The 144,179-nt window shown below is 38.4% G+C and overlaps 2 protein-coding genes and 1 pseudogene across 2 annotated transcripts in view; all 3 read left to right on the top strand.

Annotated features, from left to right (window-relative positions):
• Positions 1-51,878, top strand: part of ASZ1 (ankyrin repeat, SAM and basic leucine zipper domain containing 1) — a 58,215-nt gene extending 6,337 nt beyond the window's left edge. The window contains exons 5-13 of the mRNA XM_046670753.1: positions 34,505-34,616; positions 35,155-35,289; positions 37,416-37,540; positions 38,562-38,637; positions 39,665-39,721; positions 40,608-40,717; positions 47,185-47,290; positions 48,324-48,437; positions 51,726-51,878. Coding sequence (XP_046526709.1) covers positions 34,505-34,616; positions 35,155-35,289; positions 37,416-37,540; positions 38,562-38,637; positions 39,665-39,721; positions 40,608-40,717; positions 47,185-47,290; positions 48,324-48,437; positions 51,726-51,878 — 988 coding nt within the window. The remainder of the gene's footprint in view (positions 1-34,504; positions 34,617-35,154; positions 35,290-37,415; positions 37,541-38,561; positions 38,638-39,664; positions 39,722-40,607; positions 40,718-47,184; positions 47,291-48,323; positions 48,438-51,725) is intronic.
• Positions 51,879-83,408: 31,530 nt separating this feature from the next.
• WNT2 (Wnt family member 2) lies at positions 83,409-129,095 on the top strand. The gene is made up of 5 exons (XM_046669093.1): positions 83,409-83,693; positions 85,798-86,024; positions 91,303-91,580; positions 108,944-109,208; positions 124,533-129,095. The coding sequence occupies exons 1-5, from the start codon at positions 83,611-83,613 to the stop codon at positions 124,760-124,762; spliced, it is 1,083 nt and encodes a 360-aa protein (XP_046525049.1). The 5' UTR covers positions 83,409-83,610; the 3' UTR covers positions 124,763-129,095.
• A 6,243-nt stretch (positions 129,096-135,338) lies between these two features.
• LOC124244240 (heterogeneous nuclear ribonucleoprotein A1-like) lies at positions 135,339-136,254 on the top strand (annotated as a pseudogene).
• Positions 136,255-144,179: the final 7,925 nt, after the last annotated feature.

Genomic DNA, 144,179 nt, shown 5'->3' with positions numbered 1-144,179 from the left:
TTTAAATGAATATTCTGTCAAGCTGTTGACCATAGCCTCTTTTGTTAACAGTTCTTTTGCTGAGAAAAATTACCTCTCAAGAGGAGCACGGGAGAAGAGTCAGCCATAAAACATAAATGGCTATGAAAGCTAGTCATGTACTTGCCAGTTGCAAGGGAAGTTGACCTGTAACTTTTAGGGTTTTTTTTTTAACTTAAACGGGATCAGTAGTCTTGTTTTGTGAAGTGAAAGTAACAGAAAAGTCTTAGAGATCAACCTCTAAGTTAGACTGAAGTCCCAGTTCAGATATATAAGGTAGCATGGAAGCTGTTCTGCATTCTATGGACGTAACTCAAAAGACAAGGTCTTAGTGAGTATATAAAAAGGTGAGAAAAGAAAATGAGGATTTTACCTGTATTGGAAGCAAGATGATGCTAGATCTTATAATAGAAGTGAATCACTTAAATCAAATGTACCACTTGGTTCTGTTTGCACTAAAAGTGAATAAAAGAATGAAAATTAAGAGGAAACTGTTGAATTCCCTATACTTAATTAATTAGAGGTCTTGCTGAATGGTACTAAGGAAATTCTATAATATTTGGAAAAACTTTTTCAGCGTATAATTTACATATAGTGAAATATTCATATTTTCAGTGTATAGTTGGATCAGTTTTGACAAATGCGTACATTCATGGAACTCATACCCCAAGACAGAACATTTCTGTCATCCCAGAAATTTCCCACATGCCCCTTCCCAGTGCACTGTATCTTATTTCTACCACTGTAAATTAGTTTTTGCTATTCTAAAGTGTTATGTAAATAGAATTATGCAGTATTTTTGTGTGTCTGATTTTTTTAACTCAGGATAATGTTTTTAAGATTCGTCAGTGTGTGTATCAATAGTTTGTTACTTTTTATTGCTGAGTAGCATTCCATTGTATGTATATTACTTTGTTGTTGTTGTTGTTGTTGGGAAAGATTAGCCCTGAGCAAACGTCTGTACCAGTCTTCCTCCACTTTATACATGGGTTGCCACCACAGCGCGGCTGACAAGTGGTTTAGGCCTGCACCCAGGGTCTGAACCCATGAACCCAGTCTGCCGAAGTGGAGCGTGCAGAACTTAATCACTACTCTGTGGGGCCAGCACCTATAATAATTTTTAAAAATGTAAGGAAGTCTTCATGGCCTGACAAAAATCGCTGACCAAATAAGGCAGAGAATTGATTGCCTTTGACATTGAAAGAAAAGACGGAATAGTATATAAAAAGGCTCTAAGATTGTTAGAATACTTCAGTAGGCACAACTGAAAGTGTGTTAATGCTCAGTGCTAAGGCAGCTTGAGAGCTGACCACATATAGCGGATGTTTCTCTGTCCGGAGCAGCTCCGAGTATCAGGTTCAAGCACCTGTTGTCAGTCCCTTGGCTTGTCTTCCCCAGTGGTTTTCATCTCACTCCTTTTTTGCACCCTCCCCAGGTTCCTTGTATCTTTTCCTCCAAAGTTTCCATAAAACTATTAAGTCCTACCTATCCCTCTCGCTCCCTCCCCTAACTCTCTTTTCTTTTCCTTTGAAATTTTTTTATTGTGGTAAAAAATATATAATCTAAAATTTGCCGTTTCAACCATAATTAAGTGTACAATTTACTGTATTTTTCAACTGTAAACTTTTGCCTAAGGCATCTGAGGCTTGCAGTCTTTTTGAGCAATACTTGCTTTTCTAGACTGAGTTCCTAGTTAACCTAAATAGAGGTGAGCACCTTGCATCAGTTCTTCAGAGAGCTGTGACTACCTGCTTCTCTATTTTACCTACTGAATCGCTGTTTGGGAAATCACGTTTAGTGTTTAGTGTTTGTTTTGCTTCAGCAAGCTGTTTGTGTATGTGTGCTGAACATCAGTATCACCATGTGCTCTCATATGATTTTCGGCTTTTCTTTTACTTCTTTATCCATTCTTGTTCATTGTTATGGTGAACATTTAACAAGACTCAAATTTATTATATAAAGATTATTTAAAAGGCAACTCTCATCTGCTTTGAAGTTTTATGTTGCTCCCAAATTTTATATGTAAGTAGACTTTCAAATCTGCTGATACCTTTTGATTCCTAGTTGTCAGTTTGCAAAATTTTCTTAGTTTCTTCCAACATTTCTTCTGTTTCATCTTGAAAATGGCTAATGAGAAAAACATCAATTTAATATGGTATCATTAAGGTATCTCCATCTGCTGTGTTAAGCATCATTATGCATCTTCTAAATTTTGGATTGATGCTTCAGTTCTGGAGAAGTCTCATTCATTATCTCTTCAAATATCACCTCTGCTCTTTCCTCTCTTTCTGGCTCTCTGATTGTATATCTGTTAGCCTTCTTACTGTATCATCAATTTCTTTCTTTATTTTCCGTCTCTTTGTTTCACTGCCACATTTTGGATAAAAGCTTCTAATCTGCCTTCTAGGTCATTGAATCTCACTTCATTTGCTTCTGATTTATTGTTAAACTTATCAATTGAGTTCATAATTTCAGTTACTTTTTTATTTCTAGAAATCCTGTTTGATTCTTTTTAAAATTTTGTGTCATTTTTTTATAGCTTATTCTTCCCTGGAAATATTTTCAAGCTATAAATTAAAACTTCTTTAATATGGTGAACTAGATATAACAGTCTAGATATAACAGTTACAATGTCTGAAATCTTTATGGGTTTCTTTCTGCTAGCAACAATTTCTCATGCTTCTTAGTCATGACTAGGTGCTCGTCATTAGATTTCAAAGCTTACTTGTGGGAGTAGTGTGAGGCCTAGGATGATCCATCAGAGAGGATTTTGTGTATTTCTGTAAGTCGCCTAGGGCACTATCAGTCTAGGACTTATGTAATCTAAGTTCAGGAGTTGAAGTTCCCTGGACCATTTTGGTGATGTATACCTAAAGAGCTGGTTTATTTCTGGTTTGTCCTTACCCTGAAGGTGTAGCCCTTAGAATCCCAGCTTACTGTGTCTTGAGTATGGTTTAGTAAACCCTCTACTTTGTACAGGCCCAAAGCTTCGAATTTTGTTCCTCTTGATGTTCAGTGCTACCAAAGCTACACCTCATTTTCCCCTGGGGTTCTTCTGGACTGGACAATGTCCTCAAGGCAAAAGCAACCACAAATGCTAAATTTATTTACCTCTTTGGATTTTGCCATCGGATTTTAGTTCAGTAGTTCTTTATATCCTATTATTAGTTCTTCAGTTTTTAAGAAATTTTTTAACAATTTAGCTGTTTCAGATGCCTTCACAATTTTGGTACAAATTATCTAGCTTGCCATTACTGGAAGTGGAAATCAGCATCTTCTAAATTTTTAAATTGTTTTTTACTTATATATCTTCTGTTAGCTCTTTAATACTTTGTATTCCATGCAGAGTTTTATTAATATTGTTGAAAGTACCATTGATTTAATATTTAATGATTAGCTTTCTATATTAGTACACATAGATCTACCTTGTTTTTTTATTATTTTTCCTTAACTTTTAAAATTCTTATTTTTCCTCCTGTAGGAGTAATGGTAAAACTTGACAACTTGAAAGCCATTTTTAAATTAACACAAATCACATCATATGTCTCTTGGATCTTGCTAATGGCAGTGCTTAGCACAGTGTACTATGTCTAGCAAATATGAGAGTTTAATACTGGTTTATTCATTTGGCTTTAGAATTTGTTTCTGGGGTTAGGTTTTTTATTTTGTTTTTAAATGAAACATTTATTGAATGTTTTCTGTGTACCAAGCACTGTGTTAATTGCTCTTAAATATGTTATCCAACATAATCCTCACAACTCAGTGATAGATGGTATGTTATTTTTGCAGAACACAAAATTAGTGCCCAAGTATTTTAAGCCTTTGAATGTAGCAGAGGTTCAATAAGGGAATTTATAACAGTTTCATCCAAACAGGGTCTGCCATTGGAATGTATTCTTCGTCTTGTCTATATTTGGGATTTTTCAACACAACCAGTTTAAACAGCATGTCTTTTCTAATTGTTGCAAATATTTGTGTTAAACTGTCTTATATCTTTGGATTTTTTTCCCCTCTTTCCCTAAATTATTGTAGGTAGTTGAATATTTTGACTTAAAAAGTCCACAGATTACAAAGGGAAGTATGTGAACAAAAAAATATTATCACTTTAATTCAGCTTGATCATATTTAACCCTGAAAACAAGGTGGCCTGCAATCAGATTAATTGGAACTTGGCAGTTCAGCCATAGTATGGACTTATCATTCCTTATTTTTCTTTTTATATTGATAATGCAGTCACAAATGATTATAAATTATTAAAATTTAAAAAGTCTGTGTTAGATTGTTGGATACCTGATAAAATTTGAAACCCTCTTCAATCTAGCCTTAAATTTGGAGTTGTCATTTTTATTGTTAGAGTAGTAATAAGCCTTTAAAAAGTGTATATAGGGCCAGCCCTGGTGGTCTACTGGTTAAGTTTGGCATCCTCCACTTCAGTAGCCCGGGTTCAATTCCCAGGCACACACCTACGCTTGTCTGTCACTGGCCATGCTGTGGCACCAACTCACAAAAACAGGAGGATTGGCAGTTGACATTAGCTCAGGGTGAATCTTCTTCAGAAGGAAAAGAAAAAGAAATGCTACTCGTTAAAAAAATAAAAGTATATATAATTAACATTCCTGTTTTTAGGAATTATGTGGTTTTTTTCCCAGTTTGCTTAAATCTTTTCTTATATTAAATAAATATATGTTTTTTCTTCACATTCAGAAGACAGTTCTTCTGGCAGAGAAGTCTGTTATATTCACATTGCTCAGTCATGAGATAAGGGTTTTGTAAAATGATGTGGCATTTTAAGTTTAATAGATATTTTATTACTGTTGATAAGACAGCACACATTAACTAATATCCAAGGTTTTGACGTAATCATTGTGTGATTGTTAACTTGTTGAATGTTATTGCCTGTTTTAATAAACAGAAAATGCTCTGGGAAAAATGTTGCTTTCTTTCTCAGAATATAAATTTAGTTGTAAATGTCACTGGAGCGGTTTAGTAGATTGAGGTGTATTGATTTGTTTTCTAGTTGTAAGTAAGTATGTGACATATCTTTGCTCTGAAAAATGTAGGCTGAAGTCACAAAAATATTTTCAGAAAATTTTTTTTAAATATCTTATTTAGAAAACATTACTTGAAATTATTATTTTGTGATTTTTTTTCTCCTATAATTTTTTATAAATTGCCTGTCTATATCCTATGCTGATCTTTTTATTTACCTGTCTTTTTGAAATCTACATATAGGAGTTGATCTTGTCTTTGTTAGAAGTTTTATGTGTATGCAAACAGTGACTATATCATAGCGTTACCTCTCATGTTTAGGGCATTAGCATTAATATTGCTATTCGTATACTTGGAGATCTACTTGGTCCTTTTGAAAGCACAGAATAGAGAGGATAGAGGTGAGAAAAGCTAGTCGATGAAAGCACTTGACACTAACTGATTTCTCAAAACACATGTGCAAAAATCAAGACTTTAAAAAAAAAACAGCATTCAAAATTCTGACTTGTCTTTGTCTTATTGGTGTCTAGCACCAGTGGTAAGTCATATGCTGGCTACTAAAGCTTCCACCTGGAAGAGGCCCATGCCATTTCTTCTGTTTAACTGCAGTCACATGCTCGTATCTAACTTCAAGGGAGTGAAGAAGTACAACCTTACTGTGTTCACAGAAAGAGAATCAGCAGCGTTGGGTAGATAGCCTTATGATTGACCATGTTACCCCAAATCTATTTTCTTTCTTTTTTTTTGTCGTCGTCTTCTCCCCAAGCCCCCAGTACATAGTTGTATATTCTAGGTATAGTTCCTTCTGGTTGTGCTGTATGGGACGCCGCCTCAGCATGGCTTGATGAGCGGTGCCATGTCCGACCCAGCAAAACCCTGGGCTGCTGAAGCAGAGTGTGTGAACTTAACTACTCTGCCCTGGGGCTGGCTCCCAAATCTGTTTTCTTCGTGGCCACAGTAACTATATTTCCTTTTTATTCTATGCTTAAAGCAATAAGTAATTTTGAACTTTAAACATAAATGTGTACCAAGAAAAATTTGTTTATCTCAAATTTTTTCATTCCCTTTCCTATATAATTTGTCCTTAATTTGTTTTAGTTTGTAATGTCTCTTAGAGTCACTGCACTTTTGATATTTATTATCCCACCTTAGGGGCTACTTTTTTTTTTTTTTTTTGAGTAAGATTAGCCCTGAGCTAACTGCTGCCAATCCTCCTCTTTTTGCTGAGGAAGCCTGGCCCTGAGCTAACATCCATGCCCATCTTCCTCTACGTTATATGTGGGACACCTACCACAACATGGCTTTCCAAGCCGTGCCGTGTCTGTACCCGGGATCTGAACCGGCGAACACCGGGCCGCTGAAGCGGAATGTGCGAACTTAACCACTGCGCCACCGGGCCGGCCCCCTTAGGGGCTACTTTGATGGTCTCCTAATTGGTATTTTTGACTGTACTATTTCTGTACTTTAGTCAGTCTTACATGCTGTTACCGGTACAACACGTTTCTTTTGTCTGTTAGGTAAAATCCAAAACTCTCCATACTTTGATCTCGCTTTATTTACTTCTCACTATTCCCTAATGTCTAACTTGTATTTCATTTATAGAATTTCAACACTATTCTTCAGATATATGGTCACTCCTGCCTCTCTGTTTTTCCTTTTGTTTTTCTTCAATTTGGAATCTCCTCACTGTGCAAATTATGCCTCAAGGGCCAGATTAATAGTCTATTAAGCTTTCCTGTTATTATAGCCTCAAGAGTGCTTTTTGTTCATAAGCTGTATTTTGGGTGGGTGACTACCTTGTTTAGCACATTTTTATACATCTCATCTGTTGTTCTCTCATTGTTTTCATGTATGAAAGTCTTGATTTCACTGTGAGACACTTGACTACCATGATACGATACATATTTTTTGATTCCTTCACAATTCTTTTGTGTGATATTTATCAAGTTCTTACTGAATTTAATAGATTTGAAATAGAATGATCATTTGTCTGTTTTATTTTCAAAACTTAACTGAATCATATAATTTGGAAAGTATTTAATATGTTAATCCATTTATACCAAAGAAAATATGAAGCATGACTTGGAGCTTGAAGATCTGCGTCCAAATATTATCTCAACAATTTGTCCAAGCTAGTATAACCGTTAAGTGTTTTTGAAATCTTTGAGGCTCAGTTTCTTCAGTGATTGACAGATGTGATACCTAGCTAGCTAGCAGGGCAGCTATGAAAATTAAAACAAGATAATGAATGTGAAAGTACTTAACATGCTGCCATTTCATAGTATGTGCTTACCAAATACTACATTTGCTTAAATTGATAATACGTCCTGTGCTGTGTTATGAGAGCCACAATTTCTAAAATGCACATTTCTGATCGATTTATAAAACTAAACTAATAAGTATATATACTATTTTTCTTTAAGCATTTATCATTTTAATAAAATGCACATAAATACATAAGTGTATTAATTCTCATCTGTTGTTTTGACTGAACATTAAAAATGATTATTTCAATATAAAAAAGTCTGTATTGTTGCAGTAGGTCAGGAGTAAATGAGAGTTGGGGATGTGGAAAGAATGGATATAAACTACCCTTTCTAGTAGCTTAGTAAGAAAGAGAGAAGAGCTATAGGACGTTGGCTAAATGGGAATGTCAAGTACATTATTGACTTCAAGAGTTAGTCTTTCTACTCTCTTGTAACTGCTGAAAGAATGATTTTTTTTTTTTTAAGTGAAACTGGAGTTTGCCTACCACTCCTCAAAAAGATTATCCAGGTAGCAAATATAATTGTTTCTAATGCTTTGTAATTAGAAATTATAATCCTTCCTCTTCAGAAGTCTCTTTTTGAACTTTGGTATTGATTAAGTTTAGGTCACCATGTATATTTTTATAAAAAAATAATTTGAAATAAAAACCAGCCATATTTCATGTATTGTGACACATTTTTTTCCATATATTAGCATCTCTGAAATTGGTATGCCTCCTAAAATTGATTGTGTCTTACATCCAATGAAATATAGATTTGTTACTTATCTATTTTAGTAGTTTCGTCTTAATTTATACATTTTGTATTCAGGGATGTCCACTGGTACTAGAAGTCTTGGAAGAAGTGAACAGTGTAAAAATAACATTTAAAACTTTCTCTCATGATTTCATAGCTTTCAAAAATTAAAATGTTTTTCTTACTTAAATATACTCTCTTTCAGCAGTTTCCCACCAGAATAGGTTACTTTCTTTATATTAACGGTCTGTGCTAAAGAATTTTAGAAGGATGGTCGCAGGTGCAAGTGAGGTATAAGATATAAAGAATTAATATGTTTCTCCATTATACTACCTTGTATACACATATAGATGATATTTTCATTAATAAACCTAATGCTTCAATTATATTTCCTTTTGAAAATTTTCCCACATTCCAGTGTTGTGGCAATGACCTCATGAATACCTATAGATAGAAGTGAATCCATTCTTGCTAGCATAGTATCTCATGTTAATATGTCTCTGTGGAACTGTGCAATAGTTAGGACCTTTATTTAGTCAAGAATTTACTGGATCCTAATCTTGTCAAGATATTAATTTTTAATATCCATTGGTACTTATTAAAGCCAATAAAAGACTTACTAAAAGTTAAGAAAAACCATACAAAACTTCTGCGTCTCAAAGCTATAATTCATATAGTCTTTGAAAAGCCGTTTTGCCTAATGATTCTAATTTTGCTTTAAATATGTTTAAATAAAATAATGCAGTGTGCTAAAAGGCCCCCTTGTATCCTCCCCAGTCATATTAGTTTCCCTTCTTTCTTTCTCAGAGACAACCAGTCTTGTAATTTTTGTATATTTTTCCTGCCCAAGTTGGATTATATATATGTATATATATACGTAGTCATCCGTTTGCATATATATACAGATATAATCATCCATCTGTCTGTAAACTTTATATAATATCATTTGGCATGTTTTTTATTCCACCTTTTTATTGAGATCTTATTTACAAAGTGAAATGCACAGATCTTAAGTGTACAGTTTGAAGTGTGACAAATAAATGCACCAATGTAGCTCACATCCTTTTCAAAATATATAACATTTTTCCATTACTTTATAAAGTTCCCTTAGTCCTTTCCAAAACAATCCTCTGAATCCTAAAGGTAACCGCTCTTATTTTTTTTCTACCCTGGAGTAGTGTTTTGTTTAATACATCACACATTGTATACTTTAGTGTCTGCATTCTTTCACTCAGCATAATATTTTTGAGATACATCCATGTTTTATGTATCAGTTCATTTCTTTTCATTGCTGAGAAATAATCCAAAGTTTGAATATATCACAGTTTTTAACGTTTTCCTAGTTTTCTTTTTGTTATTGATTTCTAGCTTAATTCCGCTGTGGTCAGGGAACATATTCTGTATAATTTAAGATCTTTGAAATTTGTTGAGACTTTCTTACTGGCCTAGCCGATGGTTAGTTTTGCAAATGTTTCATGTACACTAGAAAAGAATGTAAGTTGGCAATAGTTGAGTCTAATGTTTTATGAGTATTAATGAGGCCACATTTATTAGTTCTGTTGTTCAGATCTTTAAATGACTACTGATTTTTTTGCTTGCTTGTTCTATCAGTACTGTGATTTATATTTTGGTCAACGTTTACTTCTATGTTTTAAGGCCACCATATTCCCGATGCAGTGACCTTTTATTCTTAGGACGTTTGCTCATCTGTATATTTAGTAATGCTTCTTTATTATGATGTACTTTGTCTAATATTAGTATGGGTGTATCAGCTTTCTTTTAGTTAATGTTTGTATATCTTTTTCCATCCTTTTGCTTTCAACTTTTCTGTGTGCTTTTATTTAAAGTAAGCATCATATAGTTCTCTTTTTTAATCCAGATTGATTAGCAGTAGTTTCCTTATAATTGGCATATTTAGTCCATTTGCATTTAGGGTTCATACTGATATATCTGTTTAATTTAGTTAGTGCTCTTTTTTTCCCAAGATTGTTTCTGGATTAATCTTTTTATTATTCAGTTTCCTGTCTTGCTAGTTATTTGTTCTTCTATTATTCTTTGAGTGGCTACTCTAGAGATTAGAACACACATTCTTTACTTATTAGAGTCTATTATGAATTAGTACTTTTACCAATTCTTGGACAATGGCAGGAATCTTGGAATATTTTAACTCCTTTTGCCCATCCCACTCCCTGCCTTCGTGCTCTTGCTGTCATGTATTTTAAATCTATATGTATTTTAAACCTCACAATACATTATCATCATTTTATTATTGCTGTCAATTGTGTTGTTGTTATCAACTTTAATTTAGATTTACTCACATATTCATCCTTTCTGGTGCTCTTCGTTCCATTCTGTATTTTCATGTTTCAATCAGGGATCATTTTTCTTCTGAAAAATCTTTCTTTAATGTATTTGCTGGTGACAAGTCTGTTTTTGTTTGAAAACCTTTTTATTTCACTTTAATTTTAAAAATTATTTTCATTGAGTGTAGACCACTAGATTAGAAGTTACTTCCTTTTGGTTGTTTTTTTTTTTTTTTAAAGATTTTATTTTTTCCTTTTTCTCCCCAAAGACCCCCGGTGCATAGTTGTATATTCTTCGTTGTGGGTCCTTCTAGTTGTGGCATGTGGGACGCTGCCTTAGCGTGGTTTGATGAGCAGTGCCATGTCCGCACCCAGGATTCGAACCAACGAAACACTGGGCTGCCTGCTGCGGAGTGCACGAACTTAACCACTTGGCCACAGGGCCAGCCCCCCTTTTGGTATTTTAAAGCTGTCATTTTGTTGTCTCCCGCCCTCCATTGTTTCTGTTGAAAAGCCATTTGTTAGTCTTCTTGTTGATCCTTTGACAGTATTGTATTTATTCTCTGGTTGTTTTTAAGATTTTTTTATTGGTCTCTTGTTTTGGACAATTTTGCTCCATATCACTAGATATAGTTTTTTTTTTAATTTGTTAAACTTGGGGTTCATAGAATTTCTTGAATCTGTTGTTTGATATATTTCATGAGTCTGGGAAAATTTTCAGCCAGTATGTCTTCAGATATTGCTTTTGCCTCATTCTCCCCCTTCTCTCTAACTGGGATTTAGACCCATATCACATATGTCTCTTAACACTCTGTTCTTATTTTCCATCCTTTTGTCTCTCCATATTTCACCCTGGGTATTTTCTCCTGGCCTATCTTCCAGGTTACTAATCCTCTTCTGCTGTAGTTAATCTGCTATTAAACCCATCTATTAACTTGTTAATTTCACTAATCCTATTTTTCAGTCCTAGAATTTCTGCTTGCCTCTTTTTTTAAAATTCAGGTCTCTAAGTTTTTCCCTTGGCTTCTATTTTCTAGAGCATATTAATTACACTTATTTTAAAGTGTGTTTCTGATAACATCTGTAGATCTGTTTTTGTTGTCTCTCTTTTCTTTTGGTCACTTGGTTCTATCTCCTAGAATGCCTAGTAATTTTTTATTGAATGCTGGATTTTATGTATAAATATTTGCATAGGTCTATTTGCTTCCAGAAAATATTTAATTTTCTTCTGACTGGCAGTTAAAATTTTGATCTACTCAGGGTTTGGGATGGTTCAAGGCTGGGTTTCATGATTAGTCTATGTCCCCCATAGCCTTACAGTGGTCTCAACTCAAACTTGGCTCTTTACCTGAGCCACTCTACCTCTGAGGGTCTTGAATGCCAAATTTTGTTTCCCCAGCTTTATGGGAATGCTGCAAGCCCTTCTTAGCTTTGCAGCCTCTTAGTAGTCCGTTTGTAGTCTTCCTCCCTCCCTCCTTCCCTACACTTATTTTGTGTATTTTAGGAACCTGCAATTGCCTTAAAGGTAAAAGCCTAGCAGAAGATCACTTTTCCTCAGGGTCACTTTTCTGCTTTTCCCTTTTTTCCAGACTCTTAATTCTTGAAGTTCTTGGTTGATAACCCTGAACTCCAATTGTTGTCTCTCTAACCCCATGAGAAGGCCTAGAGGTATTGCTTTTTGCTTATGCTACCCAGGAATTGGCAAATATCTCCAGTGAAAAAGTGGCAGAGAACGTAGGACTCAATTCAACAAATGCTTCTTTTCTCCCCAAGATCTTGGCTTCTTATGTTCTGGTTTTTCTGCACTGCCTTCAGACATGTTTTGTATTTTATCAGCTTTTACAGCCTTTGTTAGAGGGAGGATTGGTCAAATAAAATTACTCTGATAGCTGGGAATGGATGTCCGATTCTTAGCATTTTATCATTGTCAAAACCTCTTTTATCATAGTTGTTCCATTAATCTCCCAGCTAAAAGCTGATTGTTTTAAGCAGACCAAAAACAATAGATAATACTGAACTGTATAGTAAAAATGTGATATGAAGACAAACCAATCATTTTACCCTTGGTACAGAGAAGTGACATAATATGTCATTATGAAGGTACATTTTTTCCCATCAGGTTGAGAGTTCTGTTTCTACTTTTCCTTGTATGCCCTCTAGTGGAGGTTTTATTGAAATAACCAGAAAGTAGGATGAATAAAAGGCTCTCTATCATCCAGGAAAAAACACTTGTAATTATGGTAACATAATATGTATAAATTTTATTCTTTTTAAACAACTCTTGACCATTTATTTTGAGGAAGTTCAGTAACTGAAGGAAAAAAATAAACAACTTAATATCACTAGTAAATTCAACTGGGTTTTGTTAGACAATATGTTATGCACAAGGAGATGTAAGATAAAAGACCTAGTCCCTGCCTCAAGAATTTAGCAGTATAGTAGATGAGATTACAAGGCTATAGGCATTTATGACATAGTAATATTAGAGGTAGTAGAGGGTATCTCTCTAGGAATAGAAATTAGGAGAATTTGAGGTGACGATGACAAGAGGAAGCTTCCTAGAGGTTTAGCTTTTGAACAGAGGTTTAAAGAATGAATAGGAGTTAGCCAACTGAAGATGGTAGAAAAGAATATTCAATGTAGAGGGGTGCGCATGTGCAGGCCGAGAAGAATGAGAGAGCACGTTTCATTCAGGCAATTCTAAGTTACGTAGCCAGATCATATGATGTTAGAATAAAAAATGCCTCAGAGGGGTCGGCCCGGTGGCACAGGGGTTAAGTTTGCACGTTCCGATTCTCCGCAGCCTGGTGCTCGCCAGTTTGGATCCCAGGTGCGGACATGGCACCGTTTGGAAAGCCATGCCGTGGTAGGCGTCCCACATATAAGGTAGAGGAAGATGGGCACGGATGTTAGCTCAGGGCCAGGCTTCCTCAGCAAAAAGAGGAGGATTGGCAGTAGTTAGCTCAGGACTAATCTTCCTCAAAAAAGAAGAAAGAAAGGAAGAAAATGCATCAGAATTTGGCAGTGGCTGGATAATAACCTGAGTAATCCATGCTAAAAAATATTAATTTCATCCTAAAAGCTATTGAACAATTTTAAGAAGAATGAGCATATTAGTATTTTATAAAGGGTTATTCTGACAGCAGGTTGAAGATGAATTGGGACCAAGAGGTCCAGTTAAGATTCTTTTGCTCTTGCCAAAGCCATGGATTATATATTCAGAATTGAAAATAGTAAGTAATTTTGCCTGAATTTGGAGAACATTAGTTCCACTCTACCTCAAGATAGTTTTCAAAATTTATTTTTATTTAAAATTCTTCTTATAAAAGGTTCCTTTTGAAATGTTTTAAAAATATGTAACTTAGAAAGTGAAAAGTCTTCTATTTTTCCTATTCTATAGCAGGTTGTTATATATTCTTGCAGCACTTCTTCCATGTGTTAGCATTTTTCTTTTGTTTTCTTTTGTTTTTAAATGGAATTATACATTGTATACTGTATTGCAGTTGGCTTTTTTTAACTGAACACTGTTTTATGGACACTATACCTGCCAGTATGTATAGATATAGTTGTCTCTTTGTAATGACTGCATAATATTCCATTGTATGGATGTGATATCATTACATAACCTAGTATTTTATTAAAGAACATTTGGATTGTTTTTAGTTTTTTAGTATTACAAAAAAATGCTATGGTGAACCTGTCTGGCAACTCGGGTAGGTTTTCTATAGAATACATTCCTAAAGTAGAGCTGCTGACTCAAGGATATATGTATATTTAGGATTGTGATAGCTGCTGCCACATTGTCTTCTGAAAAAGTTGAATCACTTTGTGCTACCTCCAGCAATATTTGAGAGGACCCACACAGTGATATCACTGGATTTTTTTTCATGTTCTAAATTTTCCAATCTGATTTGTAAATAATGATACTTTATTTTAGTTTGCATGCTTTTCAATAGTACTTAATTGATTAGTCTTCCATGTTCTTGTTAGTCGTTTATAATTCTTTGTCTATTAATTGCCTATGACCTTTGCTATTTTTCTATTTGGTCATCCAGATATTTCTTACTGATTTATAAGACCTTTTTGTATATTGGATCTTTTAGCTTTTTACTGTCACGTGTTGAAGATGCTATTTATAGCTTTTTATTTATGTATGCTGTTTTTTGTTGTTTTTTAATTTTTATGTTGTGATTTCTATCTTTGGAGAAAAATTATCAGAAAGCTAACTTCTCAAGAAGTTCAGAGCTCAGAGAGTGTAGCAGGTTACTTCTTTTAAACTTCGAAAGAATAGATTACATTAATAAAATTTAAATAGTTCCAGAGCATAAAAAAAGAGAAGCCTTTCAGTTCTTTTTTATAAAGCAACCATAACTCTGATTCTGAAATTCAGTAAAAAAAAGTTATCCGGAGGCCAGCCCCATACCCAAGTGGTTAAGTTCACATGCCGCACTTCAGTTCACCAGTTCGGATCCTGGGCACAGACCTATACGCCTCTCATCAAGCCATGCTGTGGTGGCAGCCCACATAGAAGAACTAGAATGACCTACAACTAGGATATTCAACTATGTCTTGGGGCTTTGCAGAGGGAAAAAAAAGAGGAAGATTGGCAACAGATGTTAGCTCAGGGCCAAACTTCCTCACCAAAAAGAAAAAGAAAAATTTATCCACTCCAACAAACTATAAGTCAATCTCAATTATGAATATCAATATAGAAATTCAAATCCTTAATGAAGTATCAGCAAAATGAATGTTATCAGCAAATTAAATAATATACAATGATCAAATGGAATTCAGGTCAACTGTGGAAAAATGGTTCAATATTAGGGAAATAAATTTTATAAATAGGTTGAGATTTTTTTTTTTTTAAAAGGGGGTATCATTATAATAGATGCCAGAAGGGCTTTTTTTTATAAAAGTTAAAATTGAATTTCAGTTTTCGTAACATTATTAAAATTCGATTAGATGAATAGTTCTTTAATTTCATAAACATATATCTGAAACCAAAACGAGTCATATGCTTAATGGAGAAACACTAGCAGCATCTGCATTAACATCATGAACAACTCAAGGATGCTTATTATAAGCTCTCTTTTTGTCTTAACATTATTTTGGGAACTGTAAGGCAATTCAGTTATGCAAGAGAAGAAAATAAGAGATACAAATAATAATAAAAATACCTAATAATGACAGAGCATTATTTCATGCCTAGTACTATTCTAATTATTGAACATTATCTCATTACCACAGATTATGATAATGTCACAAATAGGTGCCACAAATGTAAAACTATTACTATACCCATATAAAGTTGTAAAAACTGAGGTAATGAGAATTTAAGAAACTTGCCTAAGGTTACACAACCAATAAATGCTGAAGGCTAGATTTGAACTTAGGCAGATTGACTTTACTTATACTTACAAATATACTACCTATACTCTAAACAAGGAGTTTGAAAACCTCTAAGGTTTTATTGAAACAGAGCCATGCTTATTCATTTATGCATTGTCTATGACTACTTCTATGCTACCGTGGCAGAGTTGAGTGGTTATGACACAGCCCTATATGCCCCATAAAGCCTAAAATATTTGCCTTTTGCTCTTTACAGAAAAAAAATTGTTGACCCCTGTTCTAAACCATTGAACTGTGTTTCCTTTGATCAAGCTATTAGGCGTTTTTTATTATGAAAGGAGGGACAAAATTATAATATTTTAGATTATATGAATATATGCCTGGTAAACCAAGATAATCAACTCAGAAACTGTTAGTAATCTTATAAAGTGAGATAGGTTTTTTAATAATATAAAAAATTCAGTTGGTTTCCAGTTTACAGCTTGAGAATACAATGATATAAGAGATCCCCGTCTCAAGAGCAAAAAGCATAATTATCTAGAGGTAAGTGTACAAGAAATGTGAAGGACCCAAATGAAGAGAAGTTTGAAACTACACTGACTAAAATAAAAGGAGATTGAATAGATATGTCATGTTCTTGGCTGAGATGACTCAGCATTAAAAAAGACATTTGTTTTTTATCTAATTAGTTTGTAAAATTAAACATCTTATTCAGAGTGCCAAGGGGATTGTTTTAACTTGAAATAATTCTGAGAAGAAAACATGACCAAAAAAAGACCAGGAATTTTCTAAAGAATAGGTTTATGACTTCAAGATGTTAAACTGAACATATGCTAAAGTCTTGCCCTTTCACAGCAAATTTTAGATATCCATAAAATTCTATTTGAAAAAAGAAAGGGAATTATCTCTGGAATTGGAAAGGAGCAACTCTCTAAAGAAAGAAACAGATGGGAGCCCTCTCTGCAATCCCTAAGAACTGCGTTACTGATAGGCCAGGAGATGGCCGCACAACCACAAATCACCAAAATTAAAGAACGTAAGCAGCATAAACAGGGACAAGAAATTCAACAAAAGAGTAACTTAGACTAGAGAGAGTGGGAAAAACAGAAGACTCTAAAAGGTCTTTATTTCTCTGAGGCTTAAAAGAAGAGTTTGCCTCCACAAAATTACAGGTAGGAATTATGAAACAAGTACAGTGAATTATGAAAAAAGAAAGTATTGCTGAATATTAAAACTAAATATACATGAAGAATAGCAGATGGGACTCAGCTGAAGAGCTGATTAGTGGACTGGAAGATAGATGTGAAGAAATCTCCTGGAATACAACACAAAGTTCACAAAGGAAAAGGTAAGAGACACGGAGAACCCCACCAGAAGTTCTAATATCTGTCTTAGAAGAGTTCTAGAAGGAGAAAATGGAAGATGGACTATATTTGAAGCAGTACTGGCCAAGAATGCCTCCAAACTGAGCACACAAGGCCTTAGGATTGAAAGATCCACTAGACACAAAACAAGATTTGTATGCACACAGAGATATATAATGTATATTTTTTATTAAAAATTGTATAGACACATCAGAATGAACTTCAGAATATCTAGAATAAAGGCAAAAATCCTAAAAGTTACCTGTAAAAAAGACAGTTTATCAAACAACTCCTATCAAAAAATGACCATCTGGGGGCTGGCCCCGTGGCCGAGTGGTTAAGTTTGCGCGCTCCGCTGCAGGCGGCCCAGTGTTTCGTTGGTTCGAATCCTGGGCGCGGACATGGCACTGCTCATCAAACCACGCTGAGGCAGCGTCCCACATACCACAACTAGAAGAATCCACAACGAAGAATATACAACTATGTACCGGGGGTGTTGGGGAGAAAAAGGAAATAATAAAAATCTTTAAAAAAAAAAAATCTTTAAAAAAAAAAAAAATGACCATCTGATATTAGACTTCTTATAAGAACTATATGTGGAAGAAGACAAATGGTCTGAGGAATAAACTTTGAACCTGTAATTCTTTATTAAGCCATTTTGTCATTCAAGAATGAAGGCAAGGGCCAGCCCGGAGGCATAGCAGTTAGGTGCGCACATTCCACTTCAGTGGCCCAGGGTTCACTGGCCCAGGGTTCGCTGGTTCGGATCCCAGGTGGGACATGGCATCGCTTGGCAAGCCATGCTGTGGTAGGTGTCCCACATATAGAGTGGAGGAGGATGGGCACAGATGTTAGCTCAGGGCTAATCTTCCTCAAAAAAAAAAGGTGAAGGCAAAAATAAAGACATTTTCTTATATATGAGAACTTAAAGTTATCATCTTCAGCATGAGTATTACTGACATTTTAAGTGACACTGTATTGTATATTGCAGGATATTTAGCAACCGTGGGCCTCGTCCAACAAATGCCAGTAGCTCTCTGCAGTCATTTTGGTAAACCAGAATGTCCCCATGTATTTCATAGAAATGTGTTCCCGGTCAAGAACCACTGTTCTCCTAACTCTTAAAAGTAACATCTGAAAATTTTGCTGCAAAAAGAAAAATATGAGGCAAGCCTGGTGGCGTGGTGGTTAAGTTCACCTCCTCCACTTCAATGGCCTGGGTTTGCAGGTTTGGCTCCTAAGCACAGACCTCCACACTGCTCTTAAAGCCATGCTGTGGCAGTGCCCCACATATGAAGTAGAGGAAGATTGGCACAGATGTTAGCTCAGCAACAATCTCCCTCAAGCAAAAAGAGGAGGATTGGCAACAGATGTTAGCTCAGGGCCAATCTTCCTCACCAAAAAAAAAGAAAAAGAAACCCAGAAGAAGTAATAGGATGCAAGAAATAATGTCGAACAAAGAAATTAATAAAGATATTAGTAAATCTAAATAACTACCATCTGAAAAAAAACATATTTATGATAAGATGATAAGTTTTACTAAATTTCCATGATAACAGGTTTGGTAGTTACATGGCTGAGGACAGAATGAAGCAAAACAAAAGTAAACTTCTCTCTTCAAATGAGACCAAAGTTATTGATTAACTTTAGTGTTTGTTAAATGGTAAGGTTAAGGGTGTTTTGAAGAAGTTAAGAATGATTTAAAAGTAAGTACTAGAAGAAAGTAAGGAAGTTATAAGCTTTCAGATCAAGGGGCGAGGGCTGGGAGTAGGGAGTAGATAGAACAAATAGAACTTGATCAGTCTGACAAGGCTGAAAAGGAGACTTGGAAACATCTATTTACCATGAAATCATGGTAGATAAAAAGCACAAAAATATAGTGTCAGAAATAAGTTTAACCATGTCAAAAAAAAAGAAAGGTAAGGGGCTGGCCTGGTGGCACAGTGGTTAGGTTTGCACATTCCGCTTCAGTGGTCCAGGGGTTCGCCGGTTTGGATCCCAGGTGCAGACCTACACACCACTTGTCAAGCCGTGCTATGGCAGGCATCCCACATAGAAAGTAGAGGAAGATGGGCACAGATGTGAGCTCAGGGCCAGCCTTCCTCAGCAGAAAGAGGAGGATTGGCAGCAGATGTTAGCTCAAGGCTAATCTTCCTCAAAAAAAAAAAAGTCTTAAATTTGTTTATTGGCAAGTCAAAACTGCATGAACAGCATGATATCGTTTATATTTTAAATTGTCATTTTTTCCTGCATACATATGTTTATATATGTAAAATTCGTTCTTTTTGTTTGCTAAGATCTGGAAAGACACCCAGCTCATATCAGTGATTATCTGTAGTGTTCTAAGGAAGAAGTACATATGTATGAATTAAGTAATTTTTAAAAATCGCTGCATCTTGTTATAAAGAAGACTACAGATATAAAATTAGCCTTATATTAAAAATAAATCACAGTAATTAAAGTGTAGTATTAGTGGAATGCTGTCTATTGCTGATCACTAGAAGTAAAACAAAATAGAAGATCTAGAATGAAATTCAAGAATATATGAAATTATCATATATGATTAATATGGCATTTCAAACTAGCAGGGAGAAAATGGATCATCATTTTGGTGCTGGGGATTTGAATAGCTATTTGAAGAAATAAAAAGTGTGGGTTCCAACCTCACACCAAAATAATTTCATATGCCTCAAAATACTTAAATGTTAAAAAGTACAAAGCCACACCTGCTTAATAAACACCAGATGAAAATGTGGATGAATGTATGTTGGATTGGCAAAGGCCCTTATAAACATGATGCAAGGATATCTGGGAATGTGGCTACCAGTTTGTTCTCAACTCCAAGCTACTTGCCTTTTCTCTGCCTCAGGCTGAGAAGGCCTAAGGCAGATGGGTGCTGATGAGATATCAACCTCTTGTTCCTATCCTTGCAAAACAGACAAGCTCCTTTCCTAAAAGGTGGGATGCCATCAGCGGTAAGCCTAGATGGAGAGCAGCTCATCCTGTAAAAGCTTGACATGAGGAAATCTGTGGACCTGCATGAATGTGTTAGGTTTCCAGACTCCTAAAGACTTGGAGCTAAACAAATGGGCTGAGTAGTCTCTGTCCACAAGGTTGGGAGAGTTCAGGAAGATAGGAAAGCAGAGAGAATTCTCTAGGTACTTCTGGAGGAAGCTGATAGCCTGTGCTTAAACTATATTTCCACTGCACAAGGAACTTGTTAGATTTTCAAAATCTGTAAGGATTTCTGCCATTAAGAGTATTCCAACAACTGGACCTGAGCCCTAAAGAGCCAACAGAAAGTGAAAAACTTCCTAGCAGCTAAAGAAAGGATTGATAATTAAAATATTTGCCTAGTACAATAAAATTGCTGACACAGAAAGGTGAAAACTTGAATTAAAATTTAAGAGCACATAAGGAGATCTAAATGGAGCATGAAAAATGATCTCTTAAAAAAGTGATATTTGAATTCAAAATTCAGAGAAGAAAAAGGAACATATGGAATATTGATAATAATAAACACATTCTGGAAAAAAGAAGTGGTTCCTGAATTGAAAAACTGTGAAGACTGCTTATTGAAAAAAAAAAGACTGCATATTGGAAAAATGCCTGAGTTGTTGGTTTTTTGTTTGTTTGTTTGTTTTCCTGAGGAATATTTCCCGTGAGCTTACATCTGTTGCACATCTTCCTCTATTTTGTATATAAGCCACTGTCACAGCATGGCCACTGATGGACCAATGGTGTAGGTCCGCACCTGGGAACTGAACCCAGGCCACTGAAGCAGAGTGCACTGAACTTAACCACTAGGCCACCAGGGCTGGCCCAAAAAGTTCCTGAGTTGTAATTTGAACAGATGAGAGAAAAAAAGACATACCTAGGTGTATATTCTGGTTAAAATGTGTAAATTTCTCAAAGAGGAAATTTTTACAAGCTTCCAGGCAGAAAGAAAGAAATTTTTTTTGAGTTCATGATAGTTTATATCAATGTGAAATTCCAGTTGTAAATTATTTCTTGTCTGTCACCACATGGGTACTCCCCTTCACCCCTGTGCCCACCCCCCATGCCCCTTCACCTGGTAACCACTGAATTGTTTTCTTTGTCCATGTGCTTGTTCATATTCCACATATGAGTGAAATCATCTGATGTTTGTCTTTCTCAGTCTTGCTTATTTCACTAAGCATAATTCCCTCCAGGTCTTTCTGTGTTGTTGCAAATGGGATGAATTTGTCTTTTTTTCTGGCTGAGTAGTATTCTGTTGTATATATACCACATCTTCTTTATCCAACCATCAGTCAGTGGGCACTCGGATAGTCTCCATGTCTTGGCTATTGTGAATAGTGCTGCGATGAACATAGAGGTACATATGTTACTTTGGATTGTTGCTTTCAAGTTGTTTGGGTAGATACCCAGTGGTGGAATAGTTGGGTCATATGGTAGTTCTCTTCTTAGTTTTTTGAGGAATCTCCATACTGTTTCCCATAGTAGCTGCACCAGTTTGCATTCCCACCAGCAGTGTATGAGGGTTCCCTTTTCTCCGCACTCTCTCCAACGTTTGTTATTTTTAGTTATTATAGCCTTTTTAACAGGCGTAAGGTGATATCTTAGTGTAGTTTTGGTTTGCATTTCCCTGATGATTAGTGATGTTGAACATTTTTTCATCTGTTTATTGGCTATCTGTATGTCTTCTTTGGAAAAATGTCTGTTCATACCCACTGCCCATTTTTTGATCAGGCTGTTTGTTTTTTTGTTGTTCAGTTGTGTGAGTTCCTTATGTTATGGAGATTAACCTCTTATTGGATATATGATTTGCAAAAAATTTCTCCAAATTGGTGGGTTGTCTTTTGATTTTGATCCTACTTTCTTTTGCCTCGCAGAAGCTCTTTTGTCTAACGAAGTCCCACTTGTTTATTTTTTCTTTTGTTTCCCTTGTCTGAGAAACATGGTATTCGAAAAGATCCTTTTAAGTTCAATATCAAAGAGTGTACTATCTGTATTATTTCCCAGGAATTTTATGGTTTCAGGTCTTATCTTCAAGTCTTTTATCCATTTTGAGTTTATTTTTGTGTATGGCATGAGATAATGGTCTGCTTTTATTCTTTTGCATGTGGCTGTCTGGTTTTCCCAACACCATTTATTGAAGAGACTGTCTTTTCTCTGTTGTATGTTCTTGGCACCTTTGTCGAAGATTAGCTGTCCAGAGATGTGCAGTTTTATTTCTGGGCTTTCAGTTCTGTTCCATTGATCTGTGTGCCTCTTTTTATAGCAGTACCATGCTGTTTTGATCACTGTGGCTTTGTAGTATATTTTGAAGTCAGAGATTGTGATGCCTCCAGCTGTGTTCTTTTTTGTCAGTATTGCTTTAGCAATTCGGGGTCTTAGGTTGCCCCATGTGAATTTTAGGATTCTTTGTTCTATTTCCATAAAGAATATCATAGGGATTGCATTGAATCTGTAGATTGCTTTGGGTAGTCTGGACATTTTAACTATGTTTATTCTTCCAATCCGTGTGCATGGACTCTCTTTATGTCGTTATCTGTTTCTTTCAATAATGTCTTATAGTTTTAATTGTATAAGTCCTTTGCCTCCTTAGTTAAATTTATTCCTAGGTACCTTATTCTTTTTGTGTGTGATTGTAAATGGAATTTCATTCTTGAGTTCTCTTTCTGTAAGTTCATTATTAGAGTACAGAAATGCAACTGATTTTTGTAAGTTGATTTTGTACCCTGCAACTTTACTGTAGTAGTTAATTATTTCTAATAGTTTTCCAAAGGATTCTTTAGGGTTTTCTATATATAAGATCATGTCATCTGCAAACAGTGAGAGGGTTACTTGTTCACTCCCTATTTGGATTCCTTTTGTTCTTTTCTCTTGCCTAATTGCTCTGGCCAAAACCTTGAGTACTGTGTTGAATAAGAGTGGTGATAGTGGGCATCCTTGTCTTGTTCCTGTTCTCGGGGGATGGTGTTCACTTTTTCCCCATTGAGTATGATATTGGCTGTGGGTTTGTCATATATGGCCTTTATTGTGTTGAGGTAATTTCCTTCTATCCCATTTTGTTAAGAGTTTTTATCATAAAAGGCCGTTGGGTCTTGTCAAATGCTTTCTCTGCGTCTATTGAGATGATCATGTGATTTTTATTCCTCATTTTCTTAATGTGGTGTATCACATTGATTGATTTGCAGATGTTGAACCATCCCTGTGTCCCTGGAGTAAATCCCACTTGATCACGATGTGTGATCTTTTTGATGTGTTGCTGTATTCAGGTTGCCGATATTTTGTTGAGGATTTTTGCATCTATATTCATCCACGATATTGGCCTTTTTTGTGTTGTCCTTGTCAGCCTTTGGTATCAGTGATGCTGGCCTCGTAGAATGTGTTAGGAAGCAATCCATCTTCCCTAATTTTTTGGAGTAGCTTGAGAAGGGTAGATATTAAATCCTTTCTGAAAGTTTGCTAGAATTCCCCAGGGAAGCTGTCTTGTCCTGGGCTTTTACTCTTTAGGATGCTTTTGATTACTGTTTCAATCTCTTTCCTTGTGATTGATCTATTCAGATTCTCTGTTTCTTCTTGGTTGAGCTTTGGAAGGTTGTAAGAGTCTAAGAATTTATCCATTTCCTCTAGATTGTCCATTTTGTTGGCATATAGTTTTTCGTAGTATTCTCTTATAATCTGGTGTATTTCTGTGGTATCCATTGTTATTTCTCCTCTTTCATGTCTAATTTTATTCGTCTGAGCTTTCTCTCTTCTTTTCTTGATAATTCTGGCTAGGAGTTTGTCAATTTTGTTTATCTTCTCAAAGAACCAGCTCTTTATTTCATTGATCATTTCTACTGCCTTTTTTGTTGCAATAGCATTTATTTCTGCTCTGATTTTTATTATTTCTCTCCTTCTGCTGACTTTGGGCTTTGTTTGTTCTTCTTTTTCTAATTCAGTTAGGTGTAATTTGAGATTGCTTATTTGGTTTTTTTCTTGTTAAGGTGAGCCTGTATTGTGTGGAATTTCCCTCTTAATATGGCTTTTGCTGCATCCCATGTAAGTTGCTATGGTATATTTTCATTTTCATTTGTCTCCAGATAGTTTTTGATTTCTCCTTTAATTTCTTCAGTGATCAATTGGTTGTTCAATAGCATGTTGTTTAGTCTCCACATCTTTGTCCTTTTCTCAGCTTTTTTCTTGTAATTAATTTCTAGCTTTATAGCATTGTGATCAGAAAAGGTGCTTGTCATTACTTCAATCTTCTTAAATTTACTGAGGCTTGCCTTTTTTCCCAACATATGGTCTATTCTTGAGAATGTTCCATGTGCACTTGAGAAGAATGTGTATTCTGCTGTTTTGGGGTAGAGTGTTCTGTATATGTCTATTAAGTCCATCTGGTCTAGCTTTTTTAATTCCACTGTTTCCTTGTTGATTTTCTGTCTGGATGATCTCTCCATTGATGTGAGTGGAGTGTTGAGGTCCCCTACTATTATTGTGTTGTTATTAATGTCTTCTTTTAGGTTTGTTAATAGTTGCTTTATATACCTTGGTGCTCCTGTGTTGGGTGCATAGATGTTAACGTGTCATGTCTTCTTGTGGGAGTGTCTCTTTGATCATTATATACTGCCCCTCTTTGTCTCTCTTTACTTGTCTTATCTTGAGGTCTACTTTGTCTGACAGAAGTATTGTGACACCTGGTTTCTTTTGTTCGCCATTAGCTTGGAGTATCATCTTCCATCCCTTCACTCTGAGCCTGTGTTTGTCATTGGAGCTGAGATGTGTTTCCTGGAGGCAACATATTGTTGGGTCTTGTTCTTTAATCCATCTCACCACTCTGTGTCTTTTTATTGGAGAATTCAATCCGTTTACGTTTAGGGTGATTATCGATATACCAGGGCTTAATACCGTTTTATCGCTCATTTTCCAGTTCCTTTGTTTCTTGTCCTGTGTATTTTAGTCTACCGATCGTGTTATGTAGTTTTTTATGTTGTATTTCTTTGTTTTCTCCTTATTTATTATTTGTGTCTCTGTTCCAGGTTTTTTCTTTAGTGGTTACCCTGAGGTTTGTATTCAAGATCTCATGGATAAGATAGTTCCTTTTCTGCTGGCTTCTAATTTTCTTAGACTAAACCCATTCAGTCCCATTCCTCTTCCCCTAAGTTGTTTTTCTCACATCTTATTCCATCTTATGTTATGAATTTGTAGTTAAAATGACAATATTATCTTTGTTTCTGGTATTTTCCTTCCCTTTGTCTTTAATGCTATACTTGAGTATTTGCTATCCTGCTCTGATTCTGTCTACCTATTTAACTCCTCACTCTGTGCTTTGTAACCTTTTTCTCCCCCCCCCCCCTTTTTTTTTCAGGTATGAGGACCTTCTTCAGGATTTCTTGTCGTGGGATTTTCTTGGCTATGAACTCCCTTAAGCTTATGTTTGTCTGGGAAAGTTTTTATTTCTCCATCATATCTGAAGGATATTTTCACTGGATAGAGTATTCTTGGCTGAACGTTTTTGTCCTTCAATGATTTGAATATGTTAGTCCAGTCTCTCCTAGCCCGTAAGGTTTCTGCAGAGAAATCCACTGAAAACCTGATGGGAATTCCTTTGTAGGTTATTTTCTTCTGCCTTGCTGCCCTTAGTATTCTTTCTTTGTCATTCAGTTTTGCCAGTTTCACTACTATATGCCTTACAGTAGGTCTTTTTACAGTGACCTATTTAGGAGATCTGGCAGCCTCTTCCACATGGATTTCCTTCCCTAGGTCTGGAAAGTTCTCTACTCTTATTTCTTTGAACAAGCTTTCTACTCCATTCTCCTTCTCTTTTCCTTCTTGAATACCTATAATTCTTATGTTGCATTTCCTAATTGAGTTGGATATTTCTCAGAGACTTTCTTCATTTCTTTTTAGTCTTAGTTTTCTCTTTTCCTCTATCTGGAACATTTCAACATGTGTATCTTCGATTATGCTGATATGCTCCTCTATGGTGTCCACTTGGGCGTTCAGGGAATCCATATTTTATTTCTTTATTGTGTCTTTCATCCCTAATATTTCTGATTGATTCTTCTTTATAGTTTCAGTCTCTTTTGTGAAGTAGCTCCTGAACTCATTGAATTGTTTCTCTACATTCTCTTTTACCTCACTGAGTTTTTTGATGACAGCTATCTTGAATTCTGTGTCCTTTAGAGTACATATTGCTACGTCCTCAGGACTGATTTCTGGGTACTTGTCATTTTCTCCCTGGTCTGGAGATCTAATATAATGTTTGATATTGCTAGAGGGAGTGGTTCTGTTCGTTTGCATCCTGGGGTTATTTGGTCACAGTTACCACCCATCGCCACTGGATAGGAGTCAGCAGCCACGTATTCTGAGCCCTCTGTGTTCAGCCAAAATCCCAGGGGTTGGAGCCATGCTGAGTGTGTGGGAGGAGGGGCACTTTCTCCTGCATGCTCTCGGGGTTTTCTCCTCTGCTCTCACTATCTTCTCTCCTGGATTGTTGGCTTGTTCAGGTCACCCCCTGCAAAAGCTTTCGCCCCAGTAGAGGGCTTCCCTTTAGGCTGCAAGGGCCCTTGGGAGTCCTTGATGTTCCCACAGACAAATGTCCCTGTTCCCGTTCCTTCCCTCTCGGAGGCCTCCTGCAATCCTGGATCACAGTCTTTAGAGGGAGGGCGAAGTTTTCTCTTACCCCATTCCACCTCCTCCAAGGGGGGCTCCAGTCTCTCTGCCCTGCGTCCTATGGCTGTGTGGGTCTCCAAAGTCTTTGGTGTTGTGTTTGGTTGTCCTTTGTTGGATTATGGATTTTTTTTGTTGTATATTGGAGGGGAAGGATTTCTGAGAGACCTCACTGCCATGATGCTGACATCACTCTAAGAATTAAATTTTAACAAAGGAAAGTAAGAAGATGAGTACCATCAGAATTCTCATGTGCATAGCTGAAGCTAGAAAAGAATTAAATTACATCTTCACTTATACAAAGGGCTGCAACCTAAAGATCTTATTCTCAGCCAAGCTATGTATGCCTGTCATAGTGAAAGAAAGATGTTCAAGGATATGCACGAACTCAGAAAGTACATTTCCTGAGTGCCTCATTTGAGGAAAACACTTGAGAAGGACTCTAACCAAACAAAAACAAACCAGAACAGAGACTTCATGAAGGTGGAGGATGAAAACAAGAGGAAGCAATGAAGAGGGATGAACTTTGATATATGTGTATTTAATGAATAATATTAGACTATCTGAGAATGTGAAATAGGAGTGCTAAATAAGGATTCTGGAAACAGACAAGACCAAAGTGTAAATAAAATTCTAATAAGTACTAAATTATGCCGACAAAATCTGAGAGCTATAGTTTGCAGAGAGTTCGAGGGCACTTAAGAGGAGGAAGGCAACTAAGAGTATTCAAAAGATTGTATCCTATTAGAGGAGAAGCCCAGGAGAATGATGCCATGGTGGTGGAGGAATTAGGTGGTAGTCTCATTAGGAGAAATAGGTCTTACCTGGCTTACATACAATAGAGTCAAGTGTGTTTTACTAAGAACATAGGAAGATGGTAATATTTAGTGACTTTTTTTTTAAAGGAAAAGCAGAGTCGTCTGCTTTTCAAGGGGAAAAATGTAGTGGATAACAAAAAAGAAGAAATATTGTCAATTATATCAGTCATTACACTAAATGAGAATGGATTGAATTTATCAACTGGGATAACTGGTTTAAAAAACAAAAGATAACTAAATGCTATTAAAGAAAAGTTGAAGAAAAAAGAATATGAAAGTCCCTTTTCAGGTAAGGTTAACCCCATAGAAATCATAATTGTCAATATCAGATATTACTAATATTAAAAGCAATAAAAAGAATGAAGGAGAACTTTGTACTATTAAAGGCAAATCAGTGAAAATATAACATGCATAGACCTGTACACAGTAGACTACATGGCTGCCAAATCCATAAATGAAAACCTATTAAAATTCAAGGAGAAGTAGATCAAAATACACTTATAGCAGGCAATTTCAACACACCTCTCTCATTAGGCAGATATAGCATATGTAAATGTAATGATATAGATGCATTGAATAATATAATCAATAAATGTGGTGTATGTAATAGATAAGGAGAAAATCCTGCCTATATTAAATGTAAGCATGACACAAAACATAGAAGCAGACCATTATTCTAGTTACTGTGTGGGTTGGGGGCTTGATACAGAGACAGGTCAGGGTCATTATTCTCAAAGTACTTAGAGTCTAGATGACAAAATAGATGAGCTGAACAAAGACTTTTTCGCCTGATAGGTGAGCTGATAAAAATAAGCACCGAGTGCTATGAGAACACAGTGGAGAGGGGGATTTATATCTGAGATGAGGTGGGGCATCAAAAAATTGGGGGGCATGTTGGCTTCTAAGATGAATTCCCAGAGGTAGATTATGGATAAGCCTTTGAAGAGAAGTAAAAGGACATTTCACCCAGAGAGTACTTTGAATATAGGACATCCAGAGGAGAGAGAACTTGGAATTCATGACCTGCAGATGTGACCAAAGTTTATTCTTAGATTGGAGTAAGACTGCAGGTGCTAAAATGGTAGAGAGGTGGACAGAGGACTTATCATGAAGATTCTCACAGGAGTAACCTTGGAAATTTTAAACAATGAATTGACATGAATAGATTTGCAAATGTGAAGGAAAGACTGGAAACAAGGAGGCCAGTTAGGACGCTGTTGTGGTTATCCATGTTAGAAGTGAGGAGGACCTGGACACATGAAAGGAGAGAGAGAGTAAAGTAGACAGATACAAATGATGGGAAGGAGGTAAAAATGACAGGAATGCTGACTTATTAGAAATGAAGGCTCAACAAGGAATCATGGGCAAATTCCAGGTTTCTGGGTTGGGCAGTGCATTGACTGTGATGCTGTTCACAGAGATAGGTAATATCAGAGAGTATTGTGTGTTGGAGGGAAGATGGTGACTTCAGATTTGGATTTATATTGATTTCGAGTTTTGTTGGGGTACCCAGGTGGCAGTGACAGATAAGATCTGGAGCTCGGGAGCAAAGTCTGGGCTATTAGATACAGATTCAGCAGTCATCAGTAAACTGTCAGTTGACAGTAAAGTCATGAGAGTAGGTGAGGTCATTCATGCATGGTGTTTGTGTAGAGAAAGGGAACATCGTTGAGGACAAAAGCCTCTGAAATACATACTAAGTGCTAGAAAAATAAAAGGAGTCCAAGTGACTGTTGACCTTTGTCAAAGCAATTGTGTGTTAGAAGGAGCAGGCAGAACAAAATTACAGTGATTTAAAGAGAGAATGGGAAGTAAAGAATTCTTTACTTTAAATCTCAGGAAATAAGATGGAAATTAATATTGGAAGCAAAGTTATCAGTTGCACAAATAGTTACTGTGTCACTTGAGTAGACCAGTTATTATAAAGTTTTATAACTTCCCTGAACAGTTCATAGGATTTTCATAAATTCATAAGAGTTTGTAAAATTGAAGAGTTCATTTAGATTTCACTAATCTGTAACAGGAAACTACATATGTTACAAGTTTGTATAGATGTAAAACCACTGGATGCGTTGTTCTGTCCCTTCTCAGAATTGTCATGCAACATTATTGATGGTATCAGTAACTTTAATAACTGTTTAGAGGCTGAGTAATGTACCTTCTAGGTAATCTAGACTCTATTACAGAGAGTTTGCTGTTCCATTCAGTAAATTCAACTTTTTTTAGAAGTTAGAAATCAATGCAACATTTTTGGGTAATGATCTGAATCTTCTAAGTAAGCAAACTATATTATTCTAGTAGTTTCTTATCTAGGAAGAAGTAGCGTCTGTAAGAAGGCATTTATGTCCATGTGAATGGACATAGAGACAGCAAATGATAGCCCTGCTTGTTTCTGAGATTCTAAGAGAAGCTGATATTTAGAAGAACCTCAATTTTCGGCACAATCTCAGAACAAATTGCAGTACCAATTCAGAAAATCTCTGTTAAAATTTTCAGTAATAAGGTTCAATCAAATGGGACACTCACACTTTCATGCCACCTTCTGTGGATATTCTGTCAAATAGTGTCACTTCCTTGAGATTATACTTCAGCCAGCTTACTTTATTTGGGTTCTCAATTTTGCCATTATGTAGACTAAGTTTATGAAATGTATCCCATATTTCATGATCAAATACATAAAAATATAGAGAAAAAGAGCTTTAGATTTCTCTAAATCAGGATAGATTGAAAAAAGAATAATTCCTAGGAGATTCTTTTGGAGGATCAACAACTTCAATCACACATCAACAGTGATCCTTCAGCAAAAAATTAGTTATTTCTGAATCTGTTTTCTCATCTCTAAAGTGAGAATATCTACTTCATAAGGTTGTCATGAGCAATGAATGAGATGACCACCTAGCACAGCACAGTTTTTGTTTCTCCAAATTAATAGACAGTCAATGCTGAGGTTACAAAATTTTGATGATTGTGTTTTCTAAATTGGTGTTTACTTGTAAGTTGTTTTTTATATGGGTTGAACTAACATAATCTAGACTTCTATAAATTATAAAGAAATGACCCTGCCCTTTTGAATTTTTAGTTCTGAGCCATTATGGTTTATCATGAGTTGGGGAAGTTGAAAGAATAATTGTAAATAATGTTATATGTATTCCATATGAAATATCCTACATAACCCCAGCCTTTACATAGAAAAGAACAACTAAATACTGCGTAAGTTATTATACTTAATTTATTTTAGTAATTTTCCAACAGCAGTAAGCATGTTAAAATATTGAAAGGTCACTCTAAAAGATTTTACTTAGTTATAAATAAAATACTTGTTATTCTGGATAGGTGACAAGGCGAAAGTAATCTAGGACTAAATAAATGTATAATTATATAAGAAAGACTGGCTGAGTTTTAGTATGTTTAGATCACTCTAATTCCATTTCACTGTGATGGTATTCTACTTAAGATAGAAAAAGAATATTATTCTGAGTTCTTAGAAATACAAGAGTGAAATGAGAAATTGTATCAGTATTACTGAATAATATATTCAGAAAAATATTTTAAGCTGAAAATATTTTATGACATGAAAACAGGATTTTGGCAGTCTTATAACTTGTCAGATCTTTATAAACCTGTTTGATACATGCTAGCATTGCAGTAGAACTCGTAAAACTTCCAGTTTATGCAAAAGATGTATGCGTTCAGCTGTCTGGTTCATGTTTGTTCTGTAGTTAAATCAGCAGCAGCAGCTTACCTGATATGTAAATGCCAAGTGGACAGTGACTTGGTTTTATGTATTGCTGTATCTCTGGCACTTAGAATAGTGTGTGGCATGTGTAAGTGCTCAATAAATGTGTTTTGAATGAATGAATGATAACTAACACCTAGGTGTTAGGTAGTTCACATGTATTAAATTATTTAATCCTCATAACAACTTCTTGAACTATGTACTATTATCCCCAATTTATAGATGGAGAAACTGAGGCACAGACAGACATTTGCCCAGTGTCACAGCTAGTAAGTAGTGGGGCTGAAATTTGAAATCAAGTATTCTGATTCCAGAACTCATACTTTAAACCACTATACTATATTTCCTCTTATAATTGAGACATCTGAAGACCTGTGTTTGGGCTAGAGGCATCTGAATCCAGATCATTAGTGAGATGATGACTACAAGTCAAATACACACAAATTGGGTGCAGTTTTAGTAAATAGCAGTAGATTTCCCCGTTTTCATATTTTTGGTACTATTGTAAATGGTATTGTTTTATTAATTTCTATTTCAGGTTCTTTCTTTCCATTATGTAGAAATACGATTGATATTTTTATATTGACCTTATATCCCACAACCTTGCTAAATTTATTTATTAGTTCTAGTACATTTTTTGTAGATTCTGTCAGATCTTTTGTATAGACAGATCATGCCATCTGTGAATAAAGACAGTTTTACTTCTTTTTCAATTTAGATGCATGTTTTTTCTTGTTTTATTGCACTGGCTAGAACTTTCAGTACATTACTGATTAGAAGTAGTGAGAGAAGACATCTTTGTCTTGTTCCTCATCTCAGGGGAAAGTGTTCACCCTTTCACCATTAAGTATGATGTTAGCTATAAACTTTTCATAGATGCCTTTATCAGGTTGAGGAAGTTCTTTTCTATTTTTGCATTGCTAAGAGTTCTTATTAGAAATGGATGTTTGATTTTATAAAATATTTCTTCTGCATTTATTGAGATAATCATGTGGCTTTTCTTTTTTAGTTCAAATGTCAACGTAACCTCATATTCCTAGGATAGCTGTACTTGGTTATGATGTATTATTCTTTTTTATGTATTTTTGGATTCTTTTTGTCAAAATGTGTTCAGAATTTTTACATCTATGTTCATTGAAGATTATTGGTGTATGGTTTTCTTTCCTTGTAATGTCCCTCTCTGTTTTTTGTTATTAAAGTAATTCTTGCCTCATAGAATGAACTGGAAAGTGTTCTCTCCTTTTCACTTTACTGGAAGAGTTTGTGTAGAATTTGTTTATTTTTTTCGTTAACTGTTTGGTGGAATTCACCAATGAAGCCATCTGGGCCTGTTGTTTTCTTTGTAGGAGGGTTTTTTGTTTCTTTTTATTTTCAGATGTACATCATATTTCAAATTCTGTGTACATTACATCATGTTCACCACCCGAATGTAGGAGGTTTTTAATTACTAATTCAATTTTCTATAAATATAGGACTATCCAGGTTATTTCTTTAGGAGTGTGCTTTGGTAGTTTGTGTTTTTCTGAGAAATTTGTCCATTTCATAGTCTAATTTATTGATATAAATTTGTTCATAATAGTCCCTTGTGCTTTTAAATCTGGAGAAACTGTACTGATGTCCCCTCTCTTATACCTCACTGGTAGTTTGTGTCTTCTCTTTTTTTTTTCCTGATTAGTTTGGCTAGGTTCGTCAATTTTATTGATCTGCTCCTCTGAATAAGAGTGTGCGGTATGAAGGTCTAGGGAAAGATGGAGGGAACGGCACTTGCACAGTCCATGAAAAGGGAAGAACTTGGCGTTTTCAGAAAGAATAAACTGTAAGTGGGCAAGAGTAGAAGCATGGAGAGCAGTTATGAGGCTATTGCAATAATATGGGTCAGAGAAATATGGTGATGACTTGGACTACTTACAGTGGCTAATGAAGTGATTAGATTCAGAATATATTATGAAGGTAGAGCCAATAGGACCTGCTGATGACTTATATATGGAGTGATGGAGAACAGTCATGAATGATGCTTAGTCTTAGGCCCGAGTTTTGTGGTTAATGGTAGCTTTGTGAAATAGCAAAGATTGGAAGGAGCAGATTTGGGCTGTGTGAGGGAAGTAGGGTGGAGGGAGAGGCATCAAGAGGTCTGTTTTAGACTTAGTGAAGAATTTGAATGATTAGTTGTAGGAAACATTCCAGGTAAAAGAGGCAATGTTGACAACTACCTTAGCATATAACTTCCAATAAAACATTGAAATTGTGATGTACCAGGAAGTAGAAGAAACAGATAAATGTGTGATTCTTTTTGTGCCAAAGACATTGGTGTGAAGTGATTAGATTCAGGATATACCTTATGTTAACAAACCTTATAGAAAAATATCCTATTTATAGGTAGTGTATGTAATGTGAGTAACCAAGATGAACTTCCTTAGTGAAATCAAAACAGAGAATTCTGCAGTTATTTAATTTGTTGTTCTTTTGTGAACATCTTTGTTTATAAATCAGATATTTGAGGCAACTCAGGAAGATTAGGTCCAGAATCCCAGACCTCCTTTAAAACAGACCATGATACTAAGTTTAGCCCAAATAGAACTGATAGAATCTTTCTGGTGACCTTTGTAGTAGGTCCAGAAGCTGACTAACTTCCAGAAGTAGAGGGATTGAATCTCTAATTTTGGGAAATGATACACTAGAGGGAAACCACTGTGTTCTCCCAGAAAATAGTCTCAGAGAGTCTGGCTAACCTATTGGACTGATCTCTTTCTTGATTAGAGTAAGCGTCCAAGTCAGGGTAAAATTGTTTCAGTCCTAAACTAAAGTAGAATCATAACAGAATATATTAAGAAATAAGAGAAAGTTTTATACTTACGCTTTTATTAAATAAAATATAATAAGCATTTAGTATGAGCAGTCCTGAGAGGACAGGGACCTTATTTGTGTCATTCATTACCATGTTCCCAGCATAAGCATAGTGTGGGTACTCTGATATTTTACATGAATATGTAAGTTAAGGAGACTTCATATCAGAAAGTGTGGCTTGTTTAGTGATTTTTTAAAAACACGTTTCTTCACTAGAGGGTGCTGTGTAAGCACTCAATACTTTTAAAAATGCAGTCTTCACATTTATTTACTGAGAGACTGGATTTTTAAATTACCTGACTTATTAAAAGCTTTCATTTCGTTTTCTTTGCTTTCAAAACAGTACTGATGGTATTGTGTATGGTAAAATTCATGAAATTGAGTAGCTGTCAATGGCAGCATTAACACAAGTGTTTCTTTTTTTCCTCCTTTTTAGGAGACTTATGACTCCAATCATGTATGCTGCACGGGATGGTCACCCTCAGGTTGTTGCTCTCCTTGTTGCTCATGGAGCAGAAGTTAATACCCAGGATGAGAATGGTTATACTGTAAGAATCACTTTTACAATGTTCCTTTTTATTTCTAAGACATTGCTGTCTTCTTATTATCAGTAGTCCACGAAAAACGGTTTTAAGAAGTAAAAATTACAGAAGGCCTGGGATATAATACTGTTTGGTGAAGAAAAGCCACAGCTGAAGTAGAAAAAGGGAATTATCTGACACTTGGTACTCCCCCCTTGACACAGAAGCTGTAACACACAACAAAGCCTGTGCTCTAGAATACACACAGAGTGCTTTTTAATGGAAAACAATTCAGTGATTGGCAGGTAAATCATTTTATTCTATAACATCACTTGACTGTGTAAAATGTTACTTGGTTTTATAAAATCAGTGAGCGCTGGCAGTCTGCTTTGTGATTACAACTTTGGAAATATGTTTACGTTATATCGTGAAATAAAGAGCTTGGATCATCTCATTAATTAACCATGTTCACTTTTTTATTGTGCCATAAATACTGTTGAAAAGTTTTCCTCTTTGTCTCACACTCCCTCTGTTTAAAATGATCTTCATTTTCCCCCACTTACAGGCATTAACATGGGCAGCACGTCAGGGTCATAAAAATGTAGTTTTGAAATTGCTTGAACTTGGAGCTAATAAAATGCTACAAACCAAAGACGGAAAGACACCAAGTGAAATTGCAAAAAGAAATAAACATCTAGAGGTATCCTACATATTAAATTAACTTTTTTATGGCATGTTACATTATTATTTGTAGAACTTTGTATTATTTGTTAGAATTCACAACTGTGATAATAGTGTACCTGGCTATTATTAAATTTTTAAATATGTAATTTTCCTCCAGCCAGGTAATGAAAACTTTATTTTACAACAGTATTCATCCTTTACCAAATAAGAGGCATTTGTAATGTAGTAATTTAAAAGCTATATAAAGGGATAATAAAGACTTAGTTTGGGCCCTAGAAATAAAATTGTAATAGGTTATTTGTTTAAACATTTCACACTGATCCAGATTTTTAAAAATTAGTGTATCAAGAAAACTTGAGTAAAATTTGAAAATTTGAACATGAAATTAAAATATTTTTTAAATTTTTATTAACACATATTAGACAATTTAAAAATTAAATCCTTTAAGCTACATTTACTCCTATATGTGTAACAAGGTATATAATAAAGTGATAACATATTTGAGTATATGATCTATTGTCATTCAGATGTTAAAAGTCAATAATAAATATTTTTCATACATTACTTTACTGATATAAACCTTTGGTCTGAATATTAAAGCTTTCAGCCAAAGGTCTATAATTTCTAAGCAAGGATCAAACATAATACAACTGTAAAAGTAAATTATATAGTCCAAGAGCTTCTAAAACTGAGTTTCTGAATTTAAAAGCATATGACATTCCAAAGTTTCCACCTTTAATAATCAGACCTTGCCACTTTTACTGCATGTAGGATAACCCTCTATTTTTTAAGCAATCGGATAAACATGCCTATCATTTTCTAACTCAAATCTGCTTTTCCAAAATTATTCTAGAGTAAATACTGATCGCTAAAACCCTATGAAACTTCCAAAGGAAATCTACAGTTTTTCTTCTAAGCTGTGAAAATCTGAAAACTTTTTATTAGTTTACTGCATTATTAAATGTAGAGTAGATGACACCAAATTTGAGATATTAAGAAATTTATGAACATCAAAGATTATTTGGAGTCATAAATTTTTTCTTAAAGTGAGATTTGATTTTATATTTTGGCTGATTATGTGACATAACTTTGACTTACTGAAAAGTTAGATTTTAAAACTAAGGAATTTTACCATATCTCTTTGAGTGTACAGTTGGGATTTGTATATATGTTTAGTCATGCTTATTACTTTATACCTACTTAACAGTGTATTTAAAGTACTACCTTAGTGCTTAATCTTTCTGAGTCACTTACCAAAATGGAATTTTTATTTTTGTTTTATATCTTGTGTGTGTGTGTGTGTGTGTCTGTGTGTGTGTGTGTGAGGAATTTTGGCCCTGAGCTAACATCTGTTGCCAATCTTCCTCTTTTTGCTTGAGGAAGATTGTCGTTGAGCTAACATCTGCACCAATCTTCCTCTGTTTTATGTGGGACACTGCCACGGTGTGGCTTGATGAGTGGTGCTAGGTCTATGCCCAGGATCCAAACCTGTGAACCCTGGGCAGCCCAAGCGGAGCACGTGAACTTAACCACTACACCACTGGACCAGCCCCTGTTTTATGTCTTACTGAAAATATTACTAATTATCTTCCTTGAATTTTTACCATTTTGAATTATATGTACTTTTGTTTCTTTTCTGATTATTATTTTAGGTCAAGGAAATATTTACTTGATTTTATAAAAATTATTCTCAGGGGCCAGCCCGGTGGCGCAGTGGTTACGTTCACACGTTCCGCTTCTTGGTGGCCCAGGGTTCGCTGGTTCGGATCCCGGTGCGGACATGGCACTGCTTGTCACGCCATGCTGTAGTAGGCATCCCAGATATAAAGGAGAGGAAGATGGGCACGGGTGTTAGCTCAGGGCCAGGCTTCCTCAGCAAAAAGAGGAGGACTCAGCAAAAAGAGCAGTAGTTAGCTCAAGGCTAATCTTCCTCAAAAAAAAAAAGTTATTCTCAGAATAATAAGTTGTGATTACTCTGTCCTTCTCACCTTGCAAAAATTTCCTGTATGGATATAAAATGATATATATAAAATAATACATGTGAAATAACATACAAATAAAATAATCATTTAGTTTATGTTAAGTGTAACATGATAGTATATAATAATAACTATATTTGAATGGCTTGTTAACTTTTTTCAGATCTTCAACTTTCTTTCTTTGACTTTAAATCCATTGGAAGGAAAGCTTCAACAGCTAACTAAAGAAGAGACTATTTGTAAGCTATTGACAACAAAGTCTGATAAAGAAAAAGATCACATATTTAGGTAACATAGCATGTTTTTGTTCAACAGAATACCCATAAATGAGTAAAAAATGTACATGTTTTGATTATTTGTAATAAATGTGATAAATTACTTAAATATATGATATTTTAAACTTTTACAAGTGTTTTATGGATTTTACAAGTATTTTATGGAAATGTCTGGATTTTAAGTGCTTTGTTCTCCAGAATTTTAGAAAATTTTTATATATGTGTACTAACAGTAATGAGAATGATTTTTTACTTTAAATAAAATTTCAACAATAAATTTATTTCTAAAAGGTTCTAAGATTATATTTTTGTTAGTGTTCAAACTAGACTGCATCTTGCTTTCTAATTCTTGTTAGCACATTTCTGGTAAGTTAAAAATTTTTTTTTTCTGGGGCCAGCCTGATGGTACAGCAGTTAAGTTCACACATTTCGCTTCTTGGCAGCCCAGGGTTCGCTGGTTCGGATCCCGGGTGTGGACATGGCACCGCTTGGCACGCCATGCTGTGGTAGGCGTCCCACATATAAAGTAGAGGAAGATGGGCATGGATGTTAGCTCACGGCAGGTCTTCCTCAGCAAAAAGAAGAGGATTGGCAGTGGTTAGCTCAAGGCTGATCTTCCTCAAAAAAAAAAAAAAAATTTTTTTCTGAACATAGTTGTTCAATATACATGGCCACAAAATTATTCTCTACTTACCCACATTTAAAATTGTTATTAAATTTTTACTTCCTGCAATTAAAGAAACTTTCACGTACAGATATCTCACAAGGAACATACATGTCGGCAACTATTTTTACTCTTAGGAAAGATGAGCTATGTTTTACTATCTCTGTTTCCTCTGTTTAGGATATCTTCACTCAAGAAATCTGTCTTATCACTTTTGTATAACACAGATGTGTAAATTTGCAAATATAGTCTACATAGATTCATTCTTACTCATTCTTATTCTCCTTTTTTCTCTGCATTATAAATATATATTTATTGTTTGTGCATTTATAGTCTGTTCTGAAATTGACATTGCTATAAATATGTACAGTTCATATACAGCATTTGGAGATCTGGAAATATTTTTACATGGTCTTGGACTTGAACATATGACAGATTTATTAAAGGTAAGATTTTCTATAGGCTATATTGACTTAATGTATGTATGTTTATTTGTTGGTTAACATAACACTAAATATTAATTCATAAGCATGCTTATGAAAGAGTACCAAATGCACTTTTCTCCATAATTTGTAGTAAATCCCATTTTAAACTTATAAGCATTTCAAAAATTTATTATTTTAGAAATTTACATAAATTAGAATCTGGCTGGATTTAACAGCTTTTACTCACCGCCTGAAGCTTCACAGAACTCCTCCTTGTACACCTAAGCCCTTAGTTTGTTTCTGCAGTTGCTTATCTTCCTGTATAGACTATTATTATAAGAGGCATGATTTTAAACCCAATAAACTTGATATCCTTCTTGCCCTAATGATTATTAACTGAAATATGTTACCTAAATCTCTCTCTTTTCTTTTCATAAGGGTGATAATAATACCTAGTGTATGGTTGTCATGAAGATTAAATTAGATCATATGCCAAGCACTGGTCTAGGTACTTTAGGCATGCATTATGGGATTTGAATAGGTGACGGTTATCAGCCATTTAGCTGATACTGAAGCAGTAAAGCACTGTTTAAGAAGGCTCTCCTTAGGAATATGCACATTCTGTTTAGGTAGTTCAGAATTGGACTTTATTGTACAATCTTGAAACTTCTTCCCGTTTGAGAAATATTGAGTAAAACTAAATGTTATTGATTTTAATGTGATACAATTAGAAATTTAAAATATCCATAAAACAATTTCTGTCAAATTTTCGAGAGCGATTTATCTTTTTATGTAAGCAAATATAAGTTGTAATCATTTTCTTTGAATCTGGAAACCTAGCTATGTTTATACTTTTGGGGTAATTATACATATTATTGTTACTGCCTACCCAGTTGTGTAGTTCTATACCTGCGTATCCTATCCCCTCTAGGAGGCTGAAAGTTGTTTAGGAGGGTAGCATATAACTGACAAACTTGTGTACACTTGCCTACTTTCCCTTCTACTGTTTTATTTATATTGAAAGGTGGCATTGTTTTCCTTTCTACAGGAAAGGGATATAACTTTAAGACACCTTTTGACCATGAGGAAAGATGAGTTTACAAAGGTTGGTATCAAGTTCAAAAACTCCAGACATTCTCTTTCATATTTTTAAAATTGTGGATCCTTTTATTTTCTACTTTTAAAATCCTGGAGCTGCAGACTGTGAGTGATCTTTTGCTAGGTCCTTGATTAGATATGATTGTGAATAACCATATCTAAAGTCTTCTGCTACAGTATTAAGTTCCTTTAAGAACATTTAAAGACTTAGAGGTTATTTTTCTTCAGGTTAGTCATGACATCTCAACTAAAACTGGTGCTTTATTTCTAAATGTGATATAGATTTGTGAAACAGTGTAAAATAGGTTGCTTAGGAATAAGAGGTGGGTTTTTGTGTATGTGGGTATGAACATGTATCATGAAAATACTCCCTTTTCCTGGATTCTCAAAATGATCAAGACTTATTATTTTGCCATCTAATATTATTAAGTAACAATTTGAAAACAGCTCTGGGAAATATTAGAGATATTTTAATAAATAGGATTCCTAAAAAGTATGATCTTCCTGCATGAATACATTGAAACTTGAAATCTTTAGTATCAGTAAAAATCAAATTACACTAGCTAAATTCAGGATAGAAAATTTAGTTAAAGGTAGAATACAGACAATTTGTTTTGCTTTGGAAAGATTATATATTAAAATCTAATGATTTGTTTTTAGAATCCATCACAATTGTTATGTATTGCAAAATATTGACTATAGTTTCTGTATATGTAGATATTTTAATGATATAACCTTGTCAGTCAGTTACAAGCAAACCATATAATTTTTCAGTATGTTTGTTGTCTTTCCAAGATGTGAATCAATCAAGTAGAAAATGTCTTTAGTAATTTTGGATATTAAATTATTCAAATATAACTGTGTTATTGCATCTTAAAATTATTTCTACTTAGAATGGAATTACCAATAAAGATCAGCAGAAAATTCTGGCTGCTCTTAAAGAACTAGAGGTAGAAGAGATAAAATTTGGAGAATTACCTGAAGTGGCAAAGTTGGAAATCAGGTAAAATTAATTTATTGGTTTACATTAATATTCTTTAGAACCAACTGTTCTTTTTTAGTTTAATTTTGATAACATCTGAGTCATTTTATTTGATACCATCATTTTCCTAGGGAAATGGATAGTTCATTTTGCAATATACCATGTTCTGAAATGGGAGATTCTTTATCAAGTTAATCGTTAAAAGTCATTTTATGAAGAAGACCAATGCAGCTTCTCGTTAAGTCACATAAATATTTTTTGTTTTATTTTTCGTAGCATTTTGCTAAATGAACTATATAAGAGATCCCATTATTTTAATAGTATAGCTCATATTCTCTTTAAATCATTTTAAGTGTCAAATTGAAAATTCAAAGTAGTGATATTTTTGCCTAGGGCAATAAGAAAGCATTTCTTATGTACCTCAGATGTATTTTCTCAGCTCTATTTTTAGCTTTATTCTTTAAGAAATTATGTTATCAATATATAAAGTTCACTTACAATTATTAGAAACTTGTCAGCACTGATTATTAGTAATATTAGTAATCTAAAATCTATTTTGAAAATAATGGCATTTGATTTTATTAATATATTGCAGAACAGTAAATGATTTTTTTAACTTTGTATTTGAAATCATTATAGATTCACAGGAAATTGCAAAGAAATGTACAGAGACGTATCATGCACCCTTCATCCAGTCTCGTCCAGTGTTAATATCTTGCAAAACTATAGTATAATATCAAAACCAGAAAACTGACATTGGAACAACCCATATTGCTTATTTGTGTTTCACCAGTTGTACATGTGCTCATTTGTATATGTCTATCGCTCCATGCAATTTTATCACGCGTGTTGCTTCATGTAACCACTACCACAATCAATATACTTATCATACCATTACCACAAGGCACCCTCATACTACCCGTTTATAGCCAGACCCACTCCCCCATCCCTAACTCCTAGCAACCAATAATTTGTTATCCATCTTTATAATGATGTTACTTCATGAATGTTACATAAATGGAATCCTACAGTATGTATCCTTAGTTGATTGGCTTTTTTCAGTCAGCCTAATTTCCTTGAAGTTCATCCAAGTTAAATCCGATAATTTATAATACCAACAAATGCAGCAGTATCATCAGTGGTGTAACCTGCCTAAAACTAACACTGCAACTCTGGTAAACATTGATTGAATACATGAATAATAGATTTCACACCATTTTAGAATTTAGAGACGTCTTCCAGGAGATAATTTAGATGGTGCAGATTTCTTTAAAAACTTTATTGCAAAGTTAAATTATTTCCTTTTCTCTTAATATATTTCCTTATAACAAGATAATCTATATTCAAAATAATACCTCATCATTGTTTCAGAATAACATTATAGCTCTTAAATATGTAAATACATTGTAAAGAATTTCAGTTGTGAAGACAAAATCAGCAAACCTTCTTGAATCTCTTTGTTCATTTTCTTTACTTTTTTAATTTATTGTTTCTATGAAGGAATATTCTAAGTTCTATATGACTGACTTGAAAATTAAAGTTTTTAATATAACTTATTTGTATGGTGGCAGAGTTGCCTGTTTGACTTTACTTTGTGGTATTTAATAGACTTAAAGAATGTGCAGAATCCTGAATGGTTCACTTATTAAAACTGCTAAATTTTTTAAAAAATAAAACTGGCAGACATATATTTCAGGAATTTGACCTTGTTATTAAATCATAGACTTTGTTTACATGCTGTTATGGAAAAGGTTTTACTTCCCATTTGTTCAAAGTCATTCTTTAAAGAAGAAATTAGTCATTAAGTCATAAGAAAACTAACAGCAGGAAAAGTTGAACTGATTGATTATAATCTTCTGGTAATGCGACTTCAACAATTTAGCTACTGACTTATTTTAAGATAGTTTTATGTGTTAAATTTTCTAAAATAGTCTGTTACAAGAACACATATGCACAATACATTTACTTTTTCGTATACTTAGCCTTAGTATGTTTGCAGAATTAGAGAATACACTTTAAAGATATTAATAACCAGTCTATTACTATTTTGAGATATTTTGAAGAGAAGTAGTAAGCTTTCATCCATGTCTTTACATATTCAACATTTTCTGCCCAGATCCCTTCTCTGAGCCTGACAGCTACTTGAATGTATAAAAGGTAGCTCAAAATTATGGCTATTAAGGAAACTATCCTCCCAAAAGAAAAATCTGTATAGATACAAAATTTTATGTAAAAATATATCGTTCACGTCTGTTATTTATAAACATTCTAAAATTGGAAACTCTAAATATTTAACATCAGGGGAATAGTTGAATTATATTGCATCAATATAATTATTTTATTCTGTTATTAAGATTATTTTGAGACTTAATGTCATGGGAAAATACTCAATAAAAGTAAAAAGCAAATGTAAAATGGAGTGAGGTCTTACGCCAGTTGTATATATGCATATGAAAAATACTGGAAGAAAATTGTACTATAAGAAAACATTCTGGAAGAAAATAGTACCCATCATTATCTTTGAGTGGTTAAGAGCATTGGTCATTTTAATTTTTGCCAATATTCTACAGTGAGCACGTAGTACTTTTATTTGCAGTACCTTTCAAGTATAAATTGTATCCTAATACTTGACTTCACTTTTTTAAAATCTGGCCTGTTATTTTAGTCAGCTTACACAAGGTTATGCTGCAGTAACAAATAACTTCTAAATCTAAATGACTTACAATAACAAAGTTTCTTTATTTTTTTTTGCGGGCGTGGGGGAGGTGGAGATTAGCCCTGAGCTAACATCTACTGCCAATCCTCCTCTTTTTGCTGAGGAAGACTGGCCCTGAGCTAACATCTGTGCCCATCCTCCTCTACTTTGTATGTGGGATGCCTGCCACAGCATGGCTTGACAGGCGGTGCATAGGTTCACACCCAGAATCCAAGCCGGTGAGTCCAAGCGGAATGTGTGAACTTAACCACTGCACCACCAGGCCAGCTCCAACAGTTTATTTCTTGATCACCTATATCATGGGTCATCTGCAGTAGATATACTCCCTGTTATTTTTCTGAGAACAGGCTGGAGAAACAGCCCAGGACATGCTGCTTTTGTGGCAAAGGGAAAAGAGAGCTGGCAGAACTAGTCAGTGTGGCTCATAAAGCTTCTGTTCAAAAGTTACACAGCCACTTCCAGTCATATTTTATTTGCGGAGGTAAATCACATGGCCAGGCCTCATGTCATTGAGGCTTGAAGGATAATCTTCCAGCTGAGAGAGGCCTGGTAGTATTTGGTTCCGTAGAAAAGACATGATTCAGTCTACCGTCCCTATACTGTATCTGCTTATTTTGAATTCTTTAAATAAGTATGAAATTATCAGCACTGCCATGCAGAAGTATGTAGGTGGTATACTGTACAGCTCTGGGGTGGGGAGTGGCCAGCCATTCACATAGTATGTGATAAATGGCACACTACAGAGGTGTGTTTTTTTACAACTTGCCTATCCATATTCAGTGGCCCTGAAAAGTATATATCGGAAGAAAGGTATATATTTTCCTTCCATTCATTAAGACTATGTAATTTTGTTAATATTATTTGCTTATTTGAACTGAGTTGTTAATGTACCAGTCTTTATTCAGAATAAGAGCTTATAAGTTTATATCCCACATATATATGTGTGAATTGCCTACCTAGAATTATATAACTGCTGTCAGTTGATATTTTGAGTGATAGTTCTCAGTGGATCTTAATTTCCTTGGGCTCATTAAATAAAAATATATAGGACATTAATGAATTACTCATCTAGTAGTGATTGCTTTTATTGATAGTAAATAAAATTTGAGTATTTAAAGAGCACTGAAATCTAAGCTATAAGTGTGTCTTAGATAAATATCACATGGAAACAAAAATTAAGTAATGACTGCTGTTTGAAAAAAATGTGTTCAAGTTCTGTTCTTTCTAAAAAATCAAAAAGAAAAAGGAATAAAGAAGAATTAATTATATTTATTTTGAAAATGCTTTTATAAATACCACTTTTGCTAAATAGAACAAGAGCCTGTTTAAATTTTGTAATTTCACTATGCTTTTATAAAGCATCAGACACTTTTCACTTTTGGTGACTTGATTATATATGTTATGTTCATAAAGTTTAAATCTTTATTTTATTTGAACTGTTTATTTTTCAACCTGATAGCTAAGAAAAAAACTTGTTTTAAATGAAAATACTATATAAGTCCTAGCAATGTATCTTAGAGAAAAAGTTTGCTGTTAAGTTTCATTGGAGGTTGACTTTCCTTGCTTTTTATAACCTTTCCTCCTGGAAACAGCATGAAAGAAACTTTGTATAGTATATAGTTGAAACTTCTACCTATAAGAATTTCATTTGGAGTCAGAAGTACCTTTTGGTCCCTTAGTAGTAGTTTTTGTGTGCATTTTTATTATAGTATATACTGCTATGTGACTCTCCAGAAAGGTCATCTCACACTGTTGTCAACTCTTGATATTAATGACCTACTTAATTTTCATCATTCCACTAGAAGGTGACATCTTATTTTTATTGTAATCCCATACTTATTATCCACTTAAATTTTGTTTTTTCTTTTTCTCTGAATTACCCATTCATATCCTTGGTCTACTCTTCTATTGGGGTTGTATAAGTTTCTGTGACACTTTCTCTATAAATTGGCCTCTGTCACTGAAACTAATCTAGTCACCAGTGTCTCTTCATTGCCAGAATCAGTAGACTTATCTTAATTATTTAATATGCTTGACTTTTTCCTTCTTCTTGAATCCATCTCCTACATGACCTTTTATAACAAACCTTAATTCTTGATTTTCTTCTTCTCAGGCTACTTTACCTTTGATAGCTTTCTTCTGCCCCTGTCAACTCTCCCTTCTTCATAATATGTATCCTTTTTCTCCATGACCATAGTCTTGATTTCTATTGGTGACCAAGTTACAGACACTTCTAATACTACTGTGGTTTGTGCCTACATTCACAGTTGAAGGAAAGACTGAATTTCTTTTAGAGGTTAGTGAAAATAAATATGTGATTTTTTGCCATCTAAGTTCACCATCTCCCTGAATTCTGTCTAGCCTCGTGAATCTGTGGACCTCAGGGTAAGTATCTCTACAAGACTGACATTTTCTGCTGCTTACTGGTTGTTGTCACCTACTTGTCTACATATCATTGCCATCAGCATCATTATTAAGTTTGTTTGAATGCCGTCTGTGAGCTAGACAAACTGCTAGATGCCTTTTCAGTCTTTCTGACAGTCCTTTTATCTCAATTCTAGAGATATGGAAATATTTGACTGAAGATTAGGCTTGCCCATGATCATAAAGCTAATAAGCGTGGAAGCTAAATTCAAACTCAGGTCTTCCTGACTCTGAAGTCTGTGTTCTTAATTATTATGCCATAATGTTTTCTCTTCACCCCACTCCTTTCCCCACAACCCACTCCTGAATTCACTTCCCTGCTTGGTGGCACCACCATTGAAACCAAAAAACTTAGACTCGTCTTAGACTCTTCATTTTCTTTTACAAGCAATCTATCACCAACTTTTCAGTTTATCTCCTAAATGTTTCTAAACCACCACTCTCCCCTCTCCCCTCAGTCAGACTGCTGCTGCCAGATTCTTAGTTTAAGCTTCCCTTCATCATCTCTTAGGGGGATTTTTCCATTGGTCTCCTAATTATTCTCTCTACTTCCACTTTTAAGTTCCTTTAATCCACATCACTCCCCAAATAAACTTTTCTCATACAAAAAATCTGATTTTCTACTTTCTTGTTTAAAATCCTTTAGTAACTCTGCATTATTAAAAGAAAATTCAGTCCCTTAGCATGTCACAAAAGGTCCTTAAAAATGGTGACATCCAGCCTCTTTTCTTACTACTTCCCATAATTGTGCTTTAGTTATACTTTGGTGACCGCCTACCCCATACTTTTGCACCTGCTATTCTCTCCATGCAGAATCCCTTCTCTTCCTTACCTACTTGACGTATTTATTCCTAAGCTCCAGACTCAGTTCAAGTATCATCTCTATGAAATATTACTAATTTCCTATTCCTATTATACTAAGTTCATTGTCTCTTGAGTTTTAGAAGTTTCGACTGTGAAGTAATATTAACAACATCTACCTTACAGGAGTTGTTAGGAGGAATTAAAAGAATAATAAATGCAAAATAACCAGCGCAGTGCCTTTGCATGATACTCAAATATTGGTACTTTTATATTCCTTTTTAATTTGTCCCTGTGAATAACAATGCTATAATTGTATGTTTGCCTCTCATCCTGAACTTTGGAGATCCTTAAGATTGGAGACTTGATTTTCCTTGTATACTCTATGTCTTTTTTGGTTGCTAGTACATATTATCTGTTCTATACATATTTTTTAAAGAATCTAGTAAATATTATGACTAGACATTGAGTAACTAGCCCAGTAGAAGAATTAAATTGCTTGTATTAGTGATTCCTGTTTGTTTGTTTGTTTGTTTCCTCTCTTTAGTGGTGATGAGTTCCTCAACTTTCTTCTGAAATTAAACAAACAGTGTGGCCACTTAATAACAGCTGTACAGAATATCATTAATGAGTTGCCTGTAAATTCTCACAAGGTATTCTACAAGAGTTATTAAGTGAAGTAAAGTATGTATTCCAAAGAACATTCCAGATAAGTTAATGATAATAAACAGTAGTGATCTGGTAAAATTGTATCTTTCTTCTACAAAATCATTTAAGATCTAAATAAGTCAATTTGTTTAGGATTACTCCTTTACGCACTAATTAATTGAAAAACTTTGTGTTCTAGCCCTCAAGAAAAGCAAAATGAGTCAGAGCAAAAATTAAACTGATCTGTGTATGAAACTTACCGTTTGTTCTTAAAGGGAATTTAATTGTTTAAAATATAAAGTGACAGGAGACCCAAGTGAAAGCTGAAACAAAACAGTGTGTTGAGTGTTATTAAAAACCATATCAATACAAGGGTTTTTTAATGAAAGAAATTTTAAATAGGGAAAGTGTAAGTGACCTGTAAATAGAAGACTTATTTTGTAGAGTTTGTCATGTGATTTGCTTTTAGCTGTTTGTCTATAGTGAAAAAATTTTAATACACTTATTTTCGTATGATTTTTATATAACACTATGAGAATCATGTCATTCTTAAAACCTTCATGAATTTATTTGTTCACCACAAAGATTCTTATTACTAGTATTAGTTTCCATAACATTAAATATATAGTCATGCATCACTTAATAATGGGAATACATTCTGAGAAATGCGTTGTTAGGTGATTTCGTTGTTGTGTGAACAGAGTGTACTTAAACCTAGATGGTATAGCCTACTGCACACCTAGGCTATATGGTACGAATCCTCTGTGACCTGTGTCGTATAAGTGGTCTGTAGTTGACCAAAACATCATTGTGCAGTGCATGACTGGACATAAACATTTAGTAATGCATTCAGGAAACTGATTTGACTATTTATATAAAATTACTGATTTCTTTTTGGTGTCAGGATTTATCCTGAACAAAACTGCTTTTCAATTAATATAGTTTAATGTTTAAGAATGTTGTATAATTTTTGTGGATATAAACTTGTGAAAAATTGTTTCCCATTCTTTAAAGTGTAACTTTTGAAAATATTAACAGATAGTACTAGAATGGGCTTCTCCCCGGAATTTTACTTCAGTTTGTGAAGAACTAGTTGGTAAGGTCGAAGATTTGAGTGAAGAGGTCTGCAAACTAAAAGACTTAATTCAGAAGGTATATATTTAACATAAAAAGGGGAATAAATGATTTATAGCATAATATGCTAAGACAATTAAGTAATTCTGACAAGAGCAACTTAAGCTTCTTTAGACAAGTGGAAAAACGACAGTTTCCATAAGAAGAAATATACATAGGAAACAAATTTTTTTGGTCATTAAAGAAATGCATACTAAAAGAACAATGATATGTCGTCTTCATCTTGTAAATTACATGGGGAAAATATATTACCCTACCTATTACTGGTTAGAGTTCACCAAACTCATATTTTCTTGTGAGACTGGTGTCACACCCCTTTGAAAAACAGTTTGACAAGATGTGCCAAGGACCATAAAAATATTTATATCTTTCAATAGTAGTTTAATGATTCCAAAATTGTATGTACCATAAGTGTCCTATGCTAGAAGAATGATTTAATAAATTACGGTACGTCCATTTGTTATAATGATATTCAGCCAGTTGAAAAAATAATGAAAATCAAATATCAACATGTTAAAGATATGAAGTTATATTTGTAAGTTTTACTTATATTTTAATGTGCAGATGAAAAATTACCAAAATGAAATGTTTATTAGCCCTGTTAATGAGGTAGGATTGTAGGTGAAATATTCCTTCTCTTTTCTAGACTTTCTATAATATCTTTTATTTTGACTTTTTTAGAGGGTATGGGCTTTTTTGGTTCTTGTTTCTATACTTACATAGAGGTATATATCTGGATTTAAGGACAGGTTATTTTTTCCCCCTTTAAGAAGATTGGCTATAACAAAGTCTAAGCTTGAAATAGGGAACTCTGTTGAAGATAGGTAAAAAGGAAAACATTTTCACTCAACTAGAGAAATCTCTTCTGAGTTTTCCAAGTCTATTTAATAAATATATTTTATACCTATAAAGATTTTATAAAATATCTGATGTGTACATTAGATTATGCATAAATTTGTATAGCTTCAACCCATAAGTTGTTTAATATTTTCATTAATATTTTATCAAAAAAATTATTTTCCTCAAAATAAACTTTATGCACGTTCCAGATAATTTGTCATTCTAACTATTAACATATGTTCAATCAAAAGGAATCTTTTAAAAAAGTGAGCAGAAAATTGTGAAGCAAATTCTACAAAATAACAGGAGAATAAAGACATTTTAAACCAGTGAATGAATAATATATTCAAAAATTCTTGTAGAAGATGACTCCTTTCCACAGAAAGAGCCATCTTAAAAGTTGTATTCTCTGACAGTTATTCACTTAACAAACATGAGAATGCCTGCTATTTGCCAGGCAACTGCGCTACACATTAGTCTCCTAATTATTCTGTCTACTTCCACTTTTGCATTCCTTTAATCCACGCCACTCTCCAAATAAACTTTCTCATACAAAAATCTGATTTTCTACTTTCTGAACTTGGTGACAACATGAATATTAGAATACCACTCATCTTCACTACCTTCACTAATTCATCTAGAAGAATTGAAAGAAAATGGTATTGATTTTACTTAGCATGGTGTTTTTCATGGGGATCCGAGAGAAATTTGGAAAGATTTATATAAAGATACTTCCTGCAAAGCATCAACCTTTAATGTTTAGGAAATTCCTTAAAACGTCTTTGCCTCAGGATTGGTAATTATTTGGTTTCTCCAAGTAATTGGTAGGGGTGGAAGATTGAGATATAATTACAGAGACTAGATTTTTCTTAAAGGAATGAAATTAAGAAACATTGCTTTGGAGTGACTTGGACTCAGAAACATAAACAATTCAATCAGGTACCATAATATTTATTTTAATAATGTGTACCTATAAAGAGAAATTTCAGCTTTCTTTAGCTAAATGGAATGTCTTTGTTCTGTGGCATTCTCTACCTTTAATTTACACACTTTTATATAAGGACTAGCCTTGAAAACACATTTGTTGGTTTAAAATAATGGCAGATACAGTTCTTTGGTCAGGAAAGTCTTAATTTTAGAGCTAGTGCTTTGGTTTTTCTGGATTAGTCTTAAACAACTAGTAATCACCATAATGAGATTTGATTTAGAGAACTATGAGAGCTTCCAGATTTGAGAGTATGTTATCATGCCTGATAGCTTATGATATTTCAGAGTTTACCAATAATTGAAGGGAATTTTTTTAAAAAACAACATGTGAGTTATCATAGATAAGTGTATGAAGGTAACAAAGAGAGAGGGTCGGAGAGGTCAAGGCTGGACTTTAGCACCACATCACTCTCTTTCAAACCAACACACTGACAGGCTCCTGTCAGAAAGGGTCATTCTAAGTAATTGGTTAATAAAAGGAGTGACTGTCTCAGGATTCAGTAAATGGAGCATCAGTGTCAAAAAGGAATCTGTTGCTGAATGAAGCCATTTGGAAGTTAGATCAAGAATACAGTATTACTGCGATTGGCATTGAAGTCTGTTTTCTGCTATAAATTTAAAATTAATTTTGCAGGCTTTTTTAATTAAATATTTACACTGTAGATTTTAGAAGTAGTTATTCTTGCTAATGTTGAAAGTATTTATGTCACCACTCCAGCACAGGATGTTTCTAGTAAATATCACTCTATAAATATGCCTGATTCTTTTTATCTTTCAAGGATCTTTTGGTTTCTGCTGTTCTGCCTCTTCTGCTCCTCCCCCAACAACTCTCATCTCTCTCTTTCTGTCTCTCCCTCTGATACATACACATACATGCACGCACATGAGTTGGGCAGCCTGCTTTAGAAAGAAAGATCTATGGGATTTTAGAAGCTAAGTCATATACTCTCATTGCTGAGAAGTGCTAAAAAACAGTGTGTAAGATTTTGTTAACATTTGTTCCTGCAATTATATTTAAATAAAGGATTAAACTTGTAGCATTAGCATCAAATCTTCCAGTTTTTAAATCTCATGTATTATAGGTATGCTGTAAGAATGGTTCACTTTTTTTCTAAGAAATCACTTGGTATACAGATTTAATACAGAAGAAAAAAATAAGAATTATCATTCTTTATAGGTAGAAATAGAAACTTTAACATTAAAAGAACTTTATATCTTGACATTAAAACGTGTTTTTAAAATGTAATGATCTATGAAAGCGTTGATTTTTAATGTGAAACTTGTAATTTACTGTAATGGGACCCTGGGGAAAGAGTGTCTTTCATGTTCACTTTAAATCTTCCATGGGAATCTTGCATTAACTACATCTAAATCAAGTGAATTAACATGGATATTATGATATTTTCAAAAATCAAAGACAGTTTTATTTTCAGTGTACTATACGTTAATTCTTTTCTTTTTTCCCACACTAAATATTAGCTGCAAAATGAACGAGAAAATGATCCAGCCCATATACCATTAATGGAAGAAGTATCTACATGGAATAGTAGAATTTTGAAGAGGACAGCAATTACAGTCTGCGGATTTGGGTTTCTTCTTTTCATTTGCAAGCTAACTTTCCAGAGACAATAACCGTAATATTTGTTTTGAGTAATTATGTGTATCTTATTGAAATTACCTAAAAATGTTGCTTTTAACTATTTGTGGCACAGTATAGCTATATTCGTTGCCAATACTCCATAGGAAAAATTATGATAGCATAAGAGCAGAAAGTTTTTCTTTAGAAAGTGCTTTGTCAGTTTGACTTAAAAATAGAATTTGTTATATTTTTATGTTAATTTTGGTCAAGCAGTAAATTATAAGTGATTCTTAAGTTTGATCCTTTGACTCTAAATCACATTCAAAATAAAAGTTTTATCTAATATTCTTTGACATTTAAAAAAGTGTATTCATTTGTCATGGTGACTCTCAGAGAATTTGTAAAGTGTTCATAAATTAGTAGCTTTCTTTTAGTCCTTGTTTTTCCCTTCCACTACTATATAATAAGGAATTTATTATGTAACTTTTTTAGTTATAGCATTATTAGGAAATTATTAATTTTCAAAGTATTCCAGAGAATGTAAAGAATAAAAATAAAATGTAAATTTTTTGAATTATGGAAATTATGGATTAAAAAACTAAGAAAAATTTTTTAAATGTAAATTTAAAAAGCAGAAAACTTAGAGAATAACATGGAAAGCAAAAGTACATTACAATTTTTTATGTAATGTACTTATGGGAAGATATGACGTGTACTATGTGTAACATTCTTGAGGATGTTATGAAAGTGAATGGCATTTGACATATAATTTCCCATATCAATCTAAAGAAGTAATACACGATTTCCTTGTTTTTTTTCAAAATCAAAATAAGGATATTCATATTTTAAAAGTGAAGGTAATAAAAAGGCAGGCCAACTTTAGCAGGGAATATAGCAGTTAAATCTTGCTTGACATAGTACCATACTCAGAACAGATACACTTGATCTACAGCTGTTAAAAGGTAAACATAAAGCAACGGGAAGAAATTGTGGAAAAGACGAACAGCATAAGGAACTATAATTAGTGGCAATTTTTGCTCTTGGTTATACCAAAGCAGCAAGACTCGAATCATCATTCTTTTTCTGAGAATGTCATTGGAAGGAACTGGTGTCTGACGTTTTAACCTAAGTGCCATAACAAGACATATTTTTTTCTGATATCCCTCATAAATTGGTTCAGGACTTAGAACTAAACTGGAATATGGATAGGATAATGGGTACTTCTTTTAACACAGATCATGTTTCACTACTAGCACAGTGCTTAGACAAATAGAAAGTGTTTAATAAATGCTTTTAGTTTCCTTAAAAAAAAAACTGTAGGAAAATGACAGACATACTACGTGATTATCCACTTAAAATAGTCTTTCACCTTAGTTCATCTTAAAGATGACCATATTTCTTCTCTGGGCTGGATGGGTCACTATTTTTTTCCTCTAACCAAACCAAACTATAAGCATCTCTCAAATTTTAGAACAAGCTATGAAAGTGCAAATTGATAAAATACTCGCTTTCCTTACAATAGTAGCCTGACAATGGTAATCTGCCCCAATGTACTTCAAATATAATTAGCTATTCAGGGGAAAGAGTATTGTAAAGTCCATTGTACCTGCATATTCTGAGTATAATTTTCAGATTACAGATTGACAATAAATTGAGCAGCATTTGTTGTGATTAGTTAAATTGTTTCTTCATGGGTAAAGTATCAATAGAATAAGATTTTCCTCATGGTTTCAAGTTGGTTATTTTTTCTAGAGTAGAAGTCTCTTCCTACTCTATGATTATTTGACTTGATTACAATGCTTTACTATGAAGGGGTATAACTTCTGGAATATTCTTTCTTTTACAAGATAGCTCAGTACAAATCATTTTTCTTGTTTTCTCAAAACAAGTTCCATAGAGACCTCCTAAAACCACAGATAGAAATGCTGTAAACCAAGTCTTAATTCTGTGTCCTTGAAAGTAGTACAACTTTATTTTTTATTAACTGGTATTTAATTTTTAATTAGTTGGGATCAGAAATGTTCGTATGTCTTTGGAATCAACTTTGGAACCCAAAAAATCCATTATAAGCACCTGTTGGGATGCAAGTATCTTTCAAAGAGTGGCATACTTACTTGCCACTATCCTTAAGTGTGGAGAGAGGTGCTTAGTTCTGCCTGGCAACCCTATTACTTTTCCCTGATACATTCACTAACCTTTTCACATAACTATTTTATGCTTCTCTGTCCTCAGACTTCTAAGACCTCCTCCTCATCTCACTCTTAATGATGGCCTTGTTTCTTATTGCCCTGGGAAATGGAATCAGTTAAAGAAGAACTTCCACACTGAATTTCCTTTAGTTAAGAAGTCAACACACATTTTTTGTAAAGGGCCAGATAGTAAATATTTTAGACCATATGGTCTATGTCACAACTTCTTAACACTGTCATTGTAGTGCAGAAGCACTAGAGGCAATACAGAAATGAATGGATGTAGCCGTAGTACAATAAAACTTTATGTACAAAAACAGGTGGTTGCCCAGATTTAGCCCACCAAGTTATAGTTTGCCAACCCTAGCCTAATGTCACACACTTACAACTATGAGTTAATTTTTGTTTTTATCCAGTCTGACAGTCTCTGCCTTTTGATTGAATTGTTTAATCCACTCACGTTCAACATTATTATTGGTACAGTCATGTGTCGCTTAAGGACAGGGATACTACCTTCTGAGAAATGCGTCATTAGGCGATTTCATCATTGTGCGAACGTAATGGAGTGTACTTAAACAAACCTAGATGGCATAGCCTACTGCACACTTAGCCTATATGGTACTAATCTTATGGGACCACTATCATATATGCGGTCCATCATTGACCAAAGCATGGTTATATAGCACATGACTGTTCGTTATTGGTATATTGGTATATTGGACAGAAATATCTGTCATTTTACTTTTGTTTTCTGTATGTCTCATATAGAAAAGTCTCTTTAATGATTTTGTCACCATATTTTTGAGTTATTTTCTTAGTGGTTGCTCCAGGGCTTACTTCTTCACTTATAAGGATCTACCTGGGATTTATACTAACTTAATTCTGTTGAGTTAGAGAAACATTACTCCAATATAACTCCATTCCATCATCTTCCATCTTTTTGTACTATTGTTGTTGTGCATATTACATCTGTGTATGTTACAAATCCAACAATAGTATTATAGTTATTACTTTATAAAATTTTATGTATATTAAAGACTGAGAAAAGAAAAATGATTAAGTTTATACTTATAGAGTGTTATATTTACATCCATATTTATCATTTCTGGGTATCTTCATTTGTTCCTGTGAGTTCAAGTTGCCATCCTTACTCCAATACAACTCTGCTCCCACCCACCTCCTTGGTGCTTTTATTTTCAAATATAATACATTTTTATCAGTTATAAGCCCAACAGTACAATTATATATATATTCCTTTATCCAGTTGCTTTTTAGATCATTAAGAGGAGAAGAAAGATGCATTTATATTGTCATTTTATAATTACATAATTACCTTTATCACTGCTTTTTGTTTTTTTATATCAACTTAGATTTACATCTGAGTTTACTTGCTTTCAGTCTGAAGGGCTTTAAGTATTTCTTATAAGGTGGATCTGATAATTAATTTTCTAAGCTTTTGTTTATCTGGAAATGTCTTTGTTTTGCCTTCATTTTTGAAAGAAAATTTTGCTAGATGTTAAGATTCTAGGTTGAGAGGTTTGTTTTTTCTTTCAGCACTTTGAATATGGTGTCCCACTGCTTTCTAGTCTGTGATTTTTATGAGAAGTCAGCTGTTGACCTTATTGGGATTCCTTGTATATAACAAGTCATTTTGCTGCTTTCAAGATTTCCTCTTTGTCTTTGGCTTTCAGCATTCTTACTATGATATGTCTGGGTATGGATCTCTGCGTTTATCATACTTGGAGTTCACTGAGCTTCTTGGATGTGTAGATTAGTGTTTTTCGTCAAGTGTGGGAAATTTTCTGGCATTATTTCTTGGGATGTTTTTTCTATTCCTTCCTCCTCAGTTTCTGGTATTCCCATTACACGCATATTTGTAGACCCAAAAGTGTCCCACATTTTTCTCTTCATATTTTTTCATTCTGTTTTCTCTCTCTTCTTTGGATTGCATAACTTCTATCCATTCATCTGAAATTCAGGTTAACTGATTCTTTCTTCTACTAGTTCAAATCAACTGTTGAGCCACTAATGATTTTTTTATTTCAGTTACTGTACTTTTCAACTTTAGAATTTCCATTTGGTTCTTTTTTTATGATTCTGTCTCTTTATTGATATTCTGTCAGATCAGACGTTTTCTTCACACCTTGCTTTACTTCTTTAAGCATAGTTTCCTTTAGTTCTTTGAACATATTTATAATGGCTTCCTTGACGTCTATTAAATATGACATCTGGTCCCTCTCACGGTTTCTGTTGCCTGCTCTTGTGTATGGGTCACGCTTTCCTGTTTCTTTGCAGGTCCCATAATTTTTTGTTAAAAACCAGATATTTTAGATAATATAGCAATTCTGGAAAGCAATTCGTCTCTCCCTCCCCCATACAGGGAATTTTTGTTATTGTTGTTTGTTTGTTTAGTGACTTGGCTGGGTGAAGTCTGTTTCCCACAAAGTGTGAAATGACATTGCTCCTCAGAGAGTGTAGTCTTGGGCATGCACATAGTCACCCTGGGATGACAGTGGTTTTTGCATGGCTCTTTTTAACTGTCTCTTTCCCTGATCTCTCTGATAGGCTGTCTGCTTCATTTGGTATTACACCCAGCCCTTAGGTTCCAAAACTTACTGGTTGGTTGCTCTGGTTTTTTTTTGTTCCCCCCCCCCCCAAAGATTGGCACCCGGGCTAACAACTGTTGCCAATCTTTTTTTTTTTTTCCTGTTTTATCTCCCCAAACCCCGGCTGTACACGGTTGTATATCTTAGTTGCACATCCTTCTAGTTGTGGGATGTGGGACGCCGCCTCAACGTGGCCTGACAAGAAGTGCCATGTCCGCACCCAGGATTCGAACCCTGGGCCGCCGCAGCAGAGTGCATGAACTTAACCACTCGGCCGTGGAGCCGGCCTGCTCTGTTGTTTTTTGACATGCCCTGGGGCATGAAGTGCTCAGTAGTCTGGTAGAATTAAAATTGGACAGGGGTAGTTTATTAGGCCAGATTTTGAGGTTTATTCTGACTGGGGAGGACCCTTCTTAGCTGTGTCTTTCCCTGGTTCTCTCTGATGAACTAGGTGGCCTACAGTTTATCTTGTTACTCCTACATAAGAGGAGCTGCTGTCTTCAAGAGTGCCCTTAGGCTTGATTTTCTCCACATTCTCTTTGAAATAAAGTCACTTCTTTTGGGGAGTCCTTTCAAGCTCTCCTTTCTTACGGACTGCTTCGCTCCCCTGGGCAAAATCTCTGTACCACTACTCTGGGTGCTGGGTGGGGCAGTAGCCTCTGGTCTTCTGGGTTTGCTTCTTACAGCTTTCCCCTCTGAGCGAGCTGGCATGAGGGAGAACAGGCCCCAGTATTCTGTCTTGCCATTCCTGGGGTAGAGTCCTCATCCTATGGGGCTCAGTGGAAGGAGAGAGCCCTCAACCTCTCAGCCAGACTCATCAGAATTTAGCTGCTTGACCTTACAGTTGGAGGGGATAAGAAATGCTGGTGGCTTGCCCTTCACATGAGATATGGCAACCCTTATTTGGGAGCTGAGAGAAGAGGGAGCCCCGTATACTTGGCCACTTCTGCCCAGAGTGGCACTTCTGCCAAACTGAGCTGACTGGGGTGCAGGGATATGGGAGGAAATGGGTCATGGCTCAATGTTCTTACTCAGTTTTAGTAGATTTTCTTGAATAAATGTTTCTTCATTTGTTCGGAGCCCTAACTCTTTCTAGAGACTTTACATAAAGGTTGTATGTTTGTAACTTTCTATAGCTTTGCTTGTTTTGCTGTATGTCCATGGAGCTCCTCACACTTTCATCCCAGCAGTGAAACTCCTTAACCAATATTTCTAGGGTATCTGCTGTGTGCTTAGTATAGTGCTTGGCCCAGAACAGTGTGCAACATGTTAAAAAACAAGCAAACAAACAAAAAAACATTAGCTAAATATTTTTCGTGCAAGCTTTAAACTAGTTTGAGGTTAATATCATAGAATGCTGAAAATTCTAAGAGCACCCAAAGCCTATTGGAAGCAGAAAAGAAAGACCCCTAGGTTTGACCAGGTTACATAAGGGCTGGATAAATGATGAGTAAAGCAAGGCTACACTCTCAATTTTGAAAGCTTTCCTGTGAAAGATATTTCAGCTAATACCTGATTTAAATTAATTATATTTCTTGAATATGGGAAGCAGAATATTTAAAAGTCTAAAAGGGTATCACTCAAACATGAAGCCAGCTATAGTTTCAAGCACAAGAATCAAAATTGAGGTTTTATTTTTTTTTATGGTACATTTTTATGGTGCCAGCAGTTTTTTGATCTTAACCATTTAATGAAAGTTAATCTTTTAAGCACACAGATAACCTTGATGACTTCTGTTTCACACTCCGAGTCACTTTGTCACTGCTTAATAATCATTTGTAGCTCTGTGGGGGTGGAAATAGGGTGGGGATTTTCTTTTTGGCACATCCACTAGTGAGTAATACATTTATTTCAAGTGCCAATAAAAATGTTATACTGGACTTATGTGACACATTTGTTAGTTATTAGAGAAATTAATTCTAAACCATTTGAGCAGTGATCTATTATATTTCTCTACCTGTAAATTCAGATTATCTTCTCAGTATTCTAAATAGAATGAACAAATTTTTAATACTGTATAATATTTTCAGAGGGAGAGTAAAGTAAGGACATTTTCAGGAATGGCACGATCTCTGGATTTCTCTCACTAAGACTATTATTTATCTTACTCTTTTCAACTGATCTTTCATAATTGTTTCCATGAATTTTTTTTCTCTCTGGAATCTTCCTAACACTATAGTCCTTGTTTTGTTTTGTGTTTTTCCTTTTGAAGTCCACGTCTGTTACTGTTACCCTCTCAACCCTTAAAGGTCCCCTCACCTCTACACTGGCAGTGGATAGAGCAGAAGGTAGCCTAGGTTCTAGCCCTGTTGTCAATAACTTGTATATTCTCTGAGTCTTGGTTTCCTCATTTGTAAAACAGATTATCTTTAAGACTAAATGAATCAGAGTAATGCCATCCTCAGAAATGGATCCAATTTGGAATTCTGAAATTAGAGCAAAGCTGGTAGGGTCTTTATATAAGAAAATCAGTGCTTACTAGACAAATTAACTCCTCATAAGTAGTTTAGCTTTTGATCTTACATTCATAAATCTGATATGGGGATTGTTCTTAATATGGTTGTTGCCAATATTTTATAATAGTTTTGGGAAGCTTACCAGTAATGACATTTCGGCTCGTTAAACACTTACTGAAGCTTAGTATGTATAAGACACTATACCCATACATTACATATTTTATATGAGATCAGAAAACGCAAATACTTTTTCTCTTATTAAAGAGAGACCATGAGATTACTATTATTTTAAGTAAACTTTAAAACTTAAAAAAAACACACTTTGTAAGACTATTTCATAGGAAAGGGTGTGGTTGAGCATTTTTTTTTAAGTTTCCACAGTTGAGAGTGTGGTGATAGATTCATTTATCTTTCCTTGTGGGAGTAGAACTCAACCTTAACCAATGCCCTCCTACAAAAAACAGCGACAAAGGGAAAATCACTGAAGTTCCCAGTGTGTAAAATCTTTTAGAAGAGATTTAGACCAGATTTAAAGTAACCTTCTACTCATGATGGATTCAAAGTTCATTAATGTTAAAATAAGTTTGAGAATTGTATATATGCAATTTCCCCTATTCCCCCAGCTGCTAGAGTACAGCTAGCAGACAGGCCTCTTTGGGAGTTTTCTCTGCTAGAGAATTGCCTCCCCAAAAGCATCTCCTATTTCCAGGAATGAATAATGAACTTAAGGGTTTAAAGGCCCCAATTTCATGGGCCTTCATCCGAACTCAAAGCAACTCTAAGGACTAGCCTGCTTCAGAGCTCCTGGTGGGCTGACTGAGGCCTTCATTGAGGCTGTATCACAGCCCATCTTCTCCCTCTGCCCAATCCTGCTTCCTTCCTTTCTCTTGCACAAGCGGTGCTCTCCAGAGCACTCTTTAATAAACGTCCTGTATGCTAGTCTCCGCCTCTGTGTTTGCTTTCCAGGGAACTTAGCTTTGTCGCTGACCAGCAATACCTTGCATAAGACGTGAAATATGGTCATTATTAGTAATCATTTTCTCTAGAACTTATTTTCCTAACCTGGAAAAGATCATTCTGAGATAGGGTTGTTGTCAGAGTGTTAAATGCAGTGAGAAAAGGGGTTGTGGAGTTTTATAATTAATACAGACTGTGGCCAGACAAACCTGAGTTCCAGTTTCAGCTCTGCCACCTATTTAGCTGTGCAGCTTTTAGAAAACCACCTCAGTAAGCCCTCCAAGTCTCTGCCTTCTCATCTATAACATGAGCATAACGATAACAATCCTACTAAAACTAATTCTCCTTAATTGAGCATTTACTATATGCCAGTCAGCTAATTTAACAAACTTATATTTTAATAAACCTGTGAGGTTATTATAAGGATTAAGTGAAATAAGATGTATAAAGGATTTTCAACAATGCCTAGTATATGGTATATACTGAATAAATGGTAGTTGGTATAATTCCTATTGTTATTATTTATCATGAAGCATTTGTTACAGTGCCTTGCACCAAAAATGATACTCTACATAGGGATAAAAATGTCAGATTTTTCTGATTGCTGGAACTATACTTTTGTTTCAGAGAAATATATTCTATCATATAGTAACTTGTAGTTCAAAATAGTTAAGTTCTCTAAACTGACACAGATGTATTTGGAATCCACAAGACAACAGTTAATAGATCAAGCAGAGAATAACTTATCTGGGAAGACTCCCTGTTTCCCTTATCTCTTTAACAGATTGTACCACACTCAAATGCAAAGATGTGCAATCAGCTGCAGGTTAGGAGAAAAAGCACCGTCAATAGAGCCAAGTTTATAAAGCCTTTTGTGGTAGTGGAAGGAGCTAGAGTTGCAATTCTTAGTGTTCCATAGATGAAGACTGGTGGTAGTCTGAGGAGGTGTACGGTTCAATCTTGGTCAGACAGTCAGCTTGATACCTACCCTAATACACCTTCACCTCCTCAAGTCACAGAGAGGACCTCATCTCGCTGACATGTTTTATACACTAGGAGGGAGCACCAGAGTTTATCCACTTGAGAGGTATACATTTTCTCAGCTTTTCATTCATTAAATTCATCTGATTTTAAAAATATTTACATACTTCATGTCTACTTGAAAACTAATACTAAAAGCATGGAAATATCAGGGTTATTGCTAAATAACCTGAAGTGATTCCATTTTAAGCACAGATAGGGAGCTGCTACCAAATACTTGAAAGCCATGAGATGGAGCCATACACTAAGAACAGTGAGGCTCAAAGAACCCTCTCTGTCCTGGAGCAGCTATACCAGCTCTGGATGGTCTAACTCTGCAGTGTGAAAAAAATAAAGCCCAATTTGATTGAGCCACTGTGGTTGAGTTTTCTGTTAATGGTGCTAAAGGCATTCCCAACTAATACAAGTTGTACTTAATGTTGCCTCAATCTGCAATTTGCTTTTTCCACCAACATTGTTTTCAGATGTATCCATATTAAAAAATGAAGATGTAATTACTTCCTTTTAACTGCTCTGTAGTATTCTATGTCATCCCACATTTTACCTACCTGTTCCCCCACTGATAGAAATTTTAGTTATTTCTGACTTATTCTTCTGAACAACATTGCACTGTACCTACTTGTACGTGTATCTTCATGTACATGTGACAAAGTTTAACTATATTTGGCAGTGGAATAACTAGTTGTAGGGCACAAATAGTTTCAATTTCATTAACTATTGATGTTGCCAGATATTTCTGTTTGCTCATCCCAATCGTCTCTCCACCCTGCCTCACCCTGGGAAGCTGAATCTATGAACCACATCAAAGGACCTTTCAAATCCTGATTGAGTTTATCCAATAGGAAAGCCCAGCAGAATATCTGAGGGAGAGTGAGGTCCAGGTATTTATTCACCTGGCTCTACTCCCTGCAAGATTGCTATCTGTGTCCCTCAACTGCGGGAGGCTGCTCCTCCTAGGACAACCTCTACAAGATTCACTCCTGGCTTCCAGGAACCTCACTCCCTCCCCCTGTACCTCCTGATCTGGGGGTGGTAACAGCTCCTCTGCCCACACCTTGAATAATGGTCTCTTGGTAAATCAAGCCTCCTTGAATTATCACCGTCTGTTTCCAGGTGAGAGCCTGACTGCATCACTGCTTTCTTGCTCTTCAAGGAGGCTATGTTAATTTACAGACCTATCAGCAATGCATGAGAGTGTTCATTACCCCATACCATACCAATGCTTAATATTAACTGACTTAGATTTTTTCCTATCCGATGGAATCGATAAAATTTATTGTTTTTGTTTTATTTTATACTTCTGATTACTAGTGAAATTGAGCTTCTATGTTTATAGGCCATTTTTTCCTCCCTGTAAATTGTTACCGTTGTTTCCTTTTTCTACTGGATTGTCCTTCTTGACTTTTAGTCCTTTAAATATTTGAAATACTAGTCCTTTATCTGAAATATGTCCTGAACTATCCCCTGTCTACTGCTTATCTTTTGTCTATGGTGTTCTTTGTTGCCCAGACATTTTAAAAATCTACTTATATTTTCTTCTGTTTCAGAGTTTTACTTTTCATATTTTGGACTTTAATATATCTGAAAATTATTTTTATGCACAGTATGAAATAGGAGTTTAATAGTATTTGTTTCCTTATAGTGAACCAATTTTAACAACACCATTGTTGAATAATCAATCTTTTCCTTCTTGATTTGAATTGGTGGCTATTTCCATGCCTAATTTTTAATGACTTATGGATCTGAGTTTTATGTTCTATTTCATTCATCTATTTGCTGCCAATACTATCCTGTTTTAAATAATAAGACTTTAAAATATGTCTTAATACCGTGTAGCACAAAAGTAATTTACCATTATATTTTAGTTTACTTATTGCTGCCTTAGAAATCTAAGTTATTTCCGTATTTGATCTTGAATCTAGATCAAGATTCTGAACTGAATTGTCTTATTCATTCTAATAGTTTGTCCATTGTTAGTTTTAGGTTTTCTATGTAGATTTGCAAATAATGAAAATTGTACCTCTCTTTCCCTTTCTTATACTTCCTATTTCTTTATCTTAACAGAACAGTTTAGTACGTCAGTCCTATAGTTAATAAAAGTAGTGATAATGGATGTTCTTGTTTTTTTACCTTGAGGACTACGTCTAATATTTTCTTATTAAATATGATACATTTGCTGTAGGTCTGGTAGATTTCTTTCAATTAATTAAAATTTTCTCTTATTGCTCTTATATAAAAAGTTTTTCCAATATAATTCATGTCAACTGTCAAATTTTATCAAACATTTCATTGTTCTTATTTTGGGATAATCATGTTTTTTTCCCTTTCATTTGTTTATATGATGAATTACATTGACAGTTCTTTAAAATGTTGACGTATTCTCACATTTATTGGTCATGATTTATGTACACACATGGTTTGATATTTATAATATTTACATCTATATTCATAAATGATACAGTATTTCATTTCTTGTATTGCCCTTGTCTAGTTTTGTTATCAAGGTTACAGTTGCCTCATAAAAATGAGTTGTAGTTCTATAATTCCTTTTTTTTTTGAGGAAGATTAACCCTGAGCTAACATCCGTGTCCATCTTCCTCCACTTTATATGTCGGACGCCTACCACAGCGTGGGTTGCCAAGCGGTGCCTTGTCCGCACCTGGGATCCGAACTGGGGAACCTCAGGCTGCTGAAGCAGAACGTGCACACTTAACCACTATGCCACCGAGCCAGCCCCTCTTAATTATTTTTTAAATTTTTTTTCTGCTTTATCTCCCCAAATCTCCCCAGTACATAGTTGTGTATTTTAGTTGTGGGTCCTTCTAGTTGTGGCATGTGGGATGCCGCCTCAACATGGCCTGATGAGTGGTGCCATGTCAATGCCCAGGATCTGAACTGGCAAAACCTGGGGCCACTGAAGTGGAGTGTGCGAACTTAACCACTCGGCCACGGGGCCGGCCCCTCTAATTATTTTTTAAATCTTGCTGAATCTATAATTATTTCCCTTTTTTCCAAATAGTGTATGCTTTTATGGTTTTTTTCTGGCACCATCTTGAAAGAAGCTCATCTATTTTGTTAACCTTTCACAGAACCAAGCATTTGTTTTTGTTGAACTTTTCTAATGAATCTGTTTCATATTTCATTAATGTTCTTATTCATTTTCTTAACATCATTCTTCTTTTATAATATGCCATTTTAAGCTAGTTTTCATCTAAATATCACTTTAGCTACATCCCGTAAGTTATGTCATAGTATTTCTATTCCATTTGAAACATTTTCTAATTCCTATTATGAATTCTTCTTTGATCAATAAATTATTTAGAAACATTTTAAAATCTCTAAACTTGTGCATTTTTTAAAGTTATAACTAGTTCCTAGCTTAACTGAATTTTGAACTGAATATAAGGTGTATCAAAGAGCGGTTCTTTGGTTTTTGCTAAGACTAGTTTTGTAACTCTTTATGTGATCAGTTTTTATAAGTATCACACATAGTTTAAAAGATTTGGTATTTTCTAATTCTGGAGTACAAGTTATCTATATATCAATCACATAAAACTTCTGTGTTGTTCAAATCTTACAGCCTTACTCATTTTGTTTTCTCTTCTTGCCTTATCATGGTATAGATTGTAAAAATGACCATAAAATCTTTTCCTACCTTTGTCCATGCCCTTGCAGTGGGACATGTCCATCAAAAACATGAAGTCTCTTTCCTAACTCCTTGTATCCAAATTGGCCTTGTGACTTTTTGGGGGCCATGGGACATTACCAAATGTGATGCAAGCAAAGGCTTTAAAAGTTCTTATGTGTTAGGATTTCCTCTCTTGCTGCTTTACTGATTTCCTATCACGTGAACAAGTTCAGGATAATTCAATAGACAATGAGATAAACATGGCTGAGTTATCCCTCAGTTTAGCAAACTCATAGACATGTGAGTGAAGCCATTAAATATGCATGATCCTAACTGAGACCAGTGGAAAAGTTGCCCAGCTGAACCCAGTGTAAACTGCTGATCTGAAAAATAGTGAGAGAATATATGGCTCTTGTTTTAAGTGTCTAAGTTTTGATTGTTGTTTTAAGCTATGTGTTACATAGCAAAAGCAAATTGATACAGTCAGTTACTGAGAGAGATGGGTTAAAATCTCTCACTAACATTATGGATTTGTCAATTTAACCTAGTATTTCTGTTAGTTTTTGCTATGAAGATTTGAGACTGTATTGTTGGGTGAATTTAAACTTAAAATTGTCATTGTCTTCCAGGTCAACTATATCATTCCTCATTATGTGATCAACTTTTTTGTCCCTACTGATGTTTTTGCCTTAAAATCCAATTTGTCTGACTATTGTAGGTATACTTTCAAAAAATATTATTTGCCTCATATGCCCTTTACCCTTCTTATACTTTCATTCTTTCTGTGTCCTAAATGAAACAACTGTGTGCCAATCCCTGTCTTTAAACAGAGATGGAAAGTTTAGCTCATTTACATTTATTGTGATTATTGGCATATTTGTATTTATTTCTACCATTCCTTCTGCTTTTTTTAAGCTTTTCTACTTTCATACTTTCCATTGAATTTATGAAGTTTGTTTTTTTAATTTCCCTCTCTTCCCTACTAGATTGTAAATTACACATTTTTTATTTTTTAGTGATTATTCTTAAATTTTTAACATAATACCAGATAGAAAGTCTATAGAGAACCAGTATAGCTCTACCTTTCCCTTAAAATTAGAATTCAGAAAACTGTAACTCTGATTATTCTCCTTTTGTTTTTCTTGGCCTTGTTCATATACATGTTAGACATCTGGATGTCCTCTTGTGAAGTGACTGTTCAAGTCTTTTGCCCATTTTATAATTGGATCATCTATCTTTTTCTTTTTGACTGGTAGGAGCTCTTTAAATGTTTAAGATGAAAGTCCTTTATTGAATATATGTGTTGCAAATATCTTCTCTCAGTCTGAGGCTTGCTGTTTCACTTTTTATGGTGTATTTTGATGAACACATGTTTTTAATTAAGTTCAATGTGTCTCTCTTTTCCATCACAATGCTGTTTGTGTTCTGTGTAAGAAATTTTTGCTTATATAAAGGTCATGAAGGTGTCATTCTGTGTTTTATTCATGAAGCTTAATTTTTTCAGCTTTCACATCTAGATTCATGACCCATCTCAAATTATCTTTTTGTATTATGGGAGGTAGGGCTCAAGATTAATTTTGTTCATTCAGATATCCATTTGTCCTATTGCCAAATATTGAAAGAACGTTTCTTCACTGTTAAACTGCTTTGTACCTTTGCTGAAAATCAAGTTGGCCGTATACATAGGGCTCTATTTTTGGACTAACAATTGTTTGTCTATTTGACTATTCTTGTATTATATCACCTTGTGCTGATTATTATAGCTTTATGTTAAGTAAGCTTGATATTTCAGTATAAATCTTCCAACTTGGTTTTTCTTCAAAATTGTCATGACTGTTCTAAGCCTGTTGCATTTTCACATACATTTTAGAATCAGCACCTGAGGAGCCTTTTCTGCATTTAGAGTGAGTTTTGTTTGTTTGGTTGCACACAGAAATAATGTGAATTGTGATGGCCAGAGGGAATACTGTGGAAGAGTATATTTTCCAGAGATGTCCACAACATCTTCTGTGTCACGTGTTCTTCTGCATTATTATCTTGTTACTTTCCTATCAAGAAGTGGAGTCTATTTCTCATACTTCTGAATCTGAGCAGGAGCTGTGACTGCTTTGATGAGATTTAGAGGTAGTCCTTAACTGCTTGAGAACTTTTACTTCTTCTGTCTTGGAGTCCTAAGCCAGCATGTAAAAAGTCCATGCCATGTAGAGGATCACAGAGCTGCCAGACATGTGAGTTAAAAAGCATATAGGACCTCCAGCCCAGCCATCTTTCAGATGAATCTGGTCCCAGCTGCTACCTGACTGCAAGCAGTACAACTATATGAAGATCCCAAGCATGAACCACCAGCCTAAGTCCAGTCAACCCACAGAACTGTGACGGATAATAATAAATTGATGTTTTAAAGCACTAAGTTTTGGACAGGTTCTGGTTCAAGATGGCAACATAGGAGGCTCCTGAACTCACTTCCAACCATGGACAGACTGAATCTGCAAGTACATATAGAACAATTCCCTCTGATTGAAATCCAGAAACTAGCTGAATGACTCCTATGCATCAAGAAAATGAGAAGAAACCCACATTGAAACAGGTAGGAGAAGCTGAGGCACAATCTCACCATAAACCCCACTGTCAGTACAGTAACACAAAACCAAGAGGAAACTCACAACTCCCAGCTTCTCCCTGAGGAGTGAAGGTTTTGGAACCAACACTGGCACCCCAACTTTTAAGACTTCCACCTGAGAGAAGAGCCCCCAAAATATCTACATTTGAAAGCTAGTGGGGCTTGTGTCTATGAGACATACAAGGCTATAGCAAACTAAGAGACAGTTCTTAAAGGGCTCATGCAGGCTCACTTTAGCTAACTCCTCAGAGCCCACAGCAGAGGCAGCAGACTGAAACGTCCAGTTGTTCTCCAAAAGAGGCTTATTTGCTTATCTTAAAATCTTTAGCCTGAGGAGCAGGCTTTAATTCATCCAATCAGAGGAACATAAAGAAAAAAAGAATGAAAAATAGTGAATATAGCTTAAGGGACTTATGGGACAACATTGAGGGGACCAATATTCACATTATAGGGTCTTAGGAGGAGAAGAGAGAGAGAAAGAGGCAGAACACTTATTTGAAGAAATAGTGGCTGAAAAGTTCCCTAACCCGGGAAAGGAAAAAGACACTGAGATCCAGGAACCCTAGAGTGTTCCAAATAAGAGGAATCCAAAGAGACACACACCAAAGCATACTATAATTGAATTGTCAGAAGTTAAAGATGAGGAGAGAATCTTAAAAGCAGCAAGAGAGAAACAACATATTACATACAAGGGAACCCCCCCGCCCTCGGCCCCAATAAGACTATCAGCAGATTTTTCAGCAGAAACTTTGCAGGCCAGAAGAGAGTGGTGAAGCATTCAGAGTGCTGAAAGAAAAACACTGCCAGCCAAGAATACTCTACCCAGCAAAGTTGTCTTTCAGAATTGGAGAAGAAAGAAAGAGTTTTCCAAAAACGTAAAATCTGAAGGAGTTCAGCACCACTAGAACAGCCTGACAAGAAATGTTAAAGAGGCTTCTTTAAGCTGAAGCAAAAGAGCACTACTTAGTAACAGGAAAACATATGAAAGTATAAATATCACTAGTAAAGGTAAATGTACAGTTAAATTCAGAATAAAGTAATGTAACAGAGGTAGTTTAATTACTTATAAATCTAGTATGACAGTTATGCAAAAGTAGTAAAAATAACTGTAACTACAATAATTTGTTAATGGTCACACAAGATAAAAATGTAAATACTGGGGCCGGCCCAGTGGTGCAGCAGTTAAGTGCACACATTCTGCTTCGATGGCCCAGGGTTCACTGGTTTGGATCCTGGGCGCAGACATGGAACCGCTTGGCAAGCCATGCTGTGGTAGGCATCCCACATATAAAGTAGAGGAAGATGGGCACAGATGTTAGCTCAAAGGCAGTCTTCCTCAGCAAAAAGAGGTGGATTGGCAGCAGATGTTAGCTCAGGGCTAATCTTCCTCAAAAAAAAAAAAATGTAAATACTGTCATCAAAAACAAAACTTCATAGAAGAAAGTAAATATGTAGAGCTTTAGAATGCATTTGAACTTAAGTTGTTATCAACTTAAAATAGACTTAAAAATATAAGATGTTTTATGAAGGCTCACAGTAATCACAAAGCAAAACCTATAGTAGATACACAAAAGATAAAGAGAAATGAATCTAAGCATATCACTACAGAAAATCAACATCACAAAGGAAAAGAGCAAGATAAGAAGGAAGGAACAAAGGAATTTCAAAACAACCAGAAAACAATTTAAAAAATGGCAATAAGTACATACCTATCAATAATTATTTTTGATGTAAATAAATTAAATTTTCCAATCAAATGAAAGTGGCTGAATTGATGAAAAAAAAAGACCCAACTATATGCTGTCTAAAAGACACTCACTTTAGGGCTGGCCCAGTGGTGCAGCAGTTAAGTGTGCACGTTCTGCTTTGGCAGCCCAGGGTTCGCCAGTTTGGATCCCAGGTGTGGACATGGCACCGCGTGGCAAGCCATGCTGTGGTAGGCGTCCCACATATAAAGTAGAGGAAGATGGGCACGGATGTTAGCTCAGGGCCAGTCTTCCTGAGAAAAAAAGAGGATTGGCAGATGTTAGCTCAGGGCTAATCTTCCTCGGGAAAAAAAAAGAGACACTCACTTTAGCTTTAAGGATACACACCAACTGAAACTGAAGGGATGGAAAAAGATATTCCATGCAAGTGGAAAACAAAAGAAAGCTGAGTAGGTTATATCAGACAAAATAGATTTTAAGACAAAGACTGTAATAAGAGACAAAGAAAGCCATTATATAATGATAAAGGAGTCAATCCAATAGGATATAACATTTGTAAATATTTATCCACCCAAAAGAGGAGCACCTACATGTATAAAGCAAATATTAACAGACCTAAAGGGAGAAATAGCAATAAAATAATAGTAGGATAGCCTGCTTAAATAGCCCGCTTTCATCAGTGGGCAGATCATCTAGACAAAATCAATAAGGAAACATTGGACTTAAATGGCACGTTAGACCAGATGGACTTAATAGACATTCACGGAACACTCCATCCAAAAGCAACAGAATACACATTCTTCTCCAGCACACATGGAATATTCTCCAGGATAGATCATATGTTAGGCCACAAAACAAGCCTTAATAAATTTAAGAAGATTAAAATCATATCAAGCATCTTTTCTGACCACAATGGTATGAAAGAAGAAATCAATTACAAGAAGAAAACTGGAAAGTCCACAAATATGCGGAGATTAAACATCATTCTACTGAACAACTGATGGGTCAAAGAAGAGATCAAAAGAGAAATAAAAAATATATTGAGACGAATGAAAATGGAACTGCAATATAACAAAACTTAAACTTATGGGATGTAGCAAAAGCAGTTGTAAGAGAAGTTTCTAGTGATAAACATCTACATTAAGGAACCAGAATAATCTCAAACTAACTTTACACTTCAAGGAACTAGAAAAAGAACAAACTAAGACCAAAGTAAGTAGAAGGAAGGAAAAAACAAAGATCAGAGTGGAAATAAAATAGAGACTAAAAACACATTTGAAAGATCAATGAAACTAAGAGCTGGTTTTCTGAAAAGATAAAATAGACAAACCTTTATCTAGACTCACCAAGAAAAAATGAGATAGACTCAAAATCAGAAGTGAAAGAGGAGACACTACAACTGATTCCACAGAAATACAAAGGGTCATAAGAGACTACTATGAACAATTATATGCCAACAAATTGTACAACCTAGATGAAATGGATAAATTCCTAGAAACATACAACCTACCAAGATTGAATCATGAAGAAATAGAGAATCTGAACAGAACTATTACTAATAAGGGATTGAATCAGTTATCAAAAAACCTTCCAACAAACAAAAGTCAGGACCAGATGACTTCACTAGTAAATTCTGCCAAACATTTAAGGAAGAATTAATACCAATCCTTCTCAAATTCTTCCAAAAATTGGAAGAGGAGGGAACATTTCCAAACTCACTTTACAAGGCCAGCATTACTGTGATACCAAAACTACACAAGGACATTATAAGAAAAAAAATTACAGGCCAATATCCCTGATGAACATAGATGCAAATATCCTTAACAAAATATTAGCTATCCGAATTCAACAATACCTTAAAAGGATCATACACTATGATCAAACGGGATCTATTCTAGGGATGCAAGGAAGTTTCAACACCCACAAAGCAATCAGTGTGATACACTATGTTAACAGAATGAAGGATAAAAATCATCTCAATAGATGGAGAAGCAGCATTTGACAAAATTCAACATCTATTGCTGATAAAATCTCTCAAACAAAGAGGGTATATAGGGGATGTACTGCAACACAATAAAGACAGTGTATGACAAGCCCACAGTTACCATTGCACTCAATGGTGGAAAAATGAAAGCTTTTCCTCTAAGATCAGAAATAAGGATGCCCACTCTTCCCACTTTTATTCAGCTTTGTACTGGAAGTTCTAGCCAGAGCAATTAGGCAAGAAAAAAAATAAAAGCCATCCAAATCAGAAAGGAAGTAAAATTGTCTCTACTTGCAGATGACATGATAATATATATATAAAACCCTAAAGACTTCACCCAAAAAGTGTTAGAACTAGTAAATGAATTGATAAATTAAGAACTAATAAATAAACTTATAGGATAAAAAATCAATATACTAAAGTCAATTGCATTTCTATACACTAATAATGAACTAGCAGAAGTAAAAATTAATAAAACCCATTTACAATTGCATCAAAAAGAATGAAATACCTAGGAATAAATTTATCCAAGGAGGTGAAAGACCTGTACACTACAAACTATAATACATTCATGAAAGAAACTGAAGAAGACACAAATAAAAGGAAAGATATTCCATGCTCATGAATTGGAAGAATTAATATTGTTAAAATGCCCATACTACTGAAAGAAATCTACAGATTTAAGGCAATCTGTATAAAAATTCTAATGACATTGTTCACAGGAATAGAACAAACAATCCTAACATTCCTATGGAATCACAAAAGACTCCAAAAAGCCAAAGCAATCTTGAGAAAGAAGAACGGAACTGGAGGCATCACACTTTCTGATTCCAAGATAACTACAAAGCTATAGGAATCAAAAAAGAGTGGTCTTGGCAAAAACCAGACACACTGATCAGTGGAACAGAATAGAGATCCTAGAAATAAACCTATGCATATGTGGTCAATTAATTTACAACAAAGGAGCCAAGAATATACAATGGGGAAAGGAGAATCTCTTCAATAAATGTTGGGAAAACTGGACAGCCACATGCAAAAAGAAGGAAACTGGATCACTATTTACACCATTCACTAAAATTAACTTGGTCTTGGTAATGAGATTTTGGATCTGACACCAAAAGCAAAGCAACAAAAGCAAAAATAAAGAAATGGTATTACATCAAACCAAAAGATTCTGTACAATAAAGAAAACCATGAACAGTGAAAAGACAACTTATGCAATGAGAGAAAATATTTGCAATCGTTTATGTGATAAGTGGTTATATCCAAAATATATAAAGAACTCATAGAACTAAATACAGCAGTAACAAAAAATCTGAATAATAAATGGGCAAAGTGCCTGAATAGACATTTTTCCAAAGAAGACATACAAATGGGCAACAGGTCCATGGAAAGGTGTTCAACATCACTAATCATCAGGAAAATACAAATTAAAACCACAATGAGATATCATCTCCTACCTGTTAGAATAGCTGTTATCAAAAAGACAAGAATAACAGGTGTTGGTGAGGATGTGAAGAAAAGGAACCCTTTTGGGTATGAAGGTTCCTCACAAAACTGAAAGTAGAACTACTGTATGATCTAGCAATTCTTCTTCTGGACATTTATCCAAAGGAAATAAAATCACTATCTTGAAACAATATATGCATCCCTATGTTCATTGCAACATTATTCACAATAGCCAAGACATGGAAACAACTAAGTGTCCAACAGCAGATGAATGGACAAAGAATACACACACACACACACACATACATACACACAATGGAATATTATTCAGCTATATAAAAGAAGGAAATACTACCTTTTGTGACAACGTGGATGGACTTTGAAGGTATTATGCTAAGTGAAATAAGTTAGAGAAAGACAAATACTGTATGATCATATATATGTGGAATCTAAAAACCAACTCATAGATACAGAGAACAGACTGGCAGTTGCCCGAGGCAGTGGGGCGGGAGTAGGGGTGGGGGGTGGAGGTGGTCAAATGGTATAAATTCCCAGTTATAAAATAAATAAGTCCTGGAGATGTAATATACAGCATGGTGACTATCGTTAATGATACTGTATTGTATATTTGAAAGTTGCTAATACAGTAGATCTTAACAGTTCTCATCACAAGAAAGAAAAACAATTTGTAACTATGTGTGGTGATGGATGTTAACTAAACTTATTGTGGTAATTATTTCATAATATATAGTATATAAAATCATTATGTTGTATACCTAAAAATAATACAATGTTGTATGTCAATTTTATCTCAATTTTTAAAAAGCAGTAATTTTGGGGATCGTTTGTTATGCAGCAATAGATAACTGGAAAAGTTTACTTATTGTATTATTTCTTTAGTGGCTAACCTAGAGATTTTATGTATTCTTGACTTAGAATATATATTAAATATGGTTTCATAATCATTTTTAATTAGTTCAAAATATTTTCTAATATTCCTTGAGACTTCTTCTTTGACCCATAGATAATTTAGAGATATGTTGCTTAATTTCCAAAGGTTTGGAGATTTCCTTGATTTCTTTCTCTTACTGATTTTCCATTTAATTTCATTATGATCAGGGAACATACTTTGTATGATTTCAATTCTTTTAGTTTGTTAAGGTTTGTTTTATTTCACAGCATATGATCTATCTTAGTGAATGTTCACTGGAAAAGAGTGTATATTTTGCTGTTGCAGAGGGATATATTCTATAAATGTCAACTAAATTCAGCTGGTTGATGGTGTTGTTGAGTTCTGTAGCTTGCTGGTTTTCTGTCTACTCATTCTGTCAACTACTGAGAGTGCGGACATCTCCAACTATAATCATATATTTGTCTTTTTTCTTTCAGTTCTGTCCATTTTTCCTTCATGTATTTTGAAAGTCTGTTGTTTGGTGCATACACATTTAGGATTGTATTTCTTGGTGAATTGACCCTTTCATCATTATGTCGTGTCTCTAATTATCTCAGGAAAATTTTCTTGCTCAGATATGTACTTTGATATTGATCTATCTACTTCAGCTTTCTTTTCTTTTTTTTTTTTTAGGAAGATTAGCCCTGATCTAACATCCACTACCAATCCTCCTCTTTTTGCTGAGGAAGATGGGCCCTGAGCTAACATCCATGCCCATCTTCCTCTACTTTATATGTGGGACGCCTGCCACAGCATGACTTGACAAGTGGTGTGTAGGTCTGCACCAGTGAACCCCGGGCCACCAAAGTGGAACATACAAACTGAACTGCTGCACCACTGGGCTGGCCCCTGCTTCAGCTTTCTTCTAATTAGACTTTGCATGAATTATCTTTTTCTATCCTTCTGCTTTTTGCCTAGCTATATTATTATATTTGAAGTGAGTTTCTTGTAGACAGCATGTAATTGAGTCTTGTGTTTTTATTCATGCAATCTTTTAAAATTTTTTATGCTTGAACCATATATATTTTATATAATTATTGATATGTTTTGATTTATGTCTACCATTTAATTATACTTTTCCTGTTTATTCTGTTTTTCATTCCTCTGGTTCCCCTTTCCTGCCTTTTTTTGGATTATTTGAACATTTCTAATTTACTATGTTTTTTGTTACATCTCTTTGTACAGTTTTAGTGTTTGTTATAGGAATTATGTTATATATACAAAACTTTTTACAGTGTACTTAGAATCAACATTTTATAACTTTAAGTGGAATGTAGAAGGTTATCACCATGTAAGTGCCTTTCCCCACCCCACTTGATGCTGTAGTTTGTGTACTACCTCTACATATCATGAAAACACCATCAGACAGTGTTACAAGTTTTGCCTTCAACCATCAAACATATTTTAAATAACTGGAGAGAAGTGAAAGTTTACAGTATTTACCCAGATATTTACCATTTCTCTTGCCTTTCCTTCATTCCAGATTTTCCAAGTTACCTTCTTGTATCATTTCCCTTTTGTCTTAAGAACTTCCCTTAGCATTTGTTTTAGAACAGGTCCAGTGACAATGAATTCTCTTTGTCTCCCTTCATCTGAGAGTGTCTTTATTTTACTTTCATTCATGAAAGATATTTTCACTGCATATAGAATTCTGGACTGAGGGTTCTATTCTTTCAGAGCTTAAAAAAAATATTTCATTCCCTTCTGCTTTCATAATTTCTGGCAAGAAATCTACAGTCATTCAAATCATCATCCCCTGTAAGTAACGCATCCTCTGTCTCTGTCAGCTTATAAGATTTGGTCTTTGCCTTTAGCTTTCAGCAATTTTTTATGATGGGTCTTGACATGCATTTCTTTGGGTTTATCCTATTTGGGATTTGCTGAACTTTTACAGTCTCTAAGTTTATGCCTTTGACAAAATTTAGGCATTATTTCTGCAAATATTTTTTGCTGCAATGGACTGTTTCTCATCTCCTTCTAGGATCCCGTGATGCAATGTTACATCTTGTGGAATTCTTCCAGAGATCCCTGAGGCTTTGTTCATTTCCTTTCAATCTTTTTGTTTCTTCTGTTGTTAGGGTTAGATAATTTCTCTTTATCTCTCTTCAGATTCACTCACACTTTCCTCTGTCATCTCCATTTTGATATTGGCCTGATCCAGTGAGACGGATATGATGGATATTTCACCATCTCACTATAAAAGATAGTGAGTACATTTTTCAGTTCTATAACTATGTGGTTCCTCTTTCCATTTTGTGTTTCTTTGCTGTTATTTTCTATTGTGCGTTTGTTTCAAAAATATTCATCCTTCTTTGAATATTTTTATAATAGCTGCTTTAAAAGTTTTTGATAATTTCAACATCTATGCCATCTAGGAATTAGTGTTCCTAGATTGTCTTTTCCCATTTGAGTTAGAATTTTCCTGGTTCTTTGTATGCCAAGTAATTTTGATTGTATCCTGAACATTTTGAATATAATTTTAAGAGACTCTAGGTGTTGTTTAAATCCTATGGAGAATGTTGATATTCTTGTTTTAGCGTATAATCAACCCGGTTGGGTTCAGGACAAAATTCTGACCAGCTTTCTTGGGTTCTTGTTCTAATATTATTTCAGTTTTCAAAGCCTTTGTAGTGTTATTCATGCCTCCCTCACATATCTAAAACCGAGTGGTTTGTCTGGGACCTGGGAGGTGGTCTCTCCCGTAGTTCTTTTCTCAAAGTCTTTGGTGTGATCTTTAGAGTCAGATCCACACGTGCACAGCTTGGGAGGTAAACTCAGGAGTTCACATATAATTTTATGGGATCATTTTCCCAATTTTTTCATTCTCCAAGACTTTCCAAGTATTTTATGGCTCTCAAGGACTCCCCTGTTTGGTCCTCTAGCCAGATACTGTGGCTTTAGTTATCTCACTTTCCCATACACTTCCTGTGACTGCACTCATGTTTGGAACCACACAGCAGAAGAGAAAGAGAAAGAAAGAAAAAAGCAATGGAAGTTCATCCCACCTTCTTGGTACCAGAGTTCCTCTGTTTGGAGAGGAATTTTCCTATCTCTATCTTGTAGGCACATGTAGGCTCTTACTGCTGTCCTTGTCACTACTGCCAACATTAACACAGTACTTCCCAGGGGTCTGAGGTGTGAGAGAAACGGAGTAGAGATGCTGCAGGGATTTCTCACACTCTCTCTGAGTATGTTAAGAGTCCATTTTGTGTTCCTTGAATGCAAACTAGAGAACTTCTCTGGAGAATTTTCCTGTAGGTCTCTCTGTCCATGCAAGGTTTCCACTTCAAGGTTTTGGCTGCCTTGGGTCCAGGCTGCAGGATGCCACAGAGAATAAAATAAGAAACTCATCATCATTGTGTAGTATCTGAAATTTCAGTCTTCCTCAGTCCATCTGCTACCACTTTACTTTTCAGAGTCCTCAAACTGCTTCTCCATGCATTCTTTCCAACTTGTATAGCTGTATTCAGTCAGAGAGACAGGATAGAATATACTTATTCCATTTCACCTGGAATCAGAGTCCCCTCCTGCTTTTTGTCCTGGTGATTTCATATATTTTCCTTCTACATGTTTTAAACCTCACAAGATATTGTAATTGTTGTTCTAACATTCAATATTATTTTTTCCCACAAATTTACCCTTCCCACTGTTCATTCTTTCCTGCAATTCTATAATACCATCTGGTATAATTTTCCTTCAGCCTAAAGAACTGGCTTGATACTTATTTTCTCAACTTTCGTTTGAAAGTATCTTTATTTCTGTCTTCATTTTTGAAGCATCTTTACAATGATTACAGAATTCCAGTTTGGCAGTCCCCCCACAGCCCCCCCTTTTAAAAGGTGTCATTCTACTGCCTTCTGATTTCAATAGTTTCTGTTGAAAGGTCGGCCATATCTTATGGTTTCTCTCATGAAGATATTGTGTCTGTTGTTTTGTGCAGCTTTAATATTTTTTCCATATCTCTGTCAGCAATTCACTGTGATGTGCCTAAGTATGGTTTTCCCTTTATTTATTCTTCATCAAGTTTGTAGAGTTCTTGAATATGTGGTTTGATTTCTTTGACCATTTTGGAAAATTCTCAGTTGGAAATATTTCTTTAGTCTTATTCTCTCTCTCCTCTTCTTCTAGATCTCAAATTACAACTAGGTTAGACATTTCCACTCTATATCTCTAATTTTATTTTCTGTATTTTATATCCTTTTAATTCTCTCTGTGCATTAATCTGGATACTTTTTATTGACCTCTTTTCTACTTTACTAGTCCATGTGTGCTTATAGATAGTTCCTCAACCCATCCATCTAATTCTTAATTTCAGTCATAGCTCCCCTTCTCCTCCCTCAGTTCTAGGATTTTTATTTAGGTCTTCCAAATGGGTTCCAGTTCTCAGCTGAAATTATCTGTTATCTTTTGAACTTTAAACTTTTAATTATTTTAGAGTCCTTCTCAGATAAATCAAAATTCTAAATTACTTGTGGGTCTACTTCTATTTTCTGTTGATTTGCTTGGTAGGTTTTTGTTTTTTGTAATGTTTAGATTTGATGCTGGATATAATGGATGAAAATTTGTAGAGACACTGAATGATATTATCTTCCTCCAAGGAGAGTTGAGTTTTCTTTTGGCTTGTAAATAGAGTACCCTGGGCTCACTTTGATCCTGTTAAGAGTTAGTTTTAGACTTTCTTGGGGCTGTTCTGTTTCAGTTTTCCCTTACTCATGAAGTGTTATTCCTTATTCCCAAAATAAGAGGAAGGAGAAGAAACAAAAGAAGAGCTCCTCTTTCAATTTTGAAAGGTATTTTCACTGATTATAGAATTCTGTGTGGACGATTTTTTCTTTCAGCATTTTAAAGGTGTTGCTCCATTGTCTTAGGACTTCCATTATTGCTACTGAAAAGTCAGTTGTAATTCATATTCTTGTTACCCTGTTTTTAATGTATCTTTTCCCTCTGGCTACTTTAAAGATTTTTCTCCTCATCTTTGGTTTTAAACAGTTTGATCATGATGTATACAGGTGTGATATGCTTTGTATTCATTCTGCTTGGGGTTTTCTGACCTTCTTGGGTCTGTAAATTAATGTGTTCTATCTTATTTGACAAATTTGGTGCAGTATTTATTCAAATATTTTTGGGTCCCAATTTCTCTCTCCTTTCCTTCTAGAACTCCACTTGCACATATATTAGACTGTTTGGTGTTGTTCCACAGATAGCTGAGGTAAAATTTATTTAATTTTCAATATTCTTTCTCTCTGTTCTTCAGATTAGATGTCCTCTATCTTTAAATTCATTGTCCCTTTCTCCTGACAAATCCATTCCATTGTTATGCCCATTCAGTAAATTTTTCATTTCAGACTTTGTACCTTTTGGTTCTAGATTTTCAATTATTTCTTTTTCTTTTTTCTGAGGAAGATTCACACTGAGCTAACATCTGTTGCCAATCTTCCTCTTTTTATATATGGGCTGCTGCCACAGCATGGCCACTGACAAGTGGTGTAGGTCCACACCTGGGAACCAAACCCAGGCTGCCGAAGTAGAGCATGCAAAACTTAACCACTAGGCCACCAGGGCTGGCCCTCCAGTTATACCTTACAACTTTGATTTCTCTACTGAGATTCTCCATCTATTTGTTCATTGTGACCATATTTTCCGTTAAATACTTGAACGTAATTATAAGAGCTACTTTAAAATTTCTTTCCTGCCAGTTTCTACATCTGAGTCATCACAGAGTCAATTTCTTTGACTACTTTCTCTCTAGTATGGGTCACATTTTTCTGGTTTTTCACTTGCCTATTTTTTATTGTATGCTTGACACTCTAAATGATACAATGTTATCTTTCTTTAATGAGTGTTGATTTTATTCTTATAAATTCCCCTTGGCCTGTCTGGTTTGTTTTTATTCTTTGTTAGAGCATGTGATAGGGGAAACAAAATTTTGAATTTTGTCCTACAACATGCTTTTGCACTAAAGCATGACCCTTACTTTAAAGGGGTGGCCTTTCTAGCATCTCAAGTGAATGCCTGAAATGCTTAATGAGGTCTCTCCACCCCATTGAGCTGGAACTCCAGTGTCTCTCAACACTGCATGACATGAGGATGGCAATCTCTGCTAGGCCTTGTAGAGTCTTGTCTTGTCTATATTAAGTCCAGCTCTTGGCCAAGGACCCGAAGTGAATCTCCATGTAGACTTTTGGGGTCCCCTTTTTCACAGCTACCTATTTTTAGGTATGCTACCCTGCCAATTTCAGCTGCCTCAACAGCCCAAAACTCCAGTCTGTCCCTCCTTAATTAATTGAGACTACTGCTTTGCTTGGGTTCCACTTCCTTGCACCACAGAAAAAAGTGCCCTTCAGCAGCAAAACCGGGACGAGTATGGGATAGTTTTAGAGCACACCTCATATGTCTCTTGTCTCTCAAAGATCACAGCTATGTGCTGCCTATTATCCAGTGCCTGAAAAGATTTGCCTCATATAGTTTTGTCCAGTCTTAGAGTTGTTTTTTCACTAGGAGAACAAGATAAGTACCTGTTACTCTCTCATGGCTGGAAGCAAGTCTTTGGTGCACATGAATTTAATTGCACACTGAGATTTAAAGCACTGATATTAGAACTTTTCCTAAAAGCAGTTTCTGACAAAGAATTAGTGTGTGTGCTTCATAAAAATTTTAGGAGTGACTAAAAGGGAAAGGGGGCAATGAAAAGCTTTTAAGAGCATTGAAAACAAACTTCAAATTTCAAAGTTAACCTATGTTGTTATGTATATGATACTCTTTAGTTACATACACTTAGCATGTAAAAAAGTTTTAATGATGTATATTCTATGTTGTTTGATATGTAATCTATGTTGTTATGTATATGATACTCAGAGATTTAGAAAGAAAAAAAATATCTTTTTTTTCTTTCCCATCCTTGATCTGTCCTGTTAATACATAGTGTTCTCTCTTAAGGTCACTGAATCTAAACTGGAGATGCTGGACCTTTGAATCATTGGTTAGTGAGTAGCTAAACTAAGAGTCATTGCCTTAGGAAGAAGCCAGTTCAGACTGAAAGACAAATGACTATTTGGTCGAAGAAGTAACTCTCCATTTTTAAAGGGTGGAGATGGTTTGGTAGTAAATTAGTTCTCTCTCTGCCCTGGGAGATTAGACAAACAATGGATCTAACTAAGAAAATAGACTGACTCATTTGGCTACAATGCTATACTGAAGTTACAAGCAAACTAACAGTAATCTCCAGAAAGAGAATTGGGTTCTGTATACTGTAAATGAGTTTTACAGTCAATTCTGAGATTTCTCATTGAATAAACCAAAAATGAGACATTAAATTCATAGATCTAAAGGCACTCTGAAGCCTTTTCCTTACCTCATCATCTGCTATATAGCAAGGCTGAAGTCATATGCAATTTACTTCATTATTTATTAACCCTTCTTTAGAATGGTAGTTTTTATTGCAAGAGAAGTGACATTTGCAATAACTTTCTTCCCTCCTAATTTTCTTGAGCATTTCCCAACTTCTTCTAGTAGTGAACTTCAAAGTGAAGGGCCCATCAAGAGAACAGGTACAGATGAGGAGGGAGGAAAGTCAGACCTGTTGGGCAGGAAGAGAAGTTGCACAGACTAATAATGGGTCATAAGTGAACAAGGGTGGAGAATGTGAGGGAAATGGAATCACAGATCTGGAAGAGACAAGTCATCTGGTCCAGACTCTAGACAGGTCAGGAAGGGGTGTTTGGGTGGGTCTTTTTTCACATCTGGATTTAGCTTCTCTTGAACTTTTTCAGCCTTTTGCCTTTCACCAAGACTCTGCAAGTCATGTGGTACTTCTTTTCCTGCCCCAGGATGAAGTCCTTTGGAGTGGATTTAATTAGTTTTGGGGATGGTCTGTTCTTTTTCCAGGAGGTCTGTTTCAGGTTTAGGTCATTCCATTGGCCTCACCAGCAACTGAAGGGCAGATCTCCTGGCCACTCAGTAATCCCCTGGGTGGAGAGGAAGGGCCTCTAAGCTGACGGTCGTGCTCCATATTTGTAACTCCCCTTAGCTGTGAGGACATGATGTGCTGAGGTGGGTGGAACTTTGAGTTGAGGAGTTTTTTAGGTAGTTTCAGGTCTCACTGTCCATGAGAGAAAAACACACAACTGCCTACCTTTCCCAACACACACATCTATACCCCTACATTATTCACTAGTAGAAGTGAAATTTTGGCAACTTATGGTTCCTCTGGGGCCACTAACCTCTTCTACATGTCCCAAGTGTCTGGATTTACTGTAAGAAACTGTGCACAAAGGAGGGCGGAAGTAAATTTTAGTTTATTCTGCTTCATCCTGGGAAGAGGTTTAGAAGCATAAGCATAGAGGTAAATGAGATATTTGTTGCTGTTTGGTGCCTATCACATCACCCCCCCCCCCCCCCCCCCCCCCCCCCCCCCGCCTCCCGCGCCACCAGCGTGTGCACATACTGCGAGCAGAAACGCACCCCCCACACATCCCGCGCCCTCCCTCACGACCGGCACAGACTGACCAGAACTTCCCCTGGGTCGCGGCCCAGCGATACGAGCGGCCCTGGCGCAGAGCCCTGCTCTTCCCGAGTCGTGGGTGGCGCGGTGCTTGTTTCCCTCCCCTCCCTTTCCGGACCCAAACGGGGATGTATCTGGGTCAGCCTGGGAGGGGCCGGACCTGCCAGGGACCGGCGGGGTGGGGGTGGGGGTGAAGGGAAAGGGGCTGGCGATGACAGCATCTTTCAGGTTTTTGGCGTTTCTAAGCTTCGCCCCGTCCAGCCTCTCACCGCGCTCGCACCCGGCGAGGGTTGATGCTCAGCCAGTCCAGGCCGTAGGAGTGGGTGTGGGGAGAGCGGGTCCTTCCTATCTGGACCACCACCCCTCCACTCACTTCGAACAGTGCGGCGCCCACCCCCACCCCCACCCCCACCCGCAGCCCCGCTCCGACACACACACACACACACACACACACACACACACAATCCCGGTTCCCCAAGGCACGCTCCCGGGGCGGGCTGCGGGTCCCTCCGCCCCAGGAAAAGAGCAATGGAACAGTTCACGGCCGCCGCGAGTTCCTGGTCTTCCTTCCTTTCCGGTGATAAACGGCGGGGCTACAAGCCAGTTGCTGCTCAAGATACTCCACCCGCGGGCCGAGACTCTCTCTCTCTCGGCTTTGCGGGGGCCCAGATCCAGCATCAAGGGTCCGTTTACCTCCGCAAGGCGCAAAGGCTGAGCGCCGGGGCGGCGGGAGGCGAGACCAGTGCTGGGGCGCAGATCCCCCGGCGGGCTCCTCGCTGCCTCGGTTCCTCCTACGTGACCTTTGGCGCTCCACAGCGCATCTTCCCCGGACGCTTTGGCCGAGGACGGCTAGGGTGAGGTCCGGAGGGTCTTGGACCCTCCTGGCTCCCCTCCCTGAGAGCTCTGTGTATAAGCCCAGCACCAAGGAATCAAGGCCATAGGTCTTCATTGCCCTGAGGCCTGGCTCCTCCCTCCCCAACCTTTCCCTGCGCAGATTCGGCAGCCCCAAATTTACAAATGCTCGCTCTTCCTCTCGGAGTTAGGGAGAGAAGCGGAGCAATGAGTTGAAAATCATCTCTAGATTCTTGCATCTTCTCCTTCATTTCCCCACATTGCACGCTCAGGGTCTTCTGTTTAACAGAGGGTCGCCTTGACTATCTGAAACGCGCGGTCCTGTGGGCAGAGCCTACTGATGCTCTTTGGCTGGGAGCTTCCCGAAAGGTGCCTGCCTCCGCGGGTGCTCGAGGCCACGCAGAGGTGTTCTTCCTTCCCTGCTTTACCTCACCCGCAGACATCTCTTGCCATCATTTCATCCACCCTCGTATAAAAACCCGCGCCCCCCCCCCACACCTCGTCCCCGCGCAGCGCCCCCTCCCTCGGCTGCGCCCAGGCGGCGAGCTGAACGGACAGGGGCGCGCGGGAGGTGCGCAGAGCTCTCCTGCTGCCCGCGCTCACCGCGCCTGGGGAATTGGGCTGTGGGCGAGGCGGCTCGGGCTGGCCTTTATCGCTCGCCCCGCTGGTCGTTTGAAACTTTATCAGCGAGTCTCGCCACTCGCCGCAGACGCGGGCGGGGGGCGGGGGCGCGGCGAGGCGCCGGCTGCCGTGACGAGGCGCTCCCGGCGCTGAGCGCTTCTGCTCCGGGCACGCATGGCGCCCGCACACGGAGTCTGACCTGATGCGGACGCAAGGGGGTTAATATGAACGCCCCTCTCGGTGGAATCTGGCTCTGGCTCCCTCTGCTCTTGACCTGGCTCACCCCTGAGGTCAGCTCTTCATGGTGGTAAGTCCACGCACACGGGCGCGGGGGAATTTTGGAGATGGGTGTGGGGACCGCGCTGGCCACATAGAGCGTTCCCGGCGGCGCTTCCCCGCGGCCGCAGCAGTCGTGGATTCGGGCCCAAACCCCGGCTACTACCCTCTCATCGCCCCATCCCGAGCCCCTTCGCTTTTCCTCGGGTGTCTATTCCAGCTTTGACAACTCCAAAAAAACCCCACATTACCCCTCACATGAGAGCTCAGATGTCTGGTTTATTTGGATCCAGCTGAGCGACAGCAAAATCAGCCAATTTCTTATCCCGTTGAGAGACGCGCTAGCCGGGTCTCTAGCTCTCTAGCACAGACGTGTCTGTGTGTGTGTGCGCGTGTGCTTGTGTGTGTGAGGGAATTCACCTTGAAAACTACAACCGTCTCCTCCACCCCCCCCCCCGTTCCCTCCCCCCAAAAAACTGCCTCAAGATAACTGTCGGGCCAATTCAGGCAGCCAGGAGCAGTAGAACCCAAAGCATGTGATTTTCCATTATTTCTCGTCCTTCCACATTCCTAATGCTTCACCCCAGTGGGGCGGAAGAACATTTTGCTGCCTCCAGGTAGCGACTACAGCCTTAATGCGAAGCTCCAGATCCCAGGGGCTCTAAGATGTTACCCTGTTCAAAACCAGTCACTCCAGAGTAACGTTGCTATGTCCTTTGGACGTCGATCTGCAGTTCATTTTGCTTGGTGAAGGAACGTTGATAGTAACAGGTCTTATCGTTAAAAGTTCAAAAGAGAGATTCCTCTCCACCCAGCAACTCTTCTCCGTCTCCCGACCTCCTGATCTTGAAAAGAGTTGGAGTTGAGAGCTCTGTACCTTGTACCTAAAAATTTGCAACACGTGTTAAAATACTGATTCAAAAAGACCTGTTATCGTGGGCTTTTTAAAGAATCCAGCAAAAGTAAGGAGTCTCAGCCAAATGAAAGACTAGAGCAGGGAACTTTAGGAAGATACTGGAGCTCTTCAAAAGAGCAAGGCAAAGCGTTGATGGGAAGAGGGGTTCAATCCTTCTAAGCCGCTTTGAACAGGAAGGCGTTTAAGCCTTGACATTGCTGACACAGGATCAAAGATTGATTTATCAGAGTGACCATTTTTCAATAAAATGACTATTTCTGTTTCCATGGGTGTATAAACATTATTTATTGCCCAGGCTTTTTGTCACATTGTCTCTCAGCTGTCATTTAAATATATTTTTTGGAAGTCACAGCTGTAACGATTTTATGATCATATAAAATAATGAAAATACAAGAAAAAGACATTCTCCTTGTTTGATCGCTTCAAAAGACACCTATGGCAGCTTGGGTTATATAAAAGGTACCTTTCTAAACATTTCACAACTAATAGAGAACATCTGGGTAGAGATGATGATGTAATTTTTTGTTAAAGTTTCTTTTCAAAAGTACTTTATGGAGCTATAACACTGTTTGATTCTTCCAAACATTTAGTGTCCTTAATAACAATAGAATTTTTTCCAAAGGTTCTCTATAAAAGCCAAAAAGAGCTGAAAAATGGAAATATTTAAAAGATTCTTTGGTAAGGAAAGAACAGCTTGTCTGTGAGGAGATACCATCAGATACCAACAGGTGTTGATTAGACAGATACAGACAGTTTCTTAAGACACTTAAACATTAGGTCAAATAAATGGGAGCGAGAAGCTTCTAAAGGTCAAGCCGAAGCCAAGTCCAGACACATTGTGTCACTGAGATCAGAGCCTTCTTGGGAAAAGTCTTCGAGTCACTCTTCCCAAAACATGTTGCCCCTCCCCCTTGTTCCATCCCCTGACTGCAGACCTTGCCTCTGCCACCCTGGCCAGAGCATCCTCTGGTGGCTCTGGCTTCATGTCCAAGAGACAGTGATTACTCCATTTAGGGGTAGCTTCTACTAGGTCACTCACCAGGCCTGTCATACCACTTCTCCACTGGACTAAAATTAAATAACCTTTGCTTTCTAATATCCCAAAAAGAATAAGGAATTCATCTTTGAAACGTATTTTGAACTCTTCGGTCTCCCCGGATTCACGGCAGCAGGGCCCCGCTGTTTCTGCTGTCCTCACCTCTGTGCTGGCTCTTCCCAGGTACATGAGAGCTACAGGCGGGGCCTCCAGGGTGATGTGTGACAATGTGCCAGGTCTGGTGAGCCGCCAGCGGCAGCTGTGCCACCGACACCCAGACGTGATGCGTGCCATTGGCCTGGGCGTGGCCGAGTGGACAGCAGAGTGCCAACACCAGTTCCGCCAGCACCGCTGGAACTGCAACACCCTGGACAGGGATCACAGCCTCTTCGGCAGGGTCCTGCTCCGAAGTAAGTCTCCCACCTTCATGCAACTCCCCAGGCTCTCCCCTCACACACCACTCCTTACTGGGTCTTCAAAGTCTCTGCTCATCTTTTCTTGCATTTGATTCAGTCAGAAGCTTGTTCTCTTGGGTAGCATTGTCCCTGTTTTGTAGAAGAGGACTAGAGAAAATCAAAGAACTTGTCTAAAGTTTTACAGGAGGCCTGACATAGATTAGGATGTAGTGCCCCAGGCTGATGTCCTTTTACTCTTTGCTCTGTCCATTGTGTTGTGTCACAACTCTGCCTGTCCCTTCAGGTTCAGATTTTGTCCCTAGGAGAAAGGAGGAAACAGCCAGAGGGCTCTTTTGCCATTTTTTCACTCTTCTTTCTGGGACTTGAACTTAAAGAAGGATTTGAGCTGAAGATCAGGATGGAATGCCCAAATCTTTTATTAGCCAAAGATGCTCATTATTACGAAAACACAACGTAAGGGTTTATGAAGAAGCAGAGACAAATCTTTGTTCACCACTTTTGACCTTCCATTCAGCTACTCGGCCTTGGGTCACTGTGTATCTAAATTCAACATTTTTTTCAGTAGATTGTAAATTCTGTAAGGCAGGGACTAGCCTGTCTTCCTTGCACCTTGTTTGATACCTTGTATGTTGCAGGCACCATTCAGTCATTGAATGGTTGAACAAATGAATGGATGAACTCTTAGTGAGTACCTATTCCAGATACTTTTTTTTTTTTTTGAGGAAGATTAGCCTGGAGCTAACATCCGCCACCAATCCTCCTCTCTTTTTCTGCTGAGGAAGATTGGCCCTGAGTTAACATCCATGCCCATCTTCCTCTGCTTTATATGTGGGACGCCTGCCACAGCATGGCTTGACAAGTGGTGCATAGGTCCGCACCTGGGATCCAAACCGGTGAACCCGACCGCCAAAGCAGAGCGTGCGAACTTGACCACTCTGCCACCAGGCCAGGGTTTCCCAGTACATTTTAGGCAGGATTTTTATGGAGGGTAGGGGTGAAAACCAGGAATAGAACTTTTTGTCTTTGGGTTTTTTTTTTTTTTTTCACTTACAAGGAGCATCAAATATTATCTAATTACATAATAAACTTCTTAAAAGTTCTGAATATGGGAAGTGGCTCCCTAGCTGGTACACAATCAGAAAATTAACTGAAGATCAGATTTTCAAAAATATCCATCCCCTAACCTGGCATTCTTATCAACATTCTTCAAGAAGTAGCATGGCCCATTTGTTTCTGGGAAATCCGACTGAAAACGTAACAGGTTCTGTGCGAACACCAGAAACAGGAAACTTCACACTTGTTTTTTCCCACCTCCCCCCATTCCTAAGAAAATCATCCAGACTGTGCACTTGGTAATGCTTAACAGAGGGTGTTCCTATCATGTAATCATCACAGCCCTAGGGTTTTATGAGGCCAAATGCATAACTGAATGCTTCTAAAATCCCCCAAGGGCGTAGTACTCTCACTCTTAGTGTATCCCTAAAGTTAATTTACTGCGATATTCTGCAATTTAATTCTCCAGTTTGAGAACTATATTCTTCTGCATTCCTTTTGGAGTTTCGATATGACATCGCAAATTTTTGAAAGGTTAATAGTCAATTTCAGCTACATGGAATTTTAAGACTTCACCTAGATTAGCTCACCAGTGAATCAATTAAAGTGCTGGACCTTGTCACAGACAGTTTGCAAATATCTAGCACGAGAAATCTTTGGATGTATTATGTACAGGCTCTTGGTATTTAAAACGTATCAGGATTTTTCCTTTTCAAAGCGCTCACAACCATTTTCCAATGATTACAAATTAAGTGTACTTCTCATTTACAGAATGATCACTTCTAGATTCTGTCTATGGAAATCCATTAAGATGTCTCCAGAGTGAAAAAAAAAAAAAAAACCTTTAGATCACAAATCAAAGGAAGCAATTTTGACCACTGATCTTAAAGATAGTATATCTCCCAAAGCTGGGGATTCATTCATAAAATACTTTAAATCTTGGCAGTGTTTGTTTCTTCAGGACTGTAGAGTTGCTGAGAGAGAAAAGGTTAGAACTAGAGGAAGCTCAACTAGTTTGACTTTGGGCCTCAGGTAAAGAAGAGTTTCTAACTGGTACTTCCTTCAGAGCTCTTTCGGATCAAGCAGAATGCTTTGTCAAAGTACTCAGAACTTAAAACACTCATGCTACACAATTTCTTTCCATTCTTCACAGAAGGCCAGACTTCTTCCTGGACATTTATGTAAATTTCTGTGACTGTCAGTGATGATTTTGTGTTGCTTATGGGAGGGCTGAATTTGGCCTAAGGTGGCTACTCCTGGAAATAATCATGAAATTCCAATGAAGCTCTGCAAAGAGTTTTAAAATTAATTGCTTGGAGGGAAAATCACATCTTAGAGTTGTGAAGAACTATCCTTTGGATCCCTCAATGACCTTATAGATGAATAGGAAAGGCAAAGGGCAACACACTTACAGGGAGACCATAAAGTTACTAACATCTTCCATAGTTACAGAGAAATGGAGAACTTTTACCTCTTTTGCTTCAGAGAACTAGAGTGAGAACAATTTTTAGGAAGCTTTGTAATTCATTCACTCAACAGATTATGACCAGTCACAGGCAGAGAAACTTAGACAGAACTAGTAACCCCAAAAATATTCCTGTAAGAATGTACCTCCAGAATTCCAGAGTAAGCCTTAAAAAACAAAAAAGGTGACTAGGTCTCATACTTGTAAACGTAAAAATAAAAAAGGCAAGTATTTTAAAAGAGTTGAACAACCCATAACTTTCCAGAAAGCCTACTTCTAGTGTTTTGCCCTCCCAAGTAACAATCTGCCACCCCAAACAAAAACTGTGCCTATGCACTTGAGACATTGCTTGACTTATCTCAATCCAAAAATTAGAAAAACTTCAATAGTAACACATCAGGAAGTATAAATATCACCATTTATATTTGTATTTTGATTCATATTGTGATGGCTTTAAAAAGAATCAGTTTTTCTAAGAAGAGGCCCAAAATCAAAATTTGTTTTGTTACGAAGCCAACTCTTGAAATGTGCTACTATTTCACACATAGCATTTTCGTGATTCATCTAAGACACTTAACTGAAAACATCTTAAGGCCATATCTACATGATACCAGAACATCTGGAGGTAAATGAAAAGTCAATGTGCTAAATTTTTTATTTAAATAAATAAACAAACATCTAGCTATTTAGTCACGTGTTTGAATAATAAATGACTAGTATTTAGAAGGGCAATATTTTTGCTTTGGAAATTATTTATGAAATAGAGCAGATTTTAAGGGGTTTTTCTTCTTTCAGCCAACTAGTTAATGTAATTGTTTGCAGGTTATGCCAGAATGAATTCTGTGCCTAGACAATTTATTCCTCCATTACTTTCAAAAGACTGTCTGGTCTCTGACATTCTATCATCCACATCTTCCATACCTTTCCCCTAAAAGACCACCTCATAAAATTTCTCTTCTTTCTCCTTAAAAAATAAGACTAGTGCTAAATACCTTCATCATTTGGAAACTTTCCCCTATGTGATATCTCTCATTGTGGGCACTGAACTCCAAATCCCAAACCAGGCGTTAGCACATCGATGGGATAACTGTGGACAAGGTATTTTCCTAAACTGTAAAATGAGTAGAACAAAATTTTATTTATCTGAAAGCCACTACCTGAGATGAAGCCACATTGGCATCTATTAGTCATCATCTTTTATAAAACATCTCAATTCCACTTAGAAAACCTCTGATCCTTATAATATGATCTGGGACTCTTTAAAACAGCTCCCATGACCATCACATTTCTCTCTGGAGAGTGCTACCTGCTACCTATGGCAAATATTCATATAATTGATTTTACCTAACTACACGGCATGATTGATTCCTCTTTTGATGGTTAGCGGTTTCAGGGGAGATGTTTTTTGAAGGCTGAGGTAAGTGCCATATAATATGGTGTAGATATGTTTTCCTGATTTTTAATAATGAGACTAGCAGAGCAAATATTGCAAAGGACGTATAATAAATTTTAGCACTGAATGACAAACGGAAACAAGCAGGGCTTCGATGCGAAAAGGTGGTTTGTTCTCCCAGCTGTGTGGTTCAAAAAGTCACACTCGTCTTGACATATTGAATCACCAAATGGCTCTCCATTTTCTGCCTTGCACTGGCATTAGGTTGTTCAGCTTCTATTTTGATTGTTAATATATTTGCTACAGCAACCATTAATAAAAAGGCATGCTAATAACAATGAAATACAGCTCCATTTGAAAAATGAGGTGCACACGGACCCTAAAGAGCCTTATATCTGTCACTATACCACAACACTGTGTTATGAGTTACTACAGATTATTAAAATAATTTAATGTAGTTATTGCACTGAAATATGTACCTTTCAGCCTGTAAGTGAAAGTAGCCTGTGCTCTAATAAAGAACAATTCTAAGAAAGCACCCCAAAGGGTTCTTGCCCAAGTCTAATTATAGGCGGTAAATTTGTTTCCTTCCAGAAAAACCAAAGAAAAGCTTTTCACTGTCTTTCACCCAATACCAGTGATTAGTGCAGGTGTTCCAGAAGAAAGTAAATTCACCTTAATAGTTAGACATAGGATGTAACTCAAGGATATTGCATATTGCCTTCAACAATCTCTCAATTACTTGTGAATGTTGATGCCAAGCCAAAGCTCTCCGGTGTTAACGCGCACGCAGGTCTGGTTACTGCCTGAATTCTCTTCCCACCTCAGCCCTTCGATTTCTTTGAATTCAGTATTTCGATCTTGATCATTTAAAAGCATATGAGTGTTCTCAGTAATGCCAGGAGGTTTGGAAGATTTTTTCAAAGAGAGCTGTAGTAGTATGAATACCACAATATGAAATTCAGACTGTATGTTACAGATAAAGAAACCAAGACCTGGAGGTGTTACGCTCCTCTCTTTCAGGGCATATAGGATTCGAGGTTAAAGCAAAGCACACGTATGAGACTGATGTGAAGCCAGGAGCTGGGAAAGGCGGGCTTTGGCTGCATCTTCTTTTATAGTCTATATATGTGCTTTAACGATAGTTGTCATACCGATATCTAACTTGACAAAAGCTTATGTTAGATGGAGATGGTTCATACTAAAGAAAGAGCTTTGGCTCCAGAAAAGAAGCGTTCAAGAACACCAATATCTTTCTGTCTAATGGCGAAGTATGTCAGAGGCAGAACAAGCATTCAACAGCCATCATGTGCAGAACTAGCAATTCCAGACCACTTTTAAGAAAAGCATTTTTGTTTCAGGTAGTCGGGAATCTGCCTTTGTTTACGCCATCTCCTCAGCTGGAGTTGTATTTGCCATCACCAGGGCCTGTAGCCAAGGAGAATTAAGATCCTGTTCCTGTGATCCAAAGAAGAAGGGGACCGCCAAGGACAGCAAGGGCACTTTCGATTGGGGTGGCTGCAGTGATAACATTGACTATGGGATCAAATTTGCCCGAGCGTTTGTGGATGCCAAGGAAAGGAAAGGAAAGGATGCCAGAGCCCTGATGAATCTTCACAACAACAGAGCCGGCAGGAAGGTATGGACTGCAATGGTGCTCATTTTTTAGACTGCATGGCTTTATAAATCACTTAAGCCAAGCTTATCTTAAACTTCCCTAGAGTTGATAGAATGCTATATAGTCACAACTTCCCACTGTCCCCCAGCCCAGAGCTGTTTGTTCTAAAGAATATCGCCAACTGGGTTGAAATATCCCCACCCACACTCCACCTTCCTTCCCACAGCTGAACTGAAGGAGTCCATCCATTGCTTTTGGCATTGTGTAGAGTCAAGTGTTTTATGGTCCCTCTGGGTACTGTATCATCTAGACGGAAGATATAATCTGTGGGTGAGGATAGCGCTTCATCCCACATACCAATGGGACATTGAATTCTTGTATCTAAGGGATATCAAGACCCAGAACATCTTCACTCAAACTTGTGAAAGCAACTCACCAGGCATGGCTTATTGACTTCTTCTAGATTCAGGGATGCTCTTTTTAGAACCAGACTCAGCTCTCACTCAAAAAAGCCCCACCTTGGGGTTTCTGGTACTAGATGAGTAAGTGGACCAGGGGAAGACATGGCCCCAAAGGGTACTCCGGCGCCTTAACCTCTAGTCCTGACTAACCTCCTGGTCTGTGGGTATCTGGTCTGTATTCACTCCCTAACCCCCATTTGTTAGATAAGGAAATAGGCTCTCAGGTGCTCAAGATCACATGGAAAGTGAGTAGAAAAGTCAGGATTAGAACTCAGGTTTCAACTCCCAGCCCAGGTGTGCTTTGGCCTAGGATTAAACCATCTCAATGCCAGTGTTCAGATCCATTGATGAGCCATGTGTTTCTGCACGGTGGCATGACCAGAATAACTAGAGAATCTGAATGCTGCACATTATGCCTTTGTGTAAAAAGAGTAAACTAGCTGGGCTTCTCAAATACTTAAGGTCAGAACCATTTTAGAATAATCTAATTGCCAATGAGAAGAGATAACCATAATTTGTCTTTTATCAACACAAAATAAAAATGTGCTTGATATTAATATAGAAAGAAAGATCAGCATAAAATTGAAAGGTCCCCAGGGGGGCTTTAATAGGAGAAAGAATAGAAAAGAATGCAGATCTGTTTGGATGAAAACTCTTTTACTAGGCTCATGGAGAGAACAAATCTCATTTAAAGGAAGTTGGAAGGAAAGAACTCTTGCTTAGCACATGGAATAAGATGAGTGTGACCTGAACTGTTTACAAATAGTACCTTCCTTGAACTTTAAAAATCAACATCCCTTATTTTCATGAGTCTATGAACTTATAGTGACTACTGCCAAGAATATAGACTATGGTTGTGCAATCCGACAACTATTGGTAATTACTGCTTGTGCAATGGTTTGGATAAAGAAAGATTTACATTGACCTTTGTTTTGACATTGATACCGCATGTATAAGTTATAAAGTGTGGTGTCTTTGATAGGAGTGTGCTGCTTAATTATTCAAGCTGGATATATAGTTAGATCTCTCTGATTATTTGTAAAGATAAAGGCGTATGGTCATACATTGTATCCAAAAGAATGTCGCCTCATCAAAATAAATGTTAATTTTGCTTAATAGGTCATTAGATATTAAATGCTTCAACTCTTCAAGACAATAGATCTTAATTATTATATTGTAGGTTCTGAATAAACATGACTTTTCATGTAAGTCACATGATTCCTCACTGGGTAGAGGTGAACAGCTGTCAGGCCTCAGATATTCTCCTGCCTACTCTGCAAAACTTAGGAGGCTACTTTTGATTGGAATAAAAGTGCACACACTGACTTTTTAAAATGTGGCTTTAATTAATGGTGGGTGGGCAGACTTTTTCAAGGAGATGCATGATGTCAGTGAATATGAACTTTAATGAGAGTAAATGTATTGAGATAAACATGCGTCTCTAATTCTCTTCTTGCGGTCGTTAGACCCCCAGTCTCTACTCCCCCTTCATACCAGCAGAAGGTCGGTGGAATCAAAATGAGAACAGGCTGGGCTTGCGTTTGAAGGCAGGGCTCCTGAGCTAAGCCTCCAACTGGCCTGGCTCTAGAAAACTCCAGCCTCCCAGGGCTGACAGCAACATCAGTTTATTTTTATTTCTTCTTGTGCTTTTCAGTATTTCCCAAATTGTCCAATATGAACATCTACTTCTTAAAATGGGGACAGGGGCCCAATACATTTTAAAAGAGAAACCATCTATTTCAAGATTGTTCTGTTTAGCCAGCGCTGCAAAACGGAATTCAACACTGCCATTTACAACAGGCCCTAATTTCTCCCTAATATTTGAGCAATTTAATTCATTTATTATAGCAGCTGGTTAGAGCACCCTCATGTGTCTCTGTACTGTAATATCATTTTAGGTCTTCTGTGCTGTTATATTTCATTTTAATCGCAGCTTCAATAGAATTTGTAATGGTGTCTCTTTCCTTCATGTTTACTTGAAACTCATCTTTGATGAGTTTAGTTTTCTACCTCCAAGCAGAACTATTAATAGGTCCTAAAAAGATAAATCCACCTTGTTCAACACAAATATTCTACCAAGAAAGATATTCCACAGCTTCTCTCAGCAGTTCTTTTCAGGTCTAAAGAAGCCATGCTATGAAAACTTCTAAATTATACTTGAAGATGGGTTTAGGTAAATTATAAGCGAAAAGTATTTGGTCAATATTCACCATTTGTTCCCTTTCAGGACCTTGAAAATGGCTTCTAAATTAGTCCACTCTTTCCTCAGGATGAAATAATCACAACTTCTTTTACCTTTCCTAAGAGAATCTGTATCAAAATAATCCATGTATCCAATCGAATACGGCCCTTCAATCGTTGGACAGTTCCATAATAAGAAATTCCATAAAAACACTTTGCCCTAAAGGTCTCTCTCACTATAGTGGCATTTGAATTGAGACCCACCTTGTTTTTAATCTTGCAATACCAGTGGCTTTGCTCATGAATTTCAGGCTTTCTCTTATGTACAAGAGTGTTATATGGTGCTGGGGTTGAGACACGTGTAAGGCAAATAGCACAGGACCTGGCATGTAGTAGGTACTCAGCAGAAGTTAGTTCCTTTCCCTTGAGTGAAGTGAAGGTTATCTGTAACTTAGGGAATAGAGCTAGGCACAAATCAAGTTTGAACTCCTACTTAGGATTCAATGTGATCACTCCATGTATCCATAGGTTCATCTTTGGTACAATTTAACGTTCTAATAAAAAACAGTAGACAGTATTTGCTAATGTACAAAATACTGTCAAATGTTTTATAATTTGATCTCCAAAAACTCCTAGAGGAATAAAAAACAGTATGAGTATTCCTATTTTTCAGATGAGAAACTGTACCTCAGAGGGATGAAGTGACTAACGTAGGGTCACACCATCATGAAGTACTGGGTGTGGGGGTTCAAACCCAGTTGTGTTCACCCTTCGGTCCTTATCTACCTTTCCATCTTGTCTCTGTTGAGAATTTCTGAGAAACACACACACACACACATTCTTTCTTTCTTTTTTTTTTTTTTTAAAGAAGCAGCAGCTGCCCTTGCAAAGTAGTTTACTGATGATTTTTCCCCCTTTGTTGCGTGTCTTTATTTTACAAGTTTTCTAAAAGGAATACATATTATTTTTTAACAACAAGGAAAACATTGTTTTAAATGCCAAAAACATAACTGCTAGTCATTGTGAGTATGCCCAGAGCAACTTAGCCTTATTTGGTGGATTCATCAAATTTCAACTAGTGGCCCTATAAGTTTAAGAGAACTATTCCTATGTGCTATTGGACTGAATTGGGTTCAACAGATAATTTTTTAAGGAATTACTTTGGGAAAAGTTCTGTTTTAGGTATGAAGTCATACACGGTAAAGAATAAGACAAAGAAGCCCTGACCGTGAGAAACGAAATTTTACTCAAGGAGACAAGTGAAATACAATTGGGAAGCAAGTTCTGTGCCAGGTGGTACAATATGGCCCTCAGCCAGAGGGCCAGTTAGCTGAGGAGAGAAAGGCTGTGTCATAAAAGAACCGGGTGTTTGAACTGGAGATAAAGATTTCCCATGGTTGAGATAGGGAAAATGCTTTCCAGGATGAAAGGACTACAAGCCAAAGAAAGATACTGGAGCAGAAAGAACATCAAAGTTGAGGAATGACGAGGGCTCTAGGATGGAGCTCATGACTGACAATCGATAGGAGCTGAGGCTGCAAATTCGAGTGTCAGCCGGATCTGGAGAGCCTTGCATGCTGTGCTGAGACATTTGGATGTCGCTGTGAAGCAATAGGAAGGTATTGAACAATGAGGGGTGGGGGAAATTAAATACTTAAGTTCCATTTTCATACCTTGTTAATTTCTCTAAAGTCCACTTTGAAAGAGCAATAGATTTCAGAGTTCAAATCTTCTGTAATATGTCTGAATTAACTTAAAATAGACTTACTAGGAAAATTATGAGAAATTTATACCTCTCTGAATTTTATTTTCAGCCCTAAATATACATATAAGGACTGATGTAGATAGTGAGCTTCCTGGTATTTACTAATAAAAATTAGCATATGGCAACTGTGTTGATATTTATATTTTTAACATAATGTTTACATTATTGGCTACTTTACTCATTAGAGGTTTTTGCTATTGACGTCATCGTGACTGAGGCAATAGGGAGGCTGGGGCTTTGGAATCAGAACACTGGCCCTAATACTTGAGCATGACTTTGGACAGGTTACCTAACAAGGATTGCTATATAAAATGCATACACATATGCACCAAGTTTTAAGCAAGCCTAAGAGGTAGGTACCATTATTATCTGCATTTTGCCTATGCAGAGACTGAGGTCCATGATAAGGTGGCTGGAATTAGCAAACAAGTTGAATTTTTTTGCTAGTTGGAATTCAAACTTAACTTGGCATCCTGTGTTTTATATGGGAGGAGTTTGCAGAGTGAGGGGATCCAGAGTTTCTAGCTCCACTCCCTGCCCAAACCTGCACCACTCAAGTTCAGTGCCATGGAGCGCTGGGGCCTGCCTCTGAGCTTGGCCCACTGGGGCACCAGGACAAAGCAGATGCTTTTATGTCCCATCGACAGAAAATGCCTCCAAAGTCAGCAGAAACAGATATTGTACAGGGATGTAAGTACAACCTTATAGGCAAGCAAATCTAGGGCTTAGTAAAGACTTCTAAGAATACATCCTGTGATGCCATCTAAGATACATAATAAATAACGGTTCTGAACCAAGAGAACTAGGCATGATTAAAAAGACACCACTCTTTTTTTTTTTATTGCAGTAACATTGGTTTATAACATTATATAAATTTCAGGTGTACGTTGTAATATATTTTGAATTCTGTGTAGATTACATCATGTTCATCACCCAAAGTCTAATTACAATCCATCACCACACACGTGTGCTTAATCACCCCTTTCGTCCTCCTACCTCCTCCCTTCCTCTCTGGTAACCACTAATCCAATCTCTGTTGCTATGTGTTTGTTTGTCTTTGTTTCTATCTTCTACTTATGAGTGAGAACATACGGTATTTGACTTTCTCCCTCTGACTTATTTCACTTGGCATAATACCCTCAAGATCTATCCACGTTGTCACAAATGGCTGGATTTCATCATTTCTTATAGCTGAGTAGTATTCCATTGTGCATATATACAACATCTTCTTTATCTACTCCTCCCTTGATGGGCACCTAGGTTGCTTCCAAGTCTTCGCTATTGTGAATAATGCTGCAATGAACATAGGGTGCATGCATCTTTATGCATTTGTGTTTTTAAGTTCTTTGGATAAATACCCAGCAGTGGAATAGCTGGATCATATGGTAGATCTATTCTTAATCTTCTGAGGAATCTCCATACTGTTTTTCATAGTGGCTGCACCAATTTGCACTCCCACCAGAAGTCTATGAGGGTTCCGTTCTCTCCACATCCTCTCCAACACTTATTGTTTCCTGTTTTGTTCCTTATAGCCATTCTGACGGGAGTGAGGTTAAAAAGACATCACTCTTAAAAAGTAAGGAATAACAATAGAAAAGAAAACAATAAAACTGAACTACAGAGCCAGATTGCTTTAACCTCCTGTTCATCCTAACCTCCCTTAACTTAATGTTGAGAATCTTTATAAGATACAACTTTCACTTAGTAGATATTTGTTTTCTGATTGATCTCTTTAGTTCATAAAATTAAATGCATTTTGAAAAATTAGATCAGTTCTGCAAGCCTCACTTCTGTCTTGTTAGACCCCAAAATAGTATGTGCTTGATACTATAGATCTTCATATAGCATATGAATCAAAAACTAACCAGAATTCAAGTCCCAAAGCAGAGAATAACTCTTAAGAAAATTGTTACAGTTCCACGTACAGTTCCATTATTCTTAGAAAATGTTTTTTAGACTAGCCTCATTAGTCAGTAAGAATTATTAAATGTATGGTTAGTCAACGGTAATGTTCTTGAATTCCACAGATATAAATTCCACACCTTATATTTCCTAGCTCAGCCCACCGCAGTATTGCTTTTAAAGAATGACAGTGCTTGAGAAATCCCAATGTCTTATTTAATAAATGATTGCATAAACAAGCCAACTGCACAGTTTGCTAATAAATATTCCTTGTTTTCCTAGTTCCAGAGCATGTATGTTTGAAAGATGTAAGTTGGTCTGATTTTCAGTAACTCTTAGAGACGTGGACCTGTCAAAAGGATTTAATTGTTAATAAATGTACTTGGCTTTCAACCAGCATCTGAAGATTAAATAATATGTTTTTAATGTGTGTTTCCCTCAGGAAAACTGATATAGGACCAGAAATATGTTAGTTGCTTTGTGGCATAAACCCAACTAAAAAGGGAAATACTCACATTTCTTTGAATGCTCAAGTTTAACTAAATAATTTAGTTAAAATACAGCATATAAGGACCTAAAACAAATGTGAAGCAGGATTTGTAAGGCAAGGTCAGTTGTTAAGTTGGCATACGTTTCTCAAGTTCTGCAAAGCAGTCTTACAAAGACATCCTGGCATTCCTTGGGCTCAGTCTTCAGAAAAGCTGACTTGAGAAACCAAAATTTCATTCTCCTTGAGAGAATTTTGTCTTTATAACTGGAAAAATAATTCTTTGTAGACTAACTAGATATGCAAACACTAAGTGTTAAAATTTTTTATAGAACCCACTGAACCCAGAGAACATGAACCCTTAGGGGTTAGCAAACCCTGGTATGAGCAACACTTGCAGAGTGATTTAAGGTACCATCTTGGTGTCACACAGGCTTGGGTTACATCCTGCCTTGGCCACACTGCCCGTGAGACCTGGGGCAAGGCCCTCAAACTCTAGGTGTCTCCATATCTGCACCTGTAAAATGGGGATGAAAATAGTATATACTTTATACGCTTGTGTGGATTAAATAAAATAGTGAATATAAAGTGCTTGTGTAGATTTAGCAAAATAATGAGTATAGAGTGCTTAGCATGGTTTGACATAGGGTAAGATCCTAATGAATGTTATGCCTCAATATTATGCTTCAGTAAGTTGAGGCAGATAAATATAAAATAGAATTGTTCTAGCCTGCACGATGTATGTATTTCCTCTTCCATAACTTTTTCTTTTTCTTTTTTTAATATTCAGACTTCTGTCTCTGTGGTATAGAATGCTAATATTTATAAGTTTCCTAAATTCTAAGAGTAGAAAATAGCTTCTCCAGACCTGAAAGCTTAAAATGCTCAAAATCAAAGGTTTAAGGGCCATCAAAAATCTGTTAAGGGCCAGCCTGGTGGCACAGGGGTTGGGTTCACATGTTCTGCTTTGGGGGCCCGGGATTCGCCAGTTCGGATCCCAGGTATGGACCTATGCACTGCTTGTCAAGCCACACTGTGGCAGGTGTCCCACATATAAAGTAGAGGAAGATGGGCATGGATGTTAGCTCAGGGCCAGTCTTCCTCAGCAAAAAAAGAGGAGTATTGGTGCCAGATGTTAGCTCAGGGCTAATCTTCCTCAAAAAAAAAAAAAAAAAATCTGTTAAGATTTTAGCGCTGTAGCAATTATGAGCTTATTGAAGATTTTCTTTATTGATAAAAGTTATATATTAAGCTAAAAATGGTTTATATGAGGCTAAACACAAAAAGAGTACTGCTGTCCTTAGAATCAAATTTATTTGTCTTTCTTAAAGTAGTCATTTCAAATGAGCAAGTATTTATTGATGCCACAGAGTAACCATTAGATGGGATTAAGCAAATAGTGAGGGGAGAGGTGTTGATGAAGGATTGTGCTGGCCAGTCTGGTGATAAAAAAGCCATGAGGGCTGTGAGATGTGAAAAGAGGAGCATGAGTAGGCTGAAATGGAATCTTGACAGCAGCCTGCTTTAAGAGTCAAAGAAGAAATAAGTAGAACAAGAGACTCTTTAGAAAAGGCTCAAGAGACAAAATAGAAAACAGGACCTAACTGTGTCAGGGGCTATGGCCTAAGTTTCTGGAAGAAGCGCTCAGCATCACTCACTGGAGAGAGACAGCAGTCATCGTAATGGATTCTCCCTCGAGTTCTGTCTTTCTGTTGTAAAAACAGCACTCTCACAAGTGAAAGTTACAAACTGAGCAGTGCAGAAATGTCTATCATAAAATGAGAATTTTCCTCCCCTCACAATCCTTGTCTCCTTCCAGACCATTTCACACACAAATGGACTCAAGGCTGTGGACAGGATGCGTACCATTTCACCTCCTCCTCCCTAAAACCTCATTAAAGTTATAGCAATGGAATAAAAATGGTTTAAATCAACAATAAAGAGAACGGTCAAAGAAATGAGAGAGCTCATCCAATTTCTGGAAAGTGAAAAGCAAATGAGGAAATTGTACCAGATAAAGCAGGATGGAGAAGCCTCAGTCTAGAAGAATGGAAGCAGATGGGGAAAAAGTAAAAGCAGAGGAGGCAACAGGAGAAGTGGGAACCAAGACACCCTGAGAAAATTTCAGATACAAATGAGCACTAGAGAGACGCACAAGTCTGAGAATCGGAATTAACTGACAAACCCAAAGATGGAATTCCACACCCAGCCCCTCCCCTCCACCCTGAGCAGAACTCCTGAAGTCTGGCATCTAACCTTCCAAGCTTTCTGGAGTTGGAGTCTCCAGTGTGACAGCCAGTATGCTACCTACTCACTATAAAGATAACCTCTCTGGTCCACAAGTGCCACCCAAACAACCAGAGTTCCTAACTACCTTATTATGACCTCATTCTTAAATATGAAGAAACTGTCTAAGGTTGCCATATATTTGATTAAATTCAGTAGCACAAAAGACCAAAAACTGCAGAAAAAAAATGACAAAGGAAAAAAGCAGTAATTCAGGGATGAGAAGAGAATTTTTTAAAAACCTGATTAGTCTCCTCACAGAAATTCAAGGATATATCAACATCCATAAACAACAAGAATGGATGGCTTGAAAAAGTGACAACTAGAGAAGAGGAAAGAACTTAGAAAGCCAAAGAAATCTCCCAGAAAGTAAAATAAAAAGCCCAAAAGACAAATGGAGCTTAAGGAGATCCATAAACACCACCCCTTTCCCACTTGAGTTTGAAACCAACTGAAAAATGGACAAAGGAGGTGGATAGATGGAGTAAGAACATCTGTTGCACTACTGAAAAGAAGCTGCACTGAAGGATGTAGCTTCAAATCTTCAAAGTGCTTCCTAGCACTCCACCCTGAACGGGGCAGACTTACTCACCCTGTCCCAGGCTGTGCATCAGGGCCACTACAGGGAGCCCTTTGCTGGAGAGTAGATGCTGATCATAACTCATCTTTTCCACAGGTTGGCAGATCCCCAAAGAGAAGGAACCTGGGTACGCAAGCCCTGCTCCTTCCTCTAAACTCATCAGTTGGACAAGTCACTTCTCCTTCCCTGGGGAGAAATGAGTAAGGGGATGGAAAGAGCCATGAATGTTACTCTAATGGAATTTCTTCCTCAAGAAGCTAGGAAGAGAGTATTAAAAATATAAGAGAGAAAATGTGAGACATGGAGGATTGACTCAGAAGGTTCAGCAACTGATATTAGAATGCCATGAAGAGACTAAAAAAAATGGAACTGAAGAAAATATTAAGACAATGTTTCAGGGCTGAAGGACATGAGTTTCCAGATTGAAAGGGCACACTGAGTGCTGAGCAAGAGCAATTTTTAAAAAAAATCCTAAATATATCATTGTGATATTTCAGAACACTAAGGATAAGGGAAAGTTTCTAAAACCTTCATAGGGGAAAAAAATACAAAGTGAAAACAAAAATCAGTTGCCAAAGAATCAGCCAGAATTTCACACTTCCCATCTGTAGTACCAGAGGCCAAAGCCTGTAGAGCAATACCTTCATAGTTTTGAGGGAAAATTATTTTCAACTCAGAATTCTATACCCAGCCACACTATTAGCCAAGTGTGAAGGCTGAATAAAGACATCTTAGACATGCAAGAATTTAGAAAATGTATCCCCCATTCACCTTGAAGGAGTTACTCAAGCAGGTGCTGCAAAGAGAAGGAATAAACCAAAAAAGAGAAAACATGGCATCCAGCAGAGCAGTATGTCCAATCTAGGAAGGCATAATGTTAGGTCTCCACTGTGTAGCCAGTCCAGGTTGGAAGAAGAAGATGGAAGACCATGGAGTCCCCCAGGAAATGAGAAGAAGTGATCAAGTAGATGGAATGATTGTGAGAATGGAAAACATTAGGTTATAATAAATGCAATTGGGTAGCCAATAAAATGAGAAAACACCAAACTTTACTCCAGGAACATTCTTCTTTGACACTGAGGTTGTGATATTGGACCAGAGATTATAAAATGCAGTCCTGGCACAGTCCTTGGTTGTGCGGTTAACAGTATTACATAAACGTTTATGGTTTTCAATTTTTAGAATCACTGTCTAGGCATTGTGGGAGACTGAACTATAGTTATGGAACTTGAATGCCGTCATCTTTGTCGCTATCAAAGGACAAGCACTGCTGACGTAGAAGGGGAGGAAGGAAGAGGGAGTGCAAATATCCTCATCGCATAAGAGATATCATCTATGACTTTTGCAACAAGAAAGGAGGTATAAGCTTGCTCCTGGAAGTTGCAAAGATCACCAGAATCATGATACAACCATGTTGGGAGCTGGGGTGACAGAAGTGAGGGCTGAGTTAAAATCTCACCCTCCCTAAGAAGTCTAGTAGGAAATATGGAGTGTCGATCGGTAGGTAGATAAACAGTGATGTGCAGAGCTGCTGTACTCAGTCATGCCAACACTGCCTTGCACCCCTCCAGAGGGCTCCATGCGCCATACTCTTGCTGTGGATTTGTCCAGTAATTATGGCAATTTTCTGGTGGACGTCCAAAAAGTAAGTGTCTTATGGATGGGATGCTTTTTCCTATTCCTCACAAAGTCGCCTGTCAGCTAGCACAGAACCACTTGTAAAGATTTGGGTAACCACCCAAAGAGTTAAAAGAATTCATTAAAAGTGACCACTTCTGGGGCTGTGCAGACTGGGAGGTGAGGGGGGTAAAAGAGGGAGGAGAAGATACAGCAGAGGGCCATTGCTTTTCACCCTTATCTTTTCTGGACTATTTGATTTTTTAAAAATCATGTGCACACGTTTCTTTAATTAAGAAATACGAAAGTGATAATTAAAAAACAAACACAAAAAGCTTCAGTCTGTCTGGCAGCCCTTGGGATGTCCCCAGGTCCTCTGCTTTGCTCACTCCCCACTTTACCGGGCAAGTAAAAGGTCGGCAACTGCTCCACCAGCGGCCTGTGTGGGGAAGCCCACCAGCCCCTCACCCAGCGCCTCCCTGAGACCCCGGAGGGGCAGCCCTTCAAGCAGGACCCACCTGTCCAGGTTGATCTCCACTGGTCACCCCCGTCTTTCATTCCCTCCAAGGAAGCACTAGCACAAATTGCTGCTTGCCGCAACTTTTCCCTGGAGGCCAGGACGTTTTCGAGACATACGGTAGGACTCAACTTCTAATTCAATAATCAGATAGCCCTTTTCCTAGAAATGTAATGCCGCCCCCTCCACGGCATTTCTCACCTGCTCTGGTCCTCCGTGGGCCCCGGACTCTGGCCATGGGGCGGGGACTTCTTTCCACCTCCGCTGTGTTCCCGGTTTTGGACGCGGTTCTCAACCCTGGCTGCTTATTAGAAGCATTTGAGACCCGAAGTACCATCCAGGCTGGGCCCCACCCCCAGCCCAGGTTCTGACTGATTCAGTCTGCGGAGGAGCCGCCTCGGCGTGAGGGAAACGGTCCCCAGATGAATTTAATGCATAGCCAGAATGAGAACCACTGAGCTGCTCGCTCCAGGCGCCAGGGACAGTCCCCAATTCCTGTTCTTTCGCTGTGCGGAGTAGTTTGACTCTGTTTTTCCCTCTTTCTAGACCATGCAATTCCTCAGACTTCAGCCAGATTGTAAAAGAACCTTCTTTCCCTTCCTCCTCTATGTATACATATACACGCAGCCCTTTGAAAAGGGGACCATACCACATAGATTGGTCTGCATTTTGCTTTTACCACTTGACTTTCTTTTGTGCTGGTAGGACTGATCAACCTCGTTATTCAAAGACCACATAATGTTCTGTTATTAAGGATACGCCTTAACTTGCTTAACCATTTTTCTATTGATGTAATTTGGGTTTTTTGTTAACATTTTGCTATTGCTAATTATGCTGCAATGAACATCCGTTCAAAACTTACGCAAATATTTCCAGAGTGGGATCACCAAGGTCAAACAATATGTATATTTAAAATTTGACAGGTATTACAAAAATGCTTTCCATTTAAATGGTGTAAAATTTACTCTCCCGCTGATGCGGGCTTGGCGAGCCGAGGAGTGGAAACAAAGATTTCTTGGACTCTCAAGGTCTGACAGTAGTGCTCTTTTATTTAGAGAATAGCGTGGAGTAGCAGGGGGACAGGACTCATGGGCAGTAAAGAGCTGCAAACATGAGTCAAGGGTAGGGCTAAATTTAAGGCATAGGTATGTGAGTTACCTCTTTAAAAGACAAAGGAAAGATTATGTGAAAATGTCATTAAAATGGTATCAGTGCAGGTGGGGTCTGGTTATCAGGTGGTCCTATAACTTTAGATGAGAGTCAGATCAGATGAGATCAGGACGTCCTATGCTTCCTGGAGGATGACATGGATCAGTATGTAGGGCAGGATGCCTTGGGCTTCTCTCCCTGGGGCAGCCTTGATCCTCCTCACCACCAACAGTTTATTAAAACACCTCTTTCCCCAACTCTTACCAACATCAAATATTATCAATCTTTTTACTATTTGTTAATCTGCTAGACAAAAAAAAAAAAGTGGTGTTGCATTATTTCAGTTTGCATTTCTCTGATGACCAGTGAAGCTGAAAATTTTTTTTGTCTTTTTGTTAGTCTTTATATTTTTTATGAGTGGCCTATTAATAGAATTTTGATAAGTATTAGTTTGGAAGATGCAATGTAATCCCCCTCCCACCACTTCTCTCGCTACCTCTTTTTCCCTCCCTTATATAAGTCTATAATATTATCCAGTCAATTCTTGGTTTATTCAAAAGAATGGAGGGAAACAGATAATGCATAACTCAAAAGTTGAGAAAATCACAATGTGATTTATATTAGGATCTTAAATGTGTTTTTAGAAAGAGCGCAGATCTGGGAGTGAGCCATATCTGATTCACATCCTAGTCTGCCTCTGTCTAGCTGGGTTACTCTAGGGGTTTTACTTTCCTCCCTGAGCTCTGGTTTTCATAATGATAGAATGAGAATAATAACCTACTTTGCCTACTTGTGGTAATAAGATAAGATAATGTGTGTCAACCACCTGGGTGGAGCCTGGCACATAGTAAGTGGTTGTTATTGTTATAATGTTATTATAAACATTTGAGTATTGGAATTCTTCTAAAGTAGGGCTCCTCATTGTGAGTTTCTCAGTCCTATTCCTTATTCTTACCTCACTGCTATCTAAATCAGGCCACCTAGGCTTAGGTCCTCTTCCCTCTGCCTCCCAACTGAGCAGGGTGTTGTCCTCTTCAAGATTAAGGATTTGAATTTCAAGTCTGCAAATCCAGTAAATAGAAGAGGTGGAGGTAGTCCCGAACTGTGATTTAGGACTGAACAGGCTGTGTGTTAATAATGGGGCGGGAGATGTGAGCAAACCCAACACCAGAGATGGTGTCTCACTTTCCCCCAAGGGGTAAATTGTCAGAGCCTGTGATTAATCCACATTCAAGAACTGATTGGCGCCATGCTACCAGTTGAAATACTTTCAGTTATAAGTGCCGGGGGCACTAAATAATGAGGAAAACTTATGTTGGGTCACAGGAAGTCTGGAGGCGGGGCAAGGCCAAGGTGGGTTCATTCAAGCAGTTCAACAACATCCTCCAGAACCCAGTTCTTCCCATCTCCTAAGACCAATGTCTGCAGCTTGTTGCTCCTCTCATACTGGCTGCCTCATGTCCCAACGGGGCTGCTGCAGAAAATTGCATCCAGAAGACAGACAGAAGATGTTTCTCTTCATGTGTCCGTTTTAAAGAGTGAAGAATCCTTTCTTACAAGTCCCCCGACAGATTATTCCTAACATCACATTGGCCCAAATTGAATCATGACGTGCCTGCTGCTGAAAAAAATCAGTACCAGAACAGTGAAATTACTATTATTGATTTGGGCTGTGCTGAGGTTAGAGCGAGGCCTGGCCACTTCTGAAGCACGTGGCTTCCCAACACCTGAACAAAATTTAGGCAGGAAGAAAGGGATGGCTGTTCAAGAATGTGTGATGACGACGATGAACAGTGTGCACCACCGCCCATGTATTTATAAGGATTCATAAGATGTATTATTAAGATCCACTTTTAAATTAATATGCAAATCCTTCAATTAATCATGTAAAAATACTGACTTTGAAGTTTGCAACTTGGAAACTTAGCATTAGATAGGGAGGGCAGTAATATTTCCTGTCACTTTTAAAGCTGGGAGTATTGCTTATAAGTAAACAGTCCAACTTTAAAAAGAATATGCTCTGAAGAATGATTATTCATAGTCAAGTCCCAAGACTTCGGCATGGAGTGAGTTTTGTATGGCCCTCTTGAGAGCTTGGGAGGGAAATCTCCTGGACAGGTGGGACCCCCATGGGGCAGAGTGAGGGAGCAAAGATGGCCCTCCTGGAGTTGTGTCTGTGACAGAGGCCTGCCGTCCAGGTCACCCAGTGAGCCTCATACTAAACACCCAGAATATAAAGATATGGGGCTGGGGGCACAAGAGAAAGTATAGTTCCAGAAAATGAGCTCATTCGAAGACAGCCTTTAGAGTTGCCCAGGTCCCTGTGACCGGGAGGACCAAACTAAAGAAGTTGCTCCTGCTCACTTCTCTGTCCTTGCTCTCCAAAGGCGTCTCATGCTGAAGAGGATAGATTTCAAATATAACAAGGCACAGACCGCCATGAGGGGCAAAACAACAAACACCTGGGTGCCAAGGCCCAAAGTGAGAAGGGTGTGAGCGCATTCACAACCATGGAGCCACCATGACGTCTTCAGCTCTCGGATGCTTTTTGGGTCTGACTTTCTGGAATGAAGTACATTTCTGCACACTTGGTTCTACTGTGTAGCCTGGGTCAGAAACTGAGTCTGAAGAGGCAAAACCAGATTCAAGCACCAGGGCGCAGTTCGCTGGAGAGAGGCAGCCTGGAATATTGGTCTACGGGTGTGTTTTGGGGGGAGGTGGGGGAGGGGTGAGCATGTGTGTTTTAGGGAGCTCCATCTGGGCTGCATGCTAGAGCTACCCACCCACCCCCATCCCGCACCCAGACCAGTTAGATCAGAATCTCAGGGAGTGGGCCGAGGGTTGAAACTACCACCTAGAGTTCTTAGAAGTAGTCCCTAAGAATTTTGTTCAGAGTACCACCTTGGAGAATGTCATCAAGGGGTCACTGCCCCTTCTGCCTGTGCCCCTGACCCCAGATGCCCTCTGTCTTGGGGATGCAAATCAAGAGGATGGGGCCCACAGCAGGCAAATTTCTCCTCCTCTGCTCTGTGACTGACCCAAGGCCCAAACGCGCGTACCCTCTCCCCTACAGCCCTGTGTGTCACATTGCTTTGGGGATCCGATGGGGGCAAGCTTTAATCGTCAGTTGTGATCTCCCTTGAGCAACAAAAATTTCTGTTAATATTACAATAATTTGGAAAACTGATTGAACAAGAGATTAGTGCCAACTGTTGGGGGAGGAAAAAAAAGATGACAGTTGTTAAAGCGTGAATCATATGAAAAAGGAAATATGCTCTTAGGAAATATTTTGAAGAAACCCATTTATTTGCACAACCTCTGAGTTGGAAATACTTCAGAGTCTGGGTTTACGTCTGGCCATTCCACATCCTGGCCCAGAAGCTTGGGCAAGTCATCTTACTTCCTTGATCCCTGGTTTCATCATCTGTGAAATGGGAAGAACAGTACCTCAGGATTGTTGTGAGGACCATGAGTGCTAATAACTCTTCACTTATGCGAGTCAAGGAGAAATGGACCAGGGCGGGATAATTCACAGAATCACTTTGGCGATGGCACAGCTCTACAGGCTAATCCAAGACCAAAGCAGAAACCTCCCTCGACAGTGCCGGGCCCCTGGGAGCCTCCGCTGTGCAGAGGGTGACAGCGCACAGCGAGGGCTCTTTGTGCTGGGAGCTAGCCAAGATGGGCTTGTCCCGCTTTCCTTTGCTTCCCTCTTAGGAAAGAACAGAGCAAGCTCTGCTCTGTCACCTAAGCTGAATGACTCAGCCAGAGCTAAGTGATCATCTCCCAGAATTAATGTCATCCTCAGGGTCACCAGCCGACTTTCCAGTGCACCCTGGCCCTGTCCTATATCACTTGTGTAACCTTGGACCAGTACACTAACCTCTCTAAGTCTGGCTCCTCAGTCATCTGCAACATAAGTACGGCAGGCGCAGGATGGTTGTGAAGATTCAGGTCATTGAGATGGTGTGTAGAAGGCATTAGTGCAATGCCTGGAACATGGAAAGCACCCCACAAATGGTAACAATCGCTAATATTGGCTTATTGAAAGATGTGGGCTTAGCAGTTACTTTGTTAATCTAATTTGAGTAATCGCATACACTTTTAATATAATAAAGCTGTATTTATTTAGAAAGTACTCTAATTCATCCCTCACTCTTCCAACTGGCCCTGCAACTCTATTAAATTAAAATTAGTGAGGTTTTTGTTATACGGATAGCTAAATGGGGTTCGCAGGCAGGCACTGCCCCCCAACAGTCTATGCCCCGCCCGCTGTTGTACGGCTGAAGTGACCTGCAAGTGACCTCCAACACCTCCCAGTCCTAAACCCCAGGATCTGTGGCTTCAGTCACTTCGTGAGCGTTCAGAGGTAAGGAAAGTTGTAGCACGAGTCACTCGCTTGCGCCCACCTGCACTGACTTTGCCATCCTTTCCTGCAGGCTGTAAAGCGGTTCTTGAAACAAGAGTGCAAGTGTCATGGAGTGAGCGGCTCGTGCACTCTGAGGACGTGCTGGCTGGCCATGGCCGACTTCAGAAAAACGGGCGATTATCTCTGGAGGAAGTACAATGGGGCCATCCAGGTTGTCATGAACCAGGATGGCACTGGTTTCACTGTGGCTAACAAGAAGTTTAAGAAGCCAACAAAAAATGACCTTGTGTATTTTGAGAATTCTCCAGACTACTGTATCAGGGACCGGGATGCAGGTAAGTTCAAAACACTTTATTCACAACTCCTAATTCTTCCAAGGACCAGTACTCCACAACTTAAATGTAGTTCTGTATTTTCAGCCTGCCAATTGTATAAGCGCAGCCTGCTGCCTTCGGGTTCAAAGCTCATGTTCTTATCAGTCGAATTTCAAGTGCACAGAGAGCTCTCTTAAGCAACTGGAGAAATGGGTTGATAATGTGCAGATTCTGCAGAAATGGGAACCCAACAAGAATGTATGTGGCAAAAAGTCAAAATATGCAGATTAGCAAAATTCTTCAGCCTGGACAGAACTCTAATTAGTGGACTAATGTACGCTATATATAGCAACCCAACATCTTTCCTGTGATCCTGAAGCTGAGAGGAGCACAGCTTTGCAATGTACCGGTCCCCCTCATAAATCCCACCTCAGTGACTGTGGAAGAGGGTGTCCTCGGGACTTTAAAGTTAGCCTGTTCTGTAGTCTGCCATACCTCATTGTTTACTCTTTCCAGTAAGCTCAGAAATTGCCAAATACTAGGAAGCAAGAATTCATCCCCACTGGCTCGGCTGTTGGTGGGCAGTGGATGAGAGCTGTGTAAGAGGCAGTTCCTTTATTAAAGCCACACCCTTCCCTTGCAGATGTCACCTCCTCCATCTTGAATTCACTCAGAGCCCGCCTCACCACAGCTGTTCCCACCTGTGTGTTGTATGCATGTGCTGTTCACCTCTCACCCCTCCTGGTCAGCACTGAACTCCAGGCTTAGCACAGTCTTTGCAAAGACTTTGGTACAAAGTAAGAATTTGTACAAGCCTCCATGTATAGGAGGTGTTGGGGAGTCCACAGCCAACTTTGACTCAAGCCAACTTCTCAGACTTAGTAGAAAGCAAGGGACTCCATTATCAGGAAAAACATCCACGATTTAAATTTTAAGTTTGTTTTTCATTCCAGACTAATTGCAAAAGAATAAGTAAAATAGTGCAGATGGCAGCCAGGTCCTCGCATGAGGTTGACCAAGAGTCACAATTACCAGGGAAGGTCACCAGAAGTCCAGAGCCTCTCTGTGTCCCCGAGTGGTTGACTTTCCTTCATGGTTTGATGAGCTAGTTCTTTGCAGCACTTTAGCAGGTTTGCACATGCAGCCTATGGATGAATACCTACTGAGCAAGAGGGCCAGGTGCTGTGCCCTGCTGCATTCCTGGCATGCTTTGGGACCTCCAACAAGTCGTCCTGCCTGTCAGGCCACAGTATCGACCCAATTACCGTGAAACCTGTGCTTTGATACAGGATTGTCCCAGAGGTCCGGCTCCCCTCTGCTGTTAACTAGCTGCTTAGCCTCAACCTCCTCACATAGGACATGTGGATATCAGTATCATTTTAGGAACTACATATTGACTCCTGTGAGCCAGGTACTGGGCTCCAATCACTGCATACTCGGTCTTATTCAATCCTCAGAGCTGCCCTATGACATCAGTGCGTTGGAACTGGTTACTGAAAAAAAAAAAGAATAAGAAAAGGGTGGCTCCTGGTTGATGAACACCCACCAAGAACCAAATTCACATCTTATTTTTTTAATTAATTAATTATTTTTTTTTTTGAGGAAGATTAGCCCTGAGCTAACATCTGCTGCCAATCCTCCTCTTTTTGCTGAGGAAGACTGGCCCTGAGCTATCATCCGTGCCCATCTTCCTCCACTTTATATGTGGGACGCCTACCACAGCATGGCTTGCCAAGCAGTGCCATGTCCACACCTGGGATCCAAACCAGGGAACCCCAGGCCGCCGAAGCAGAACGTGTGCACTTAACTGCTGTGCCACCGGGCTGGCCCCTCGCATCTTATTTTTTGAAGTCAGATAAGCAGCCCTGGATATCATCATCCCAATTGTATGGGTGAGGAAAATGAATGACCAGCTCAAGATCTCATTGGCCTTGGAGGGGACGGAAGTCCAGCTGTCTGACCCCATGGCCTGTGCTCTTGACCCACTTGTCCCTGCCTATCTCCCAGGGCATGTATGTGAAAAGGCCTGTGAAGCAAAAACATCATTTCAGATGTAGGAGGACCTGCTTCCCCAGGACATCTTTTCTGGTGTTTTGGATTGAAGCAGTTTGCACAGTGAAGTAAACAGTTATGCTTGATGACCATTTACAGCGTCATGAATATTCAATGACATAAAGCCTTTACTTTCTCTTCTCCACGGAGCAGATTCTGAACTTAATCCCTGATGCCTCTTCAGGATACTAGTTATTCTTGCACACTTGGCTTTTTCTACTCCCTGTATTAGAGCTCAATTCTGCTTCTTGATCCTAAACTAGCAACCATATCTGCAGTACCTGCCAGGCCTCAGGGCTTGATCTACTGTCTCTCGTTGATTCTCATGGGAAGTCTGTGAAGTGGGTACATTATTATCCCATCTTATGGGAGAGGAAACGGAGGCTCTGACAGACAGCTTACGGATTTTGCCCAAGGACTCTTGGTTGGTAAGAGGCAGAGCAGGGACTTGAACCTGAGCCTGTCCATCCTTTTAACCATTTTTCTCTGCCACCAGATGCACCAGGCACAAGGCACACCGCTGCAGATGTGGACTTTCTGAGGGAAGCTATATAATTTATTCACTCTCTTAAATTATTTCTATTCTCTTTTAGGCTCATTTTACCTTATATGACTGAAAAAGATGTGAATATAGTTCTTGGTTGGTGTTGATTAGGCAGGAGCCACCTTGTTTTTGTTTTTGTTTTAAATACCCAGGTCCAATGTATTCAATCAGATTTCCATTAAGATTCCTAGATTATTCATAAATTATCTGAATTATACTTAATGCCCATTTTAGCTGAGCCTAAGAAAATGCCAAAATCATCCATGCAAACTTTGCAATATTTCTTTTTAATTCTGTTGGCCATCAGATGATTGTTTTAGTGAAAATATGATTCAGGGTGTTTGATATCATGTAGGCAAAAGTTCAGATGGTTGACAGAGGATTTTTTTCGTTCTTGGCATTTGGAGTAAGATACAAATAGGCATGTGTGTGGGATGCACATTTCCCTGAGAAAGCCTGCTTCCACCCACACAGCTGCTGAGGGCCTTGTAGTTGTCTATGTGATCTATGGCCTTCTAAAGATGAGGCTTTAGCCTGGTCATTTTCGTCTAGAAACTTCTGTAGTATGCACCCTAGCAAGTTAGTCAAAACAGTCATAGATGTGTGTGGTTCAGAATCATCCTGCAGTAGCTCCTAACTTCTGTTTGTGGAGGGAGGGAGATGTGACAGAATCTGAGACCCCATAAGAAGGGACGATCCCTGCCTCTAACTCACGGAGTGTTAATGTTTTTAATGGTTTCCAAGAAAGGATAAGCTCAAAAACTGATTAAGGAAGATATTCTTATGGCAACACCACCAAAGGACGTTTCTCTCTAGTCTTCAGTTGAAGAAAGTGAGTGCTCTGATGTTCGGCTATAAATACTCCCCTCAGATTTGAAGAGTACGTACAACTGTGTGATGCTGTGCATGTGACATTTTGCAGACTAAATTGGAGGCTAGATCTCAGAACTGGGCTTTCTGCAGTGGGTATGCTTGTGGTTCTGTGGTTATCTACTCTGGTTATTGCCCCAGGCATCCGTAAATCAAAGAAGCCCTTAAGTTAGAGATAGGTTCATCTCTGACCAAGGAATGCCGCTCCCTCTGCAGAGAAGCGTCTGCACCTAATCACAGGCCACTTTCACTGGTTATGATGTAAAAACCCTGACCCGGGCCAGAGGTCACCCCGAGGTCTCCTCATCAACAAGCAACCCTCCACCTCTTCTCCAGTCAAGTTCAAAAAACAAATGGAGTTCAACAGTCGCTTAACTCGTTGCCTGCTGAAAGCTGGATACCTGGCTGACAGCTGCAGGCTGGGAATGGTGTAAGCGCTCAGGTATCATGGGTTTTTCCACATAAATCACATTTAGCAAACAGCTCAGGACCCATGGGAACGCAATCCCAGCCATGGTTTACAGAGATTTACGTTTTAGACTTGCCCTGTGGTATGGCCTGGTTTGCAGAACCTCTGAACGCTGTGATTGAGACCTGACTCAAAATACAGGAACAACATGTCGGCCAATAGCAATGGATGGACTTGATTTTGATATTAACTGTACAGTTCCCACAAGTACATCTTAGGTCCCTCATTTCTTCATGGAACAAATATTGATTGAGCCCTGCTATATGCCAAACACTGTGATAAGCCTCAGGAATGCAAAGTGAGGAAGACAGACTCAGTCCTTGCCCTCATGGCTCCATAGGCCTCCTAGTCCTTGTGGATGGGCCAGGTAGGCGATGGGCCCCAGGCTGGGTGCTGAGTGACCCTGGAGCCCGAACAGGAAAGTGGTGTTTCTTAGGTTTCAGTCCTTACTCCATTGCTCTATCACAAGGTCTTACCTTATATTTGTCATTTTGAAAATTAAAGAATTTGTTATTCATTCCTTTCTGCATTGAGATTTGTTGTAGAAATTCAAGAACTGATATCTAAAAAGTGCTAACACTGCTAGACTAGGAGAGAATGATATGAAAAATGTATTGGTGAGGCTTATGTCATCATTTTCCTAGGCAATTATTGGTTATGTTGGATAATTAATATTAATTACTATCCAGTGGACCCTCTTTCTAAACTCTTTGTGGCGTATTGTGCAATTAGCCCATCCCGCCTTCCAAAATACTCTATTTCCTTGACCTCTGTAACACCACATTCTTCTGATTTTCCTCCTGCCCTAATAGCTGGTCTTTCTGAATTTCAGTGGTTAGCTTCTCCTCTTCTGTTTCTAAATTTTGAAGATCTTCAGGGCCCAATCCGGGCCCTCTTCTGTCTCTGTGCTTTCTCCCTGGGTGGTCTCCTCCATTGCTGTGGCTTTAACTGCTATCTCAGTCCACATCTGTGTCCTCTCTCCTCATGTTGTATCCAACTCCCTGCTTAACAGCTCCGCTCGGATTGCTCAAATTTTTATCAACGTGCTTCTGTTCAAAACTGAATTGATTTGTCCCACTCCCAAAACCTGTTTTCCTCAGGCTTCCCCTTCTCAGAAAATGGCACAGCCATCCACTCCGTTAGTGAAGCCATAAACCCACAAGGCATTTGTTACACTACTATCTCATTTCCATGTCCAGTGCATCGCCAGGTCCCCTTAAAATGTATCAAGGACCAATCTCAGACAGCCTTGTTCTTTCATTCATAGCACATGCCACAGTTGTAGTTAATTTGTTTAAATATTTATTTGTTACCTGTTTGTTCCACTGGACTCTGATTCCATGATGGCAGGAACTCTGTTCACCACTGGATCCTCAGCACCTAGTATATAAGCATGTGTTGAATTGACCTGAGTGGCAAGTTATAAACAACATAAAAGGGGTTCACCATATTAGATGAATTCTTACATTGCTGCTTAAAGATAACTTGGTTTCTTTGACAGGTAATTACTAAGCACATCTTCACTCATCTCTGAATCCTTTATAATACACAGCCTATGAAAATTCCCATTTAAGCTTGAGTTAAGTGTTAAGTGGAATTTTTCCTCATATTCAAGTGCATTAGTGGACCATTTACAGAGCTTAAGATGTTGCTGGCTGCCCATGTCCCTGGATGATATTAAAAGTCTCAAATAAATGCAGACTATATTTATTGCTTTTAGCTGCCACCAAATACTCAGTACTTTTACTCTTTGGGGCCTTTTTAATTTACTACTATCAGTAGGATTACTGGTTAGTTCATCTGATCTCATTGTTAACATAAGCAAAATACTTTTCACATCCAATGCTGTTTTATCTATAGGCATGATTTGTAATCTGCATGACCTTTCAGAATATAGACTTGCTAGAATTTTTATACTTTCAGGATATACTACAAAGTGCCCTAATTTGAATTAACAATGGCAATCAGATGGAATTTTTGAAAATTGCAAAAAACCCCGAAAATTTCAGAAAAAAGAGAAGGAAATTTTCATTTTCTTACGTTGAAGTCTTTGACGTAACTTGAACTATTAACAAAGAATCTATCAAATACACCTTTTTTTGAAATAGAACAAATTTCTTTCCAATTACCATATTAATATGCTGCAACAAACGAATGAGGTTAAAGTACTTTAAACTAATGTGTTTGCTTACTTCATTTAAGCTTTCCCCATGAAACCTATTTTGTGCTGGTGTGGTAAATCTCTTCTTTAAAGCTATGCAAATTTCAAATTCCTGGTTAAAAGTCCTGCATTAAGGTCGGCAGACTTTGGTGATGCCCATTGCTACCTAATACTATTTCTACTGATTACTAATTAGATAGCCATGGACAAATTAACTTCTCTGGGCCTCTTAAGATATGTATTTCACCTGGAAATTCCTAAGGTTCCTATGAATCGATAAATAAATGAATGAATTGTTGATAAATTTTACTCTAAGTTTGCAATAACAGAAACTGAACTTGATGCCACAAACTCCTTTGAGTTGTCATTTTGAATTTCTATCATTTAGAAATGTGCCGTATTTCTTATATCAGGTGAGACAATTTGAATAGAAACCAGGCTTTTCCCCATCTACTCTCACCATAGTTCCCGCACTGGGGGACTGCTCCCCGGAGAAGTGTGCCCTCCTTTTGCAAGGGAAGGCTGATCTTAATTTTTAAGAAATTGTCTTTAATTTAATATTTAATAAATCAGGAAATATATGTTGACCACCTGAGCACTATGCAGTATATAGAAGAAAGGTAAGACCTGACCCCTGTGCTCAGGGAGAGAAGAAGCACGAGAAATCATCAAACATTTCAAAGCAATGTCTGAGCCCCATTGCATGCCATGCACTGTAGGACTTAGGAAGGAGCCGGCTGGGCATGGAGCAGACACGGAGAGCCCCAAGGAAGGTGCTGGATAGGGCTGAATGTTGAGGGATGAGAAGACTCAATCTAAAGGAGTGAGAGGGGCCTGGCCTGGTGGCACAGCGGTTAAGTGCACACGTTCCACTTTGGCGGCCCGGGTTCACCGGTTCAGATCCTGGGTGCGGACATGGCACTGCTTGGCGAGCCATGTTCTGGCAGACATCCCACATATAAAGTGGAGGAAGATGGGCATGGATGTTAGTTCAGGGCCAGTCTTCCTCAGCAAAAAGAAGAGGATTGGCAGCAGTTAGCTCAGGGCTAATCTTCCTCAAAATAAATAAATAAATAAGTAAAGGAGTGAGAGGAAAGTCCAGTGCATCAGATGAGACTAACTCTTACGAGGAGTCTACACGGCTGTGACATCAGAAAGTCACTTCAGTGGGACGGTAAAAAGATGGCCTGATTAGAAGGTACAGGTGGGAAATAAACAACTTGGGTAGGCTAGTTAGTGCCAGATATGGAAAGCCTTGAAGAGTCTGACCTCAACAACTTTAATTCCTTGATAGGATTTGCTAATTTAGCGGGACATGCTTTCCTGTGCCAGTCAGACCTTTCCTAGTTATTATGAAAGCATTGAATAAAATCACCTGAGATCAGTGGAGGTATTGTCTTTCTGAGATTCAGCTTTGCAGTCCTTAATGCAAGGGAGGGGTAAGCCTTGCAAGTAGATGAATGTGCGGTCTCTAACATTTGCTCTTTAACATTCTTTTCTTCCCTCGATAAATCTGTGTCATTAATGACAACATGTAAGTCAACCAGAGGAGAAACAGTCTATTGGATGACGTGCTTACGTGAATCTTGCTGTATGCCCTAATGGTCAACATATGGGCTTCTGTCAGCCTGGAGTGGCAGGAATTTCCAAAGACACAGGCCCATCCACAGAGAGGGAGCGAGAGCGCGAGAGCGCGAGAGCGCGCCCTTCCTCCAGGTCCCAGAGGCATGGGTCTGGGAACTATTAGCAAAAGCCCTCCGTCCTCCTCTGCTGTCAGGAAGATGCATGTCGGTGGAGACAGAAATGTTTTTGCACTGGGAACCCTGACTCCATTATGAATTTTATAGCTCTGGGGATGGGATGCTCGATTCTGTAAAGTTCCCTCAGTGGTGCCCCGCCAAAAGTGCGTTAAGTGGTCCCAAACTTACACAACTGAGAAACTCCAATTCTTCATCCTCCTTGTTCCATGCCTCTGTGAGCCCTTGTGCGAGTCAGGGCGAGGACACCACCTGTGGAGAGGAGAAAGGTAGATCTGGCTGCAACCCACACCTTCCCACGGCATAGACGTTACAGACTGCCTGGATCTTACGGACACTGAGTCTAGGGCGATGACCTCGTGACCGTGTGGTGTGAAGATGACAGAGGAAGTTTGGGCTCGCTGAGCCTGAGTCTGCAATACTCTGGGGACTGGGATGTGTACTTAGGCGACCACACATCTGGGCACACTTCACAATGGAAAGCAAAGGGAAGTCAGGGAAAAGAACTTCCAACTTGTCACTTCTCTTAGGTGAACTGAGTAAATCAGAATGTGGTAAGAGATAACATTATAAAGCAGCATGGATGATTTTTTTAAACAAACGTTAAGTGTGAAGCAACTAGATATGTATGTATCCTTTTAACATTGTTAAGATATGTTAACATATCAATTTGGGAAACTAAAGATAGGGCCATTACTCAAAAATACTTTTAAAATTTCTCCTTTGAAGTATTTTTAGAGCCAGCCACACATGCTTATGTAGATATGTACGATACAAATATTTGACTCATAAAGATCAATTTGGTGTTTGGAAATGGCTCAGAATGTCTTAAAATGAAGTCTGGAGGAGAGTTAGGTAAGTGATCAGGCTATGACATTCCGTTTTTGGTGTTACAAATTGATGCTACAGACTTTCCTGAACCAGAAAGTTCTGCTTAGAGAGGGCTCTTCCTAGAGTCTTCGGCCGTGGCCCCATCAGTGACATACATTAAAACCACCTTGAGGTCACAAGTGTTTTGGACATGTGTCTTGGTTTTGCAAAGTAATTGGACTCATTCCTCTAAAAGGTGACAGGAATTCAACGGGAATACCAGTACAAGAAAAATGCAGTGTAAGCTACTGACACCATGTTAACTAGCCTTGTTCACTTTGTCATGTAACCTTAGGTGTTTTAATCTTCTTCGGCATATGCACTGGAGACAAAGGTCCCCTCCAAAAAAGTTACATGTCGGGACCTTTGCAAGTTCTTCATTTGATGAAACAGGAAATATGCTAAAGCCCCAAACATGTTCTGTTACCCATGAGCCTACTGTCTGGGGCCTGGCAGGGCACCGGGGTGGAGCTCTCTACCAAAGGCTAAATATCACAACCGTCAAGAGCTTGAGCTCTGGAGTCAGATAAGCCTGGTTTCAAATCCTGACCCTGCCACCTGCTGGCTGTGTGATCTTGGGCAAGTCACTTGACCTCTCTGACCCTCCATTTCCTTATTTCCAAAATGGTGATGGTAATAGTACCTACTTTATAAACTTATGAGAATTAAATGAGATAATGCAGGCAAGTGCTTATCACAGGGCCTAGTCCATGTAAGTACTCCATAAATATTGGTCCCAATTGTGAAGAAAAAGGAGAGAAAAAGGATGAAAAAGAAGGTAGAGGGGAGAAAGAAAAGAAGAGTGAGGAAAAAAAAAGAAGAAAAGAAAGGACAGATTAGTTCAACTCTATGGCTTTGAAGATGTGAAAAAGAAGATTGCTCCTCTGGGCTCAGGGGTGATGGGTGTAGCTGGATTTATTTCTCCAAGTTCTCTTCTTGTGGCTCAGAAGGGGCGGGGCAGTGACGCATTAGTTGATAAGTCAGTATATTATTTAGAAAAAGATCTAAAAGTTTATGTCCCACATATTCAGAACTAAAGTGGGCAGATCATAGAACTCAGTGGCTCCCTTTCAGAAAGCATGCACGCATGTGCACACATGAATGCATAGTTTGAGTCTTATCTTTCAAGAATAATGGTGATGCTTTCTGTTTTGGAAAGGCTAATAGAAAGCCCCCCAGACAGCATAGCCCTACTTCTATCAATAATAGTGAGTCCTTATTATAATTCCTATAAAGGAAAGCAATACCCATAAATTTTGTGTAGCTTCTGCGCTCGGGAAATGCTGTTTTCTGGGTTTTGAGCAAATGGCAATGAGTGTCAAAACTGCCTTTCTGCCCTGTAGTCTGTCATTAGATCTAATGAGATCCAAACCCCAAAACAGGGCCAATTGGTAGTCCATCACTGTGCAGCCGCAGCCTCTCCCCAAACTTCAGAGCCTGCTCTTCCCCTCTCGGTGGCCCCTTCCAGGTGCCGCTGATACCTCAGAGGGGCCCATTACGGCTCCAGCCTATGATCTCACCACTGTTCTGACATCAGTGGCTCTCAACCTTCAAACACCCCTCTCATCTCCCTTTTCTGGGCCCTCATTATGCCTTGTGGGCAGCCAGAGGAGAGTGGTACGTTCAGGTTAATCGTGTTTCCCAGCATTCTACCACCAAACACCGAACTCCTAAGACATCCGTCTCATTGCTGGAGTCTTTGTCTCCTTTACTGAAACCACTTCTGAGTTAAGCACTTGTCCGTGGCCATCGCTCTGTCTGCTCCTGTCGGAGTTTTGACCGTGTTGAGGTCACTTCACTGAGCAATCCTTCTGTTCAGAGTCCTGTTCAGTTTTCTGTATTCGGAGGACAAAAACCACCATGATCGTTGCTCGAGGCTGAGTTAGACCACCAACTGAGACCTCCTTAGGCTTCAAGCCACTGAAAAAAGACCAAGTTCAGTGTTGGTAAATGGCCCACAGCCTGATTCAGGAAGGAGACACTTTACTTCCTGGTCCTGGTCCCCTGTGGCCCACAGCCCAGGAAGGATAAAGGATTCTGATTGCATGATAATGTATTCGTATGTTGATAAATGCATGTCGGTGGAAGTGAAGAATGTTTATTAGTGTGCGGGGCTTATGAACAAAACAGAAGAAGGTCAAAATTCAGAGTCGCCTCTGGGATGGCAGTGGGAGTGCTTTCCACACCCACTGGGGGTCTCATTTCCCACCCATGGCTTCACTTCCCACCTCTGGGCAAAGGATTTCCTAATCTGCGTCTCTGTCCTGACCCCTCTCCTGAGTCCCAGAGAAGATTTCCACTGACCATTTCTACCTGGTCAACCCACAGTCACAGCAGACTCAACATGTTGAAAACTAAACTCATTGTCTTTGCTCAAAGCCTGGCCCTCCCCGCTTGTTCCCCACCTCAGGAAATGTCACTAGCATAAACCTAGTCACTCAAGCCAAAAACCTGGGAGTACTTCCCAACTCTTTTCAACCTCTCAGCCATCCATCCCGTCAATCACCATGTCCTGCTGCTCCTGCCTCTTCAACTTCTCTCGGGTCCATTTACCTTTCCCATTCCCACCACTACTGTCTTCATCCAGGCCACATCGTGTCCTGCCCAGAGACTGTATGGGTCTCTAACTTGTCTCTTTGCCCCCACCCTGGCCCCCTTCAGTCCATTCAACCCCAACTCCCATAGTGATCCTGCTGAAACACGCATCAAATTATGGTGCCTTTTTGTGTAAAAATTCTCAGTAGCATTCCATTGCCCTTGGGTTAAAGTCTAAACCCCTTAACCTGTTACATAAGGCCTTTCACAGTGCAGCTTCCACCCACCACTCCAGCCTCTTCTCTTGACACCTTCCCCTTTGAATGCTACATTCCAGCCATGTTGAACACCTTTCTGCTCCTCATACATCTCCAGGTCTGTGTGTACGTGGCCTCTTCCTCCTCTTTCTCCCTCTCCTTCTTCTTGATTTTGAAATATAAAATGCATACAGAGAAGTGCATATATCACATGCGTACAGCTTAGTGAATTATCTCAAATGAGCACACCCATATAACTTATGCCCAGATCAAGAACCTAAAGAGGACCAGTATTCCAGAAGCTTCCTTCATGCTCCTTTTCACTACCCTCCAAGAGGAATCACTACCCTGACTTCTGATAGCATAGACTAGTTTTTCCCACTTTTGTACTTTATACAAGTGAAAACCTACTGAATTGTGTCAGATAGCTACTACTGCGTAACAAACCACCAATAAACTTAACAGCCTAAAATAACCTTGAAGTCCCACTTTCAGCCTCATCGCTCCTGCAGCTTATGCTTTTTCATCCTCTTCATCACCACACTTCTTGAAAATTGCCTACACTCACTGTCCACCAGTCCTCTCCTCCCATTCACTTTTCAATCCACTGCATCCATCCATATCATTCCATTGAAGCAGTTCTCATCAAAGGGCATCAGTTACCTCCTCATTGCTGAGCCAAAGGAACATTTTGCAGTCTTTTCCTACTTCACACCCGCCACCACCCACCCCCCACTTCAGCGAGTCACCAAGTCCTGCTGACTCTCCCTCTTCCACCCATTGTGTATTTACGCTACTTCTGTCTCCACTCGTTATTTCTTGCCTGGACTAATTCAACAGCCTCAAGGACACCTCCCTGCCCCAAGCCACTCTTCTAGACTTATCATTCTGACATGTTCTTTCCTGATTAAAAATCTGGACTGGCTCACCACCTATCGTACAATAAAATCCAAATGGTAGCAAGGCAGGAAGACTCTTGTGCCGGTTGCTCCAACCTCCCTTTCCATGCTCTTTGCCTAACACACACCTGTGCCTCAGCCACAGTGAATTTGCACAGTCTCGTGAACTTACCCTCTGAATTTCTGCCAGGAGGTGCTCTCTTGCCTGAAATGCCTTCCACCCCATTTTGCCCTGCAAATCTTATATTCATCCTTCATGTCATATCTCTGATGCCACCTCCTCTGTAAAACTGTGCCATTCACAACCTTTTTCGAATCCTATTTGCTTACTATTAATATTGATACTAATAAATATCATTAATATAATGTGCTTGGTTCCCTCCCCCTAGAACACAAACTCCTCAAGGCAGGATCTTAGTTTTGTTCAGTGATATATCCTGAGCTCCCAGACTGTGGGAGCACATGGTGGACACTCAAACACTTGTTAAGTGAATGAATGGCTAACATTTATTGAGCACCTATTATACCAGGCTCTTTCAGACATCATCTCATCCCATCCTCACCACCACCCTATGAGGAACGAACTGTTTTTATCCCAGTTTTGCATGGGAGGAAACTGAAGCTTAATGACGTTAAGTAACTTGCCCAAGGTCACACAGTTGATACATGGCAAAGCTAGGATTTGAACCCTAATTTGCCCAAGCCCTGAATAACCTCACTCTCCTGTCTTTGAGCTTTGTCTGCAGTGGTGCTGTGCACAAAACTCTACGGTGTGTTATAGCAGGTCTTCAGCAAATAGAACCATTATCTTGAAGTAGTGGAAATCTCTCTTTACCTGTTTATCTCTTCATTATATTATGAGTTCCCTGAGAGTAGGAACTGAATCCTAATTATTTTATTTTCCCACCACCACCACCAAAAACTCCAAGCAGCAGGCACAGTGTTTTACACGTGTTCACTACATGTTTATTGAACTAAATAAATGGGTGTGCTATTAAGAGGCAGCATTGGCAGTGAGTTCTTTTTGCACACTCAGTAATTCTGAGCACTGTCCTGATGGTTGCCCTGAATCCAGGCCCAACTGCTGCCTCTTCTAATCCTTTGCTTCTTCGGCACGATGTAGGCTCTGGGCCATCCCTGGCTGACCCACCCGCCACCCTGACCCCGGCCCTTTGCCATCCTTCCTGTCCTTGTGAAATTCCCCTGCTTGTCTTCCTGCTGTCAGTGGCCTGATCACTCAGAGAGAGTTCTGCCCTACCCTCTTCTCTTCTCGACCCCGTGCCCTGCTTGAACCTGGCTGCTTCCCTGGTCATTCTTGAGAGGCAGGGCAACATCACATTTATATAGATAATTGGAACACAGTGTGGATTGTGATAAACACAGAGAGAGTCACGAGGCACTGTAGGAGTTATAAAGAGGGAGAAATTCCTAGTTAAATGATGGAGGAACGGAAAATGAATTAAGTCACTGTCTTTTTCATCCTGATAAAGTTATGTTTTGTTTTTTTTAATAAAGAGTTGAGCTTCTCTAGGTTTGTCAATTATTTAGAACTGTTGATTACAAGGAATAGAAACTGGAGTGGTTTAAGCTAAAAGGGAAATTTATTATAAGGATACAGAGTCTCTAAGAACCAAAGGTCGGAATGCAGCCAGGCCTCAGGGAGAAGTGGAAGCAGGACAAGAAAATAGTCCAGGATCTGGGCAGCATTCTCCTTCCATGTCTTCTCCTCACTGTCTCTGTACATCTGCCTTGTTCTTGTCTCTCTGTGGAGCTCCTCTAGTCCTCAGACCTCACCATGGTACATGGCTGCCAATGGCTACTGAGATTATACTTGGCAAGACTGTCTCCATCAAAATCACAAATCCCCAAGGAAATCTACCTGCTTGACCTGGAGCAAGTCAGGTGCCCACCCCTGGTCCAATCACTTGCCACCAATAAGTGGGGTAATGTCGTTCAACATGGCTATGAGACGCCCATCTCTGTGCAGAAGGAAGAAGCAGGAAGGATGATTGTAAGCTGAGCAGACTCTCCAAAAATGTCCCCTACACTTGGTTCTGTTGTCTGATAATGCTCTTGTGAAAGAATTCTGTGTGCTTACCTGGGGATAGAACAAATTAAGAGGCTTCCTGTCTTTGAGATTCTTTTTTCAGAAACAAATATATGAATATGAATTGCAATTTAGCAAACATCACCCTAATTAACTAAAACAGTGTTCCACTGGTCATTCCTAACAGGGTTTTTATGCCAGCTTTGTTCATAGAAGACCTAGAATCTTGACTTCAACCAGATGCCTCACACACATCTAGATGGCCTGCTAGACTGCAGTACGAAAGATTAACCAGGCTGGGCCTTGCTCCCTCCTCAAGGTCTTACACAAATGATGCCCACACTTCCCCTTCAACAACCAGAATTCTCCTCTCTTCTAATAAGCCAGTGGAATCAGGTCTGGGGAGACAGAATCCCCTCTCTTTGAGGGTTCCACACCCCTACAAGTTCTGAGAGAGCTAACTTTGGCCACTGCTTCCTTAACATGGTTTGAGGTCAGGACAGAAGGGACTAGGATAGATCCTTCTTTCATTCTCATCCTTGCCCATTCGGTGATCCATCAATCCAAGCCTAGTCAAGGATAATCTGAGAAGTTGATCTAACTCAGAAGTGGGAACGCTGGAGTCAGGTTGCCCAACGCAGATCCAAAGCTTCACAACATCCTTCCTGGTTTTGGCCTTTTGGGCACCACTGCACTCCTTGTGGTTGGCTCCCAGGGTTGACACACGCTACATGGGCCCACAGAACTGGTGGTACAGCCCCAGGCTGTGGTGAGGTGGAGTCAGGGCCCCGTCCCAGAGGATGACCTCCTAACTCTTCTCCTCTCGAGGCATGTTGCAGTCCACTTGTACCTTTTCGGTGACGCCTCCCTGGCTTATCTTCTAGGCTCCCTGGGTACAGCAGGCCGCGTGTGCAACCTGACTTCCCGAGGGATGGACAGCTGCGAAGTCATGTGCTGCGGGAGAGGCTACGACACCTCCCGTGTCACCCGGATGACCAAGTGTGAGTGTAAGTTCCATTGGTGCTGTGCCGTGCGCTGTCAGGACTGCCTGGAGGCCCTGGATGTGCACACATGCAAGGCCCCCAAGAGTGCCGACTGGGCATCTCCCACATGACCCCAGCGAAGGTTGCCATCCACCTCTCCTCCTGCAAGGACTCCGTTGGCTCTGCAAGGACTCTGGGTCTTTGGGTTCTCTCGGGAAGGTATTCCTAAGGCATGTGGCCTTTGTCTCATCAGAAGCCCCTTCTCCCTCCCTGGGGGCCCCAGGACTGCGGCCACATGCTGCACATACAGCATGCCCTGTTCTCTCTGACTTCCAGCATCCTGGGGCACATCTCCTCCTGGTCATGACAGGCTGTTGGAAGGCAAGAGGGGTGGGCCCAGCTCACTGTCTCCACCCTCCTAGAAGTTTTGCCTTTCTAGAGCAGTTGGCCAGAGGGGAATAGTGTCTCAAAGGAGCTTTTTCTGTATCTTCCAACAAATGCTCACAGTTAATAAATTCCATGCTTCTCTCTGGAGGGTAAAGTAAAGAAAGCAGGATCAGCTGTCACTGAGTTAACTTTAATTCTTGAAAAGACCAAGCAAGGCTTTTGCCTGATCAAGTGATTTTCACGGCCACCACCTTCAGGGGTAGTTGGTAAGTGCCTGGAGAATGATGGCTTTCAATAAATTTTAGGTTTAAAATGCATGTTTTTCAAGGCATTTATTGCCATATTGAAATCTGATGTGACCAGGTGGGACTGCTGTCCTTGGGCAAGTTTTGAATCTTTGCAATAGCAAAAGCCGCAGAAAGTGATTCCTTTGCGATACTGTCCCCTCAATATAAAGAAGCTTTAGGGAATGAGGCTTTCTTCTCACTCAGGATCTGAAGGGATTTAAAAAGAAGATTGACAATCTGGCAGCATCCTGTATCTACTGGGTGGAGATGGAGGAAAATACCTTAGTGAGTGGAAGACAAGAAAATGTGTCTGTGCAGATAAGGAAAACAAGGGGGAATAACATTCCTATGTGGTATGGTGCATGTGAGCCGTGGAATTTTGTAACTGAAATGGTTTTGAGAATGACAACTTCAGGGCTGACAAGATCAGGGAACGAAAATGCTGACAAGAGGTTTCCAGAGAGTCATGCCTGGACAGCCTTTACCATAAGCAGATGCCCAAAAGAAGTTGACTGTGTTTACCATCATTACCCTTCAAGCACATTTTAAAGACCTGTCATATTAAATTGTGTTCATCTGACACTTACAAGACGACGAGATATCATAGCCTAAAGCAAATGACACACAGACTTGCCTGTAAAGTCGGTAACCCTGGTATATTATACTGCAAACAAATCGTAACTTGGAGACTATATTTAAGGGACCCAGCTGTAATTGTGGGAACATGAATATGCAAGTTGTAGTTGGCTTCTGCCACGAGCCAAAAGATGACATCTAGGGGAAATAGAGAGGCCGCCTGCCCCATTTTGGATAAGAAATGAAGGAAAGGTGAAATATAGGAAGCTGCTTCTCATCTGCTTCTACAATTAGGTTCTTGTTCTCAATGTGATGCCTTCACAGAGTTACATTAACTAACAGGGTGTTTCGTTATATGCATCTCGTGTCAAATTATTGACATCTCCTCATTTAATACTTTGGCCTTCAGGTTCTCTATCCTTGCTTTACAGCAGGACATTTAGGCTGAGGCTCATGGAAAGCAACATGCTGGAGGATTTTGTCATAATTGATATTTGCCTCCTAGCCCTCTTAAAAATGACAGCATTCATCTCTTTTCCCTCATTCCCAAACCGCAAAATTTCTTGTCTAATTTTTCCAAAGTGGCTCGTTCTTCTTTTTATTCTATGGATTAAGAGGGTGGGAACAGTGGAGCATGACAGTAGCTGCTCTGAGCTCTGTGTGGGCCTGTAGGGTGAGTGGGAAGGCCAGGCAAGTGGGCTCAGTCTTAGTTACACTGAAACTTGCTGTGAATGTCTTCCTGCAAGGATGAAGGGACTTTCATGAGGATCCCAAAGCCATCCGCCCTTCTTCCTGCTGGATGAACTGTGAAACCATAAATCTGTGGATATATTTAGACATGGAAATTGACTTAGAGGACATCTCAGCTCCCTCAATTTGTATCTGTGGAAACTGGGACTACGAGAGGTGCAGGGATCTGTACAAATATCAGCCTTTACCCCAGCACTCCATCACAAATAGGACCACACTCCAACAGTGTTCAAGAAAGTTAAGCACTTTATCTATTAAATGAAACTAGTCTGTCTCAGAAGTAACTCAGTGGATTCTAAATAATGTTAGCATCCAAAGGGGAGGTTCATTGTCTTTTTATTCCTGGGATGTTTAGATCTTTCTTTCTATTCTGAAATGCATCCTTCCTGATAAAGAGCAAGGAGACAAGGCATATCCATGTAGAAACCTACATAAATTGTCCTAATCTGTAAGGGAGACTCTGGCAACCATCTCAAGCATCAGTGTGTGTGGCCATTGTGGAGGGCATTATAAGAGAGTGAAATATTCTTATCTGCTTTTATTTCTGAAAGAGGAAATCGCCATTATTTGAAAAAAAATGAAGAAAAGAAACAGGTGAAGATAATTTCAAATTCATTTTATTTAGGGCTTGGTGGAGGATCAACATTCCATGATTCTAAAATGTACTAAACTCTTGATTATCTGAGGCTTTTAAGGGAAGGCATGGCATGAATTACCCAAAACAAAATAATAAGAGAATCTATTCAAGTCAAATCCCCTTACAAATTCCCTCTCAATAAAAATCTTATTATAAATCGAAGCTTTCTAGGCCCAAGATGATAGCCATTAATTTTCTGCATTATCTGAAAAAGTTCCACACAATCAGAGATCTTGACTGGTTCACAGGAATTTTCTTCAATAAAGATATAATCTGCACGTGACTCTGAGACCAGCAAATGGGTTGTTTTCTTCAGTACATTTGCCTCCCTAAATCAGTCTGTGGTACCGACTGATCTTTGTCTGTATTCTGTGAACACAGTTTGTCAAGGCACATTCTAATTACAGCATCCTGGACAGCCCCTCAGGCTCTGAAAGCGTCAATGCCCTGCCCGAAGAGACCCCCCTCCAATGGCTTAAGTTTAAGCACAAAAGCCCCAGTGCCAAGACCACCCTCAGTTCTGGCTCTGTGCTCCTTGGGGCTGGGGGCCCTGGCATGTTATTGGACCACAGATGCTTCAGGGTGGAAGTGGGAGAGACATAGGGCATCTCAGAACACTGACTCTCTTATACAGATGTCACTGGATTGGAATGAGCATCCCAGAAGGACCCATCAGATGGCAATTTAATCTGCATGGGGCCAGATGATGGGAGGGGGAATGAGAGGGAAACAGCCAGACAGCTGTTGCCAAGTGAGTGGCTGAGCTTGGTCATGGCAGAGAGTGGCTTTTTCAGCTCTTGTTGGTAACCTCCACTTTTCCTCCTGCTGTTGCTTCCCTGTCCCCTCCCAGCACCTACTACCAGACGCATAGGGAGACCCAGAGGCTGAGGCCTCAGGCCACTGCTCAGATCCCCCATACCTGTTGTGTAGCTCTGCTCCAGGCCACCAACGTTAATTTCAATAGATGTTTTCAATTGTCATAACATATTCCTTTTTCTTGGAGTTTTTACAAAGCTTGAAAACATGAGGTATCACGTTTCTTTTTCAAAGAAGGTAGGTTTACAGTCAGAAAATCCAGCTTCACCTCAGCATTTCCTAACCCTATGAATTTACTAAGGAATCTTAACATCGACCCTCTGAGACCTACAGCGGGCCTCTCTCTCAGAAGCAGCCAACATGACCATGCTTGCGCTTGTGCTTGGCAGCATTCTCAGGCCAGGATATTGTTATTCCTTCTCATTTCTTAAAGGCTGGCCCGGGGCTGGTGTTGTTTCGCTCAGGTGAAAAACATTCATCTCCCCTCTTGCCCACTCTCAAAATAAAGGCTCAAAGAGGTGTCCAATGGACCAGAACCATTCCTTTGTGTCTATTTACTATACTTCAACCTGGGTTCCCTTATCTTCAGAGCAAAAGTTGTACTCTTAACAAATAGACCTCGCCAGTTCCAAAGCTGGTAAATGCTTCTGTCAGGCCTGTGCCGACTTCTGAAAAGCAATGCCCGGGTGTCAGCTGACAGCTCAGACGTGCTTCTTTCGACCTTCTCCTTACCTAGGCAGAAAAAACTTTCACTCATCCATGAGAATGTTCTTTACATTTTTCTGGGGATCAGCAAGGTGACAGGTGGTTTGCAAAGCCCAACATGATCATTATTTTTCTAAATCATAGTTGTTCCAGCTCTAGTTTTTTTTTTTCCTGATATTCACATGGATTCCTGTTTAACCAAACCTCCCACTTCCACAAGCTAATAAAAGTGTCACGCAGATTGTTACAAAGAACTATTGTTATTTACAAGTCTACATTTTCTGTGAAATCAAAACATAATAAAGAGAATTTTCAGTGTTGACTTTGTTATTTTAAACTTGTGACAGTCTTGCCAAACCCTCTGGTGAAAAGAAATCGCTCAGGTTATGGGAATTATTCCCGTGTCTCTTCTCAGAACCATGCTTAACACAACTTAATCGAAAGGGGTCTCTCAAGTTTGTAAAGATTTTCGGGGACGGCAATCGTCTTACCTTACTGATAACTACTCCTGTGAGTTCATGGGTGTGGCTTATATTCCAGACCAAGAAATTATTCCAGATTTTTACCCTGTGTTCTCCTGTGGTCGCCATCTAAGTGTTTGCCCTCTCTCGGTGTCAGCCTGCTTTCACACCATTTATAAATTCAGTGTCTCTTCACAGCAGCTAGACCCACCCTGTTGACTTCTCTGAATTACTGCTTTCAATGTAAGTGCTTACTCGTGGCTAAAATGGTATTTTCTCAGCTTGATTAAAAACATGCAAGATCCCTCACCCCTTTATTGAGATCTGTGCATCCTGATTGTGTGTGTTACTTATATACAAGCAGTGAAAGCTCAGAAAATGGAAACAAACTCTCCCCCAGCAAAGGAAATCCACCCCGATTGTCTCTTCCCTGATAAACTATGTTTTGGGGTGACCTGACTAAGCAAGTTGCTGACTCTGCACTTCATGCACCCCAAGATGGCCCCAGAGTCAGGCTGCTCCCTGTCCCTCTAGGATTCCATTGTTCCTTCCAGAAACTACCACACTGGGATGATCTGAAGAAGAGGTGGTGGGTGACACGTGTCTGTGTGTGCTTTTCAAAGGGCATTTCCCCAAAATATTTTTGCCCAGACATTGCCCAGTCAATGAAATTTCCCTTTATCTAACCCTTTGTGTGAGAGGGCCGCCCTGCACATTGTAGATCTTTAGAAGTTACCCTGGTCTCTAACCACAACATGCTAGAAGCAACTCTCTTGCTCCCCAGTTATGACAACCAAAAGCGTCTCCAGACATTGCCGGATGACCCCAGTGTGTGTTTGTGGGTGAGGGGCGTGTGAGGGGTGATAGTGAAACCATTCCCGGCTGAGAACCACTGGTCTAACACTTTGAGTTAAGTCCTCTTTTAAAATACAAGCCATATATACCCCTGGCATTTTCAGTTAGGAACACCTCACTGGGAGTATTACTTAATGAGATTAATTCTCGTTATTAATGTATCAGTCTAGCTGGGAAGGAATCTTGTGGAAGGGGTGTAGTCGTTGAACCCTCAGCCTCATGGGGCAGAATGAGACAGGCTGAGACCTGAAACTCACTTGGGCCTACACTGTATCCAGAGAGTGTGGGAAAGCATGAGGCCCCTGGGTTTCCGAGGATGGGACTCAAAGGAAGGATGAAAGGTTAGCAAGGAGAAACAATAATGTGGTTTTGGAAGCTGGAGGCAGAATTCCTGTTAGGAACTCAGTTTCACAACAAGCAGTGGGGAAAAAAAAGCCCCAAGATGTGGCCTGGAAGGTGGAGGAGTGAGAACGTTATAGCTCTGCATGAAATAGTTGAGTAATGTTGAGTTTGTCAGAACAGAGGAGAGGGTAATAATAAAGAGGGGTTCTGCAAAATGCAGAAAGTCTGAGTTTCAAGCAAAGAGAACGAGAATTTCCAGTTTAAGGCCCAGGTGGGTATCATCTGCAGGTTGGTCACTGAAACACACTCCCCACCCGCCCCTCCCCACGCTTTGAGTTGTCCCTATTGCAGGCAACACTGGCATTGTGGGGGTGGTATTTTAGTGGTGTGAAGCAATCAAAGAGCTGTCCAACATGCGCAAACCAAGGTGGGAAAGGGACAGCACATGCTGGATACGAGACGGGGCAGATGGAGAAGGAAAGAAGCCTGGGTGCAGACAAAAGAAAAGGTAACCCCAGGTGGCTGGAGAACTTGGGGCAGATAACAACTGGCTGAAAGAAGGAAGCAGAAAACGTCTTCTTTCACTTGATGATGTTTCGTGGACCAAACTGAATTTATATTTTAGGCTACTCAAAGAGGTAAAGGGTAGATGGGGACCACTTAGATGAACAGAATGATTCTTTATCTGTTCCTCTATGCTCTTACCTAGTTCTAGATAATATGGCATGATTAAAATCTGATCAACGTGATCAACTTACCATTTAGGCTATTTTTGGACACTTAACTTGCTTTTGTAATTTCCGAGTAGCAACTGACCCTGTAAAAGCCCCTGTAATTGAATCACAGGCTCTGGATTTCCCCAGACAGTCGACCAAGTCCTATTTTAATAGCAGTCCAGGCTCTCCTAAGTTCCACAGATGAGAGGAATCACGTTACTGACTGTAAAACCAACGCAAACAATTAAATGAGGAAGATGCATTCAGTATCCACTCAGCCGGATTGCTCACGCTGGTTACTTCAGCAGAGGCTGGGGAGCTTGACAAACCCATCTGAAAATGTTTAGGGGCTTCATGTCACAGGTGGAGGTCGCACACCAGCCAAACAAATAGCAGGAAATACAGAAAAGGAAATCTGAATTGGAGTCTCCAAAAATCTGCCTGCCCGTAGAAACTTTGGCATCTGCCCCTTGATCATTATTCTCCGATAGTAATGAAGACATCGTGAAAGACCTTGAACTCACAGTCATCATTGTGGACTCATGCTTAATCAAGACAAATATTCCCAGACTGAGAGTCCAACTAGAAGGAGAAAGGAGGACGGGTTTAATTTTCCGATATGTTGCTGTGACTATAAACAATGCCTTATCTTCTCAGTAACTCTCATGAAATAATAAGCACTTGTGTTTTTTAAAGTATTTACAGCAGCCCTTGGAGACTATTAGAATCATGATTCACAGATGAGAAATTTCCATCTTCTACAGGGTTTAGTAACTGGAGTAAGAATTACTCAGTAGACTGTCTATACAGACAAATGAATTTGAATGCTGCGTCTGTCTATTAACCGTGCATTCACTGGTGATTCCTTAATTTTTTCTGAACTAACTGAATGATTGGGTGAAGATGACCCCTCTGGTTTGCATATTGTAGGCATATAATTAAACAGTTTCTGAAAATTACATTGTTCTGTCATATGGATATGGGACTTCAACAAAGCAGTGAGGTCACGTGACACTTCCAGCATCCTGAGAGTGATGATTCATGGAATCACAGAATGTCACATTCGGAAGGAGCAACGCACATCATTTATTCCAACCTCTGCATGTTATTCATGGGAAAACAAAAGAAATTTCATGGTTCAGACTGTGTTGTAAGCAAGACACTCTGAATCATCTTCAGGAAAGAATAGTTAGTATTCATTCAGTCTGTGAGTCAACCACTGTGCTACCTACTGGAAATGCAATAGTGAGTAAGACCGACGTCCCTTGCTCAGAGCCTTCTGGGAGGGCTAACACGGAACACGGGTCCTTCACTTCTTATTTTACAAGCACTTTCACATGCGTGATTGGATTTAGTCCTTAGAACCACACTTAGATATAGATATGATTATCCTCTTTTTTCAGATGAGGCAAGTTTGAGAGAGATTTAGTAATTTGCCCAAGATCATAAAAAGGCTTATAAGAGGCAGGGCTTGAACTCAAATATTTGTCTTCTAACTCTCCCTCCAGTGTCCTTTCCAGCCCGCCAGAGCTCCCTCTGATTAAAACTCAGCGAGAAGTGTTCTGTCCAATGGAGTATTGGAAATGACTGAGTTGGTTCCATGATGATATTTTCCAAACAAAAATGAGGACATGTGGACTGCCAAAGGATTTCTATGATTTCTGATTTCATTTGTATGCAATCCAGACAGCAAATCATATGTAGATACATATTTAGCAAAGTTCTACCAGAAAGTGACTTTTAGTTATATATTTAACAAAGCACTTTTATTTAAAATAGTTTTGAGATTCTCCTAGAAAATCAGAGATTTCTGTTCATAAGAAATCTACTTTCTCTGTCATGTGCAGAATTAATCCACAATTACAGATGGTTCAAAAATATTATGTATCAGTCCAAACGTGGTATGAATCATGATTTATTTAAGAGTTTTCACCAAACCCCTACCTAATGCTTGATTAATCGGATTGAATTAACATGTCAATAATTTTGTAAAATATTTTTCATAATATAGTTAAAATTTTCTTAGCAACAATGGCCAAGAAATATTTTTCAAATTATATTCAAATGCAACAATGTATTTTACAATATTTTTAAAGGTACAAGGTGCATATACATATGATATTAACATCTATTAGCAATAATATTTTCACCTGGTTTAACATGAAGTATGGGTGGTCTTTCTCGCCATAGCAAACTGGGAAGATTTGTATAATCCTAGATTATTAGATAATGTTTCTAAGAACAACAGGTGATCTTTCCTCTACCTTCTGGTCTAGAAACAATCTAGCAGGACTAGAGTAATACATGTTGCTATCACTGACCTCCAATTGACCTCTAATCCACTGCTCGCTCAGTCCAGTTTTGTGGTTAGGATTGTTGCGGATGGTGGCCAAATTAGCAAAAGGAAAGTTTCTTCAGAATGTAAAGGAACCAAGGATAAGTTCTTACATGAATATCTGAGGAGTGTAGGAGAGTGAGAGAGAATCTTCGTCTAAATGGAATCTTAAACAATGGGTCAGGAGAGAATTTTTATTACAAGTTTACTACAATTATTTTATTACAATTATTTTAAAAGTATATGGAATAGATTTACACTCATGTTTACTCATGATGAAAAAGAAAAACTGTCCCCAGATATGCATTTTAATTTGTAATATAGCTACTAAGAAATATGAGATTACAGGCCCTTAAAATAAATAAATAAGTAAAATCTAGGGAGTGTAAACCCACCCAGAATGTGATTCATTCTTTTGGAGCAATAAATAGAGTGAGATGATGTCCAAAAGTAATTTTCCTATTTCTTGGACATGTAAGTACTTTTCCTTATAACAACTGTAGCAGAATCAGATCCCTAGGTAGATTATATTGACAACCATGAGGGGGAAAAGCTCACCCCCAAATGTCATTTTCTTTTCATTATCCTTGAATGGGGCCTAAAATTCTCACCTTTACCAATGCTGCCTGGGGATTAAGAACCTATCTTCTGAAATTTTCTTTTAAAATGCATGAATGTTATTCAGCTTTATTCCCTAATTCAGCAATTATGTATTCAACAAATATCTGGCACAATTTGCCATCTACCAAATATTTTCTTGAAACAGCATTGAATAAGGTAAATGAAATAAATGAGACCTCTTCTGGTAATGTGGAAGACTAAACATCTCAAGAAGAAGCCTCCCGCTGCAAATGCTCAGAAATTCTACAAAAGATAAAATAAGCATCGTCTGAAATGTGTGTGTGAGCTTCCCCACCCCCACCCTCAAATACGGGAAAGCTCCAAAGGCCAGAAAGGAAGAGGAAGCTGAAAATTCAAGCTTTGGCACCCTATTGGAGGTTTACTAATCTCCCCATGTAGAAGATTGGGTATTAAAGGGCATGCCAGTACAGGAAATAAGGTCTTGGGCCTTTCTGAAGTGAGGAAGTGGAACTAAGACACAACACCTCATCCCTTCCCGCGTAAAGTCAGAACCTTCAAAGGGCTGTACATTCAATAAGAGCAAAATCTGACCACCAGCATAGGGGATCAGCTGGGAACTACAGTTTGTTGTGAAATGGGATTAGGGTATGGAAAAATAAATAATTAAAATAAACTTACAGCTCTGACCATTTACAGCTATAAGCCTCTCTTCATCTTAGTTTATGTTAGAATTTACATAACTTGTACGCTCCAGGAATTGTCTAGCCAAGAAATTAGCCTAAAACAAAACAATAGTTCTAGATGGAGGTGCCTAGCAGATCCAAGAACAAAACTTCTTTAAGGGTCACATTTTCAACCAGCCTGTAGAGGATTCTTTCAGATGAAGTTTCACCAAAGCTGTGTTCATAATCTAAAATTATAAAACATGCCACAAAATAAGCCACCGTGATCGAGAGTCACAGGAAAAACAAACCACAGACTTAGACTCCCAAGAATATCAGATAAAAAAAATTATTATACACAGACTGTAAGACAAATCTGTTTAGGAATGATAGAAGAAAACTCAAAATGGATACAAAACATGAATAAGATACATAACACTTAAAGGAAAAAGACTAAGCTAAAAGATATTTGAAAAGGGACTAAAAAGAATATCCAGGAATTAAAAATATAGCCACTGATATTAGAAACTCAGTGATTTTCTTCCTGTGGCCACAGCTGAGGAAGCATCATTAAAGTCTTTCCTCCTGCTGCCATCATGTATAATTCGGAGTCTCCCAAAGAGCCCAAAAAACTGCAGAAGCTCTTCATTAAAGGTTTGAATTTAAAATAACCAGTGGGGGACTGAGGAACCATGGGGAATGCTCACAGATTATGTGGTAATGAAAGTTCCAAACCTGAAGCACTCCAGAAGCTTTGGGTTTGTCACATATGCCATTGTGGTGCAGACAGATGCAGTCATGAATGAATGCAAAGCCACACAAGGTGGATGGAAGAGTCGTGGAACCTGAGAGGGCTGTCTCAAAAGGTTTCCAAAGACTGGATGCCCAGTTACCTATGAAAAAGATCTTTGTTAGTGGCATTAAAGACAAAGCTGAAGAACATCATGTAAGAGATTATTCTGAGTAGTCTAGAAGATTGAGGTGATTGAAATAATTACTGACTAGAACAGTGACAAAAAGCGAAGCTTTGCTTTTGTAACCTTTGGTGAACATAACTCAATAAATAAGAGTATCATTCAGAAATACCATACTTTGAAGTAATGAGACCCCTGGCTAAGCAAGACATGGCTAGCGCCTCAGTCAGGTCAAAGTAGTTCTGAAAACTTTGGCAATAGTTGTGGAGGTTATTTTATAGGGAATGACAACTTTGGTTATGGAGGAAACCTCAATGGTTGTGATGGCTTTGGTGTCAGCCACTGTGGTGGCAAATATGAGGGCAGTAATGGATTTGGTAATAACGAAAGCAGTTTTCCAGGTGGTGGACTCTACAATAACTTTGGAAATTACAACAATCAATCTTTAAATTTCGAACCCATGAATGGAGGAAACTTTGGAGGCAGAAGTTCTGGTCCTTATGGTGGTAGAGGCCAATACTTTGCTACTCCACAAAACTAAGGTGGTTGTGAGTGTCCCAGCAACACCAGTAGTTATGACAGTGGCAGAATATTTTAATTACTGCCAAGAAAAAAAATGGTTAGCAGAAGAGGATAGCCAGAGAAGTGACAGAAAAGCTACAGGTTACAAGAGGTTTGTGAACTCAGTCAACCACAGTGGCAGGGTCTAATTGCTACAAGAAGAGATGTTTTAGGAAATGCTCTTATGGGCAAAAAAACTAAGGACTATGTTTGTGACTAACTGAATAACAGATATTTTAGTTTCTGTTCTGTGGAAAGTGCAAAGCATTCCACAAAGTTTTGATGTAGGGTGTTTTTATTTGTTCACATGTTGTTAATTGCTAAATGTAATAGTCTGGTCATGATGCTGATAAAATGTTCTTTAAAAAAAAAACTCAGCAGATGTGGTGAACAGGAAAGTAGATACAGCTAAAGAGAGGGTTAGGGAAGTGGAAGATAGATCTAGGGAAATTACCCAGAATGCTGCCCGAGATATAAAGAAATAGAATATATGATAGGAGTTAAGAGACATGGAAAGTAGAATGAATCAGTCCATCATATATTTTATAATAGGAATTTCCAGAAAGAAAGAAGAGAAGAAAATGAGAAAGATGAGCATTTTCCAGAATGGATGAAAGATATAAACCTTCAGTTTCAAGCAGCACACATTCCAAGTAATATAAACAAAATACATCCACACTAAAACATATTGCAGAGAAAGTGCAAGGAGTAGAGGCAAAAGAGAAGATATCCAAAGCTATCAGAGAGAAAAGAAAGTTACTTACAAATGAAAATAATCAGACCAAACCAGACTTTTCCAAAGCAATGATGGAAAGAAAAAGGCAATGGAATAATATTTTGAAAACCCTGAAAGAAAATAATTATCTGTAACTTTATATGCAGCTGAACTATCATTAAAGAACAAAGGTAAAATAAAGACACTTTCAGACAAACAAAATCTACCAAGAGCAGACTCTATCTATAGGAACTTCAGGAAAAAGGAGATATATTCCAAAAGTAATGCAAGAGGACATGAAGAACAAATAAACGTTTACACATGCAGTTAAATTTACAATACTAAATATGTAAAAATAACTAGTAATTACTAATTTCTGGTAACAAAACAAGGCATAATAGAGTATCGGCAACAATATCAAGATGGAAGGAGAGTGTTCAAATTTAAGCACTTTAAGTTTTTTATATTGTTGAGAAGGAGGGTAGAAATATTCATAAACTTTAGACATTGTTAAGTAAGCATGTTAAAATTTTAAGGATAATTATTAAAACAAAAAATGCATAATTTCTTACCCTGTAAAGAGATAACAAATCTTAAACTCTTTGATCAATCTAAAAGGAGAATAAATTTGTAGGTGTGGATGTGGGAGGACTGAGACTGAAAGTGGAGAAACTGGTTAAGATTCTATTGCTCATCATAACAATAAAAATACCTAGGAATAAACAATAGTGACTGTGCAGAAGTGTAAGAAAAACCTACAAAACTTTAGTAATGGAAATAAGAGATGTTCGGAATGAATGGAGAGACTAGCACAAAAAGATTTAATATCGTAAAATGTCAACTTTTTACTAAAATTAATCTATAAAGCTACAATTCTAATACAAGATCAGCCAAGGATGATTATGATTGTTTCTTTTAGGCAGGCTCTCTCTCCCTCCCTCCCGCCCTTTCCGTGCACCAATTTCCCTTCACTTCTCACTCTGGATTCAACCATAGAGCACCAGGTATGCAGCAGATATTCAATAAACCAATATACTTTTAAAATAAAGAGTGGATAGATATGATTCAACTGTTCTGCAAGCAATTCCAATTTCTGTTCTCAAGCATGGTACACACTATGTATCAAGATAATCCCCAACTTTGAATCCCTGCCTAAGTATATAAACCAACCTCTTACCAGGGGTGTTTTGTGGATTGATTACAACTGTAAAATTACTGTAGAAATTTCCCTGAGAGACAAATAGATGACAGTGTTGACTTCTTAGTGTTAATCTGATGAATAATAACCCATACTAATTAAAATATAAGGACCGAAGACCATTAAATACTTATTAAATACTTTCTAAACACTTCTTAAAGTCAACGAAACTGATTTTATATAGTAATTTCAATACCTCCCTACTTACCATGTGGCTCAGGAAGTGTCTTCAAGTAAATATTTAGGTGACCCACTCATTAAAGCATCTGAAATTCATACTCTGGTTAATTTTTGTAGATGATGAAAAAGATCTCAAATGCCTAATGGTCCATGAGAGCTGGTTGTCTTGAAACTGTAGGGGAGGAAGACATTTCCTCTACCCTCTCTGGGTTCGTCTGGCCAGAGAATGAATTAAATTCACATGAGACAGAATAGCAGGAGAAAATTAAACAAAGCTTTATAACATATATAGATGGGAGAGGCTCAGGCAAGCTGAGCAACTTGCCAAAATGGCTGAAGCCACCACCTTAAATATCATATCCAGCAAAAGACAAAGGAGGATGTTGGGGGTGGGGGAATCAGTTACAGGAGGTTACCAGACAACCACAATAAACAAATGCAGATTTAAGTCCTTGCCTTTCCCATTGATTAAGAGTTTCTAGAGATAAGGTCATCCCCCCTTCTTCCTGGTACAGAGAGGGAGATATCTTTACAGATGGAGATTTCCTTTACAATGTAAATGTCTCTTACAAAGGGTAAGCAAATTCTCCTTTTCAGTTGCTTTCCTGTCTACAAAGTAACCAGCCCCAAGTAATCATCATGCCAGAGAGACATATCTTGGGGTGGTCAATTCCAGGTCCCAACAAAACACATAAATATTAGCATGTTACTAAGAATTGTATTGTTCCTACTCCCATTACAAATGAATAATTGGAGCTTGAAAGCTAGTATAACTGGTATAACACCCTTTATCAGCTTTACACACTTTTCCCCAATTTATTGCTTGTTCATCCATGTATCCTAATTAGCAGAAATCCAGGATCTTTCTCTTGGGGCTCCCACTTCAAATTGCCCAAGAATCCCAGGGACTCACTGAATCCAAGTGGGTCAGTACTTTTGTCACGGAAACCAGAGTGGGCTCCCTCCTGGTAAGTTAAATCAGACTTTCCACCAGAAGTAGTTGTCTCACAAAGTAAAGTACATTTGCAGCAAATAGGAGACCATGAGGAATCACTTCCAGAGTCATGGTGTCCTCAAACAAAGGGAAGCAGGGACCTTTTATTTTGGATGGGGAATGAATTTTCAAAAGGGAGGGGAGGGTATTTGCTTGCACAGGCTCAGTTGGAAAACATGCTTCCACATACACTGCAAGTTACCGTAATAAGGCCTATGCTCCTCCTGGAGAGATCTTAGCATTAGAAATAAGGAAAAGGGCCTAGGCATAGCTCTTGTGGCCAGGCTCGGTCTGGTTCAGGGTGGTTGGTGATTGCATCTCCTTAACATCATAAAAGAGAAAAAAGACAATTTGGAAAAACAGTTAAATGCTTCCAAACTTACCCTTGAGTTCCTCAGGGCAACTGGTCAGTGAAACTTCAAACAGCATAACTAGAAAGTCCCTTTGGTCTACAGGCATCTTTGCTTCCGTGACTTTTATAGGTAGGGTGCCATCATTGAACACCACTCCTGTGGAGTTGCAAGGCTCCAGCCCACGGATCAGGTGATACCCTTCTTGGGCTGGATCCCGGCACAATCCACAGCTCTCGCTTGGGCTCCAAGAGTAGTTTTCACTCACACATTCAGCCATTGTTTTAAAGAGGGACAGCATGTCTTGGTGGCTAGGTCCAGAGGTTCCTCAGCCATATCAACCATGCTTTGTTGGAACCTCTCTTTATGGAGCCTGGATCACCAGAAGATTCTCTCAGAATAAAGATGCCTTTGGGGCTCTTGGAGTCCTCTCAGACCAGCAGGTATTTGTTAGGGCCACACTCTTAAAAAGAGGTTTCTCTAATTTCAACTCTCAGGAAGAGGAGCATGAGGTCTCACACTCCTTTCCTACCAGAAGCCTCCAGGGCTCTTTTTGCAAACTGATAAGCCACAAGAATTTTTAAAAGATTCTGTTACATCCTCTCCCTAGGGCAGGGAGAGGCCGGTACCCTTACATTAGCATAACTAAATCTGGGCATGCAAATGATTCCCCTCTAATGAAATTCTGCTCCAAACTGATTTGTGCCTTCGTTTCTATACCTAGTAGTTACAATACCCAGATATACTAGCTTAAAAAGCTAATGTGTGCCCTCTGCTTTCAGGGGAGATGTAGTAGGCTAGAACAGGCCAATGCTCCTACTGTGACAACTCACGAATGTTCCTTCAGTCAGCCTCCTTGCCTCTCAGTCACAGACTCTCTCAGCCGGAGCATCTCAGTCCTCTAGGTTTGAATTTTGTATTAAAGACACTGTTTTTAGGTACAAATGGCCATTTTTAAACATATACCAACCACCCCTTAGGGAAGAATAAGTTAGTTTAGGGAAGAATAAGTGATCTGTTTCAACACTAGAGGAAAACTGCGTTGACTGTGCAAGAGGAGCTCCACTATCTTCATATTTGTATAAGGGAATTTCAAGGTTCTTTGGATTATACTTTTCCTTAAGTGCTGACTTTAGTACCTACCGTCTGGGTGAATTGGGGCTCTACGGGGCTTGGACAACTTCATGTGCTGCCCTTCTAAGAACTGCAGTCTTAGAAGAGCCATCCCTCTCAGAGAGCCCCATGGTACCCACATAAAATTAATGAGGTAGAGTAGCAGACTCTTGCTCTTCTTAAATAAGTCCAATTGAAATTTTAAATATGTTTTCATTGTTTCAGGCTATAAAAACCCAAAATGCCTAATGGGCTGTGCCTCTACTGGCAAGCAGAGATCTTGTCTTCTCTGGTCCTTTTATCCTGCAAGATGCTCATCATCTTCTTCAATAGGGTAAACCAGTTCTGCATGAATTCTCTTGTGCTGACAACCCCTGGGACTAGGGGTAGTGAAAATCTCTGGGGTCAGTGGAGAATGCACGTGAGAAGGCATTCAAATAGTTAACCAGAGGCGCTGACTTTAAAAAAAGACTAGGCCCTGGTCACTCCCTCCACCCCAGCTCACCCTACCCCCTGGACCCTCCCTGACCTGCCCACCCCACACAGGCCCCACCCTTGGCAAAAAACAAAATAAGATTAGGTCCTATCCCAGATTAATTGAATCAGACACTCTGAAGACAGGCTCAAGCGTTGGTATTTTTAAAAGCTCCCTTGGGGCCGGCCGGTGGCGCAGCTAAGTGCCCACGTTCCCCTTCCACGGCCCGGGGTTTGCCGGTTCGGATCCCGAGTGTGGACGTGGCACCGCTTGGCAACCCATGCTGTGGTAGGCGTCCCACATATAAAGTAGAGGAAGATGGGCACGGATGTTAGCTCAAGGCTAATCTTCCTCAAAAAAAATAATAAATAAATAAAAATTAAAAAAATAAAAGCTCCCCAGGTGATTATGATAAATACTGAAGTTAGAGAACCATTGATAGCCATCATCCCAATAAATCCTCTTAGCCACACTGTTAAATAACTTGGGTAAAGTCAAATATATAGCGAATAACAGCAGATTGATAGTCGTATCCAGTTCCTAATCTCCAATCTAGTATTTCCCTGACTAAGCAGTAAGTAGTTACCCCTCAATTCATTCTAAATTATCACATTTACTGCTGATAACTCAGGCTGAGACGGGAGAGCATTGGGAATCCTCTGCTATCACAGTGTGTTGGGGGAATAGGGGCAGTGCAGGGAGGCAGAGGCCACATTCTGAAAGGAAAAATTCCCAGAATTTCTATTTCTGAAGGCTGTATCATTATTCTGCCAATTATCTAGGCCCCAAAACTTGAGAATTATCTTTGAGTCTGTCGACACAAATGATCCATAACTACCCTATAAATCAAAATTGGGGTGACTTTCTTATGAGCCACAGCGAGGGTTGTAACCCTGGAAGGCCTTAGAAGGCGTTCTGGAGAAGCATGGGTTTCAGTACAGTTTTATATCTTTTTAGAACAATGAACATAGATTAAACACAATGAGGATACATTTTCATCAAAATTGCAAAGAGGTGTTCAGTTGCAAATTAGCAGGTCAACATGATGGTGATGTCAGGAGAGGGCTAATCCGGGCATTACCAATAGGGTGTAGGAGGCAAAGTATGCGTTCTTAAGAGAGTGCATTCTCTACGTTAGTGGTTAAGCAGATGTACAACATATGTCTGATAGGCCATAAGTCAGGCTTTTTAGTTCAAGCCAGCTAAGTTTTGAACCTATTTACCCCATATACCTCGACATGTGAAAATGTCTTGTCAAGTCCTACTTTTCATACAACATCTATGTCCAACCATTCCCCTTCAGTCTTTCATCCAAATATTTCTCCCCTTCCTTTTCTTTCTCAATGCCACCACCCAAACCAAGGCCTTTATCAGCTCATTTCCAGATTATCATAATTAGTCCATAATGAGGCTCGCTGGCACCAAACTCTTCTCTTCAACCCATCTTGCTCACTCACTCTTTCCAAATAAATCTAAAACGTTTCCACCATTTCACTGCCATTTTCCAAAATTTTCACTGGTGCCCATTGCCTAAAAGACCCAAATCCCTTACCCCTCCACAAATTAGACAAAACTTACCTTTCTAAATCTATCCTCATCTTTCTAGTCAATCTACTCGGGGCTGCTTAGAGGTGCCAACCACATTTTCAGGAAACACTATGCATCCTGTGATGGGAAGAGCTTTGCAATGGAAAAATCCTGTGTTCAGATCTCCATTCTGCCCTTCACGAGCTGGATAAGCATGAGGAGGTTATTTAACCTCTCTGAGCTACAGCTCCTCCTTTGCCACGGGTGAATAATAGCACTGATTCCATAAGGTTGTTATGAGGATGAACCAGTGAATGGGTAAAATGATACAAAGTGGACGCTTGGACATAGTAGAACTTATTACTACTTTGTTTAAACTGTTTCCCTTGCTTGTCGCTGCCCTATTCCCATTTTTTCTAGGGCTGGTGAACCCTCCTAGGGTTTGGAGCTCCTAGGGTTTGGAACTGAGAGTGTTCTCTCTCAGCTCCAAACCCACCCTTCTGTGCTCAGCTAGGGCCCTGGGGATAAGGCTGCAAACCACATTTCTGCTTTGCCCGCTGCTCCTTGATAGGATCTTCCAGAAGGAGGCGCTAGAGGGAGACTAAGGCCCAAGGAGGAAGAAGGGACGCTCTCCTTTCTGTTGGAAGTTCCTGTGGATGTTATTTCAGGAAGAGTTCTTCCCGCAGCAGCAGCTAGTTCCAGTTTGTGGGTTTCCCTCACATCCAGAACCAGCCTCACTGTGGCTCTGAGAGACCCCAGCACCGTCTGGGCAGGACTCCTGCTTCAGCCCTGAGACCTCTTCTCCAAATTTCTAATTTCTAATAATTCCAACCTCTTCCCTTTGTTCCTCTACTCCTATGGGTGGTAGCTGCTTCCTGCACTTCCGTCTCTGTTACACCTCAGGGTTTCCTTCATGTTCTCTAGAACCTGGTTATCAGTTCTTTATATTAAATTGTCTCTGTTACTATAATGAGTGTGGCGTGTGTTTCCTGACTGAGCCCTGGCTCATTTCCTTTGCAACTTTCCCCTACTTCCACGTTGAATATATGCCTAACTGCAGGAAAGTCTCCATGGCCATGCCATCCTATTAACTCTTACAGACCCTCAGACTCACCACAGATGAGGGTGGGATGATCTCGAAACCAAATTTCTAATATGACTCTCTTGTTCTCACAATCAAAGAAGCTGAGTTTCAAAAGTTAGCATTAAAAGTATGGCCTCCACCTGTGTCTCTCCTCTACCTTCCATGACAAGCCGCCACCTGGACCATTCACTTAGCACTCAGTCATTTCAGGCCCTGCAGCATCTCTTAATTATTGCCTTAGAATATCACTTAACCAAGATTCTTTAACTTAGCTTTAGGCATTTTATAAAGGAACACTACTGTGTGAGCCATAAAGCTCCCAATAG

The sequence above is a fragment of the Equus quagga genome, chromosome 8 (genome assembly GCF_021613505.1).
Source record: "Equus quagga isolate Etosha38 chromosome 8, UCLA_HA_Equagga_1.0, whole genome shotgun sequence".
Taxonomy (NCBI): domain Eukaryota; kingdom Metazoa; phylum Chordata; class Mammalia; order Perissodactyla; family Equidae; genus Equus; species Equus quagga.
Note: the sequence above shows the minus strand (reverse complement) of the source record. Positions and strands in the feature narration are given on the sequence as shown.

Bases quoted from the DNA above. Each gene is read 5' to 3' on its own strand.
- WNT2 (XM_046669093.1), top strand. From the start codon at position 83,611: ATGAACGCCCCTCTCGGTGGAATCTGGCTCTGGCTCCCTCTGCTCTTG. The intron at 86,025-91,302 runs GTAAGTCTCCCA...TTTTTGTTTCAG, and splicing joins CGGCAGGGTCCTGCTCCGAA to GTAGTCGGGAATCTGCCTTT. The intron at 109,209-124,532 runs GTAAGTTCAAAA...CTTATCTTCTAG, and splicing joins TATCAGGGACCGGGATGCAG to GCTCCCTGGGTACAGCAGGC.